The sequence below is a fragment of the Botryllus schlosseri genome, chromosome 9 (genome assembly GCF_051294905.1).
Source record: "Botryllus schlosseri isolate E-star chromosome 9, Bs_hap1, whole genome shotgun sequence".
Lineage (NCBI taxonomy): Eukaryota > Metazoa > Chordata > Ascidiacea > Stolidobranchia > Styelidae > Botryllus > Botryllus schlosseri.
Window position 1 is genome coordinate 10,213,686 of NC_137244.1, and position 144,179 is coordinate 10,357,864.

General features: G+C 40.0%; 3 protein-coding genes and 3 long non-coding RNA genes across 7 annotated transcripts in view; all 6 read left to right on the top strand.

The window, feature by feature from the left end:
* The window catches only part of LOC145446050 (uncharacterized), a 106,578-nt gene extending 105,711 nt beyond the window's left edge, over window positions 1-867 (top strand). Inside the window, exon 11 of the long non-coding RNA XR_013917186.1 lies at window positions 1-867. This exon is cut by the window's left edge and continues 1,710 nt beyond it. This is a non-coding gene — a long non-coding RNA (uncharacterized LOC145446050).
* Window positions 868-10,713: 9,846 nt separating this feature from the next.
* LOC145446052 (uncharacterized) lies at window positions 10,714-42,178 on the top strand. Its single transcript, XM_080324234.1, has 13 exons — window positions 10,714-11,196; window positions 11,281-11,468; window positions 17,308-17,447; window positions 18,232-18,338; window positions 30,986-31,128; window positions 32,750-32,819; window positions 35,279-35,442; window positions 35,661-35,782; window positions 37,553-37,682; window positions 40,796-40,936; window positions 41,007-41,095; window positions 41,173-41,455; window positions 41,521-42,178. Exons 2-13 carry the CDS (start codon window positions 11,381-11,383, stop codon window positions 41,622-41,624), a joined length of 1,581 nt encoding a protein of 526 aa, XP_080180360.1. The 5' UTR covers window positions 10,714-11,196; window positions 11,281-11,380; the 3' UTR covers window positions 41,625-42,178.
* A 9,366-nt stretch (window positions 42,179-51,544) lies between these two features.
* Window positions 51,545-110,833, top strand: LOC145446669 (uncharacterized). Its single transcript, XM_080325020.1, has 9 exons — window positions 51,545-51,591; window positions 52,391-52,501; window positions 52,603-52,766; window positions 52,985-53,106; window positions 99,941-100,070; window positions 109,552-109,687; window positions 109,757-109,847; window positions 109,924-110,206; window positions 110,272-110,833. The coding sequence occupies exons 1-9, from the start codon at window positions 51,545-51,547 to the stop codon at window positions 110,373-110,375; spliced, it is 1,188 nt and encodes a 395-aa protein (XP_080181146.1). The 3' UTR covers window positions 110,376-110,833.
* On the top strand, window positions 68,675-71,255 carry LOC145446045 (uncharacterized). 2 transcript variants are annotated; one of them, XM_080324230.1, is made up of 6 exons: window positions 68,675-69,341; window positions 69,412-69,500; window positions 69,569-69,695; window positions 69,754-69,868; window positions 70,034-70,092; window positions 70,216-71,255. In XM_080324230.1, exons 1-6 carry the CDS (start codon window positions 69,333-69,335, stop codon window positions 70,231-70,233), a joined length of 417 nt encoding a protein of 138 aa, XP_080180356.1. In that variant the 5' UTR covers window positions 68,675-69,332; the 3' UTR covers window positions 70,234-71,255. The 2 variants fall into 2 exon arrangements, with proteins under 2 accessions (XP_080180356.1, XP_080180355.1); XM_080324229.1 differs by having other exon boundaries at window positions 68,675-69,500.
* Window positions 82,629-95,327, top strand: LOC145446058 (uncharacterized). The gene is made up of 3 exons (XR_013917193.1): window positions 82,629-85,337; window positions 93,918-94,034; window positions 94,248-95,327. It is a non-coding gene; the product is annotated as an uncharacterized LOC145446058 (long non-coding RNA).
* Window positions 85,732-90,872, top strand: LOC145446051 (uncharacterized). The gene is made up of 3 exons (XR_013917187.1): window positions 85,732-86,293; window positions 87,439-87,498; window positions 90,517-90,872. It is a non-coding gene; the product is annotated as an uncharacterized LOC145446051 (long non-coding RNA).
* Window positions 110,834-144,179: the final 33,346 nt, after the last annotated feature.

Genomic DNA, 144,179 nt, shown 5'->3' on the forward strand with positions numbered 1-144,179 from the left:
CGATATCATTGATATGCTATTTTTATCGAAATAAAATCGTACACTATACAATGCTATTTCAATGAGACTGAGTAAAGTGTTAGAAGATACGAAAAGCGCTGAATCGTATGAAATGGGGTGATAGAGATCAAACCTAGAACCTAGAGCAAGATAGTTGACTGATTCCTCTGTGAAGACGTTATGAAATCTAGTTCAACGTTTAGTGTATTACGCGAGAATTCATATTCTCAAAAGCAGCTCAGTAAGCATAATCATGACGATGTGGCAATGGGCGTTATATAGATGTGACGCTTGATGATGTGGCACTGATGACGTAGCAGATGATGTGGCAATGGATGGTGATATATGCATTATCAAGTTGCATTCGCAGAATTCCCCAAAGTCATTGACTAATTAATGATGACACAGGCGTTATAGTCGAACATGGTCTTACATTAATGTGTAATAACTCGAAAAAGGGTGTTGTCTCGGAATTTAAGAGAGAATCGGCGGTTATATTCTCAAAACAGCTCAATACGGCTAGTTTGCTCAATAGTCTAGTGGTGAGCGACGTGAAATTATACCCAACCAAACCAGGTTCGATTCTAGCTAAGGTAAGTTTTGATGTGGCAATGAGTGACATAGGTGCAGCAATCGCGCGGGTTGATGCTGTGCAGCGTATAGATGCGGCAATCAATGCGGTGATGATGTAGCAATGGATGATGTGGCACTATAGACGTGGCAATGGGTGTGCTATAGGTGCGGCAAGTGACGTGGCAATGGGTGTGCTATAGGTGCGGCAATGGGCGGATGATGTGGCAATGTAGGCGTGGCAATTAAGGTGACGTGGCCTTCTGTGATTGGTGCGTAACAATTTCAGGTACCCTCACTACTCCTGTTCAGTCATCTTGATATATTTCCTGATGATCTTGTTGATTAGCAAGGACAGAGGTTCCACCAAGACATCAAAACAAGAAAAGAAATATATTTGGGCAGATGAGATGAACATATTATGGCCGATCATTGCTGGAACCTTTCGAGAAACTGCACTGAATTGCTTACAGGCGAAAATCGTACAAAAAACAATTGTACTTTAAAATAAATAAATAATATTAAATTCCAACTGATTATTTCAAATTTACAATAGGTGGTTGACGCAAAACTGATTTAATTAATGCCACGTTATTCGAGTATCTAAGTAAATACTTATATACATGACTAAAGTCTATTTCTGTACATGATATCCGTTAAAGTCTGTACCTATGATAAATCTAATCCCCCTAAATATAGTGCTGTTGCTGTATTTTGATTTAAAAGAGTTTCTGTGTGTAAAAATAACAAGTAGATGGAATTTCTAAACATTATAGTACGACTAAACGATTTTCTATCCAGCCATTACAGCGAAGATAGGAGATTTTGATCAAAATAGCCTAATGGGTAATCTCCAAAACAAGAGCTAATTAAAAAAAGACTAATGTCATATTCGAAATCACTGCCCTTCAGAACCCTCAAAATCACTATTACTTTGTCTATCTGAAAATATGTGTTGACGAGTGCAATGATTCACGCGACTTAAATGCAATACATCACCGATCTGATTTTTATTTTTCCACAGACAAGCGAAGCAGATTACGGTAATTACAATATATGCGCATCAACATCCGTGCCGGTGGGACGAACATGCTCGCAATTAACTGTTTCAAATCCTTTAAATGTTCCGTATTCTGGAACTCCATCACTAGTCATGATTGTTTGCTATGTATCCACCATCGTATTAGTTTGCTTCCTATGCTGCGTTGTTCTATATCTTGTTTTGCGAAGAAGAAATAACATACATTCCAATTCGGAAACGGCCAAGAAGAGCGAAACTTTAGAAAGCGATAATGAACAATACGCCGGTACGTTTGTAATTTTTGTAATACAGTTCGAACTTGATGCTTCATGGCGATTCCTCCGAATTTAGAATACGAAGCAAAAACGTGCGATGTAGGCTTCAAAGAAACCATTTCTGGTCCACAGATCTATGAAAATACCGAACCGCTTGCGTGTTATGAGGAAGTGCATTAGCATGGATGCAATTCGACAGTTATTGCACGTATCGCGAATCTGCACGATGGACTTTTCCGACCTGAACCTAAGCTACGGGCCGAGTTCCACTGACATGACCTATACTTTGGCGTTACAATTTCTTCTGATCCAATTGTTTACATTGATTCATCTTGTTTCTGCGCTTTCATTTACCACATAAATTTCAGAGGCGATAGATAATATTTTCGCTTCGCATTTTAGAGTGTAAAATGGCAGAATGTGTCGCAAGTTTGACCGTAGGTTATATTCAAAATAAACGTTAAATATTTCCTATTTTCGCGAAACACTTTCACACCGCTGGTTCTGCTCACCCAAATTGGTTACAATTCATTCACAATAACTACTCATTACACTATACACTGCTTGTAGTCTCGGTGTTTATTAGCATGAAGTTCTACCAATTTTGCGTCTCACGAACAAGACCCTCCGCAACAAACATTTTATCGAGCAAATTCTAAATTCTTGAGTTTGCAGACAATCGTACCCTCTCCACAATAGCGAGAATCGTGACATTTTGTTGTGGAAAACCAAAAGCATACAATGCTCTCTGAAGTAGGATCGTCCAAATGGCCCGTTTTGATTTTTTAAACCTGTGGTGGTGATATCTAATCGTTCCATATTTTGGGGATGATTGCAGTAGCTGATGTCCCTAAATTGAAGTCAGTTGTGATGACACCGGCACAGATGTTGCTGTTTGTGGTATTCATAATGTTTGTCGACCACTATGCAGAGCTGCGCAGCCAGCGTCGTCGGAGTCGGAGTTTCGCTAGTCGGAGTTCGACTCCAACTTCTGTGATATGGAAGCAAGTTTATTCAAAGGTCTCCTAAAATTACTCATAATAAATAAGATTTGATTTTTAAGTACCAACAATAACTGCTATTAGTAACGATATTGATAAAATTAGACATTATTTGCAAATTGCAACTCAGTTGCAATAAAGGAAGAACATTGCAAGATGCATCTTCGTGACTGACGCAATATCGTTGATGCAAGCACCAACTGTTGCAATTTTTGGAATTATGCCATGATACTGTGAAAGAGTCAATAAACCGTTTGGCATTGTAAGTGACAACATCGCTTGTAAAATTGATGCGAATATAAGCAAACGCTGTTTCCGACTTCACTTGATCAAAAATATTTCAAGTAATAAGTAGCTCATCCGCTTTAGTCGAACAAATCTTTGATAAATCGTTCAAGTATAGTATAGTCCAGAGGTCTCAAACACGCGGCCCGCGAGACGATTTTGTGCGGTCCGCCACGATATTTTGGATTTCGAAGTATTCGACAATATTTACCTACCAATTTAGTTATTTATTTGAGAACCTAAAAATCGCTCTATAACTCCTCATCAAACTTCTCTAATACATCACTATCAAAAGTTACCACGCAGTGGAAGAGCAACTATTACGTGAGGTTACTTGTTTATGATGGTAAAACATGTTGATGATTCGTGACTGAAAATTGTGATTTGGACTTGGACGCGATCTGTAGAAGTACTCGTACTCGTACTCGTCGCGTCAAACGTTACAATCAAATAAGGACTTTTGTGAGTCGGAATGCAGTGACTTGGTTCAACCACGCACGCAACAAACCATGGTGTCCTATATGGTGTGGACACAAGCAAATCTCACGGCTCAGTGAAATTGGTGTAGGCTACGTCACACTTTCCATTTGGTCAAAGGCAATTTGACGGTGATTTTTGACTGGCTTGCCGAGCATGAAATTTGATAAAACAGATATCAATCGAAAACTGCCGCGGTAATGATTGCGAAAATATAAATTTATTCTGCTCGTGGTACTGAAACTCCCCAAAAGAAGCCTCGAATGTTGCATTGTAAGTGAGTTTGTTATTGTGAGGCAGCAATGACGTCTGGGAGCAGGTGAGGAACACCGGAAACTGCAAGCATATTGGCCATTGTTGCGCAAGCGATTGAGCATTCACACTCGCACTGTCGTGCGCATTTGCTCCTGAGCTGCTCGGACGGCATGGTTGTGTCACAATACCAAACTCACTTACAATGTCACATTCGAAGTTTATTTTGGCGAGTTCCAGGGCCACGGACATAATAATGTTTATGTTTTCGCAATCAGTACCGTTGGTAGCTTTCCATTGATACCCGTTTTATGAAATTTAATGCCGGGCAAGCCGGTCGAAAATTACCGTCAAATTGCCTTTGACCAAATGGAAAGTGTGACGTAGACAAATTCCACTGAGCCGTGAGATTTGCTGGTGTCCACACCATGTAGGACAGTATGCACAAACTATCAAATTGGTAAGAGAAATAGTAAAACATCAAAAGGTCGTAGCTTGCGTTGCGTAGTTTATTTAGATATCTAAGCCGGTAGATATGGCAACCGCCATTGACATTATGTTGCCCCTTCGATGTATAGTTGGTTACATCCTGTATCATCTTGGGTATCTTTATAAATGTAATTATCGCCAATTTAATGTTGCGAGTATTAACTAGTCATAGCCTACGCTTCACAGCTGTAACACCAATGGATTCTTCGGCGATTGCACATTTCTATTGTTATGGCACAGATCCATTATGTTCAAGTTGTTATTGATCTGTTCCAACATTCGAAGGTTTATTCAAACACTGATTCTATTTTACTTCGATAATGACGTGATCAATGTAGACTAGTTATCAGGAGTAGGCCTATGCTCGAAACCCGGAAATAAGGCCTCTACTTTGAAATACATTGAATTCCCCTATTATTGGTGCTGCGGCCCGTGGCGCCATCAAAAAGTAGGAAATTGCCCCGCGAGCACATTTGAGTTTGAGACCTCTGGTCTAGTCTATGAATACTTGACTATACAATTGAATAGTATATTCAATTGTATATTGAAGTTCTGTACCTCCAAGAAGCTCTTCGAATACTTCATTATGTGCATTGTGCATGTGGACATATGCCGTTTGATTACTCCTTAAACTTCGTTTCTGACTGCCGTTTATTAGTAGTGAGAGATTGTGTCATCAGAATAGTGTGTAGTGAGAAAATTTGTACATCACTGTATCAGCTGCTGACTTATACATAAAGAGCTGGACTTTTATCGTTTTAATTCACATCTTAATAATACCGGATGGGATATATATCGTGTTTAAAGGGTTCATACAGGCTACAGAATATCCACGGCTTGTGTGTGCTATAAAATCTTGTAACATATAAAAAAGGATTGATATTTCGAAATAAATACTTCCATGTGAGGTGAGTATTTAATGCTATGCCACAATGAAACAATTTGACATGTCATGGTGACAAATATTTTTGCATATGTTTGATGGTTATATGAAAGTCATTGAATCATCCCTGTGACATCTAAATTTCGAAGTAAACTAGTTGTACAGTTGGAGTCTGTGTTAGAGTTCGAGTATGTGCTTTATGAGTAAAATAGTCGCATTCTGAGACATGGTCGAAGTGGGGTTGGGACTTCGGGATCAAATTTCAATTCCCGGGATCGTGCTTTCCTGGGATTTTTGATTCTCAATCTCGAGAAGTGGCAAATACACATACAAGCTACACAAACAACATTTATTCCTTGTAATATTGACGCATAGTTATGAAAGCATCGCGAGTATCATTGTTTATAGACCGGCGTCTCAAACTCCAATTTGCTAGCCGGCCAATTTCGTAGTTTCTGATGACGCGGCGGGCCGCAGCATCAAATAGGGGTATAATATGTATTTCCAAGTAGGCCGTATATGACGTTGCTTGCAGACTGGCATTCCATACACATTGTGAAAATGTGATTCAATATTGTAATATTCACGTTTGCCACGAAAAAATCATACTTTTAAATATTTTATTAAAAATATTGTTGTGCTTGGCATAATTTGGGGAAATAATGAGTTATAGACAGTTAGACAGCATGCTAGACGACAATTGCATCATGTCATCGTAAAAGCTGACGCGTTAGAATTTCGCAGCTAGCGGATCTCGGACATGTGATAGCGATTCAGGTTTTCCGAGTGGCTTTAAAATGAATTTTAAGTTCTCAAATCCGAAATAAGATATTTTTCAGTTAAATATTGTCGAATACTTTAAAATCCAAAATGCCGCCGCGTGCCGCGTGTTTGAAACAACTGTTTTTGACAATCAGCCGAGTTTGTGACACTGCTTTATTATAAAAAAAAAGAGATATGTCGCTACGTAAGCATTGGTAGATGTAGTTTACAATTCCCGGGATTTCAGTGTAGATGTAGTTTCAAATCCCGAAATCCCAGAAACGGGATTTACCGTGGTCCTAACGCTAAGTCGGAGTCCGTGCGTTTAGAGACTCGGGAGTCGGAGTTGGAGTCGATATATTCACAAATCTGGAGTTGAAGTTGGAGTTTGAGTCGGTGGTGAAATTTACGGACTTGTACACCAGGCCAACTTTCGTCATTCTTTTTCCGCAGCTGCCGACTTTTGGCACGGCCACTTCAAGGCTTTTTTACGACAACCCTTACACGGATGAGATGGCGAGGAGGAGCTTAGGTAAACCCCGAAGACTTAGGTAGGAATTCTGGAGTCGACCTCGGTCGGACTAGAACCCGCAACCCCATTGGTGGAGCAGCTGTGGATTATATCACTACGCTAACTCGCCAGCGGAGCCGATGGTGATGCGTAGTATACTTCGTGGCTTCAGCTTCGCCATCAATATTGGTGGCCACATTGGACGTAATATAGTCTTACTTTATGCAGTGCAGGTGTGTCCTTGACGATCCGGGCGCATCGGGACGGCGTAGTAATGCTGATCATGCATGAAAAATGTTGTAAACAGCCGATTGTCTGCTCATTGTGAATCATAAACGGTGATATGAAACAATTAGGTGATGAGGTGGTGTTATGCTCAACGTACCACAATATCCTAACTCAGTGGTCAGGAACCTTTTTTTGATCAAAGAGCCATAGTGGCCCTATTTTTTCCATTTTACCTCCCAAAGAGCCGTACATGTCAAACAGCTGTTATATACGTCACAATTGAAAATTCCTGACGTCATGGTAGCACTAATTCGAACTCACTACGCGAGATTCGTCGTGTGCGCCATATTTTCTCCGTAAAAACTCAAACTAACCATGCTGGTTGCCCTACTTGAGAATGCAAAACTTGAGCTCCGATAACGCAGGTTCGCCGCGATACTCCTTTTAACTGAGAGAATCCATAATCACATGCGTAGGCATTGTTGCCAACTGCGGGACGGGTCTGATAGCCAAATGTCTCGTAAAATAGTGCCAAACTGACTGAAAAAGTGCCAAATTGCATTTAGTCTTCGAAATGATCTTACATATAAAGAGAAATGATCTTCAACAGTCCAATAAAACTTAACTTAGGCTGCAAAATTAAGATCGTACCTCTTGGTGGAATCCATTTTGCTCTGCATAGGATTGTCAAGTTCAGTTACATGTGTAAAAAGCCCATAAGTCTACCATAAAAGCGGCACAAAGGCGAACTAGTCAATCTTTCCAACGGATCAGCTCGCTTAGCGGCATCACAAATTATTATATGCCTTATACTGACCTAGTCTGGACCTGAATTCACATGTCCAAGAAAGGGAGGGCGTGTCTCGTAGCCTAACTGGTGAATGATAGTTTGCATTGTAAACTGGTCTTTGCCATGGATAGGACAGCAGATAAAATGACATGGGAACTAATGGTTCGATGTACGGTGATGCAAGATAACCATTCATAGGACGCCCACTGTAATTCCATATTTTTCTAATTCTAACAGCAAACTTCCGTAGGTACACGAGTAAACAGCACTTGATACTGATCTAATGCGCTGTTTTCATCGGAATAGTTGAAGAACGACGAAAGTGCCAAAATAGTTCCAACGTGCGAGATTCAAATCTCCGGTGCCAGCCAACACGAAAATGAGGCAAAATTCCAGAATTTGGCTTCCAAATGCGCCAATTGGCAACACTGTGCGTACGTGAAGCCGAACATGGTAACTACAGCAATCTACTCCAAGCTGTTAACGAAGATTTTGAGACTTTCAATCATTCTTGGTATTTTCTATTGATGTTCATGAATTACTAGATTCTGAATATTTTTTTCCAAAATTCACACAATTTACAATTTATTGTTCAATAATAAGGCGCGAAACGAGAGGTAAGGCACAGACAGGCCAAGCCACACCATTGATAACGCAATTCATCGAAAATAGCTCAGGAGTTATTATACCTGATGTTAATCCAATGTAACTGTTGGCTGTTGCACTGCACTAAAATCTAAATACTGATCGACTTCTCAATTCTCAAAGTATTCGGCGGTAACATATGACGTTGCGCGACACGCCCATTTTATCGCCGGTAGAGCTACTTGCTAATCAAGAACGTGGGTAGATATGGCGTTATTTTTAGTTAGTGTTTGTAATTGTGAATGTCACGTCCGCGGCAGTTCATTTCGCGCCGTAGGCCTAGATCAGGAGGACAATGTATTTGAAAACTGCGTTGTCATATTGGTGTCGCCATGTCTGCTATTATCTTTGGTCAATCGCGAGAATAATTATTCTGGTCGTGATGAGCATTTACTAACAAGTGGCTGCAATATTGATCAACTTAGTACCAATGAAAAATATTTGACGAGCAGCCGTATCTTATACCTAAAAGAGCCATAGGTTCCCGACCACTGTCCTAACTGAAGCAAGACTGCGTGGGCATTGGTTCTTATATTAAGAAGCGCATGATGAAAATTGTGATGTAGACAACATTACCAGAATATAGCAACATGGTGTATCGCCAGTTCATTTTTTTCCATCTTATTTGATCTTCTGTTAGTTTTAATTAATTGGCTCTTCATGACCATTTTACATGTTCAATTTCGGTCTAGGTGTTCCAGGTCAAGCTGGTTGTTTGATTGAATGATCGCTACAAGTCGTCTCGGCTCTTTTCTATCGAGTCATTTCATCGCACTCTTGGGATGTGGTGAAATTAATATTGAATGAGTAAGCCTAAAACGTCATCGCGAACACGTAGCCCACCTAATTCGGCCAAGTCAAGGTCGGATTGCGCCTGGTCATGGAAACATGGCCGACATGTACAACGCATGCGTCATGACCTTTCGGCCGTCCGTCCGTCGGCGGTGCATGGAAACGAAGTAATTGTGTCATTCGTAATTATGATGCTGTCACAATGGCTTCGTCAAAAATGTAGATCGTGAGCCATGCGCTCCTTTTTCTCCCTCGCGACATTCATTTATGTGCAAATGTATGTTTATCAGACATTAGCAAGATGCGCGATTGATTGTTGCAAATTTACGCTGATTCATTCCACTTTATTTATAGAGTAGAATTGGAAAGAACCTTTTCATTTCATTTTCACTACATGTGTGTATGATAAATTATTGTCACAGCTCTGGCAATAATGAAAATGCGCTCGATACCATTCGTAACATGATTCACACCGATGTTGCTGTGATGAGTGTCCTATTATAATAGGGTTATCATATTTTGGAATCGGGAAAGGTGGACACTTTTAGCAAATCATAAAAGTGGATTGACGGAAATCGAAATTGCAATAATTACTGGAAATCTTGTTGTGTTGACTAAAAAAAGGTCATCAGATCGACTCGATCCCCGATTTACCTACTTTTTACATTTATAACTGTGTTGTTGATTAAATAAACGGTCAACACTTTCATTAGACTCCCGAATGACCCGCTCAAACGTCCGTATTACCCATTTCACATCATTAGAATCTGTAACGGAGGACGTATGGTAACCCTATATTATGATATGTTACAGAGTTGGTCACATTTCATCAGAGCTTAGGCAACGTTTATCGGGTTTGCAAGTACCTCTCATTACATCCCGTATTGTGACCCAAAAAATCTTCGTTGATGGCCTTCGGAGCCTACGCACACTCATACGGTTTCGTTAGTCGTATCTGCTACTGCGCTTGAATACGGGATCGTTATCTCGTTCTAAACCAGTGGTTCTCAAACTTTTTTAGACATGGCCCCGTTTGTGATAGTGGAAAATTTCAGCCGCCACTTATCGTCCTACCTCAAAATGCAACCAGATCGCTAGCAATCCCATCATATAGTTTGATGGCATGAAAGGTTTTGACTGCTGGTGAGAGGATTCTCGAATATGATATTCGGACTATGCGAAGAGCAATAACCATGATTTGAAGGTAAATCTCGCAGAGCGCGAAAAATATTTTCAGGTGACCGCAGCTTCGCCCCCTCTTCAGGTGCCTTCACGCCCCCCAAGAGAGGAGCGCCCCCTAGTTTGAGAACCACATCTCTAAACTGTTCTCTGACGGAAACAAGTGATTTTATTATTGCCAAACAGAAGCGCGTCATATTATTAGCAAAAGTCTCGAAAATTAGTGTAATTATGGACAAAGCAAGTATCATCTCAGTTTTGTGTTGAATTTCCGTTTTTACTGCCACCTCGACACGGCAAATAATAACAAGTTGAAATTCCGAGAATTTCGATTTTATTTCATTAAACTAACAGCTGATATATCGAGGTATGAATACAGAACACGAGCGTGAACTGAACGTTCGTACCATCGCCTGTGCCCATATGTCAACAACATACGTGGGGTGCAAATTGGCGTTGGAGCAAAACAATACGTCTGTACATTTGACATTCTATTAATAAATCTTTGTTAGCTGCGTGGAAGTGTGTTAATTGTAAACATTCTTTCTAGCACTATATTCCCCACCACAGTGGATATGCCAATAGTCACCAAGGTTCGTGTACCTTGCGCTGAGTATTGGCAATGTGCAAGCTAGACAATTTTTACGGAAGAAACGGAAATGAAAGGAGCGTATTGTTTATACTGCTCTGCAGCTGGAAGTCGAAAGGATGGCTCTCGATGCTTCTAGTATCTGACATTTGGGTTAGACATCAATCTTGAATCTGCAGTTGTTGCGAGCAAGTTGAATCAGCATATAAGACGGCACAACAGCAGAACATGGTGCGAGATGACAGTATGAGCTTCCATGCATAGTATTAATCTGACTACCAATATTTATATATATATTGTTGCATGATATAACATCAAACAGGGCATTTGATTCGTCAGCTTAAGTTACATCCTTGTCTTGTCTGTGCTTATTTTAGCACACGCGCCACCATCGGGCTGTTTCGGAGCCTCTAGCAAAATAAACGTTACCTGAGTGCACCGCATAAGGTGAGATTGGTTTTATCATGATACATAGGTGAGGTGATTGGTAGGTAATCGACATATTAAAATGATGCTTTCAAAATGTTCCAGGGCATTGATACTGGATGCAAGTGACATGATGAAGTTTTAAGCACGACGAATATATTCCCGTTGACTTCTACGGGTTGCAGAATATTTATTAACCAGTCATATGGCGACATATGGATCATTCCGGAAAGTATTATCAATTTTGATGACACTGACTGCGATTTCTAGTCTTGCAAAAGGTACAAGATATGGTAACGTTCTTACTGTACGTAGTTCTATGTAAGCAACTCAGCTATTCCTACCGTTTTACGCTTTATCAAGTTCCGCCGCACAATATAGATGGTTACTCAATAATAACAGCATGCAGGCCTGTCGGTGTTATATCAATGTAATGAGCGTTGAGCGATACCGTGGTAAGGTAAGAATAATGAATAACATTGATTTCAGGACTGCCGCGATTGCTAAATGTAAAAAGACGCTTCCAATAAAAACCTAATAACGAATGTAGCTGGTAACCAAATACCAGTTGCGAATGAATGTACCGCTGTATATTAGTGCGGAACGGATCGACAAATTCTCCGGTCCGACTCCGATCAGGTTTTGCAATTCTCTGGTCCGGCTCCGATCCGGCTCCCGCCGAATCAGAAAAAAGTACTGATCCGGCTCCGGCCAAAAATGAAAAAATCCGGCTGGAAATCCGGCCCTACACGGTGCGGTGGTTCCGCGAATATATAAATATGGCTCATTTATTTTTGCACTCGCTTGGCGGTTACTTGCGTGCGGTTGGTTGGTTGGTAGTCATTTAGTTACAAATCTCATGCCTATCCATATGATTCTTGTCTTATCAAAAAAGTAATGATCCGGCTCCAATCCGGATCCGGCCGTATCAAAAAAGTTCTGATCCGGTCCTAACTGGCTCCGGCCAAAATTGAAAAAATCCGGCAGGATATCCAATCCAGCTCCGGTCCATGCTCCGCACTACTGCATATGGGTTCACAACAACGTGAAATCATGTTGCGTGTGTCCGACCGATGCCGGTTAGGCCCACATGAGAAATCAGTCTACACAACCAGGGTTGCCAACTGTGGGAAGGCTTTGAGAGTCAATATAGTGCGAAACTGACTAAAAAAGCGTCAAATTATCTTAACTGTTCGAAATGACCATATAGCAGTGGGGAGCAACTTTTCCAGTCCGCTGGCAGGATATAGGAAAATGAAGTATTTGGCGGGCCAGATTCCTGAATCGATATATTAAACGCGTTTTTATCCACATGTACACGGATTATTCGTATTTAATTTTAATTTAAGTGTGAAGTTTAGAGACCAAAGCAGTATTCAACGAATTTGTTAACGTAATGTACTGCAATAGCTGTTGAAGTCAATGATACATCTGTGGTCGATGAAAGTTGTGAACAGGTTCTTCGAAATCTGGCCACATATTGGAGACAAGGAAAACAAAGAACTAAAGCATAACTAACAATCACTATTATTTGTGTCCGGAAAAAGATTGAATAACCTACAGTCACGATAATTTGACGTAGTAAGCAAGTACAATGGATAATTGCGGCGGACTGTGGCTGCGGGCGACACTATCATGGTCTTAAGAACTGCTTGGCACTCTTATCTTGAATACAGCCTGTTTTTCGCGAGTAAAGAATGCTTGCAGGCAGAAATTGTTTTTGCGAGATGACACAAAGGTCCCGGAAGGTCCGGTTTGTCGAGAGCGTGAAAAATCCACATGTTCGTGTTGAGGCTTTTGCATGATTTTTTTTTTAAATATAAGCTGCAAAGCGATCAAGGAGAGTAGGCACATTAGAACTCGCTACCTTATATAACGTTGCTCCAGTGTTCCATTTCTTACGAATTCTTATTTTCTGCCTCTTGAATAAATGAGATGAGCAATGAAAGTCAAGATACCATGTGTTCGGCTCTTCAGCTCAATCTAACTTGAAAGTTCATAACAGTTCAATAACCTTCAATAAAAAATAACCAGCTTTTCAGACCAGGACAAAAATCAAAGTTTTAGTGGCATCTCTCGACAAAAGCCTAACACTTGAAAAAGAATGCATTTTTAAAATCACATTAGTATGCTACGATTTTACGGACGTGCATTACATGCAGAACGCGCCCATCACGATTGTACCCAACACGAAACATGTCTGATGCATGCGTTTCAAATAGGGGTGATTTAAATATAGGAAGACGCCGCCCCTGAACTTCCTATTAGGTTCATTTGAATTACTCCAAGTCAGAAAAATTACCAATTATTTACGATTTTCATCCGCATTCATCCGGATTTTCATACCCGCCATTTGCACCACTTTCGTCATTCAAACTGCTTTTTTTTTCATTCGCACATATGCGTATACCATCACACAGGTTGAAAAGCACTTGTCCACACCATAGGGAAGGGTGCAGATCAAGTCGTCGGCGTGCATATCCCGGGTACGGAGCTTTGTATGAAAGTGAATGGGATTACTAACATTTAAGTACCAAAAGGTAGCGATGGTCAATTTCGTGATTACAACACTGGTAGCCCAACAAAATCGTGCATCGTGCATGATACAATTTTCAATTTTAAAGTGTGAGGTAAAGATTCAGTCAATACATGAAATACTCTCATTGTAGTCTTAAATTGAGTTCATTGGGAAAACATAAAGCCTAAAGCAGGGGTCCCATTTCTACAGAGTCGCGGGACACTTTTCAAATTTCATAGATATCTTGACAAAATAGGCCACACTTTTATAGTAATCACGTTTCTTGTCACGTCGGTAAAACGATCTGCTTTCTAACATGGGACAGCCAAGGGCATAGTTCCAACAAAAGTAATGATTTATATTAAATAAATGCAAATTCGACAAAAAATATCATGGTCATCAATTTCATTTTATTTTGAACTAGCGTCGCACGATACGTGACAACGCTTTTCAGCGACTAATGAATCGAGACGGGGCTAGCGAGACACGGTACTACCTAAAAGACTATCTCCTCGTAAATCTTGATATTTTTGGGAAGACCCAAGCTGTTTTCTAAGCGTCTCGGTGTTGACAGTCTCTGGAACATTGCAGGTCAAGGCAATATGCCTATTCATATCAGACGATTCTTCATTGATGGAGTGCTGTTGCCGAAGACGTTTCAACTAGTGAGAAATAGTGGTGCTGCGCTCAGGAGAGTAGCTCCTTTTGAAACAAAAACATCAACAATACTTCAAACCTGAAATCAATGTCGGTATTTCAAAATGCTTTACTTATCGTTCTTTCGAAATCTGAAATCAGATCGTAAGCCGGAAGATATGACTTCTCGGGCGCGTGTTGGTGACCCCTTTCGTAAATGCTAATGTAAGTAAGACATTGCTTACGCGAAATAAGCGGTTGCAACGCCTTTGCAGAAACCTACAACATTTCGGCACGTATGCTACGATTGCTGCCTATTCTAATCTACGGCGGCAGAACATAATTCATTATACTTCTTTTACTGGTAATTTGCCTAACTTTGCCTGCATTGATACTTCTACTTCTACTTGAGTAGCTTTCTTGACTACTTTGTCCACCTCTGAATACTCGAGGAAAGTAATATATACCGGGATGTACTTGCATCAGTAGATAGCTGAATCAATTTCTTCATTCAGTTGAAAAAAGTATTTGGATGCTTTATGGTCAACATCGTTGTGGAAAATGAGGGAATTCCATTTCAAACGTTTAATTCCAAATTTTGAAATATGCGACTTTTAGTTTAACTCGAAGCCGGCAAATTATGAATTTCTTCGGTATTCAAGGTAAAAGTACGAAGTCATGAGCTACTTTATATCAAATCATATCATATAATAAATTGATATCACGAATTTGTCTCTTGGTAAACTTCGCTTCCGGTTTAAACTTCGCAAGCGGCAACTATCGCATACATGTACGCATACACAATACGTTTACCTCTGCTGACGAAGCTATTTCTGAAATGGGGAATCAGCATAATGCAGGAAACGACTATCGTCTGCATCATCATTTAAATACGTTTCGGTATGATGCAAAGTGTGCAACTAGTATTGTGTCTCGCAGTGTGAACGAGGACGCCGAATACATATGATGCCCAGCCGGGTTTTTAGTTTAGTCATAGTCTAATATTAATCTATAGTGAGAATATCTTACGATGCGACGTCATAACAGATTGGCAATTTTTATTGCTTGCAGTTTTGCACGGTTCAATGCGCAGCTTCTAGCCTCAAGTCCGTCAGCAACGTGTGGTTGGAGCCCCATATAAAACCCGTAAAGAGCGGTTATGGGGTTCGAAAGAGTGAAGATTCGCTATATGGTCTTCGTTTTTTTTTCAAGTTGGCTTTAATTTTGAAGATAATTCGAGTAGCTATTTTGACTAAAATCTCACATTCCCGCAGTATGGGCTGGCTAGATAAAAAAACAGCTCCGTCGAATTATAAAGTTCAGAAGTTCACTCTGAGGAATACAATAATAACAATTATCTTACACTAAAGTTGTTTCCTATACCATTTGCGCCTGTGAGCAATTTAGGAAAGTTTTCCGTATCATCTGTCCTGATAATAATAATATTATTATTATTATTATCAATTCAAGGCATTTCAGTGACGCTTAAAGCCTTTTTTTAAGCCTTGTGCATTACGACATGGATATTGTACAGTTCAGTGTCATTGTCTTTTTAGTATCTTTCAGTATCGTTGACATTTGCATCTTTCTGCAATCGCTTCGTAATCGTTTACTTTAATTTCACTCTCCCATGCACTCGACTTCGGGTCTCGGATGACTACTTTTTGCAGCGTGGCAACGTCGGTGCCGCAGCGCATTCGATATACACACTGCGCCACTCGTTTCCCCATCTGTCCCGATATCTTTTTTTGTTACTTTGATAATTTTGTGGAACCCTGCCCTTTGAACCTCACACCGATCGCCAAGACTATCAAGAAATATTTCAAGATGGCTCAGGCCACATTATGCCACAATGCTGAAGTGCAGGCCGACTTTTAAAACTTCATCAAATGTATCAACTGGACAACCTAATGCCAATATAATTACAAAAAATCAATATATTCCGCCCCTTTGCCGACAGTTTCGACGAGGACTTGCAAGGGAATACAAGCTTGCGCCCGAACGGTCCAGGCTAGACCAGACGATACATTCTTAAGGCGGTTTCTATACTCGCAACATATATTATGATACAATGATAGATCCCGTATATGCCTGCCGCATTTTTTACAATAAACAGAGATGCATTCTTTATATCAATTTCTTTGTTGTAAATAATTTATTAGTTGATTAACCACATTGTGCTGACAAGTTACATATAGTGTATTTAGTTCTCGCCTTTCATGATGCAAGCGCCATGCAGAGTGGTCCGAAGTTTGAATGCACAGAATTTCAGCCAAAGATGTTTTCATGCCGTGAAAGTTTTCAGAGCGGTTCTAAATGCTAAGGGGAGGAGTTCCCCCACCTCATGTTGGATAACTTTAATTTTGGATTTTCACCACCACAATACTTATGATAATGCCTGCAGTCGGACCTCGCCAGTTCGCCCCTGTATTTTTTGTGTTGTTTGTCGGCCTCCACCACATATATTGTGCGTTTTGGTGGAGGCCTCTGTTTGTTGGTGCCCCCCGTCCCCGGGCGAACTGGCCATGTCTTCTCTGGCCCATGTTATATTATTATCGCATTTTCAGTTTGTGATTTCTCGCATATATTTTTCGTAAAATAAAATTTATTTCCCCGTCACCGTAAATGGCGGGTATTGTTCTATATATATGTATTGCATATGTATAAGGTGACCGAAGTCGCGACTATATTTATTTCATGTTGCATTTTCATTTTGTTGAAATTTGCAGAAATAAAATATTACAAACAAAAATATGAAAATGCTTCGCAATGCACAACTAACCAAGGTTCGTTTGTCAACTCGAACCTCTAAATTGCTGAGGTTCACAGCACATCACCGAACGAGAACGTGAACCTCACGTTCACACCATCCCTGATACTTACAAAATTATTTGCTGATGGTAAATCTGCTTATATATCGTAATTTTACCTTATGCATTGCAGTAGCGACATGTTATAACTCATTTATGTATTTTCAGAAAACCTTCGAGTCAATTTTTATCAAGTCGACGAAGGGCCTCGTTCAATTGGATCTAACGTGACGATAGTGTCTAATGTAACGATTATAACGACATGTTCGCTAGTCGTCATCACTTTTTTCGTGAAATACCCTACAGCGGTTCGTATGAATTGAAGCAGCAACCCATTTTTAGACTTTGTGACCATTATCAGTGTATATCAATTTTGTCATATATTAGCTGAGTGACAGCTCATTTCAGTCACATAACTACTGTTCATCTGAGGAGAATCTTAAATACCGACGTTTTGGTAATTTGGGTGTTCGACCTCTTCAGGAAAACTTTTTTAAAAACACACTTGGAGGCACCAAATATAGCTACCGTTATCGACAAGAATTTTGCCATATGCCAACTAAAACAACTTATTCATGACTTAATGATGATTTGCTGTAGATTTATATAATTATTATACTGACATTGCGTCATTCGAGAGTAAGGCCGTAGTGACTTGATGTCGATTTACGACGGGAACTCTCGACGGAAAGTAGTTTTAAATAACATCTCGAAGTAGCGAGTTCTCGAGTTCACGGATAAACAGTAAGTTATTATGATTGATGATGCTGCATATGACGTAATTTTTCGAATACTCCGTCACTATAATATTCCTATGACATCAATTGTCACAATATCTATATGTCTATTTTCTATACATGGTAGTCTGTTCATAACTGGGATCGGAGTAGCGACGGGAAATAATGTGTGTACCATGAACTATGCATAGCCAGTTACACAGTGACAAATACCCTATACTACTATCCTTGGTGTTGTCCTGTGCATCGCACCGACACTATCGCATCCACAAATTCTAATGGTTTGTAACATGATATTATTTTTAGCCGGATGACTTTCTATAACTTATTTCATGGTTATATCTCATATATTTAGAACCATCTCAATGTTACTTACGTCGGGAGTTTGGTAGTAAAGTATAAAGAATGTGGAGAGACACAAGCTCATTTCCGGCAATCGAAAGTTCCCCACCTCAATATCAGGTAACGTTCCGAGAATTTGCATCTTTGAAGTTTCCTGTCGCTTTTAGAAATTAAATTATACATGGGCATAACCAATGTAGGTGAAAAGTTACGTATGAACTGTACAATGTATAGTGTACGCTGTACAACGTTCATTGAGATATATACAATCTAACACAATGCATATCTTCCAAATGAACCACAAGTATTTGCAGAAGAGTATACGCACACATATTTTACATATATAGGGTAACGATTATATACTGTTTAGCAGTAGGGGAGATGTGGTACCGATGGATAAAAAATTGGAAAACGATCGCTGGCCCCAAAATGTTCAGCCGAAAACAGCAGATCTTTTGCTGGCTCAGCACTTTCATACAAGCTCTACCTATCGCGCACATATACATGAATATCCGTCTTTTCAAAAAATATTTATGGACGTTTAAAATTTGCTGCTCGAACGTGTCATCGGTCCCCACCCGGTGGGTCCAATGGTACACGACCCGGGGACCTATGACACATACACCCTAAAAACTCAGATGTGACAACTTTTCTTGCTCAGTATTATAATCTAAGCTACAGCAAGTCAAAGAAGAATTTTCGGTCGCAACCATCAAAAAATAGATTAAATATTGACTCAAATGTTGTCATAAAATCACGTTTCGATTTAGGCTCGGACTTCTAAATTTGAGGGTACATACATATTGCCCGAAAATCGACCGTGTGACTTCCAAAGACCTCGTTATAGCGATAAAACATCATATGCAAATATTGCATAAAGATTTTCTGGACGTAGTCATGTTTCAATTGTTTCATGATTAGTATGCTTGATTATTTTGCTTGATTTGGCTGTTGTATCATCGGTACCCTCCCTACTAATTTTGTACATGAATCGAAAAAAATTCCACTCAAGGAAAGTGCTGAAAAAAATAATAGGTTCCATTATATAGCCTGATACAAACCCTAGACTTCACCATAAAAATGATTGCTGGTTTGTTCGTGTTGAAGGTTACAAAGTAAAATGTATATGTCGATCTAAATTTAGTTTACACCCCCGAAAACAAAAAACATCTCTGAGAGACCCCATAGTTCGCGCACGTCGAATTTTTTTGTATGTGAGGAAAGATGTTGCCAGCATGCAATTGTAGACAAGTTCACGGAGTGTAATCATGGAATTATCATAGAGAATTTTCGAAGTATTTTCGGTCCCAGTGATCCATCGGTACCACATCTCCCCTACATAACTATATAAAATGAATCAATACTAATATAAAAGCATGTCGCCAAATTATAACGTCCCGTCACCGAAGTATGCGAACGGCTTTCCTACTATCACAGTAGACCTACTATACCAGACCTGGGCATTGCGCGGCCCGCAACACGTTTCTTGGAATTTAGACTATAAAAGTTATTTATACATGTTATTGCGTGGACAAAACTATAGGCCAGTGGTTCTCAACCTTTGTGTATTCGCGGACCCCTTTTGTACCGTCACGGACCCCTCGGACCACCAAATAAGTTTTAGGTCAAATTTAGCTCAATTATCGTACAACCGTCATCTGTCTTGTGCAAATATTGACAGTGCGAGTGACAAACAGCAACCATCAGACTTTTCATAAATACAGCATCATACTATCTGTGAAAATTGTGGAAACATTCACTATTTCAAGGTGAATTTCGTAGCTGCATCTCTTGAAATATGTATTCGTGTGTTGAAAATCCGCACGTTCGGTTTTATATGAACGAGAGCCGAAAATCGATTGCACCAAATATAGGCGGATGCAGTGATATATATCATGGTGGAGGCAATAGAACAGGGGTCACCAACTTTTTGCAACCGAGGGCTACTTTTGCGGAATGATTGAAGCGGCAGGCTACTATCTACTCCCACCGTTTACCCGTACCACACTGAATTTCCGCTTTGATATTCATAGCACTGGGCAGGACTGGACATCATGTTATCTGTTTCTATAGCAGTCAGTGGGAAGCCTGGCATTGTATGATATCAACTAGTGCGCTGTACCCTGGTATTTAACTTGACACTGCAATTCTGAGTGAGTGTTCCAGAAGTGCAATAATTAAGCGTGTTTTGTGTTTGTTTTTGATGAAGTTTATGTCCGAAAAGGCTGATTCACAACGATAAGTTGAACCATAGACGCTTGAAACCTTCATAGTTGATGCGCATACACCACTGTACTTTTCTGCATCAACAATGCACCAAACCACAATGCACCAACAATTTCAATCTCCTACTGTTCAGCATCAAGAAATGACAAGATTTCATGATACCGGACAGCAGCAACGATTACAGAAAGTTAGAAACATGTATTAATCTGCATTGAGTGTAACAGAAACAAGACGTGCCAAAAGATGCAATACGTAATTGGTAGGGAAGATGTGGTACCGATGGATCACTGGGACCGAAAATACTTTGAAAATTCTCTATGATAATTCCATGATTACACTCCGTGAACTTGTCTACAATTGCATGCTGGCAAAATCTTTCCTCACATACAAAAAAATTCGACGTGCGCGAGCAATGGGGTCTCTCACAGATGATTTTTGTTTTAGGGGGTGTAAACTAAATTTAGATCGACATATATATTTTTCTTTGTAACCTTCAACACGAACAAACCAGCTTTCATTTTTATTGTGAAGTGTAGGGCTTGTATCGGGCTATATAATGGCACCTATTATTTTTTTCAGTACTATCCTTGAGTGGACTTTTTTTCGATTCATGTATAAAATTCGTCGAAACGTGATTTTATGAAAACATTTGAGTTACTATTTATTCTATTTTTTGACAGTTGCGACCAAACATTCTTCTTTGGCTTTCTGTAGCTTAGATTATAGTACCGAGCAAGAAAAGTAGTCACATTTGAGTTTTTTAGGGTATATGTGTCATAGGTCCCCGAGTCGTGTGTCATTGGACCCACCGGGTGGGGACCGATGACACGTTCGAGCAACAAATTTTGAACGCCCATAAATATTTTTTGAAAAGACGGATATTCATGTATATGTGCGCGATAGGTAGAGCTTGTATGAAAGTGCTGAGCCAGCAATAGATCTGCTGTTTTCGGCTGAACATTTCAGGGCCAGCTATCATTTTCCGATTTTTGATCCATCGGTACCACATCTCCCCTATACAGATACTGAAAATCTGCTAGTACTTCACGGCTGTCTGAGTCCGAATAGTAATATTGTTTACTACTTTGGCATTCTCCTGGTCGTCGAGCTATCGTAACGGAACCCCCCACCATTTCAAGAAGACCGTGGACGGCATTCCGTCATGTCACCTGTATAGGCAATGCGCCGTATCTTGAATTTCTGGTGATTCTAGCACAGGGGCGCGCAACATACGGCCCGCGGGCCTGATCCGGCCCGCGAAGGGATTTTGTCCGGCCCGCGGACAGTTATCCGTCTTACATGATAATGTGGCCCGCGGCCCCAGTCTTCCGAGATTCCCCACTATCGGCTTACATACGTCACATTTTAGTGACTGTATGTCATTATGCACATGTATGCGCAGTAGGGCGGTTCAAAAATAACCTTTTTTCCTTAATCTTGCGGGCTACGTGATTAAATCGTTAGGTTGCCTTAAAAAACGACGCATACCAAATTTGAATTCATTCCAACCAATATTCGCGGTTTACGTAGAGTTTGAAAATTTTGAATTTGCCCAGAAACGAAAAAAATTTTTTTTTTCAAATTTTTCTGCCAACCCCATGAAATTGTTCGGCTGTCTTCAAAGACTATGCAAAACAAATTTTACTCAATTCCAAGCCGTAGAAGCGGAGTTATTCCAGTTTTTCGATGAAAATTATTGGATTATCCACCGATCAAGGATAATTCCAGGATTATCAAGGAAAAGCTGATATAACTCCACTTCTACTGCTTGGAATTGAGTCAAATTTGTTTTGCATAGTTTTTGAAGACAGCGCAACATTTTCATGGGGTTGGCAGAAAAATTTGAAAAAAAAATTTTTTTGCGTTTCTGGGCAAATTCAAAATTTTCAAACTCTACGTAAACCGCGAATATTGGTTGGAATGAATTCAAATTTGGTGTGCGTCGTTTTTTAAGGCAACCTACCGATTTAATCACGTAGCCCGCAAGATTAAAGAAAAATGGTTATTTTTGAACCGCCCTAATGCGCAGCGAACGAGGACGACGCTTATACGCGTAAGTTCGTCGAAGCGAGAAGACTTATTGCATTATCGGCATTTACGATGTACTATACCCTAATGTCGTTTGTGGTAATCATGGTGTCTGTTGACTACAATGGTCACGTGTACGTCTACACGTGTAGGCTTCTGTAAGACACCGCTTATGCCAGGGGTCGCCAACTCAACACGGGTCGGGCGCCACTTTCAAATTTCGTAGAGGCCACGGGCCGCATGAATTCAATATCGAGATAAAATAGGCCACACAGTTGAACAACCACGCTGTCTCGTAACTTACTAAGCCCCAATGAATTAATATCTTAGAGCATTTGGGGTACCGGGCTTATTGAACGCCTTGAAATCTTAATTAAGGATTGCACCGTGTGTTGATTGATCAGGGAGAAGCAGACATGGTGGTGCCTGTATGACAATGCTATTCTCGAATCCACATTGTCTTCGTCATTATTGGCGAGAAATGGCTTTAAAATTACATTGCTGTCATTAAAATACCGTCATTAAATACGATTTATTCCTAGTATATGTGGATAAATGGGCGAATAATGTATCGATTCAGCAATCCGGCCCGCCAAGTTCCTAATTTTCCTATATCCGTCCCGCCGACTGGAGAAGTTGCCCGCCCCTGTTCTAGCACATACTTCTATATATTACTAATTGTAATCGAAGATATTTTTAAGTGTTTATATATGTAAGTTACATGTTGGTGTGTTTTAAACAAGAATAGCTGAACCAATCAATCTACATATTTAAAAGCTCACTGGTAATAATCTGACGAATATTGGTAAATGCTGCTATTCCACCTATTTTTGGAATGGCCTCGCGGGCTACTCATCTAGTCCTCGCGGGCTACCTGGTGCCCGCGGGCACCAGGTTGGTGACCCCTGCAATAGAATAATAACGAGTAGCGCTTAAGACGACATCTTTGGGTATGATCGCAACATAGTTGGCACCAGAACTGAGAACCAGATTTTAATGAACATATCACGCTCAGCCTATTCATTTCTATCCGGTATCTTAAGGTTCTTCTGGGATTAAGTTCAATCCCTTCGGTGCAGATTAGGAAAAAAACTTTACGAATTTGTCTTTTAAGCGACTGTTCATTAATGTACTGAGACTGACACCTTCAAATCGAATATGTTTTGCAAACATTGCGAAGTATAGAATACTTTATCTCATCTGGCCATTCTGTTAGTGACTCCTGAAGTTTTAGCAGTTATGAAGCAAACTGCTTTATGATTTCCCTGGCCTAAAAAATTAAATATTAGGTTATCAATCATGTGAAAATTTATTGGCTTCGCGGACCCCCTGAAATGCTTCGCGGACCCCCGGGTGAGAACCACTGCTATAGGCTGTATAAACCAAACGGGAAATCGGTTTACTTTGAAGTCTAGTTTATTTATGTACCGTGATTAGTGATTACGTACCTACGTATGTCTCGTGAGAAATCTGGTGTTTTCGCACATAATGTTAGAATTCTACTATACTTATCTTCATTTCGGATTGGAACTGTCTGCCCTTACGAAGTAGTTTGGCCTGAAAAAACTTTTTTACTTGAAAGCTGACAAATTTGTACGTGGAAAAACTTTGTTTTAACCAAATCAAGACATAGGCAGAATTTTAGTAGTTATATCACGCATTATGGTACAAATAATTAAAATTTGTTGAAGTACAACGAAAGATGCTTTCTTACATTATCGAGGTAGAAAGTGCATGTCTTTACATAGCAGTACATACTATGTTAGGGTTACCATACGTCCTTTTTTAAGAGGATTTGTCCTCTTTTTTGACTTTTTTGAAAGTGTCCTCGAAGTGTCCTCTTTTTTGACATTTTGTTCACTTTTTTGATAATTTTGTTGAAATATTGGGAGAAAATTCGACTGAGATTAAAGTAACGCTCAGGCGAGTATTTCTGGAGCTGGGCCGTAAAGTTGACCTTTTTTATTAGTCAACCGACCGCGACGTGGGAAAAATTTATCATTTTCATCGGATTTTCCTCCTATTTTGCAAGTGTGCAAAAGTGCAAAAGTGTCCTCTTTTCGCATTTCCAGAATATAGTAACCCCATTGTATGTGAATGGAGAAAGCACGTTCAACAGCAGCAGTTGTTGGCTTGCAACATTGAAGTTGTGCGTACACTGCTGGTGACACACAGTGTTGCTTCATTCTGAAAATGTTGTCCTGATATAAGAACAAGTGCCCATGCAGTCTTGCTGTAGTTGGATATTGCGGTACGGTGAGCATAACACTATGTTGGCCTATTTGTTACATTTGACCATTTATGATTCACAACAAGCAAACAGTAGGCCTATAAAGTAGGCTATAAGATATAAAATGTCAAATGATAATTTCACCAATGGTGCAAACATCTACAATACAAACGAAATGCAGTTTGCAAATTTTTTTTGACTTTGTAAACAATTTTGACAATTTTTTGACCTAACCTAACGCTATATTTTGACAAAATTTTTGACTTTTTTTCAAATTATATTACATGCGAACGTTGTTAATAATTTATCTGTTGCATGATATTTTTTCGCCTGCTGTCTTGCTGTGTCTTTTTTGCGCCGAAAATGTGGTGCCTAATAGTCCCGCAACCGTAGACAGGACACACGAGTACACTTATATTCAATTCGGCACATTATGCCTATTTTTATTTAGGCCTATTTCTTGATGTTGATTGGTCGAGAAGCGGGTACTCAACAATTAAAAAAACACCGAGACTATATATCGCGCGAAGAAAAATTTCCAGTTTAGTTCATATGCTGAGAAATACTAAACCTTATATTAATTTACGAAATATTCCAAAAAATTGAGGGGCATGTCCCTTTTCGCCCAGTACTGGCTAGGCCAGTGGTCCCGGCCCGATAAAGTCTTTTCTTCCTCACATTTTAGCCCACCGGGAAAAATAATTGCCCACCTCTGTGTTAAACTTTGTTTTATAACTATATTTACATCACCAAATGTCTCATCAAATAGGCCTATGGAATCAATTCAAATGAATTTGAATCCCTGTTTCACAGCCAGCAAGTATCCGTTAACATATGAGTGGACTCGGGCTTGCATAGTATCGTTACGCGCAAATCAGACTCATTGAGGGAAATAAATAAATAAATGCATTATTTAGGTGTGTTTAGAGGTTTCGTGATACACGGCGATCATCTGAGTATATTATTGGAAGAAGTACCACAATTCACCTCTGTGTCGGTGAACTAAGTGGTCACTTAGTTGATATAAACTTCTTATAGTTTTGATGGTGGTGACCAGAGTTGGATCAATTACAATAATTCAATTCAATTACAATTACAATTACAATTACTCCCTTGCATGTTTCAATTACATTACAATTACAATTACTCAATGCTAAATGTAATCGAATTACAATTACAATTACTGTTAAATATGTAATTAATTACAATTACAATTACTGCTAAACATGTAATTGATTCCGTAGAGAGGTGTTCTTTGACAACCGTAGCTACGTAATTAGCAACAATCTCAAGCTATTCACGTTTCATTCATGATACGTAGAATACCCTTTAATTAAAAAAAAAACTCGAACGTATTCGAACTATTCCTAATCATGAGTACTGAAAACTACAATCACAGAAAAATGTTTCAGGCGACTGTTAACAACCAAAAATTTGATCGACTAACAGCGCATAGGCTATACAGGACAGTCAATCAAATGTAATCAAACGATTAAGCTACTCAGAGCTGAGCGAGGATAATGCAATGTAATTAGTAAGGCGTCAGCGTCAAGGATGATATTGATAAGATGTGTAACATTAAAATAAATGCGAAAGGAAAGAATCTCCTGATAACTACGAATTACAACATTTTGGTTCGCATTTACATTTTCACTTGCTCGGAAACTGTTCGGTTGCATTTAATAAACATTAAGGTGAGAAAATTTCTGGCCCCAGTAAATTTGGCCAAGATTGGAGGAAAGATTGGGATAACATCTCCACAAATGCGTGTTCAAGTTTGATGAAGCCTTGGTTGGAAATTTGAATTTCTTTTTGCAATTGTTGCAGCAAGCCTCGGTACTGGTCAGAGATTTAAAAATAAAACTCTGACCGTGATGTAGGAAATGATTCAGTACAGGTTTCAGAAGAGATTATTTGCTGTTAATCCATTTTTGAAATATTTGGATTTAGTTTCGCCCACTGGTTCTTTAACTTTTTTAGACACGCCCCCTTTTATGACAGTGAAATATTTCGTGCCCCCTTATCGTCATATCACACAATGAAACCAGAATGTTAGCAAACCTTACAGATAGTTTGATGGTATGGAAGGTTATGACTATTGATGAGAGAATTCTCCAATATGAAATTCGGACTAAACACAGAGCAATAACTATGAAATGGAGGTGAATCGCCAAACGCGCTAAAAATTCAGTTTACCGGAGCTTCGCGCCCCCTTCAGATGCTTTCACGCCGCCCAAGGGGGACACGCCCCCCAGTTTGAGAACCATTGGTTTAGCCTATATTGTAATTCACAGAGTTTTCTGTTGCTACTGAAGTATGGGGAACAGTTTGGCATGGCTGAATTATCTAGTTATAACGTGGCACACATAGAACACCGATGTGAATAGGCTAATTACTACAGGTGGCGACTGTGTACTAAGGCCTTAAGGCCTTGCGGCCCCTCGTCGTCATCCTGGTCCGTACCGGATTTTCACTGGTGTTGCGAATAAATGATTGATTGATTGATTATTTTATGTAGTGATTGTCAGATTTCCATAACAATGTAATTGAAATTGTTATTGAGCAAAATTTCCATCAAATTACAATGACAATTACATAAAATAGAAATGCTTCAATTACAATTACAATTACAATTACATGAAAATATGTATATAATTACATTCAGCTCAATTACAAATTACAATCGATCCAACTCTGGTAGTGACTAGTCACATCTGCGTGTATGGGCACTGATTTCGAAATATAACTGCAGATAAATACATTGAAACGGATGCGTACAACCAGCACCGAAACACGACTTCGTCGGACTCTCAAAACGTTGGTCTCAGGCCCTTATGGGGAAATAAACAAAACTTTTTTTGGGCAACCCCCACCACCTTGTTCGTTTGGGCCGCGAACTATCGACGAGACGACTTATTGAGACTTATTGAGACGGCTTATTTCGCCTAAATTTGCAATAATTCATGATTGAATGGTCAATATGGTCGGGAATGGATTACATATTGTTATCAATTTGTTATACTCTCTGCTCACGTAATCAGATTTACCGGTAGAGCGGGATGAGGTATTTTGTAAACCAGTGGTTCCCAAACTTTTTCGGTGTGAGGGCCAAATTTAGAATTTCAGAGTACGGTCGGGGTCGCACGAATACTACGGCTATGAAACGGACCCAAACGGTCATCATGGCTATTTCGGAGTAGTTTTATTGCCCTGGCGAGATTTCAAATCTGTAAACTGTTTACCGCTACTTATCTGCTGCATTGTCCGTTGAGTGAATAAGCTTTTCTCGCCCAAACGCGCGAAGCGCGAGAAATTTCTTTAGTTTCATGACTGAATCGGTCAATATGATCGGGAATTGCATGTATTGCTATCAATTTTCGTCCTGTCTCTGTTCACGTATTCTGATTTACCGGTAGAGCTGAGTGAGGTGTGTTTGAAAAGGTATGGGCCCCCTAAATAATAATTAAACATCTCCGGGGGTATACCCGTTGGCAGGAACGTAACAGCACTTCGTCAGGACCCCGGGCTCCCATAGGGTGATAAACTGACCCCGCATCACGTTGTTCGCTTTTACCACGAAATTAAATTTGTACTGTTTAGTGAGACAGCGCGACGCGCGAATATTTCGATAATTCATGATAAAATCGGTGAATAAGATCGGGAATTGCATGGTTGTCCTCTTTGCCCACGTAATCAGATTTACAGGTAGAGCTGAGTGAGAGGTGTCTTTGAAACTGCAGACCCCGTAAAATTAAACATCTTCGGGCGGGCGGACCCCTAGGTATGACTTCTTTACATGATGTTATTTCGTGACCTCCTGTCTGCTATATCAAAAAATGTAGAATTGCCTAAACCTACTAAACTGAAAGATCACACGACTTCAGATTGGTATTTCTTTACTGGCATATAATTTTCTTTCCTGCGGGATGGTATTTGTCTTGTGAGGTTCAGATTGCCAAGACAAGAACATTCGGCGCCAGTCATTTAGGCGCCAATATGAACAATTAAACCTATATCTATTTTGTATATATAGCGAAGTTTTTGGTCAGCATACAAGCAGTCCTTTACGGCCAGGCCTTTCTCGCTGCCAATCGTTCTGACACACTTCTTGAAGTCGAATGTTACATGGCCTAAAACTTTATATGTCTTGGTGCGTTGTGGTGCGGTCATGGCCAACGCTGATATGTCCATTTCTATAAATATTGCGTATTTTTTCTTGGGGAAGAGTACCCAATAATCAAGATATGTGGCGAATTGAAATCGCGCAAGGCGCGAAATTTTTTGGAAAAAAGTTGCATAAATTTTCAAAAATTACACTATAGTTTATGCTACTTCACGAAATAATTTTGGCCCCTTCGAGCTCGGCCCCCCTCAATTGGGGGGTTTAGGGTGCGGCAGTTACGGCCCTGACTATAGGACTACCAATTATGCTGCTTTTAGCCGGCTAAGCAGTATGCAACTCGGCGTATACAACCGTGAGTCACGTGTTGCACATCTAGTTATCATAGGGTTGCCATACGTCCTCTTTTAAGATGATTTGTTCTCTTTTTTGATTTGTTAAAGTGTCCTCGGAGGACGCCCAAATGTCTTCATTTTTGAGATTTTGTCTTCTTTTTTGAGGATTTTGGTTACATATAGGGCCAAATTCGACTGATATACATTAAGTCAGCACTGTAGGAACGCTACGGCGGTTATTTCGGGAGCTAGACCGGAAAGTTGACCTTTTTTTCAGTCAACCACCGGTTAACGTTAAAGAAAAACTGTATTTTCCGGGAGTTGAGCCTCTTTTTCTTTTTTAGTCAAGCGACCACGAAGTGGGAAAAATTTACCATTTTTTCAGGATTTTCCTCTGGTTTTGAAAGTTATCAATACCTATTTATATCTATAGCTACTGCTAGTTCAACTGGAAAGTTAGGGCACATTGCATTAAAACAGCAGTGACTTAACGTTAGCAGTCCATACTCACAACTTTCATGCAATTCTATAATTAAAAACTACAGAGGCCAAGCCAAGGAAGAGTATTTTATAAATATAAATTTTATATTTTGTCATAAATCAATTTCCTAATATATTTTTGGGGCCGCAATAAGGCTATCTGGGGGCCACATGCGGGCCTCGGGGCCGCGCTTGGGAATCACTGTTGTAAACTGTAGGGCCCGTGAATAATGATGAAACATCTTCTGGCGGGAGGACCTGTTGGTATAATGACTTGGTTACATGATGTTATTTCGTGACTTCCTGTCTGCTATGTCAAAAGATATTGAAATCGTCCGAACGTACTAATGTATGCTTCAACTACGTTAGTAGTTACAAGTGGTCCGCCAGACGCTCACCCTCCCCGAACTCAAGAATTGTCTTACCATATGAATTGAATTGAATATATAGCTCAAGATGAACAATTGCGTCCCTGTGGGATGGCATTTGTCTTTGTGGGTATAGATTGCCAGAAGATGACTATTCGGAGCCAACCATTTAGGTACTTATGGACAATTATGCATATTTTCTATTTTTCTTTATTTTCTCTTTTCTAATTATGCATATATATCGAAGTTTCCAGTCAGCATAAGGACAGTCCTTTTCGGCCAAGGTTTTCTCGCTACCGATCGTTCTGGCACACCTCCTGGAGTCGCATATTACATATTTTAAAACTTTATATGTCTTGGTGCGTCGTGGCGCGGTATTGGCGGACGCTGAAATGCCCATTTCAATAAATCATGCGTATTTTTTCTTTGGTGAAGAGTACCCAATAACCAAGACCATAGACCACATTAAATCCACCCCAGCGCGAAAAAAAACTTGCGAAAAGTTACATAAGTTTATACAATTCATGTTAATTCAGGAAATAATTTTTTGCTTCTTCGAACTCCCTCCATCCCAATTGGGGGGTTTGGGGTGCGGCATTTACGGTCCTGCGTACAACGTACAACCTTGCATTTTGTCTCTGATAGCGTCATATGCGTTGTGACAATCTGAAATATCGTACACGCAGTGAAGAAAAGAACGCGTAGCGCAGTTGTTTGACTAGCTCTGTCTCAGTCGACTTGTATACGGTATAGGGCTTGGTTTGAAGCGACACTTATGTGACATAGTTCCTTATGAACTCGTGCTCTTGAAAAAGCAGCACTTTCACCAAAAAGTGCCAATGAGTTTCTGCAGTACAGCTAAAATAAATGAGTCAGATGAAATATTTGTTTGTCAAGTGCGGTTTTCAAAGTATTATAGATTATTTACTGTACTACATTTATATCAGTCGCTGTCGAATAAATGTGATCCGTCCTTGCAGCAATGTTGCTAATCATGGCAACCGTACAAAACAAGTGATGTGGCACTTCAGCAACTTGCCGGAGAGTTACGACGGACTTCAATTGATTTATCGCATATCTTCAGTTGTACGAACTAGGGGGAATATAACATTGACGGTCTTGGGTAAGTGTGCGACTGTTCGAAGCTTACAGCCTTACCACGATTCGACGCATATAGTAGCGACCGTTTCACTGAGTCGATTATGTTCTTCTCTATATTCTATGTATTATTGAGCTAGATATTTTCTCGAACAATGTTGTCGTTCTCTTCAAATAGAGTCACGTAGAGTCGTGTGGTTGATTGAATCTTTCACTATATAGAGCGTTCGATCTCAAATTTACCACTCGCACGCCACCAAGGCATAAGAGGTCAAGGGTCACTGTTACAGCTTGCTATGAAGATAATTTGGGCAATTCAGGCATGGGCATCTCTGCCAACTGCGAAATTAGTGATGTCGTGATAATCAGGAATAGAAGTTGTTGCAAATAACCTTATTGACACAAGTTGAATCTGATACCATGGTCATAATCCCAGCACATAATACAGCAAGTTTAGGCTTTCGCACAATTGCGTTTTTTTAAATAGCATTTTATTGTTCTAATATCATTATATACAATAGTGGTGTCGTCAAGTAACGCGTAGCTTTACCTGTACTACGTGTTACTTGCATGTAAAACGTCGACATTTTTTTAATAATTTTTTTTTATTTCACAAATTTATAGATTATTGCTAGTGAGCCAAATGTACTCGCGTGTGCAACACTGTCGCGTAGCACTGGTGATAAGCATACGATAATTTCGGAAGAACTAATCTGCGATAATCATCAATCAAATCCAACAGTAATTCACTCATGTACATCAGTGTGTATATGCATGCATAGTCAAATTATAATTCTTCCGTTCACATCTCATTCAATATCAGGACTTGAGCATGAATCCAAAACCGTTTCACCGATAGGTTTAGCAAATGAGTCTGCTCGATTCTCCCAAGTCGTGGCATTTTATACTTATATTTTTTAATTACGACCTAGCATAATAATCGATAGCCGGAATACGACGCGATAAATACACGAGATATAAAGTTCATGGTTTGACGATCATGGATTACAAGAACAGCAGGAAAGATGTCTCAACACTGCTCCAATACGCAGCTTATTTGCAACACCGTCAATGATCTTTCCACAGAACTGAACGATATGACACAATGTTCAAATCATCCTGTCATGCCAGAGACGGGCAACATACGGCCCGCAGTGAGTTTCTACCCTGAATGTAAAATTATATTCTGAAAGTATTGACAAATTTTATGCGTCACAAGACGAATCCAAGTTGGCCAACCTGAGACAAATGGACATGAAACTACTTGCTCTGTTTGGGTGTAAATGTATTATCAACCATGACCATTAACGAGATAAGGCTGCGTTCCAATATCACTGATGTTCACATGCAGTCTTTACTAAGGGTTTCTACATACGACATGCAGCCAGAGTTCAAAGAATTTGTTGACAACTCTGACCGACCACAGATGTCTTATTGACTTCAACAGCTACTGTTATTAAGTTCATTAAATACTGTTTTTGGTGTCTATGCTTTAAACACGAAGTTTACATTAAATACGCGAATAATGTATATATTCTGTTATCCGATCCGTGAATTGCTTCATTTTCCTATATCCGGCCCGCCGACTGAAGAAGTTGTCCGCCCCCGAGTTATACAATATATCAATGTCTTTACTTTGATTACAGGATGCAAACCATCCGTACGTGTCGTAGCATTTCGTCAAAACGAATCATACACAATCACTGCTACTGAAAGGTGATTGATTACACTGGTCAACACATATTTTTAGGCAGACAAAGTAAGAGTGGTTTTGGGGGTTCTGAAGGCCACTGATTTCGAATATGACCTTAGTTTTTTTCAAATGGGCTCGTGTTGTGAAAATAACCCATGTTGTGAGCACGAAACAATATTCGTAAGCAGTTTATTACTACGGCTTAAATGAACTAATACCTTTACTACGATACTCGCAATACCAACAGTTAAGACAACAGCAACATAAATGAAGAACGGTTCTCAGTATGCGAAACAGGTAGACAGTCTGCAATCATTACAGTCCACGCGAGTACATTACGACGAATGATCTTTAACACAGAAAGGTAATCACAACAAAACTGGAGTCGGTACCAATTTGACACCAAACATACAACACCCATGGGGCTTTTTTGACCAAATCCCCATTTTCGCGGTGATGACTAGATATAAAATCGGCTCAGTCGTACTATAAAGTTTAAAAATCCAATCTGCTTGTTATTTTTAAACACAGAAGACTCTTTTATATCAAAATACAGTAACAGCACTATATTTAGGGGTGAAATATTTATCATAGGTACATACTTTTACGGATATCATGTACATAAATATACTCTAGACATGTATATAAGTATTTACCTAGATACTCAAACAACGTGGCATTAGTTCAATCGGTTTTACGTCCACCACCTATTGTAGATTTGAAATAATCAGTTGGAATATAATATCATTAATTTATTTTAAAGCACAATTGTTTTATTGTCCGATTTTCGCCTGTAAGCTATTTACTGCAGTTTCTCGAAAGGGTCCGGCCATAGTCTGCCATAATATGTTCAATTGTTCACCTCATCTGCCCTGATATCATTCTTTTGTTGTTCTGATGTCTTGGTAGAACCTCTCCCCTTGCTGATCAACAAGATGATCAGGAAATATATCAAGATGACTGTGACCGTTTGTGCTCAAGATTTCGAAATGCAGCTACAAATTCTCGGACCAAATGTTTGTAGTTGGGTGCTTTGAGATCATCTAAAACAGTGGTTCTCAACCTTTTTGTCCCCGCGGACCCCTTGGGACTGTCACAGACCCCCGCGGACCCCCAAGTCTTAGATCAAATTGAGCTCGATTATCGAGTAACCGTCATCTGTCTTGTGCAAATATCGACCTTATGCTAGGGATAAAGCAACCAGAATGCTAACAATGGCAAGGGATGATTTGATGGCATGCAAGGTTATGGATGTCGAAGAGTGATTTCTCAAATATTAAAACTGGTATGTAAATCGCGCTAAGCGCTAAAAAATTTTCAGATGACTGCGGCTTTGCGCCCCTTTCAGATGCTTTCCTTTATCCAAGTTTGACAACCAATGTCAGAGAAGAATGTGGTTGGTTGCAAATACTACAAAGTCACCCTGATGGACCTTACTACTTTTTTATTTTTTCCACAAACCCCGGAAAACATTTCTGAACAGCAAAATGTTTGTATCAGTAGGCTATTTGCAATCAAATTGAGTTTGCACTGTAGGTTATTTGATCTCCGACGGCCATTCTGATTATTTGAGTCATGAAGGTGTAGTTATAATAAAGTGAAACAGTTTCGTGATTTCCCATATTAAAAAAAGAATGTTTCCACCATTTTGCAAATTTAGAGGTCTCGCGGACCCCCTGAAAATGCTTCGCGGATCCCCGGTGGAGAACCACTGATCTAAAAGGTTTTATTTACTACATCTTAGGAGAAATTACATGTAGGCCTAGTAAACTCATTCCAAATGTGAGATTACAATCTTTCATTCCAATTCGAATAAACCAGATACCATATTTTAGCTTCTCGTTTGTTAGGGTTACTAGGCATACCCACTTTCTTGACTCAGCGGAAAAATTATCCATTTACCAGTCAAGAGAAATGAGACACATTTGAGTATTACGGTTAAACTTTTCAAGGACAAATTTTATAGTTTTATACTCCTCTTTAATCTTGGTAGAATGACCAATTGATACAGAAGAATATGTATTTCCATTGTGCAAAAGTACAATTTTAGGCTTCACAAACTTTTAATGTGACAAACAAATATCCTGCATCATGTCATATTAATATTGATAGAATGACTGAGAACGACATGAGGGTTCTTAATAGTCAATTATCTATTTATGTGCAGTATAAAATTAGAAAAAACTACGATTTTTTTTCTAGCAAGTGAAATATTTAAGGGTAAATACAGTAATTTTGGGCTTTTTCAGGGTTATAAATATCTTCTGCCAAAGAGCCAATCTGACAAAACTAATGTGCTATTCGTAATCAGCAACCTCAAAAGCCCGGAAAAGGCTCTCAGATGGTCTGCCTAAAAAATAATTTTTCATTTTGTTGACCAGTGTTATCATTGTACATTCGATTTTGTTAGTAGTGGGTATCATATATCATCGATTGATGCTTATATCGTGACGTTTCTCTGATATCTTTGTAGATTATACAGAAACGGAAATTCAAAAAGTGTACGCTTCCAGGATCTTGGAACATGTAATTGTACGGAAGAAGGTCAATTACTGTTCCATTCGAATGGCACTCGCGCCGACGGAGTAGCACGATGCGCATATAATGCTGTCTGGTCAGGTTGCGTTAATCTTCAATGTTGGTCAGGTAATGCGTAGTCTTTAAAAGCACGGTCGTACAAACAATATCATTATTGCATGATTTAACAATAACTTCGATGGCTTAGAAAATATTCAGAATAAACGCGTTTATATGAGGAATACAAAATATTCCCTCGGATCTGAAGCCTTTGTTTACCACCATAACCGAATAAAGGAACAATGATTACGAAAATAGTAGTTGTTCATTTCCTATTGTCTATTCAGCACCTCGAAACTTAACAATTATTCAATTGAATCGAACTGAGGGATCGCAACGTCCGTTTGATTGTACGTTTACCGATGGTTTCCCCGCAGCTCATGAAATCAGATACAAAATTGACAATGTGGTAAGTACAAATATGCGGGGCATGGACACTTGTACTAATACTCGCCAGATAACAAGTTCGTAATCCACAATCCGATACCACTTGGGGTCTAAAACCGTATGGATCTAAAATCTTCTTTGCGTACAGGAAAACATGTTGCATTAGCATCCTGCATTTAATAACAGGCCACGTGGAGAACCTACCTTAGTATTGGTTGGGGTATCTACATTATGTCGTCACACCATTATTATGTTGTCCTATCCTCGAATAGCATTTCGAGTATTTCGGAAATTTATTGTTAGTTCTTTTTCACTCACTATCCGTGATCATCAAAGGGTTTGTCAATATTTATATCAGATTAATACACCACAAGCTTGCGATTGAAAAAAGGAATGGTTCAAAACGACTTATAGTAGTCTTTCAATTGATCACTCACCTTGGCCGAAAACGTGTAAATAAAAGCAAGTTGGCCTATACACTGAATGAAATATCTATCGTGATAGCATAGAGTCCTACAATGGTGTGGACACAAGCAAATCTCACGGCTCACTGTGACTGGTCTACATCAAACTTTCTCTTTGGCAAAAGGCAATTTGACGGTAATTTTTGACTGGCTTGTCGATTGCGAAAATTGATAAAAACGGTGCAAATCAAAAGCTACAGCGATACTGATGACGAAAATATAAAGTTTATTCTGCTCGTGGTCCTGGAACCCCCCCAAGTCTGCCCCGAATATTGCATTGTAACGAAGTTTGGTATTGTGTGGCATGAGTGAAAAAAGTGTGCGACCACAGATATTTAAATTAAATTTTTGTGGCATAATTATATTCTTCATGTAACCTGTATAAACCGGTTTTTAACTGACGTTGGCACGTCTGCAAATACCTATTTCTAAATCTGTTTTCGGTAAAACTGTGATCTCATGGTGCATTTTTTGCCTTCTTGGAATTTGGTATCAGTGGCAGCGACTTATTCCTACTGCGGCGACTAGAACGATACCACAACACCGCTGTCGGATGGTTATAATGTGACCTATGAACACTGAACATACTCGACATTTTCAGTCTTGAGTGATCGTTTAATAAAAGTTTTTCGTAGTAAAACTCTCAACATTTGTTAGAAATGTGATGAATAATGCAGCCATTTTTCAGAATCGCGTCGCGGGTCGGATGAAACCGTGGCATAGAATCTGGTCTAGAATCTAGACAATTTCCCTAAAATATTATTTGAGTAGTAAATTCATATTGAAATGAACCCGTCTATTTTCGGCTGACACTCGTCAGCAACTATATTAGAGAATTGGAAAAAAAGTTGTATCTTAACAATCGTATCTCGAAGTATGGCGTCATCAGCATGAAATGAGATCTCAAATGAAAGAGCGTTCAATGTACTATTTCAAGATGGTACATGAACTTCTTTTGTTGAAAAAACTTGGGCTGATGTATTTTGATAAAGGTCGACTCCAAGGCACGCCTTTATCAAAATTCATCAGCCCAAGCTTTGTCAGCAAAAGGAGTTCGTGTATACCATCTTTACAATTGTACATTGAACGCTCTCTTATTTGAGATTTCATTTCATGCTGGTGACGTCATATTTCGAGATACGATTGTTGATATCCACCGTTCTTTCCAATTCTCTAATAGTTGCTGACGATTACCCCTGACGAGTGTAAGCCGAAAAGATTCGGGTTCATTTCAATATTAATATACTATTCAATTGTATATTGGAGTTATGTAGCTCCAAGAAGCTCTTTACGACATTATTTCCGAACGAAATGCATTTTCTCTACAGACTTTACCTCCCAACTACAAATTGAGGTCATCGGACAATGGAAAATTTGTGTCTTGTGATGTGCTATCCAATTTTTCTTTGGCAACGGACGAAAAGGCATCATCCCCACTCGAGGATATTATCGTTTACTGTGCGTATATTCAATATATTGTAGCCGCATTTTCGAATGTTTTTGTAATCATTTTTTGTTTCAGTGTTCGTTCAATGTTTATGACAGAATCTGATGTCCATTTATACCTATGCTATTCATTTTACAATGCTTGTCTGAAATCTGTGTTTACTAATGGTTTTATTGCGATGTTTTTGATATATTCCGATGAAACCGCATTGATTTCCTCAGCTGATGACTGTGACTAGGGTTGCATTTAAAACAAAAGTCAATTTAAAACAAACATTTTCAAAACAAGACCCTAATTTAAAACATGTTCTTATTGTTTTTTTGAAGCCATGACGTCACCAATATTCAATAGTGACGTCATAGTGGATTGACATTGACAATTGAAAGTATAGGGTAAATATAGCTCCTTTGACGAAATATCTGTACTATTGCTGTTGAGCCGACTATTTTGAGGGTTCCAACCATCCCACATCGTATACGACGGCTATATCGGGTGGTATTGTCCGTGGGCTCATTTTTTCAAAGTATTTATACAATGATGGCATAATTTTACAACTTGAATTTTTTTTTTAATCAAAATGCCTTTGTTTAAAACACTGTTCAAAACATGTTTTAACAAAGTGTCTTAAAACACCGTTTGTTTAAATGCAGCCCTAACTATGACGCGAAGAGCTTCGACTGAAGTAATTTAGCTATACGTTTGACAGTGTATTGTTTGCTGCCTCCTGCACACGCGGCACCTTGATGAGATAAATCAAATACCTATAATGTACGAAGTTTCATTGATCTATAACTAATTATTAGGCCTTGAGTCACATGCCATCCTATAATTGTAATTGTTAGGGATGGTGCTAACCCCAGAGAGATCCAGGTTCGTATGGATTCACACGGATTTTATTGCAAGGTTCGCTTTGAACATGAACGTACGATAGATCTTGAATATAACGAGTCTTTGAAAAATTCCTTCTATATATCTGACGTTAGGGTTCGCGAGGGGCACACTTTCGCGCATATTATTGCAGAGGTCTCAAACTCAAATGTGCTCGCGGGCCAGTTTTCCAGTTTTGACGACGCCGCGGGCCGCAACATTTATAGGGGTATTCTATGTCTTTCCAAGTAGGCGGTATTTGGCGAGAATGAACTGTCCTATTAAAAGTGAGCCGATCCAGCAGACTGTCAGTAAACACACATCGTCAAAATGTGATTTACTCTTGTATCAATTTAGGCTTGGGACGAAAAGAATCATCACATCTATAAATATTTGAATTGAATTGTTGTTGTACTTGATATATATCAATTATAAGACATAGACACCATATGGGCGGACTAAAGTATGATGCCATCATAAAAGCTATCGGGTTATAATTTTGCAGCTACTATGAATATTTTGAATTTAACAGATTGATAATAGAGACTGATCTGAAATCAAAACATTTTTAGTTTGGGCATTGTAATTCCAATCCAGGATTCGGGTATACTTCTGATAAGTAGGCTATTATTCTCATGGCCAGATATCTTCAAATATAGGAGCAGAAAAAAATATAAATATAATATAACTATATTAATGAATGTATCATAGTGAGTGGAATGTCGGAACGCCGAACGGCTCATTGTTGTTACATCGTTGTAGCGTACCACTACGGTACTCGGTACCTTTAAGCGCCCTTAATAACATGGTTTAGCGACCAAAGATGTAACTAACAGATTGCCAATGATTGACATAACTACTTGCTTGGTTAGCGAAATACCAAGCTGCAACCTTCTGATCTATTACTACTCCCCTGATGCGCGATTATTTTGTTGCGTCCATGGTTCTAACAAATTCACGGCATTCCGAGTCACTCCGAGTTCACTCGAGTCATTTTCATTTTGCCATCGAGTTAGCCCGAGTCTGAGTAATTCTAAAAAAGGTCGGGTCCAAGTCCAACTCACAAATTTCAGTCACGAATCATCTAAGGGTCAGGTTTAGTCATCATGAATTGGAAATGTGGCGAAACAGTGAATCTTCCACTGCATGGTAGCGTTTGCAATTGATGTGATAGTGAAGTTTGATGAATAGTTTCAGGCTTTCGGAGCAATTTAAGAGATAATTTTCACTTTAAAACCTGAAAAGATATAAGTGACACATATATAATGTCAAATTAATAAAAATCCAAAATGTCGTCGCGGGCTGCACAAAATGCTCTGGTGGGCCGCGTGTTTGAGACCTCTGCATCATTGTGATGGTGCTGTCGGAATCGTTTCGATGGAACAAGTTTACACCACTTGATGCAAATATAGTTTGCGGTTGTGTGAGACATGGTTAACTCCACATGTCATTGCGTTGACGTATATATGTGCTCATGAATACCCCTAGTATTAGCCATTTTCAGGTCAACCACGTAGTAGTTATGGGAATGAGTCATGTAATTATTATTATTCACAACTAGATGAGCGTTATCTTATGAGCTGAATACTCGAGAATTAATAAAAGTCTGTTGAAATTACAGAAATTCTCATCACACATGTCATGAACACTAGACAAAATCGCCAAAATATTTTCAGTGTTGAACGTACCAAGACGAACCCCTGAACTACCACAGTTCAGATAAAGTAGGGTTTCCATATTTCGAGATCCTAAAAAAGGGACACTTCTCATAAATTCTGAAAGTCCAGTGCCGAACAAAAAACTGGTGACTTTGAAATTTTTTCGACCGGTAGTAATGCGTTGAATAAAAAAAGGTAATCACTTTGCCTCGACTCCCAATTTAACCGATTTTTACGATACTCTGGCGTTCGCTGCGTCGAAGTCGCATTTTCCGTGACATTTTAATCCCTTTCGGAGAAATTCCCAAAACGAGGACATTTAGGCATCCTCCAATAACACTTTAAATTTGTTGCAAAAAGAGGACGAATGGTAACCTTACATGAAGAACATGTATACGAACCCAATACTTGCACGATCCCTGGTAATTACCACTTTGTCTTGTAACGAAACACTATTACTGTATCCTAATTCAAATGTCCGTGAACACATTATACATATTCTGCTCCGAGCAGTTTTACCACACATGACTGTTAAAATAAATACAGTCCACCCGCAAGGTTGGATAAGAGATTGCAGATAACCAAACACTCTATTCCAGACCCACCGGAGAGGTCTTTCTTAGCGACGGAATTCGCTTCGGTTCATCTCAATTCTACTAACCTTCTTCATTTCGTATTCTTCGCTTTGAATCCATTAGACGGCAGATTTCGGTTGAATGTCGAGAATGACAGAGGAAATGGTGCGTCCATAGAGTGGCATTGGTTACTTAGCTATACCATTCTAGCGAAAATAACGTATTTGCTTCCCAGGAAACGAAACCTTGCAATCGCAAATACTTCTTTGGAAAGAATACTACTCACAGAACACGATTCATATCTATACATTCAAAATCCAAGTTGTGAGTATTACCAATGATTCACGCGGTAACGGACCTGAATACATTACATTACTGATCTGATTTCAATTTTTCCACAGGCAAGCGAAACAGATTACGGTAATTACAGTATATGCGTATCATCATACGTGCCAGGGGGCCAATCATGCTCTCAATTGACTGTCTCCAATCCGTTACGTGTTCTGTATTCTGAGACTCCATCATTTCTCCTGATTGCTTGCTATGTCTCCGCCGGCGTATTACTTTGCTTCCTATGCTGCGTTGTTTTATATCTTGTTTTGCGAAGAAGAAATGACATACATTCCCATTTGGAAACGGCCAAGAAGAGGGAAACTTTTAAAAGCGGTAATGAACAATACGCCGGTACGTTTGTAGTTTTTGTAATACAAATCGAACTTGATGCTTCATGGCGATTCCTCCGATTGCAGAATACGAAGTAAAAAGGTGCAATGCAGACTTCAAAGAAACCAACCTTGGTTCACAGATCTATGAAAATACCGAACCGCATGCGTGTTATGAGGAAGTGCATTAGCATGGATGAAATCTACAGTTATTGCACGCATCTTGATTCGGCACAATGGACTTTTCCCACCTGAACCTAAGCTTCCGGCCGAGTTAAACTGATATAGGCCTACTTTTGAGTTACAATTTCTTCCGGGACTATCGTCTGCATTACTTTATCTTTTTTCTGCGCTTTCATTTATTACAACATGAATTTCTGTGACGATTGATCATATTTCGCTTCTTGCATTTTAGAGTGTAAAACACGTACTAAAAATTTACAAATTTCAAAAATCGTCGTAAGTTTGACCATCTGCTATATCCCAAATCACCGCTAAACTATACCCTATTTTCGCTGGGCATCCACTTTAACGCCACTGGTTTTGTTCACCTAAAATGGTTACAATCCTTTCACAATATGTATATACTGATTGCACTCTACACTGCTGGAAATCGCGGTGCATGAAGTTAATGTGTTTATTAGCATAAAGTTCTGAGAATTTGGCATCTTAAGATCAAGACCATCCGGAACAATGCGTTTTATTGAGCAAATTCATTAAAAAAAATGCCATATGCTATGCTGTGTTATTTCGACAATGATACCTGAATGCTGATGCATCGATTGGACGCAGCAGGTCCTCTCTATCAATGAGGGCATAAACGGGGTGTTTGCCAGACAATCGTACCCTCTTCACAATTGCGTGACATTTTTTTTGCGAAAAACCAGAAGCATACAATACTCTCTAACACGGGATCGTCCAAAAGGCAAGTATCGATTTTTTTGGTCTGTGGTGGTGATTTATCATCGCTACATATTTTGCTGATGATTGCAGTGGTTGAGGTCACTATTTAGGTCAGTTATCATAAAACCGAAGCAGATGTTGTTTTTGCTGTTTGTGGTATTCATGGTAATTGTCGACTACTATGGTCATTTACAATATGCCAATTTTCTTCATTTTATTCCGTAGCTGCTCACTACTAGGCTTTTTTAGGATATCGCTTGTACGGATTAGATCAGGGGTGGGCAATTATTTTTCCCCGCGGGCCAAATGAGAAGCAGAAATATGTTAGCGGGCCGAGTAAGAAATTTTATAATATTGATTTTATTTTTAAATTGGAAGCAGTGAAATGCACGTATTGGTGCTCAGTGGATGTGTTGATATTGGGGAATGACAAAGTGACGGTTAATTACTAGAGAAAATATTTTTTCCGTCATATTTTGAAACAATGTTAAACATGATACATTTTGAACTCTCTTTAAACCCCTATCTGCGTTTTTCCATCAATAAATTAAAATGTATTTGGCATGGCCGAAACAGCCCGTCGTCATCCCCCCAAAACTTGGTCTTGCCCCCCCCCCATAGAGTTCTAAACCAAGATCCTGGTGGCTTCGCCCCCAGACCAGCCGCAATCGAGATGCACGATGCACGAGATGTTTTGTATACACTAATTGGCAACGTTTATGCCCTAATCGCGCGGAGCGCGGAATTTTTTATTGATTCATGATTCAATCGGTCAATAATATAGGTAATTGCAAATATATTGCTATATTTTTTAACCTCTCTCAGCCCACGTAGTGGCCTATTCAGTTTTACCGCTAGAGCTGAGTGAGGTACTGTCTTGGAAATATTCGGGTGGGACCGTTGGTATAATTACTTCGTTACATGTTGTTATTTAGTGACCTCCCGTCTGCTATGCCAAAAGATATTGAAATCGCCAAAGCGTATCAAACTAAGAAGACGCACCCAATTCTCGATTGGTATCTCTTCTCTGGCAAATATTGCCTATGGACAATGGAACTTCATGGTTTTCGGTCGGGGCACCGGGGCACCCGTCGAGCTCGCCACCCAATTGGGGTGCGGGGTGCGGGAGTTACAGTCCTGAACATAGCTTATTTTCTTGGTATCTGGTTTCCGAGAAGTGTGCAGCTTGCCGAAATGGCCTCGTTGTTTAGCCAAGGTTGCAGTTATTAACCACCTTTGAAATTCAACTTTCGGCTTTCTTTTTTTGACATCCTTTATGGGTGGCGATATATTCATAAAAATCAAGGGCACTGATTCACTTGTTTCACGAATTATGGATTTGGAAACACATCACGTAACAATTTGAAACACAGATCGTGTAATGCGTAATGTGACAATGGCAACAAAGAAGGTCTGGTGACTTCTTGTGACTTTAATTCTAACGGCATAATTTGCTACATTGACTTTACTCCAAGTCTGGATTAGGCCTGTGAGGTACGTATAGGCTGCGTAATCGCGGTACGTTAGTGAACAGGCTTGATAGTAAACGACTTTCCGGTTCAGTTCATACATCCTACGGCTTAATTCCACGCAGCAACATTAAAAAGTAGATTTGATATTTTGAATTTCAAGCAACCTTCCGCGGGCCTCACAGAATCGCTCGGCGGGCCGCACTTTGCCCAGGCCTGTATTAGATGATACACGGATCATGGCATGAGGAGAAGCCTAGGTAAACCTCCAACACTTCGGTAAGAATTACGGAGTCGACCTCGGTCGGACTGGAACCCGCAACTCATCAGTGTTGCAACTGTGGATTGTACCACTATCCTATCTCGCCACCGTAGCAGATGTTGATGGGTAGTATAATCCGAGGCCTCAGCTTTGCCATCAAAATTATAGCGTTATTTATGTAGTGCAGGCGTGTCCGTGCCGAGCGGGACGCATCTTGGCGGCGTAGTAATGCTGATCATAAATGAAAAATGCTCGTATTATCCGGCGAATTTGTATTGCAAATTAAGATTTTTATTCTGAAACTATTATACGGAAATAATCCTCTAGATCAGTGGTTATAAAACTTTTTTCGACTCGCCTCCTTGATGATAGTGTAATATTTCACTACCCCAGATATGATTTCCGAGTGTTGGGGCGAACATATCCCAGATAGGATGTCCGAGTGGCAGCAAAGTCCTAACATGCCCCAGATGCGGAGACAATTCATCTCACTCGTTTTTAGAGGCCATTTGAGTCAAGTCAAGTGACGTGTCAAGTCCCAATTAGAGTCAAATTGAATTTTCGAAGTATCAGTGATGAATCAAAGTCATTGCATTTTGCCCGCCGCGTGATGGTCAGATTAATTAGCCATTTTTCCTGAATCAAATAACGAATATGAAGTTAAATACGTGCAAAAAGGCATTGTCTCACTCACGCACATGTAGAACTGCTAATAAAATACGAAACTAGCTGTATAGCTACCTGCTACAGTCTGTTATTATCATTCAAAATTGAGGATGGAATAAGTAGCCTCGAGAAGTTTAAACAAATTGATATCGTACAACACACTACCCCCCCCCCCCCCCCCCCATCCACACATCCGTGAGAATATTAACTAGGGTTGGATTATCCGGATAACGGTTAACCGGTTAACCGCAGGTGTTTTTAGTATCCGATATCCGGATATAAATCTGCCGGTTAACCGGATAAAATAGTATCGTTAATAATGTGTTTTAAACTTTTAGGAAGCTTCAATAAGTCGTATTATCAGTGTTTCGCGCGGCCAATTAGCGAGAAGCGTGTCGCCAATTAGCGGGATACGTCAATGCACTGTGTAACGCGACGCAATCTCCCGCAGAGAAGATCGCCAAATTAGGTCATTGGTTGCCGCGAACTCGGCTATCGTTGCTGGCCTGGATTTTCGAGTCTTCAACAAGCCTATAGTTCCGCTGGCAGAATCACATCTGCAATAGCCTCTGTGGACATTACACCATCAATGGCCTAGATAATCGCATCTGCATTGGCTTGGTGCTCACGATATTATCGCTGGCCTGCGCAATCGCATCTGCAATAGGCATGGTACGAACGATATCATCGCTGGCGTAACCATAGTCTCGCGCCTGGCATGCGTTGGCTCCTATCTCTTGGTGGCTTGAAGACAATATGCCGCTGAGATTATTATGATCAGCGATTGTGATTAATGAGATACCTTGCGAAACTGAATGACATCGAATGTTCGCATTCCGGAACCATGTTCGTGCGTGCAAGCGTAATTGATTTCCGCTGATATTAAATTGGAAAAAAATCGAAACCACCTCGTTTTATTTAAAACACCCCCCTTATTTTTCGGCTGGCTACGGGCCTGATCATGTGAATTTCTCATGGAGGAATTGGAGCGAGCTATCATGTCGGCCTCAATTCCGGTATCAGCTACTCGTCCTTCCAGTACTGGACACCTAAACAGAAGAATGGGCAAAAAAGAAGCGCTGCTTACTATTTACAGCCTTTTTTAGCCTACTATAATTCAGCCCATTTTGTGGAAGCAGAAAGAGCATTTAATACGTGTGGACTCTTTGTTACAAAACTCCGGTCCCGGCTACAGGATGCCACTATTGATGCGGTGTGCTTTATAAGGATGGAGCTGCAATTACACTGTGTAATGATTTTGCGATCCCTTTTTCATGCAGACCTCGTGAAATCGATTATCCCACTTATGATTCACTATCCGGTTAACCGATTAGCTAAATTCCAAATATACGGTTATATCCGTTATCCGGATAGTGAAAATTATTGATATCCGAACTAACCCTACCACCGACCATAGAACGGCGAGAAGACTAGTAATCACATAACCACGGCTCTGCTTGGCTAATCGGCGATGCTTCAATGATCACGACAGCAGCAGCTTGCTGATTAGGTGTTCAAGGAGTCTGCTACCGGCGGGGATTCTGAAAGATCAATATTAGTATAGGTTGGCAGATGATGATTTAAGATTAATTCAGGACATGTTGAGGTCCGAAATACAAGAGGAACAAACAACAGCTGCTTTACAAAACTTGTACAGCATGACTTCTTTATTGTGAAGGAAACGGCTGTAGCCTACATGACTTGTTTTCATCGAAGGAAAGCAAAGGCGCTTATGCAAGTGGCGAACGAATTCATCGTTACAGAAGGGATCCATCATCATTGAATACAAATATAAGGCTTACGGGTGACACTCTACTTTGTGTGATCCTTTCGGGCTCAAGCCATAGTACATAGGTGACGTTTTGAATGCTCTAGGGATCGACTGAATCAGCCGATTATTTTTGGCACTTATCAGATGCTTTCAGCGAATTAAATAACTTGTCAGTGTGGTCAAAGTCCTTATTAATGACGCAGAAAAGTGCTGTAAATGCAAGCACATGCTATGCTGGAGGTGATACATCAAAGTCCTTATTGATCCCGCAGAAAAGAGGTAATAAGGGAAGGACAGATTATGCTGCGTAGTATCCAGCATAGTTTGGATATCACATCCCGCATAGTCTGTGCTTACCTTACACCACTTTTCTGCAGCATCAATCAGGATTTTGACAACACTTACATGTAAATTCAATCTGCTGTAAGTTTAAGTGCCAAACATAATCAGTCGATTCAGCCGATCCCTAGATCATTCAAAACTTCCACTACATACTACAACTTGGGTCCAATAAGATCACGCAAAGTATGGTGTCATAGTAAAGCTTTATATTTGCATACACTGATGATGGATCCCTTCTAAAACGAAGGATTCGTTCGCCTCTTACATACGAGCCTTTGCTTCCCCTCGATGAAAAGAAGGCATATAGGCAACAGTGATGAGCACCGGAGCGGAGTCGGAGTGGAGTCGGAGCGGAGTTTTGCCAATTTTGTGATACCCGGAGTGGAGTCGGAGTTTACAACAGATATTTTTCCGGAGTTTTCCGGAGTATTGTTAGTTTTGCCCCCGATATCTTTGACCAGAAGACACTATTGATTACAAACCAAAACACAGACAGTTGACACCTAGTAAAGTTGTAATATGACCGGTAACATGCAAAAATGATTGACAAGTGCATAAAAATCAGCCATCTGCACTGCAATTGGGGACTGGAGAGTAACCTAGTGATCTAGCAAGGCATTTCCGCTGAGCAGTGTCTGTAGTTCACAAACTTGAAGACACCCAATATCGTTCGCAGCGCATCATTTTCTCCCTGCAATGAGATGCAGTCTTTGAATCCACTGCTGAATGTCACCATATTATGAGATAAGATCTCCAGAATCTTCCACGTTGCTGTCATTGCAGTCTTCTATAGTCACATCATATTCCTCCTTGCGTATTTGTTTCGTGACTAATTTTCATGCTACCCCAGTAATGGTGCGAAACATTTACAATCAGCAACATACAGCGGGGCTTCCCTATGGTACAGCCTTTGGCTACCATGATTCTTCCAGCAAGTTGATGATCATAACGGAATATATCCCATTATCCTGATGACATTCAATATAGTAATAGGTCCATTTTGTGAAAATGTATTCCCAACGTTGGTATCAGTTGAAACAAGATAATATCCGATACCACTTTTGTGATAACTTTTCGCAACTTTCATCGTACTTGCAATTTGCAGTGAGAGATATCGATAATAAGTGTTACATCAATATTACCTTTATATCTGTGAGAAATATACATACAACAAGCAAGTATCTGGATGGAAACAATAATAACTTATGCAATGTGTTACATGATTTAATGACATTGCGACGAATTTTCGCTAGTAAGATCCGCTCACAGAGGCATACCAGCATCTAAGCCCACTTTAAAGATTTCAACAATACATAAATCACTAAGGTAAGCTGATCTTACCCTGTAAAAACAGAATATTCCGAATTTCTGAACAGCCACACTAAATAACTACAACCGTCTGCTTTGCTCTGCTCGCATCAACTCAACTACGCTTCCTTCAATATTGATTGACGTAGTCAGTCATCCAGAACTCTTCTGAATTTTCGTCATGTAATGTTTGATTGAGAAATGACTTTGATGTGATATGAAAAATCAGCACCGCAATCAAGTTTCTGCTGCTGGTCTGTCTCAGACTCCAAATTCCAGATATCATGTATCAGCTTCAAAATTGGAAGTCACTAGTCATTTAGATAGAGTTGCTATCAAGTGTTATGGGCTGGCTGGCATCACCACAGATATGTGGACTGATCTAAAGGGTCGCAGTTCTATTAGCTTGACTGTCCATTTTGTTGGAGAGAACTTGACTCTCAGAATTAATGTTGCGACTGTTCGGCAATTCACGAATACTAAAAAAACTGGTATGAATATCAGACATGCTATCGAAAACATCGATTGGGATTTTTCGACAATAGTCTGAATATATTTCGGGGACTGGACAAGATTCTTCGGGTTATCTCGGAGTCTGGGATTGAGATCCCCGGAGTCGGAGGGACTTTGCCTCAGAGACCAAAGTTGTCGGAGGGACTCGGAGTCTCGAAAAGCAGACTCCGCTCATCACTGATAGGCAACAGCCGTTTCCTTCACAGTAAAGCGGTCGTGCTGTAGAAATTTTTGTTAACCAGCTGTTGTTTGCTAATCATGTATTTCATACCTCAACATGTCCTGAATTAATCTGAAATCATCATCTGCCAACCCTCCAACAATGCGCTTTTAGAATCCACGCCGGTAGCAGACTCCTTGAACACATATTCAGCAAGCTGCTGCTGTCGTGATCATTGAAGCATAGCCGATTAGCCGTGGTTATGTGATTAATAGGGCAAGTTTTTGTTGCAGTTAAATCCGCGGAAAGTTGCATTTATTTATTTATTTTTGACAAAAGTTGCAAATGTTGCACTAAAAGACTACATTTTGATCGGTTGACTAAAAAAAAGGTCAATTTACCGGCTCAGCTCCCGAAATACCCGTACTTCGGTGCTGATTTAGGGTGTTTCAGTCGAATGTGGCCGTGTATTTCACCAAAACCGAAAATACTTTCATGAAAAATCGAAAAAGTTGCAAAATGTTTCAAAGAGTTGCATAAAAAACGGACTAAAGTTGAAAAAGTTGCACTATAAGATTCCTTCAAACAGCTTAAAACAGCATTCTTAATATATTACTAGTATTTTGGAAGCTGCCAGAAGCTGTAAAAAAAGTTGCAAATACTTGCCCTAGTGATTACTAGTCTTCTCGCCGTTCTACGGTCGGTGCTACGCCCATTCCTGGGAAGCTACTTTCAAACGCTTTGCCCAAAATCTTAACGGTTTTCCTGTGAGCTTCTTGCAGGTTCATTGTTTTTTTTATCAATAATCTTTAGAATGAGACACTAAAACGAAGCATTTTCAAAATTTTGAACAACCCTATTGTACAGCGAATACATTACCAAGCTCACGTAGTGCATGTTATTTTACAAATTAACCACAAGCACGCGGCATAACAATATATCGAGTAGGCTACTACATGTGATGTATACTGCAGTGTTGGGATCAAATCACTACCTTCGAGTCACGAGTAATCTCGAATCATTTCGCATTTTAACTCGAGTAAAGACAAATCAATTTAAAATGAATTTTCGAGGTATGAGTGATGATTCAAAGTCATACCATTTTGCTCGCTATGTGATTGGTAATTTATCTTGAATCAAATAACGAATCTCAAGTTAAATATACAATACTGGCAAAAATGGCGTTGTATCGCTCACGCACAAGTGGAATGCAGGGCTGTGGAGTCGGTAAATTCTACCACCGACTCCAACTCCGATTCCACACATTTTCAATGGACCGACTCCGACTCCGGCTCCAGAGTCTTTAAACCTACCGACTCCGACCCCGACCTTGACTCCAATAGTATTAAAAATTCACTTCGAAAATTATATACCACGGCGACGGTTAAATGACTATCATATAATCATTAAACATATGCAAACATATGATTAACGATGGCATGCAAATTTGTTTCATTGTGGCACAGCTCGAATTATTCACCATGCATGGAAGATTGCCTTTCTAAATATCCTTCCTTTTTCATATTTAATCAGTTTTTATAACATGGACGCTCTAATAACCTAATATGTATGAATCATTCAAAAACGACGTATATCCCATACTGTATAATGAAAATGTAGATAAAACAATCGAAGTGTTGCTCTTGGGTAAGGGTCAGCAACTCATACAGAGATGCATCTTACTAATTTTCTCATTACACACTGTACTGATTACAAGCACACACACTCTCACTACTAATAGACATTGGTCATAAACGAAATTTAGGAAGGAGTCAAATACCATTCTACATGCACTTAAGTCAAGTATTCAAGGACTAGGACTTGCAGTCTTTCTCAATCATCTGTTCGACCCATGCAGTTAAGCTACACTAGAAATATTTATAATTTTGTCAAGCGGGAAGGAGCGTTTGGTAATATTTACATCAATACAACCAGACGATATATTTGCTACTAGCCAGTCTTCAGGATTACCGCACGACCTAACATCGACCTCGCGCTCCGCCACATGCCACGTCATTTTTTCGCTTGCGTATTATATTCTCTGCATTACTTTTCATTCAGTGTATACATGCCTCTTATCTACTTCGCCTAGGCTAAGGTGGGTGTCTGATCTTAAAGGCTACTGTAAGTTGTTTCGACCCCTTTCTATCTTTTCATTGTATCGCAGTCTTGTGATGTTTTGAAACGATGAAAATATTAATAAACCTGATTGATTGCTCTGTCACAATATTATGGTATAATTCCAAAAATTGCATTAATTTGTGACTGCATCGCAAAGATGCAGATTGCTTCTTTCTTCCTCTATGCAACTGAATTGTAATTTGCAAATAATGTCCAATTCTATCTATGTCAGGCGTGGCCAACCTTTTCGGCCAAAACGCCACATGAGATTTACGAACCATTGCGCGGGCAACTTGAGTGTTGATAACCTTTTTACAGTCATCCAATATTAGGTAACATTTAAAACAAGACTTATATGACTACGCTTTAAAATTGATAACAAATATGTCATGAAAAGTCCGTGTGCAACTGTACAGTGCGCAGTCATGCCCTGGTCGCGCGAAGCACGAAATTTTTCAAAGGTAATGAATGAATTCGATCAATAAATATATTACTTGCATATATCGGGGGTCGTCTCTGTATAACAATGGGCTCGTTTGGCAATGACAGAATTATTTGGCGTTTTAGACATAGCAATATCGACGGTTTCGGTGAACATGTTTCTGTCGTTCTGTGAAAATGTTTCATTGCCGACGATCTCGCTGTGAGCGCACAAGCGAAGTTGCATGTTGGACGACACGTTATCTCCCAATTGCGTGAATAGTTGGACTCAATTCTGAAAATTACGCGTATTTATAATTTCCAAGAGGGGTTCCAATACTAAATGCAAGAAATGTGAAAAAAAAATCATGCGAAGTGCTAAGAAAAATTTCAAGTAAAATAAATCTGCTACGGAATATTATACTTTATGGTTATATGCGAAGATTTGCGACGAATGTGGCTGGGCCCTATGGTTACGCCAATGCGTCGAAAATGATGTTTTAGTCATCATCAAATTTTGCGGTCAGGCTAATCAAATGTTGGTAGGCCTTGCAATTTTACCTGATCTAATTTCGAGAATTGCCACACATGCCACACAAAACCTTCTCGCGGATCACATTTGGCCTGCGGGCATGGTCTGGCCGCCATTGATCTGTATCGTTACTAATATCAGTGATTGATGGTACAAAAATCCTAATATAGTTATTAGAAATTTAAAGATGCCTTTGAAAGCAATTGTTTTCATGATAAAGAAGTTGGAGTCGGAGTCGAAGTCAGGGTCATTTTCACAAACTCCGACACCGACTCCAGTCAGTATTGTTTCCACGACTCCGACTCCAGCCACTAGAGTCTTCCCGACTCCGACTCCGACTCCATGAAGCGAAAATTAGCCAAACACCGACTCCGACTCCACCGACTCCGACTCCGACTCCACAGCCTTGGTACTAACGTAAAGTTTTATAAACTAGAATGCTGTTCGCTTTCTAGTTGTCCAAGTCTGACACAAAATTCAAATCATTCAGTTATAGGCTACGATATATTAATGTCTGTACTTTCATTACAGGAAGCAAACCATCCGTAAGAGTCGTAGCATCCCGTCAAAACGAGTCATACACAATCACTGCTACTAAAAGGTGATTATCATTGTACTATCAATATTGTTAGTAGTGGGTATCATATATCATCGATTGATGCTTATAACGTGACGTTTCTCTCGTATCGTTGTTGATTGCAAAGTCGGGAATTCAAGAAGTGTACGCTTCCAGGATCTTGGAACATGTAATTGTACGGAAGAAGGTCAATTACTGTGCTATTCAAATGGGACTCGAGCCGAAGGCGTAGCAAGATGCGCATATAATGCTGTCTGGTCAGGTTGCGAAAATCTTCAATGTGTGTCAGGTAATGCACAGTTTTCATCAGCACAGTCGTACAAACAATAACAATATCGCATGATTTAACAGTAACTTCGATAGCTTAGAAAATATTCAGAATAAACGCGTTTATATGAGGAATACAAAATATTCACTCGGATCTGAAGCCTTTGTTTACTACCATACCAGAATAAAGGAGCAATGATTACGAAACTAGTAGTTATTCATTTATTATTGTCCATTCAGCACTTCGCAAATTGACAACTAATCAATTGAATAGAACTGTGGGATCGCAACGTCCGTTTGATGGAACTTTTACAGGTGGTTTTCCAAAAGCTCGTCACATCAGCTACAAAATTAATAATGTGGTAAGTACAAATATGCGGGGGCTGGGCATGGCCACTTGAACTTCTTGTCAGATAATAAGGTCGGATTCCACAATCTGATACCACTTGAAGTTTAAACCGTATAGTATAGATCAGTGCTTTTCAACCTGTGTGACGGTTCGCACTAGTGCGAATGAAAAATATTTCAGTGCGAATGACAAGCGTGGTGCGAATGGTGCGAATGAAAAATGCGGATGAGTGCGAATGAAAATTGTCCATGTTTCTCACTTTTTTCGACGTGGAATAATAACATAAACTTAACACGATATTAAATACTGTACAGTGAGCCCGTAAATTTTGTCGCTTGGAAGCAATTCAAAAAAGTTGTTGGTGGCTAGGCTTTACTAGTTCACAAGTGAGGAACGCTCCCGATGCGTGTATATTGCAAAGTTTGAGAATATTTCCGCGCAAGAGGATTGCGTCACTGCATGGAAAAAAAGAAGGAGTGGAATCGGTATCAGTTGCTCGGAAACATCCACCGTGTATGGAATAGGATATTGTATACACAGACCTTGTAGGAATGTAGGTAATAAGTGGCCGATGCCAGTGTTGACATTTTGGCATATTTGAATGCAAAATATTGGAATTTTGGCACACATTCATGATAGTTAACAGCAGAATTTAGCGTTTCTTCAACACTGGCGTAGCAGCATGTGCTGCCGCCCCTGGCTCTCGCTTAAAATGCCGCCCCCTCCCCCTAAGTAGACCGCAGCAAATTTCGTCATAGATTCATGTTCCAGCAATCTTGTCAATTAAAATAATTACAAACAATATGCCGCGTTTCAATCTCACCGTCTCAACGTTAATAAGGCCAAAAATACAAAGATAGCGAACGAATGTATTGTCCAAATACAAAATCAATAGCCGCATCAAAGCAAAATCAGCGATAACATCCTCAAATTCAAGTTTTTTAACGTAGTCTCTTTCTATAGACAGAATGGATAAAGCTAATAACCGATCATTATTCGTGGTAGAACATAAATAAGACTTAATCACTTTGAGTTTCGAGATGCTCGTCCTCACACAGCTCGCAATTGAAACATCAATGGTCAGATAAAGTTTCAGACACGAGCATAAATATGGTGTCGAATCAAGTATCTTTGCATTAACCACTGTAAAACATCAAACGTTGTAGCACTACGATCAAACGTGGTTTCACTGCTCCGCACCAGTCTCTTAACCCTTTTAAAATCTCAAGTTGAACAATTTCATATGATCATATCTTAATTTGTGTTCGTCCTAGAGGCCTCATATTGGTTTGTTTGAAAAGCTAGAAATCTTCTGATTTATATGATCCCTAATTCGAAGGTATAAGGCATGACAATTTTCGCAGCTAACTCCAAAAAGTCCACCTCGTCGTCATAAGTGCTTCTAAAAGCGCTGGTGAATAAATTGTGACTTTCGCTTTGCAGCAGCGCGCGGGAATTCAAAAATCCAAACAAATCATTTAAGTGGTGTATGCCGGTAAACCTAGTTTCAGCCTCAAGTTTAAATCTGTCCAAAGCTTGAAACAGGCATCGTATAACTTCTTCAACAACACTGACGCCAGCATCTTCTGATTGTTCGTCCGGCATTCTCCTTTTTCTGCGAACTCTCCGAACAATCGGCCTTGACGGCTATTTCGAAGTGGTTCCATCTCCACGTTAACATATTATTTCGTGTTTTCAGAATCAGAGCGGCACTAGCTTTCGATTGAGACCTGTTTGATTAAATTTCAGCTCACGGGACGCCAGCTATAGGACTACCAATTACACTTCTTTTAGTCGGCTTTGTACCTCTACGCTGTGTCCAGCGAGATAGTGTAATGGTGATGCGTCCGGCTTCTTTATCGGTAGTTCGTGGGTTCGATCCCCGGCCGGGTCAGACCAAAGACTCAAAAACTGGTATCCGTGGTTATCCCGCTAGGCGCTCAGCAATTACGGAAGAGAAAAAAACGGGGGTGCAGACTAGATGACCTTACTATAAAGTCCGTATCGCATCTCCGTCGTCAAAGCATCTCGATGGTGATGGCGAAAAAGAATACCATATCTCTCACTGTGCAGTGTGCAGCCAAATTTTGCCGCCCCCTTGGAGCCTGCCGCCCCTGGCGCAGAGCCAGAACCGCTAAGTGGCTGCTACGCCACTGTTCTTCAACTATAACAATTAGCACATTAGATCTATAGCAAGTGTTGTTTAGAGGCTGTTAGAAATAAAATTAGTGGTAGCACATTAGTGTCTTACGTCCAATGAATATTTATCTTGCATCACATCGAATTATTAGGTCACTGGGCAGCTTATCTACTGACCAGTGCAATGGCCTGTTGGTAATGCGAACTCCACCATTTAGGCTTAGACACGCTTTACTGTTCTTGGACTGATGATCTCAGGCCAAGTCTAGATCGTAAAGGCATAGGCCTATATATAACATATTGGTGATGCCACTAAGCTTGCTGATCCATTGGAAAAGTTTGCCTGGTTCGTGTTAATACCGCCTTTGTACTATAAACTTTGAAATATTCCGAACTCTACCGATTTAGCTTGAGCAGATGAGCAGTGAGCACCCTCTGCAAAGCAAAATCAAATCCACCAAGCCGTATGTCTTACGATATTCCTTCTGCAGCCTAATTTATGCTTAATTAGACGGTTGGACCTCATTACCCTTTATGTATAATGATATGTGGGATAGTAACGATAATTTGGCATTATTTCAGTCAGTTTTCCAATATTGTACGATTGACCTAAGAGCCATCTCGCAGTTGGCTACGCGGTCAGATATAACTGTGTGTTAATCATGAATCTTATGTAATTAATAATTATTCAAGAAGGCGCAAGTGTTGGCTTTGACAGCACAAGGATGCCGAACATTGTTATTGAAAGATATGTTGATTTGTGTACTGCATATAGATAAGAAGTGAATGAAGCCTAAGCTTATCCATAAATAACAGTCATCAATTACTCGGATTGTGTGGGTTTGTAGAGCAATGCATTTCTGATTTCAAAGCCCACCGAACCACCCAATCGGCTAACATACCTTAGTACGCGAAGCATCTTTTCGAATGTTGTCAGAAAACGAACCAAAGGTGCTAGTCGCTACACTGATGCTACGATTCAAGTGCAGTTTCACTATTTTGTGCGTTCCAAATGCGAACACATTCCCATCGCGATGACATAACATGTGAATTTAAAGGCAAAGTGATATTGTTGCAAGTGAATATTGTTCTTGGGTTCGCCCTTTAAGCTTCGAAGGAAATCACTGCGCGATACCCCCAAAAAATGCAACGAACTTCTTGAGAACAACGGGAGTGCAATATCTGTGATTTTTCTACTGCAGTGATTTTAGTGCTTGATTAATCAATATTACGATACGCTGAATGCAAAATAATGAAGCCCTGTACCTCCGAGAAGCTCTACGAATACAAAAGTGATAAGTTTCTTCATTTTCTTTGCGTGTACTAAATTTCGGCTGACTGGTGCGAATGAAATTATTTTTCAAAAAAAAGTGCGAATGGAGTTCAAAAAGGTTGAAAAGCACTGGTATAGATCCATTATTTTTTGTTGTGTACAGCAGGGGTATCAAACGTAGGCTCGTAATGCTCATCCGGCACGCCAGATGATTTCATCCGGCCCCCGAATTCGTTCTGAGTAGATTGAAAAAAATGCCTATGCCGTACAGCACATTTGTGACAAATCTTGAAATGTTGTGAAGGAAAAACTATCGTACAACTCGATTTCTTGCATTTAGAATTGGAGCCCTCTCCTGAAAATTATATATACGCGTCATTTACAGAATCGAGTCTAACTTTATTCGCAATTATGAGTCGTCCAACATGCGACTTCGCTTGTGCGCTCGTCCGCGATGAAACATTTGCACAAAATGCAGTGGCGGCTCGTCCTATAGGGCAACTGGGGCATTGCCCCACCTAAAATTCTGTTCAATAACAGTTCCTTACCATTTATAGACGCACAGCAATCTATATATACCGAAATCACAGCGAAAATCGTATTCTTCTTGTTCTTTCGCTTGTGAATGCCCATATATAGCGAAGTCTCTGCGAAAATCGAATTATCTTCGTGTTTTCGCTTTGCGAATGCCTAGCCGGAGCATGCCCCGGTAGCGCTCATAACAAGCTTTCACTGTCTATTCTCTCGAAGCCGCGCACAATAAAGAAAGAGTGATTTACTCTCTCCTATTCATAAAATTACCGAGCAACCGGGGCAACATAGCCTGGTTGCCCTTAAGGTGCGATGTAACAATCGTATGAACTCGGTTACCGTCATATGCGTTTAGTCGACCTTTACTGGTATAGGTCGATTTTGATGGTGTTTCACACCATGATAATTCTTAAAACTTGGTATGGCATGTCGTGGTGGTGGTATTTAACACTGTCCCAAGTTTCAGGGTTTCTACTTAAAGTTTAGGGTAGTAATTCCGTTTCCGAAGTTGAGTGTGTGCTGATCCGTCATGTATCGCAAACAGATTTTACTCAAAAGCCGGTATTGGTATCCATTGATTTTGACGATGTTCCACACCGAGATCGGTCATGACTAGGGCGGTTTTTTTTGACATGTCAAAATTTGTCAAAATTTTGTCAAAATTGCAGCGTTAGGTCAAAATTTGTCAAAATTTTTCATAAAATTAAAAAAAATTTGACGTCTGCATTTTGTTTGTATCGTAGATTTAGCACTGTCGGTGAACTTATAATTTGATATTTTACCGCCTTTAGCCTATTTTATAGGCCTACCGTTGTAAACGGCTAATCGTCTGCTCATTGTGAATCATAAACGGTAAAAAAAATAAATAATAGGTAGACATCAGAGATGAGCGGATTTGAAATTTCTGTGTCCTAATCCAATCCAAATCCGAACCTTCAAATCCAAATCCAAATCCTAATCCATAACTTTTTCATATTCAAGTCCATGTCCAATCCTAATCCGATTCCAACTGGAAATTCAGAAAAAATACTAATTTATGCAATGGAGGGATTCGAAAATTATCTTTCACAACCAACGATTCACTTGATTCAAGATAACTTAGTAACCATAAGTACATTAATAACTGATATGGATAAAGTTTGTCGCCATTTATCGCCACACATTTCAATCTCCCAGAAAATAGGTAAATCCAATCCAAATCCTAATCCGTTCTGAAAAAAATGTCTAATCCAAATCCAATCCAAATCCGACAAAATTTCACAAATCCTGTTTTTTCAAAACCTAATCCTAATCCATGCTCATCTCTGGTAGACATGGTGTTATGGTCAACGTACCGCAATATCCTAACTGAAGAAAGACTTCTTGTGCATTGCATCATTCTTATATTAAGAAGCGCATGATGAAAAATTGTGATGTAGACAACATTGTCAGAATGAAGCAACACGGTGTGTCACCAGCACCAGCAGTGTACGCACAACTTGAGTGTTGTCGGCCAACAACTGCTGCTGTTGAACGTCCTTGACAAGCTTCTTAGTAAGGACGTGCACTTTCTACCCAAGAATGTAGGAAAGCATCTCTCGTTGCACTACAAAATATTTTAATAATTTCTACCATAATACATATTGTAACGACTGGAATTCTTCATAGGGCCAGATTTCGTTAAAATATTGTTTTTTTTCATGTAAAAACAAGCCTGTTTCTTAGCCAAAAACGTTTTTTCAGGTCAAACTACTTCGTTAGGACAGTCAGTTCAAACCAGAAATGAAGATAAGTGGTGCAATTTTAACAGTATGTGGGAAAACACCTAATTTGCATACGTTAGGTCAAAATTTGGTCAAAATTCAGTTTTTTAGGTCAAAAAAAGTCAAAATTTTGATTTTTTAGGTCAAAATTTTCTTTTTTTTAGGTAAAAAAAAAACCGCCCTAGTCATGACATTTGGTACGGTAATTCTTAATGTTAGTATCGAACGCTGTACCAAGTTTCAAGTTTGTCACTGTACTGTGTTAGTGGTAATTTCGTTTCCTAAGTCGAGTGAGAGCTGACTCTTCATTTATCGCAAACATATTTTACGCAAAGCCGGTATTGGTCTCCATTGATTTTAACGATGCTCCTTACCTAGATCCGTCATGAGCTTTTGCATGGTATGTCTTGATATTAGTATCGAACGCTGTGCCAAGTCTCAAGGTTGGCACTCAATGATTAGGGCAGCAATTTCGTTATCAAGGTCGAGTATGGTAGAGATGTGCGCTGATCTGACACTTAGCCTACCTAACGCATTGCGGATTTCACGCAAAAGCCGGTGTATCTGTGTTAACGCTAACTGTGTTCCATACTGAGATAGGTGATGAGATGATGATATCATGAAACAGTTTACAAACATCCTCGGTTTGCATTCAAATATTTACTTTTATTTTATATTCTCCAATGTCAATTTCACCGTGAAATTGTGGAGTTCAGGCCATTCGCTTACAATTACAACCCCTGTCAAACGCGATAGCTGTTTCGTTTTCGATGGCGGCTAACAGCTGATCGCTTGATCAGCCTATTCCTCAGTAAATTTTACGCAAAATTCGGTGTTGGTCTGTTCGTATTAATTTTGACAGTGTACCATACCGAAAACGGTCACTACTTCTCGATGATTTCATGTAAGAGTGTACCAAGTTTTCGGCTTTCATCCACGTATTTATTCGGTAATATATTTTCCAAAGGCGATTCGCAGCAGACATATAGACACTATAGACCGTAAGCCGTATGTGTCGTGTGACAGTCTGCAGCCTCAAGGCCAAAATCTCCTATGCTGTACCGGGACCGAATTTCCGAGGCTGCTATCCGTAGTTACCTCAGAATTATGTTTTGGATTCAATATGACATGTCCATTGTCCAATCTATGAGATAACAATTGCGTATGTGTCCGAACTCGTTGACCTTTCCAGTTAGGCTCACGCAATCTCTCGAGTTATAGTCATTTCCATTTCTGCGGATAATTAGTCAGGTATAGTGCGAACATGAATCGTGTCGAATCTTAGTTCCTTACGCCGTTTACGCAGTTACCACACTTCAAGTCACAGCTCACCGGCAGACCTCTCGCGGCACATACGTTAAAATCACTGTTGTCGGGAAGTTCGTGTTACCGTAGTCCGTACCACCAAGTTACTTGTTTACGTTGGAAAACGCCCTTGTGACGTCATCTTGATAAAAAGTCGCTTGCAGCCCTTGCCCCACCACCCGATATTGTCACGAGCCGCCACTGACAAAATGATAGAGGCATGTTCACCGAAACCTTTGATATTGCCATGTCTAAATGCCCAATGATCCTGTCCTTGCCAAATGAGCCCAGTGGTATACAGAGGCGACCCCCAATACATGCAAGTAACAAATTTATTGGTCGAATTAATTTATTACCGTTGAAAAAATTTCGCGTTTCGCACAACCAAGAGTTGGATACACACTGCACGGTGTTTTCATGACATAATTCTTATCAATTTTAAAGCGTAGTAAAATAAGTCTTGTTTTCAATGTTACCTAATTCGGTTCGCTCTTATTGGACGACTAAAAAAGGTAATCTACAATCAAGTGGCTCGCGCAATGGTTCGTAAATCTCATGTGACTCTTTGGCCGAAAAATTTGGCCACTCCTGATATAGACAAAATTGGACTTTCGCATAGAGGAAGAAAATTACAATATGCATCTTCTCGACGCAGTCACAAATTGATGTAATATAAATCGTCTGGTTTTGTAACATGATTCATGATTAAGAACGACTGCTTGTCATAGTCCTTGAATACTTGATTAAGTGCATATAGACTAGACATGTGTTATTTCACTACTTCCTAAATTTCGTTTCTAACCAACGTTTATTGGTAGTAAGAGAGTGTGTGTGCTTGTAATCCGTATAGTGTGTAATGAGAAAATTAGTAAGTTACATCTCAGTATTAGTTGCTGACTCATTACCAAGAGCTACACTTCGATTGTTTTATTAACATTTTAATTATACGAGATTGGATATACCAATGATATATATACAATGATTGGAAACTGCCACGCCCCTTAACGCTATAAGATAGTTTCCCGGCGAAATCAGTCCGTCGCGGGATATGCTTGAGTACAGGAACGGGATTGCGTATGTCGACTGTGGTGGGGTGCTGCGATCGGCCTTGCTGGCATACTAATTCACTGATTTTCCCCAATCGGTTTAGTTTTTGTTGGTTTCTTGAGCATAGTGAGGCAGTGCTGCATAATAGGATGTAATACAACTTTTAACAATGCACATTTATCAAAGTACAGACTAGCTGCGAGGTATTTTAACCACCGTGATTCTATTAGAAAAGGTACGCCATGTGTGAAACACTGATTATTACGATGGGAGCATTATATATTTCAGATTGGAAAATTTTCGAATATTATGAAAAGCGGTTGCCAGATAATTTTAACCTGCATTTATGTCGTGTTTAATACATTATAGCCAGATTTGAATGGCTTTGTATCCTTTGACGAATACTAGGTATCCTAAACAGCATATTAAAAGCCGTTTCAAACTTCGGAAGATGCTTGGAGCTGAGAACCATCGAAATATATCGCGGGGGACATAGCGTAGTGGTGACGATAAGCGCTTACCAATCTGGGGACCCGTTGGAGGTTTATCTGGGCCCCTCTTCCCCGCTGTCACCGTTATTACGGCGAAAAAAAGCCTCGACGAAAGAAGTCACTCACAAGGAATGCGCAAGAACTAGTAGAATGCGCCACGACTTCAAAAAAAAAGATCAACATCAAAGAGAACTGTGACATCGGGCACTCTAGGCCGAAATGGATGTGAAATTAAAAGGATCACAACCGCGTGTCGTTCGACATCCTCCTATCTGTTCATTACATGGCATTGTGTCTTATCGCATTGTACATTGTGAGTGGTTGTTCAGTTGAAAAATATAAGTCAATGATTATATATACAGCCGCATATAACGTCGGAAATTCCCTGAATGCACGAATTCAGATTTGTCGGACTTGATGTCGTTTTTAACATATCACAGTCAAAGAAAGAAGAACTTCTTACCTTGCTATGAATAGAAATGTACTTAAATATCACTTACAAAGTCATATTAATCTTTGGAAACCTTTCCGTAGATGAGAAATATCAAGATATATGTAGCGGCAAATTATATCTGAAATTGCTGAGTACCCGAATCCAGATGTGGTAGGGGGAACTTTTCACCCTTATATGAATAGAAGGGGTCCCTAATAAAATTTAAAAATCACTTTCAAACTTCGGAACCATCTTGGAGATCAGAACCATCGAAATATATCCAGGCGCAAGTTATGTCGGAAATTGCGCCTAATATACGCGAACTGACATGTGATGTCGTTTTTCACCTATAGGCTAATAGCATTGGTAGGAAGAACTTTTCACCCATATATGAATAGAAGGGGTCCCAAAGAACATTTAAAAAGCAGTTTCATGCTTCGGAACCTGCGTGGAGACGAGAACCATCGAAATATATCCAAGCGTAAATTATGTGAGAAATTGCCTAATACGGGAATTCAGATGTGCCACACGCGATGGCGATTTTCACCTTTAATAGAACTGGAAGGAAGAACTTTTTCCCCATATATGAATAGAAGGGGTCCCGAAGAACATTTAAAAAGCAGTTTCATCCTTCGGAACCTACGTGGAGACGAGAACCATCGAAATATATCCAAGCGTAAATTATGTAGGAAATTGCCTAATACGGGAATTCAGATGTGCCACACGCGATGGCGATTTTCACCTTTAATAGAACTGGAAGGAAGAACTTTTTCCCCATATATGAATAGAAGGGGTCCCGAAGAACATTTAAAAAGCAGTTTCATCCTTCGGAACCTACGTGGAGACGAGAACCATCGAAATATATCCAAGCGTAAATTATGTAGGAAATTGCCTAATACGGGAATTCAGATGTGCCACACGCGATGGCGATTTTCACCTTTAATAGAACTGGAAGGAAGAACTTTTTCCCCATATATGAATAGAAGGGGTCCCGAAGAACATCTATAAATCAGTTTCATCCTTCGGAACCTGCGTGGAGACGAGAACCATTGAAATATATCCAATCGTAAATTATGTAGGTATAATTGCCTAATACGGGAATTCAGATGTGCCACACGCGATGGCGATTTTAACCTTTAATAGAACTGGAAGGAAGAACTTTTTCCCCATATATGAATAGAAGGGGTCCCGAAGAACATTTGAAAAGCAGTTTCATCCTTCGGAACCTGCGTGGAGACGAGAACCATCGAAATATATCCAAGCGTAAATTATGTATGGGTAATTGCCTGATACGGGAATTCAGATGTGCCACACGCGATGGCGATTTTCACCTTTAATAGAACTGGAAGGAAGAACTTTTTCCCCATCTATGAATAGAAGGGGTCCCGAAGAACATTTATAAATCAGTTTCATTCTTCGGAACCTGCGTGGAGACGAGAACCATCGAAATATATCCAAGCGTAAATTATGTAGGTAATTGCCTAATACGGGAATTCAGATGTGCCACACGCGATGGCGATTTTCACCTTTAATAGAACTGGAAGGAAGAACTTTTTTCCCATATATGAATAGAAGGGGTCCCGAAGAACATTTATAAATCAGTTTCATCCTTCGGAGCCTGCGTGGAGACGAGAACCATCGAAATATATCCAAGCGTAAATTATGTGGGAAATTGCCTAATACGGGAATTCAGATGTGCCACACGCGATGGCGATTTTCACCTTTAATAGAACTGGAAGGAAGAACTTTTTCCCCATATATGAATAGAAGGGGTCCCGAAGAACATTTAAAAAGCAGTTTCATCCTTCGGAACCTACGTGGAGACGAGAACCATCGAAATATATCCAAGCGTAAATTATGTAGGAAATTGCCTAATACGGGAATTCAGATGTGCCACACCCGATGGCGATTTTCACCTTTAATAGAACTGGAAGGAATAACTTTTTCCCCATATATGAATAGAAGGGGTCCCGAAGAACATTTGAAAAGCAGTTTCATCCTTCGGAACCTGCGTGGAGACGAGAACCATCGAAATATATCCAGGCGTAAATTATGTAAGTATAATTGCCTAATACGGGAATTCAGATGTGCCACACGCGATGGCGATTTTAACCTTTAATAGAACTGGAAGGAAGAACTTTTTTCCCATATATCAATAGAAGGGGTCCCGAAGAACATTTGAAAAGCAGTTTCATCCTTCGGAACCTGCGTGGAGACGAGAACCATCGAAATATATCCAAGCGTAAATTATGTATGGGTAATTGCCTGATACGGGAATTCAGATGTGCCACACGCGATGGCGATTTTCACTAGGGATGGTGTGAACGCGAGGTTCACGTTCGCGTTCTGTGTGTGAACCTCGGAAATTTAGAGGTTCGCGTTCACAACAGAACCTTGGTAGGTTCTGCACTGTGAACCTTTTTGGTAAATAGTAATTTGGACTTCACTATAAGATCTTTGGTTAAAATATATTGCATTTCAACTGCGGGTCACTCTATGCATGGCGCTGGCAGCATAAAAAATCAACACTAAACGAGCATGCACCTTGACAACATTAAAAGTTTTACTTGCTTTTTTGTTGCAAAAATTTCTCGAAACATCCAGCTTTCCGTTTGTGAATATTTAGTGACTCTCTGCTGTGAGCTTGACCCGCAACCACACAACATCACGAGCGATATACGTAGTCAGTGAATGATGCTTATTCAACCGATCAATGAGATTGATATCGTTTTCTGATGTAAAAAATCGAGCGGGCGTACTGGATCAATCTTGACTTCATATCCTTACTGTATCATTAAAACCAAATCCGTGCGATTAAGGTGCTGGCTATAACTTGTTGTTTATGGTATCGGTAGCGAGTATAGAAACCCGTTTCACACTCTGCTCAATATCAATGTAGCAATACTCAGACTCCGAACATATTGTCCGGTCTATCAAAGACCGTTAAGGCGTAAGCTTATATTCCCTGGTAAGTCCTCGTCGAAATTGTTGGCAAAGCGACGGAATGTATTGATTTTATGAGATTATTATATGCCTTCATAACCGCGGTTGATACATTTATGTACTTCAGCAATGTGACATTATGTGGCCCGAGTCTTCGCTAGGTATCATAGGCTATCACTTCATTGAAAGATAGGGTTGGAATTAGCAATATGACGTCACGAGGTTCACGTTCGTGTTCACACAGAACCTTTCAAAAAGGTTCGCGTTCACACGAACCCGAACCTTTCAGAGGTTCACACCATCCCTAATTTTCACCTTTAATAGAACTGGAAGGAAGAACTTTTTCCCCATATATGAATAGAAGGGGTCCCGAAGAACATTTATAAATCAGTTTCATTCTTCGGAACCTGCGTGGAGACGAGAACCATCGAAATATATCCAAGCGTAAATTATGTAGGTAATTGCCTAATACGGGAATTCAGATGTGCCACACGCGATGGCGATTTTCACCTTTAATAGAACTGGAAGGAAGAACTTTTTCCCCATATATGAATAGAAGGGGTCCCGAAGAACATTTGAAAAGCAGTTTCATCCTTCGGAACCTGCGCGGAGACGAGAACCATCGAAATATATCCAAGCGTAAATTATGTATGGGTAATTGCCTGATACGGGAATTCAGATGTGCCACACGCGATGGCGATTTTCACCTTTAATAGAACTGGAAGGAAGAACTTTTTCCCCATATATGAATAGAAGGGGTCCCGAAGAACATTTATAAATCAGTTTCATCCTTCGGAACCTGCGTGGAGACGAGAACCATCGAAATATATCCAAGCTTAAACTATGTGGGTATAATTGCCTAACACGGGAATTCAGATGTGCCACACGCGATGGCGATTTTCACCTTTAATAGAACTGGAAGGAAGAACTTTTTCCCCATATATGAATAGAAGGGGTCCTGAAGAACATTTATAAATCAGTTTCATCCTTCGGAACCTGCGTGGAGACGAGAACCATCGAAATATATCCAAGCGTAAATTATGTATAGGTAATTGCCTGATACGGGAATTCAAATGTGCCACACGCGATGGCGATTTTCAGCTTTAATAGAACTGGAAGGAAGAACTTTTTCCCCATATATGAATAGAAGGGGTCCTGAAGAACATTTATAAATCAGTTTCATCCTTCGGAACCTGCGTGGAGACGAGAACCATCGAAATATATCCAAGCGTAAATTATGTATGGGTAATTGCCTGATACGGGAATTCAGATGTGCGATACGCGATGGCGATTTTCACCTTTAATAGAACTGGAAGGAAGAACTTTTTCCCCATATATGAATATTAGGGGTCCCGAAAAACATTTAAAAATCAGTTTCATCCTTCGGAACCTCCGTGGAGACGAGAACCATCGAAATATATCCAAGCGTAAATTATGTAGGTAATTGCCTGATACGGGAATTCAGATGTGCCATACGTGATGTAGTTTTTAACCTTTAATAGCACTGGTAGGAAGAACTTTTCACCCTTAAAGAGAGGGGGTTCCTACTCCTTGGAAACTTTTTAAAAGCACTTTGAAACTTCGGAACCTAGTTTGAGACGAGATCCATTGAAATATATTCAAGCGCCGCTTCAGACTTCGAAAGAGAAAATCGCACACGCATATATGTTTCATTTCTGAATTGATGATCACCATCAAGGTTTTTCGTCCTCACTCCAATGTAGGCGTACATACAAAATAACCGACTAGAGCAGGGGTTCTCAACCCGCGGCTCGCGGGCCGCATGCGACCCACATACGCTTATTCTGCGGCCGGCGAAATCTTTCAATATGATCGCAATTACTACCGGCATAGTATTGTTACATATTAATTTAGCTACTTAAGCTCTCTTATCGCACCGTCTCTGTTTCGTTTGATTTATTCTTATTCTTCAATGTGTTCTGGTTTCTTGATATTTAGATTCCTATTGTTTTGAATAGGTCTTCGGACCGTTCCATCTGGAGTTATACATACATATCACTAGGGCTGGGCACAATGATTCGAGTACTCGAATCTGAATCGAGTATTAATCTTAAAGATTCGAGTCGAATAGTAAAAGGTGACTTTTTTCGAGTACTGAAATCGTACGCTCCATGTCAATAAGAGTATATTTATCGACGAAAATGATAATTCGATACCATTTTCCAATCTGGAAGCCTTGAAACTTCGATTGCTCGTATGACAGTATACGTTACACGTATTGCAATGCTACAAATTACCTTTACATGGTGTACGACAGGCTTTATATTATTTGTGTCAGGCTAAAAGTTCATATTTGAATTTTGTCATTTGCCAAACTGATGTGACGTCATAATAAGTGATACTCGATTACTCGACTCGTCTCGAAACAAAATACTCGATTCAGAATCGAATCACTCAGGTACTCGATTTTGCCCAGCCCTACATATCACCTGATCTTACAAAAAAGCGTTGCTAGCTAGGTCTCATGCCCAGCAATCCATATTTTGAGGCATGGTTGAGATTGCCGACGACGTTAAAGACGCATGGTTCAAAATTGCTTGGTATATCGCTAAACCCATGAAATCTGCTAGAAATGGTGTGTTTTCAACAAAACGTTACTATAATGTGCGAATCTCTGCTGTTTCCGGAATTTCGCAGCAAGGACAACTTCACCTAACAAATTTCGAAGCTGCAGTTTCACATGTTTTCAAACACGTTGCCGCGTAGACTACTTTAACATAGCATTGCACAATATCCACGGACATTGCAACGCTAATTGTATTGGAGTATTCTATCGGAGTGGATATATTTGTAGACGTAATGCTGACCGGGCAAACGTGGGGGGTGGGAACTAGCAAACAACATCAACTTGACAAAGCTGACATCTGTAACTCTCGCTGCAGGGCATCAGTCATGGATGGAAAGGAGAAGGGTTGATTGGTTTGCTCAGAAATTACCTCGAACATGAGTCTTCTTCTCATATCACTCGGAGCTCAAAATGACAATGGCCTCTGTAACGAAAAAGTTACCGTAATTTTATAGTTGCTCGCTCACGCATTGAAGCAGAGAGTTCAGTTCTCTGGTGCAAGGGTTTGAAGGTGAACACTGCACATACCGACTTGGGACCGAATGCAATGCACGCTTCATGAAGGGATTTACTTGTTCCGTCGGAAGATGACATAATCTCACTAGTAACAGCAACTGAAAGGTTACGAACGCTGTCCATTAAGGCTGTAGAATGCATATAAATGTACTAAATGCCCAATGCCCATATACGACTGGTAAATAGGCTATATTAGCCTAAATATAAGAGTAGTCCACAAATATATGTTACGGTAATAATGTTCTGCGGCACACAGCGGTTTTAGCTGTTTAGATGCGGCCCGTTATGCAAGGAAAGTTGAGAACCCCTGGAATAGAGCAATGATTCTCAAAGCGATGTCGATCCGACATCTCAGCTGTGAAACCGTGGTGACTCTGGTGGAAGAACAAAAACACTTTCAAATTTCCACGATCTCAGCCTATACAGTCCGGCTGATATTGTCGACGCTAATGCAGGGCGCCCTTTTTAAATCCCTAAAATATATGACAAATATAGCCTCTTATATTTGCTGTCTGTTCAAATATAGTATTTTTTTGCATATTGAGGAAAATATGGTGCCTATATGATATTTAAGGGGGCGAAAACCCGTTTGAAATGGTTAAATTATGTGCGGAATGAGTCGAAACGATAAAAAAGTGGCTAGTTCTGTATAAATCCTTCGCTATTAATCGACACATCAGCTATGCTATCGGTATGGCAGTTGCTGCCAACACATCAACATTCTTCCCTCGATTTTCCCCTCGCATTGCAAAAACGAGAGACGCGTGGTATTAAAATCTGATTAGTGGACGCGATATTCGTATAGCCTACAGTTGATTGCAAAAACGAAGTTGCCAGCGATCAACAATCACCCGCGAATTCGTTGCGCCTGGCATATCGCACTTCTTGAAATCTTAATTATAAGGACTGCACCGTGTGTTGATTAATCTTAGAGAATCAGACATCAGAACGAAAATGATACAATTCTTTTTACACCGCGAGATAATAAAATAAGCTAACTATATTCAAGCATAAAGCACGTGTCCGCACTATATTTGATTGAACATATCACATATCTCGCAACGCCAATATACAATGATATCGTTGTGATCTTGTACGCACGATAACGATGCTATCGAAATGCACGGAGCATTGTACACTGAAAGCACTTTGCAATCATCTACATATATTAATAGGTGAAATTCGATCACTACGAAAAGATCATTGCTGCAGTGAATAAGTTCCAACACTGGATGCTGCTGGTTGGTCACGAATTTCGAATTGCATATGATCGTTCGGCAATTCCAATAAAGCGCATTTATGTATGTACAGGTAATTAATATATCAGATGCCGAAATTTCATTACTAAATCCACTCGGAAGTACGAAAAAAAGCACCGTAGCTGCGGCAGAGAAATTCAAGTAAGATTATTTTACTTAGTCATGCCTATCATATCAATTGTACATAAGAGTACCACATTCATTTTTAGGAGGTATCTGCAAATCAGGAGCGAATCGGTCGATTGCCAATCCATGACGTCCAAGCAATGGAGTATCAGAATGTACGATCATTCCATTCAGCAAGATGGTTACAACTGTGGCGTGTATGTCTTGAAGGTAAAAAAGTTGAGATTTCATTTTACGAAGTGCCCGTCATAGATCAGATTTTCAAAAGTTTGCAGAACAAGTTTTGGGAAGCACAGCTTTATCATTGGCAAGTATTCCGAATGAAGAGACTGACCTTCGGAGATTTCGGCACGAAATCGCAAGGCAAATATTAGACGAATCAGGTAAGGACATCTATATCGAATTAGATAGATGGAAACAGTAGTTCTATATCGATCAACATCATACGTAGTTAATCGGTTTCTTCGATTGTTACAGGGTCATATTTTCTTGTTTTGTTTTGCGAGTAATATATCTATGCTAACGAATCTTATGCATTCCACATTAAGATCCGATCGCCGATATCTGCAGCTTTTGTGCTGACGCATCAACGCTTGATTCATCCTGGGTATGAGCCTTCCATTATTTACTCCAATTATGACAATATTAATTAAAAACATATCATCAATATATCTGAAATATACCTCTGCGATACAATGACCATTTCTATATACCATAAAATGTTTGACAGGAGATGTGCCAAGGATGATGCAACCGGAAATATCACGCGACATGCGCAAGGGACACAGTTAATGGGAATATATTCTGTCCTATTTGTCAGCCATGAGTGACGACTGGAAATCTCATGAGGATTTAAAAAATAATTCATGTTTCTTTTGCTACAATGCACATATTAAATTCGTTGCATCTTTAACTGGTGACTTATACCTGCTGTATCGATATGTATGATGATTGCTGAGAATTATTATTATTATTATATTCTTTATTCACAGTAAAACTGGTAGATACACACATAATCCGGGGAGCAACCTGCCCCCAAAGGAAAATGGCGAGATTGGAGTAAATTTTTAAAATTTCAGTTATACATTCAAATTGTTATTCCTATGCAATACACGGAGAAGTCAGATTACAGAATTGCAGCAGATGAAGAATTGGCAAGGGTTACAGAGCAGAGGTAGAGATGATTGAAGATGAAGAATCGAAATTACAGAAATTATGCTGTGATTCACAAGTGTAATTTTAGTCCAGTGGTGCATTCAAGGCCTTCCGAAGAATGTGCACAGTGCCCAATAATGTGAGTATCTGGATCATGTCGAATCGAACGTTACCCGGAATTTGTTGGATATGCCTCATGAGTTTTTTGCTCACGACCCCTGTAGCACCAATGACTATCGGTACAATGTTTATTTTGCATCGCCACATTTTCTCACATTCCATTTTGAGGTCTGCGTATTTGGAGTATTTTTCTGATTCTTTTTGCAGTAGGTTGTGATCAGCTGGGACAGCCAGTTCAATGAATAAGCATTCTCTTTTCTTTTTTAGTTTGACGATTATATCCGGGCGGTTGCTCCTGATTTCGCGGTCAGTTATAACTGGTACATCCCACAGAATTTTTACTTGTTCGTTTTCTGTCACTGGTGCTGGGCTGTAATCATACCAATTTTTTGTCGAAGTGGTGATGTTAAAATGTTTGCATAATTCAAGATGAATGTAGTGACCAATCCTATTGTGTCTCCATGTGTATTCGGTAGCTGCAAGTGCACCACAGCCGGACATGAGATGTGCTACAGTTTCATTTTGGTTGTGGCACATTCTGCATTTGCCGTCCGTGTTTTGCTTCAGAATTCTTTTGCGATAGTATTTTGTAGGCAGCGATTGGTCTTGTGCTGCGAAAATGAATCCTTCGCTTGCCGGTTTCAGGCCAGAGCTGGATAGCCAGGTCCATGAAAGCTCGTCTACATGGGGCTGTGAAGTTAACTTCTTGTGCTGTCCATGAAGAGGCATCGATTCCCATATCGTTTCTCTCATTTTGAGAATTGCATTTTTGTACTGGACTCGTGCTGCTTTTGCTATTGTTGTGGGTTTGGCAACAGTATTATTATTATTATTATTAATGAGGAGTTTTAAGTGGCGCGTGCCGCCGTTTCCGGCCTTGTGCACCACGGACGTTATCAAGATGATTGCTTACAGTTACCAGATCCAGAAATAAGGTCCGACGTCTGAAACCAGTTTTAGACTTAGTATACTACCTCGATCAATAAATGGGGAGTGGTCCTCCGGAAAGGTTGCGAAGTTTGAAACTGTTTTTAAATATTCTTTGGGACCCCTTTTATTCATATATGGCGAAAACGTTCTTCCTTCCAGTTCTATTAAAGGTGAAAATCGCATTCGCGTGTGGCACATCTGAATTCCCGTATTAGGCAATTTCCTACATAATTTACGCTTGGATATATTTCGATGGTTCTCGTCTCCACGTAGGTTCCGAAGGATGAAACTGCTTTTTAAATGTTCTTCGGGACCCCTTCTATTCATATATGGGGGAAAAGTTCTTCCTTCCAGTTCTATTAAAGGTGAAAATCGCCATCGCGTGTGGCACATCTGAATTCCCGTATTAGGCAATTATACCTACATAATTTACGCTTGGATATATTTCGATGGTTCTCGTCTCCACGCAGGTTCCGAAGGATGAAACTGATTTATAAATGTTCTTCGGGACCCCTTCTATTCATATATGGGGAAAAAGTTCTTCCTTCCAGTTCTATTAAAGGTGAAAATCGCCATCGCGTGTGGCACATCTGAATTCCCGTATTAGGCAATTTCCTACATAATTTACGCTTGGATATATTTCGATGGTTCTCGTCTCCACGTAGGTTCCGAAGGATGAAACTGCTTTTTAAATGTTCTTCGGGACCCCTTCTATTCATATATGGGGAAAAAGTTCTTCCTTCCAGTTCTATTAAAGGTGAAAATCGCCATCGCGTGTGGCACATCTGAATTCCCGTATTAGGCAATTATACCTACATAATTTACGCTTGGATATATTTCGATGGTTCTCGTCTCCACGCAGGTTCCGAAGGATGAAACTGATTTATAAATGTTCTTCGGGACCCCTTCTATTCATATATGGGGAAAAAGTTCTTCCTTCCAGTTCTATTAAAGGTGAAAATCGCCATCGCGTGTGGCACATCTGAATTCCCGTATTAGGCAGTTTCCTACATAATTTACGCTTGGATATATTTCGATGGTTCTCGTCTCCACGTAGGTTCCGAAGGATGAAACTGCTTTTTAAATGTTCTTCGGGACCCCTTCTATTCATATATGGGGAAAAAGTTCTTCCTTCCAGTTCTATTAAAGGTGAAAATCGCCATCGCGTGTGGCACATCTGAATTCCCGTATCAGGCAATTATACCTACATAATTTACGCTTGGATATATTTCGATGGTTCTCGTCTCCACGCCGGTTCCGAAGGATGAAACTGATTTTTAAATGTTTTTCGGGACCCCTTCTATTCATATATGGGGAAAAAGTTCTTCCTTCCAGTTCTGTTAAAGGTGAAAATCGCCATCGCGTGTGGCACATCTGAATTCCCGTATCAGGCAATTACCCATACATAATTTACGCTTGGATATATTTCGATGGTTCTCGTCTCCACGCAGGTTCCGAAGGATGAAACTGATTTATAAATGTTCTTTGGGACCCCTTCTATTCATATATGGGGAAAAAGTTCTTCCTTCCAGTTCTATTAAAGGTGAAAATCGCCATCGCGTGTGGCACATCTGAATTCCCGTATTAGGCAATTACCTACATAATTTACGCTTGGATATATTTCGATGGTTCTCGTCTCCACGCAGGTTCCGAAGAATGAAACTGATTTATAAATGTTCTTCGGGACCCCTTCTATTCATAGATGGGGAAAAAGTTCTTCCTTCCAGTTCTATATTAAAGGTGAAAATCGCCATCGCGTGTGGCACATCTGAATTCCCGTATCAGGCAATTACCCATACATAATTTACGCTTGGATATATTTCGATGGTTCTCGTCTCCACGCAGGTTCCGAAGGATGAAACTGCTTTTCAAATGTTCTTCGGGACCCCTTCTATTCATATATGGGAAAAAAGTTCTTCCTTCCAGTTCTATTAATGGTGAAAATCGCATTCGCGTGTGGCACATCTGAATTCCCGTATTAGGCAATTTCCTACATAATTTACGCTTGGATATATTTCGATGGTTCTCGTCTCCACGTAGGTTCCGAAGGATGAAACTGCTTTTTAAATGTTCTTCGGGACCCCTTCTATTCATATATGGGGAAAAAGTTCTTCCTTCCAGTTCTATTAAAGGTGAAAATCGCCATCGCGTGTGGCACATCTGAATTCCCGTATTAGGCAATTATACCTACATAATTTACGCTTGGATATATTTCGATGGTTCTCGTCTCCACGCAGGTTCCGAATGATGAAACTGATTTATAAATGTTCTTCGGGACCCCTTCTATTCATATATGGGGAAAAAGTTCTTCCATCCAGTTCTATTAAAGGTGAAAATCGCCATCGCGTGTGGCACATCTGAATTCCCGTATTAGGCAATTTCCTACATAATTTACGCTTGGATATATTTCGATGGTTCTCGTCTCCACGTAGGTTCCGAAGGATGAAACTGCTTTTTAAATGTTCTTCGGGACCCCTTCTATTCATATATGGGGAAAAAGTTCTTCCTTCCAGTTCTATTAAAGGTGAAAATCGCCATCGCGTGTGGCACATCTGAATTCCCGTATTAGGCAATTATACCTACATAATTTACGCTTGGATATATTTCGATGGTTCTCGTCTCCACGCAGGTTCCGAAGGATGAAACTGATTTATAAATGTTCTTCGGGACCCCTTCTATTCATATATGGGGAAAAAGTTCTTCCTTCCAGTTCTATTAAAGCTGAAAATCGCCATCGCGTGTGGCACATCTGAATTCCCGTATTAGGCAATTTCCTACATAATTTACGCTTGGATATATTTCGATGGTTCTCGTCTCCACGTAGGTTCCGAAGGATGAAACTGCTTTTTAAATGTTCTTCGGGACCCCTTCTATTCATATATGGGGAAAAAGTTCTTCCTTCCAGTTCTATTAAAGGTGAAAATCGCCATCGCGTGTGGCACATCTGAATTCCCGTATTAGGCAATTTCCCACATAATTTACGCTTGGATATATTTCGATGGTTCTCGTCTCCACGCAGGTTCCGAAGGATGAAACTGATTTATAAATGTTCTTCGGGACCCCTTCTATTCATATATGCGGAAAAAGCTCTTCCTTCCAGTTCTATTAAAGGTGAAAATCGCCATCGCGTGTGGCACATCTGAATTCCCGTATTAGGCAATTACCTACATAATTTACGCTTGGATATATTTCGATGGTTCTCGTCTCCACGCAGGTTCCGAAGGATGAAACTGATTTATAAATGTTCTTCGGGACCCCTTCTATTCATATATGGGGAAAAAGTTCTTCCTTCCAGTTCTATTAAAGCTGAAAATCGCCATCGCGTGTGGCACATCTGAATTCCCGTATTAGGCAATTTCCTACATAATTTACGCTTGGATATATTTCGATGGTTCTCGTCTCCACGTAGGTTCCGAAGGATGAAACTGCTTTTTAAATGTTCTTCGGGACCCCTTCTATTCATATATGGGGAAAAAGTTCTTCCTTCCAGTTCTATTAAAGGTGAAAATCGCCATCGCGTGTGGCACATCTGAATTCCCGTATTAGGCAATTACCTACATAATTTACGCTTGGATATATTTCGATGGTTCTCGTCTCCACGTAGGTTCCGAAGGATGAAACTGCTTTTTAAATGTTCTTCGGGACCCCTTCTATTCATATATGGGGAAAAAGTTCTTCCTTCCAGTTCTATTAAAGGTGAAAATCGCCATCGCGTGTGGCACATCTGAATTCCCGTATTAGGCAATTACCTACATAATTTACGCTTGGATATATTTCGATGGTTCTCGTCTTCACGCAGGTTCCGAAGGATGAAACTGCTTTTTAAATGTTCTTTGGGACCCGTTCTATTCATAATAGGGTGATAAGTTCTTCCTACCAGTTCTATTAAAGGTGAACATCGCCATCGCGTCTGGCACATCTGAATTCCCGTATTAGGCAATTTCCTACATAATTTACGCTTGGATATATTTCGATGGTTCTCGTCTCCACGTAGGTTCCGAAGCATGAAACTGCTTTTTAAATGTTCTTTGATACCCCTTCTATTCATATATGGGTGAAAAGTTCTTCCTACCAATGCTATTAGCCCATAGGTGAAAAACGACATCACATGTCAGTTCGCGTATATTAGGCGCAATTTCCGACATAACTTGCGCCTGGATATATTTCGATGGTTCTGATCTCCAAGATGGTTCCGAAGTTTGAAAGTGATTTTTAAATTTTATTTGGGACCCCTTCTATTTATATAAGGGTGAAAAGTTCCCCCTACCACATCTGGATTCGGGTACTCAGCAATTTCAGATATAATTTGCCGCTACATATATCTTGATATTTCTCATCTACGGAAAGGTTTCCAAAGATTAATATGACTTTGTAAGTGATATTTAAGTACATTTCTATTCATAGCAAGGTAAGAAGTTCTTCTTTCTTTGACTGTGATATGTTAAAAACGACATCAAGTCCGACAAATCTGAATTCGTGCATTCAGGGAATTTCCGACGTTATATGCGGCTGTATATATAATCATTGACTTATATTTTTCAACTGAACAACCACTCACAATGTACAATGCGATAAGACACAATGCCATGTAATGAACAGATAGGAGCATGTCGAACGACACGCGGTTGTGATCCTTTTAATTTCACATCCATTTCGGCCTAGAGTGCCCGATGTCACAGTTCTCTTTGATGTTGATCTTTTTTTTTTTGAAGTCGTGGCGCATTCTACTAGTTCTTGCGCATTCCTTGTGAGTGAATTCTTTCGTCGAGGCTTTTTTTCGCCGTAATAACGGTGACAGCGGGGAAGAGGGGCCCAGATAAACCTCCAACGGGTCCCCAGATTGGTAAGCGCTTATCGTCACCACTACGCTATGTCCCCCGCGATATATTTCGATGGTTCTCAGCTCCAAGCATCTTCCGAAGTTTGAAACGGCTTTTAATATGTTGTTTAGGATACCTAGTATTCGTCAAAGGATACAAAGCCATTCAACTCTGGCTATAATGCATTAAACACGACATAAATGCAGGTTAAAATTATCTGGCAACCGCTTTTCATAATATTCGAAAATTTTCCAATCTGAAATATATAATGCTCCCATCGTAATAATCAGTGTTTCCCATATGGCGTACTTTTTCTAATAGAATCACGGTGGTGTATTTTAGCATCAGTTGCAACCATGCATTTACGACACAGCCTAAAGAATTTATAGATACTGTGGGTGAGCGTCAATATAGATGTGCAGAACCTGGAAGGATTGTTGAAAGAGGATTTGAAATTTTTCTGGCAGCATTTACGTCACCTGATTTTTTAAAAGAAAAGGGTTGATTACGATAATTGTGTGAGCAACTAAGTTGTTTTAGATAGTATATATTGTAATATTGTGAGGCCGAATTCACCAAGGGCCGAGTTCACTGGCAACCATAGTATCAGTATAGCGATTGTACCTTCATAATATAATATAAAATCGAAACTAACCGGAAACTAACATTGTACTGATTGGTAAAATGCTAACAGATATAACTTTTTACCGGGTCAGGCCGTTGAATTCACATTCCACATCAATGATGAGAATCGGCATTGTTCCAAACAATATTCCATCGGCAAAACAATGCACTAGAATGATATTGAGGATAATCACTCCATAGTTGGTATTGTGCACATCAACCTGGCGTGATATGTCGTACTACTCTCAATAGTTGAATCTTTCACACCGCGGTGTCCGAAAGCGTCTACCAATGCCCATTTATTAAAAATATACCTGGTAAACGTTTTGGCACTTTGATATGAACTACCCGTTGTGAAGTGTTCCCCATGCATTGCCTGTAAACCTTGAAAATTAACATGGAGTACTCGTTAAGATTGATAGCTGGAAGGATTGTACAAAATAGATGATTTATGCATTTGTGTACGTCTATGGTTTTTTTTATGTATAACCTTCATAACTTTTCGCCATTTGCATCACGCTTTATGACCTGAGCATGAGCATCAACTTGCATTGTATGTGCTGCCACCCAGGTTATTTTTCCAGCAATGTAACTCCACAATCATCCAATGCCAAATCTCTCTCTTGAATATGCACATTGCTCATATATATTGCATATGCGGCAGTACGGAAAATACTTGACGGATTGAATAAGGGTAAGTCCATATCAGATCAACCAAAAAAATGAATTTGGTCACCACCATAGTTTCAGATTTTGCTGAAATTTAGCTCAAAGCATCATAAAGTATATCTGACTAAATCACAATTGATTTAAAATGAAATACTTTAGTAATTTTAAAGTTATCGCATGATGAAAAACATGCTTTTCATGCCTATTCAACCGTGAAATTGTAGGGCTGTTTTTAAGTATATTTGGAATTGTCTGTAAATGGGCTACTTTGACCTTAGAATGTTGTTCACTTTGTTATGTTGTATAAATTGATCTATTCTATCATTCAAGTGCGAAATTAATGATTTTTGGTGCACGGCCCAGAATTTAGCTCAAGTTGAAAGACAGTGCCTCTGGAAATCACTCAAGCATGACAATATTTCAGGAGTCTCCCTCTAATTTCTGTCTACTTGAAAAAAGTTATGAAGGGTGGCAAATGAAAGCTGTTGCAACACAGATTCCTTAGAAAACAAGTTTTTATGTAATATTTACCTACAAAGTTTTGAAAACATGGTATATTTCAGGTCATGAAAATGTAGTGATTTTCCTAAAAAATGATGTTCGATATTCTAGTTGCTGTGCTACCTTGAGACAAACTCCAGCATGTTACTCATTTTATAGAAATTCTTTGTACTAACAGCTCTCATATGACACCATTTACAAAAATTTTGAAGCAGACAGAAATGAGAGAGAGATCCTTGAACTATTCTTGTTACGCTTCAGTGGTTTCTGGGTTTAATGAGTGATATTTTGGGATGTCAACCAAAAATCAGTAATTTTTGTCCTGTATGATAGAATAGATCAAATTATACAACATAACAAATAGAACAACTCTCTAATTGTCAAAATAGCTCATTTACAGAAAATTTCAAATCAGCCTAAAAAATTACTTGATTTTCGCGGTTGGATGAGCATAAAAAGCTTGATTTTATCATGCAATAACTTGAAAACTACTTATGGAATTCATTTAAAATAAATTGATATTTACTTAGATGTACTTCATGGTGTTTTGAGCGAAATTTCAGAGAAATCTGAAACTTAAGAGATACCCAATCCCTCTTTTGATTAATCTCAAATTGAATTACCCCATGGATTCAGAAGTATTTATGTAAAGTTAATTTAGATGTACTATCAGTCAAATATTAGTTAGCAAAACATGTCAGCCATGTTCCTCTCCAAACAAGCTTTCATATGACATGTTACTTTCCAATTTTCGTGTAGACAGAATTACGCTAGTTATAATTGAAGTTCATGTTACGCATGAATGATTTTGAAAAATGTCGGTTTATGAGGTGGGTTTTAACCCTTGACCCCATTTGATTAAGTGACAATTTTCCCTTCAATAGCAAGAGTTTCTTCTATTCTATCATTAGACACCATAATCCACTCTCAAGTACTTGACTATGCTGGTTTATAAACGTTACTGTAACAGGTAATGTAAAACTGATTGAACTTCATGGTTGGGTGAGCACAGAATGGCCATTTTTAAAAATGCGATAACTTTGTGATGGGTTGACCAATTTTGACAAAATTAAGTTTGCTGCAGTCAGAACTGGATACCAGATTTACCCCTCCATTTTCATTGCAATCTGAGGACCCAGTGGTGACAAGAGTGGTTGATTTGACATGGACTTACCCATAAATAACTTGATTTCAATAGTAGTTGACTGGCAAAACTGTGACATAACAAATTCCCATTCTGTAAATGTCTAATGCATAAATTTTTTACAGGATCGTTAACATTTTTTTTATAAATTATAGTCCATTCTAACTTTCAAGAAAAGATTGTTCGTGTATATAGATTGTTCGTGTATATATCAGATTTACCGGCAGAGCTGAGTGAGGTGTCTTGGAAACTGTAGGGCCCGTTGGTATGACTCCGTAACATAATGTTATTTCGTGACCTCCTGTCTGCTATATCAAAAAATATAGAATCGCCCAAACGTAGGCGACTAAACTAAAAGACACACACGATTTCAAATTGGTATTTCTTCACTCGTATATAATTTTCCCCTGCGGGATGGTATTTGTCTTGTGAGGTTCAGATTGCCAAGACAGGAACATTCGGCGCCAGTCCATTAGGCGCCTTTGGACAATTAAACCTGCATGTATTTTGTATATATAACGAAGTTTTAGGTCAGCATAAGGACGGTCCTTTTCGGCCAAGGTTTTCTCACTGCCGATCGTTCTAGCACATTTCTTGGAGTCGCATGTTACATGGCCTGAAACTTTATATGTCTTGGTACATCGTGGCGCGATAATGACCAACGCAGATATGCCTATTTCCATAAATTTTGCTTATTTTTTGGGGGGGGGCAAGAGTACTCCAAAATCAAGACATGTGGCAACTTGGAATCGCGCGCAGCGCGAAAAAATTTTGAAAAAGTTGCATAAATTTTCAAAAAATACTCTATAATTTATGCTAATCCACGAAATAATTTTGGGCCCCCTTCGAGCTCGGCCCCCCCAATTGGAGGGTTTGGGGTGCGGCAGTTACGGTGCTGCATATAGGCGTTCCCATGTCTACTATTCTCTTGATCAACCAACGTATTGTGCAATCCAAGTTTACGCAGCACGCGATGCTGGGTACATCGAATTCGCGAGGGATATTGGTCGTCATCGCTACAGTAACTTAATGTTGAGAATTTTGTAAAGGGGTCCGAGACCTCAACCGTGGACACGCCACTGCCTTGACCTCTCAAATACATGTTTATGCTACCATGAGAATAATTATTCTGGCCGGTAAGGAAATTTACTAACAGGCTGCTGCAATATCGATAAAATTAAGTACAAAATCGAAAATATGTCAAAGAGCCATATCATATACCCAAAAGAGCCATATATGGCTCGCGAGCCATAGGTTCCCGACCACTGATGTATAAGAACAGAGAACAGAAATATCAATTTTGTGTAAGCTGTATGATTAGATCACTTCAATTGTGGTCAATTTATTTATGAGAGAACAATGGAGGTTCAGTAAAACGCACGATCATTGAATGATTGGTCACTTTCACGGGTTGCACCAGCGTTTCGCGAACAATCCTACCATATGCAGGATAGAGTGATTTCATCGACATCGATTGCTTGATGACTTGAAATTGACTCGTGAATTTTGCTCCGAGTCACGAGTCAATCCGCATTTCTGATACGCCGAGTCAAGTCAAGTCAAGTCATTTTAGCAAAGTGACTCGAGTCAAGTCAAGTCATACGAAAAAGGTGACTCGAGTCATCCCAACACTGATAGATGGTGATGTGTAAGTTCGGAGATTTGTTGAGTGAAGGGGATTGTTGGATAGCCTCTATTCCGTCCCATTCTTCGAAGTCACCATCTCGCAAGTCAGCTATGATTGTAAGAGTTGACAGACAAACTGGACTGGACATGGACAACATTACAATTTAATGACTATACAAAGTATATGCTGTGAACAATCATTTATAGATCATTGGCTGTGTACAAGTCCATCAAACCTGACATGGACAATGGCAGGAACTTTCTACCTATTGTGGGTCGCTCTTGCGCACACATACACTTATAAGATATACCATCATATCATGGTAAATTGTACTGATGAAGTACCGTAGTCTGAAAAAGTAGGTTAAGACCAGGTTTTGCAGACGTTTCTTAGTCAATTGGATATTGAAATCTACTTGTTGAAGCAGAAAATGAACGGTCTGAAAAGTACACGAGTAGTATGAAGAAATGAGTTAGACTTTACTTTGTATACATCTGTTAGTCAATTGTATACTGTATCTAAAAGCTGCTGACGATTACTCCTGATATGTATCAAACAAATATATTTTTATTTTTATTCATTTGTATATACGAGCATTCGGATCACAAGATGAATGTCCGTAACAAAGGAATAATGACTATTATTACTTCAAAAACGTGATGCTTTTTGCGATATCCTCAAGTAGGTTTTGCCAACTTTCACAACTTCAGAAGGCCTGACTCCAGAGTCAGTTTTAGAACCTGCCTGAATTGACTTGAAAAAATTAGAAATGACTTCGTGACTTGATTGAAAATTTGTAATGACTTGAAGATAGTGACCTGATCCCAACTCTAGCTCGTACTATGAAGTATCCACCTTTATTTGATACTGCGAGACCACCTCCGATCACAATGTTCATCACGTAGGCACACTGGTACATCAGTTTCGTCTGAATATTAAGCCATGCTACTGGTATTGGCCAAAACCTGTACAGTATGCACACAATTCACGTGCAAAAGAGGTCTCGATAAAAAACTTTTCACTACGTTAACGCCAGTTCCTGAAGAAAGATTGCTGGCGAACCGTTTGTTTACATCGATTTCATTCCTGTAGTGAAGCATGACTCGCGACGCGCTCAAACGCAGAGCTCACTGGAGTTTCCAATCATTGTATATATATCATTGGATATACGTCATGTTTGAGAGTCCATGTTATAAAAACTTATAAATATAAAAAGGAAGGATAGTTAAAAAGGCATGCTTTCATGTTAATTGCATAGAGAATAATTCGAGCTGTGCCACAATGGAACAATTTTGCATGTCATTAATCATATGTTTGCATAGGGTTAATGGGTATGATGGTCATTTAACCCCTTTAATGGAGGGGGGTCACTGGTGACCAAAGTTCAAGTTCATCTCTCAATTTCTCCAAAGATATATGTCGTAGCGGACGGCTTTTAGTTTCTATAGAAAGCCAGCTATCTTCTGATTTATATGATACCTAAGTTGAAGGTATAAGGTATGACAATTTTCGAATACCAACGATCTTGCATGAGGAGGTCGGCCGCAAATACACTGTAAATTCGAGACAACACAAGCGCCTTATTTTCCGTTGGTGGCAACGGCCAATCGTGTAAACAACGCCGCGATCGAGAGAAATTTGATGTCTTCCCTTTTTTCGCGTTCACTTTTTCTCAATACTGACAACGTCATCTCCTGTCGAACACCGCCATGTGGTTCTTTTGCGATACGACATCATGACAGGTGGAGTATGCGGTTGTGTGGTGTGCGTCGATTTGAGGACTTTCTTAGCCATTACCGGTATCGCATCTCACCATATCGATAAATTGGAAGGTAAAAGCTAAGTATTTGTCGCCTGCTTTAGTATGTTACTTCATGGTATGCTACAATATTAGCGCAATCTGGGCTTAGTTAGGCTGATGTAGTGACTTTCAGAAGTTTGAGGGAATTTACACCATGGTCCGGCATTGCATCATTCGCTTGCTTAATTATGAAGCACTGAAGACTCGAAGGAGATGTGGCCTAGGTGGTTGATGTCATTTTCAGGGCCTGGCCAACTTATAGACATTGAATGGTTTTTACATGACCATCACCTATTCGTGTTCCCCTTGAACATGCCGTGTACACGAAGTGTTAATTGGCAAACAACATATCCTATGGAGAATCTATTTCTGCAAAGTATGTGTACTCTACATAATAATTCAGTCGACAGTGATGATTTTATTCCTATGCTCTGATAACTCTCTCTGCGAGAAGAGTTTATATCAACTTGTAAATTCTATATTATTTCGTGGTTTGATCCATTGTAAACATTCATACGAACTCACTTGATCACCACGAATCAGTGTTCCCTATGAACATGTTTTGTGCAAATTGTTCAGCAAAATATTAACTATTTAATCCTCATAATTGTTGCTTCGCCTTAACCTGTGTACATCATAATGTATAGTTGGCAGTGATGATTTATTCATGTACTTTATTAGATTCAATGAATCAACAATGTAGTTGATTCGATTTTATTCATGTGCTTTGATATCTCTCCTCCTGATTAGCCATGTGAAACGTTTCTACACAGCTTTATTATTCAATGCATCTTGGGTGGGGTTGCAAGGTGTTACCAAATGTAATCATGAATATTAATTTGACAGATATATGCTATTAATGCAGAAATAATACTTCATCGATAATAAGTTCAACAAATAATGTCCCGTCTACCATACTGTTGGCTGTGCTAATATTTTGATAGCCCGAATAAGCTTAGAAAACACTTGCTGAAGTGCCACAAGAATCACCACCTGTACGGATATCGTCATTCTAAGATAATGCAAAAAAGACAATCCTCTGTCGGGAATACTTGATCTGTTTCCTTCATTGACTGATATCAAACTGGTGAGTGTGGGTATTACATCATGGAACCATTTTATAATCACTTTATAATTCATCGTACTCGTGTGGTAGACGGTAAGGCAAGGCAGACTTGGACAACAAGAGAATTTTCTGCTTTTTCAAATTAGATTACAAGTCTAGCTGCACATTTTTCCTGAATGAGACAAATTAGAAATACGGTTGTAGGACTACTACATTTTCCCAAATTATATTCCAATTGTAGTTAAGGTTGTTTTTTTAATTAAATTATAAATATTTTTACTGAATTTTTGAAAACTCGGACATTCAATCAAGTTGAGTTCATATAAGATCAGAGTTCAATCTCATAAGCATGGGAATAGAAAATGTTTGTTCAGCAAGATTGCCCGGTCCGCACTATACAGTTCTTCTGTAGCTCTTTCCGGAAAACCATAAATTAGGTTGAAACTAGAACGATGGCAGACTCATTCATGGATTTTAGTCTTTTATGCAGGGTTGTAACCAAGTCACAAGGCTCTGAGTCACAAGTCAATCTCACTTTTATAGTTTGACCCGAGTCAAGTTGAGTCATTTTCAATTCACCATCGAGTCAAGTCCAAGTCAGCGAGCAGAGGATCGAGTCCAAGTCATGGTAATATGACTCGAGTCCAAGTCATTGTATTGACTGCTCAGTTTCCAGTTAAAGTCTTGTTAAACCAACTTTTATACCTCTGTTTAGTGATATCGAATGGTTCGCACTCATAATATTCTAATTTTCCTCACTTTTAACAGTTTCTGGTCGCATTTTCAAGTACCAGTGCCAATAGACGAAATCCCAATAGGGTGGTTACTTTACTGTTCTTCAAAATTACAATGCAGTGTAGGCCTGAGTCTCGAGTCATTTGACTTGATTCGAGTTGTGCGCAATGACCCGAGTCCAAGTCGAGTCAATATACAGTATGACTTGAGTCGAGTCATTTCCGTATTTTGAGAAAATGACTCGAGTCAAGTCGATTCATCTGAAAATCGTGACTCGAGTCATTACAACCCTGCTTTTATGTGAGCACAAAATATTCCTAACATTCTCAGCGTCACATTTTTCTAGGTTAGTCCATAACTCACTGTAAATACACCATGGGAAGTTCATCGTGGGTATTTGGTGTCAAGATAGTTCATTATAACTTTGCACTAAAATGCAACCGTGGGCTACATAGGAAATCGAAATGCGGTCGTGAATAACAAAAAAGGTTGGCCGGTCCTGGCCTAATGTTATCAGCCATTTCTATGAGTGTTTTGTGATGATTTTACTTTTCATCTCAGATCAGAGAAGAGTTCAAGAACATAATTGCGCCAACAACCATTGAAGACATGAAAAGCCGTTATCAAAATATGATAGATATATTGGATGTAATATTTTAGGTAAATTTGGACGTGCAAATTTAGTGTGTTTCAGCATTAGTAATAACTATTTTATCATTCCATTTCATCAGTCCACTTAAGGTGACGAGGATAAACTCTCCAAGCTGCTGTAACTACAATCGGAACTCGCAGACGCCAGAATTAACTGCCTACAAAAATCGGTTTGACTGCTTTGCCAGTCCAAAAGGTACATAACAAATACATAATTGCTCCTTCCATTAATATGTAATTGGAATATGTTTAGGTAGGAAAGGCTAACCTATTAACAGATGCATTTCATGGATATCATCACATGACTTCGAATTTTTTCGAAGTGATTACTAAAATTCGTATGTAAGTACATACTTCACCAGTATGTCTGTGTTTCAGACTCACGACATAGAGACCAATGGTGGAGGCCAAAAATATAGATCAAATAAAAGATCTGGGGATTTTGCACGTTGCTGGATTTTCTGCGGACCAGAAAGGTAGATTAGTAAGATTCTGCCAGGACCGACTGAGTATAGACTGCTGCTTCTTGATCCTGGTCGCCACCAGGATTAAAGTCTAGATTAAGGTACACAAGCATATAAATTTGGCGAGGTTTGTAATAGTTATGTCATTGTAGATTGAAATTGCTTATCTGAGGCTCATTATAAAGATAGTGAATATTGCATGTTAGCGATATTTTGTTACCGGTACTCAATTGTGCTTCTCCTTATTGACTGATGATTATGTTATTACAGAATGTTTAATGATAATTGCATACAAACTATGTAATAAACGAGTTCTGCCGTTGTCTTGCATTGGAAACAATCAACCAAGCCGTGAAATGCCACATCACCAAACATGGCAAAAAACAGAACAGCAATTGAAGGTTGCTTCAAAACAAGAGAAAGTCTCAAAACTGAAAATGACAGAAGGCCTTCAGAACTTTCAATAGTATCTGACCCGGTGACGGTGCTATTCATTGCAAGGTAAGTTTGTAGACATTAATTATATCCATAATATGGCGCATATCAGTAAATTAATGGTTAAAGCTGTCATGCCAGCAGAGGTTCAGCCATTTGAACATCATTTTGAAAGTGATTCCACCATATTGTCTGTAGTTACTGCAGAAAATCAATCATGTAAGTTATGTTGCGAGAGAGTAATGAGAACTTGTTCGATACATTGACCACATCGAGAAATGTTCCCCATGATGAAGATCGGTTCGTGTCAGAGGCAACTCTTCTCGTTATTTTCATCACTACTTTTTGCTAACATATCAATTACAAGTTTAGATGTATATTATATCAATTTCTTACCCGGTGGTGTATTGAAGGGAACGCATTCACAATATCAAACTATAGAAATTAAACATGGAACGGCAACGACCGATTTTGCAGCTTCGTTCCGCTTCGCAGAGGCTGGAGAGGAGAATTGTTTTGCGTAAGCGACTGTAGGATTTCTGGCAATCCAAAAGCTATCTTCCCGAGCCCAGAAATTATTGAGTCTGGTCTTGATCGAAAGCTACTGTTGCACCGATTCCGAAAATATAAATTTAAATAACGATCAGGCACTGATCCACCTAGAATCTGTCCTCCAAGTCTGAAATATCGTCATTGTTCAGAACAATCGGGTAACCGCAACACAATGACCATAACAATGACCCATTGCGACTCTCCGATTGTTCGAACAATGCCGATATTTCGACTTGGAGGACGGATTCTAGGTGGATCAGTGCCTGATCATTATTTTAATTTATATTGTCGGAATCGGTGCAACAGTGGCTTTCGATCAAGACCATATTCAATAATTTCTGTGCTCGGGAAGATAGCTTTTGGATTGCCAGAAATCCTACAGTCGCTTACGCAAAACAACTCTCCACTCCAGCCTCGGCGGAGCGGAACGAAGCTGCAAAATCGGTCGTTGCCGTTCCATGTTTAATTTCTATAATCAAACGTTCTTGTCATACATTCAGCGATTTTTAATGAGATTTTTTGCTCGTCGTCAAATGATCGGTTTCAGTATTTTTCACCATCACTAGCAAATATGCATGTGCAATTGTGCATTGTACATGTGTAAACATGCGTAGGCCTATAGCCTCAAATCCTTCTGAAACATTCACATTATTTTTCAGAAGCAAGCTATATGGAATCGCAGTCAACATACGTGACAAAGATGAGTGATCTGCCACCTGGTATGTAGCTTCTACTCATTTGGATTTCAAGTCGAGTTGATATTTTAAAATATACAATCTTGCAGTTTCGGAGGGTTTGGCAAACTTTTGCTCCACTGCCCCAACCATTGTTATGTAAAAATTCTCCACTTTGTACTTAGTTTTCTAGTGAAGTGTATTTGCGAACGATAGAGTTGGAAATGGTGTTTGACTGCTCGAAAGATTGCTGATTACCAGTGCAATGCACATAGTTACAATCCTGTAACAATTGATATAAGATGGTGTACAATGGAGCCTGACCGATTATATCGCTTTGCCGATAATATAGACTCGATATCACTCTTTGAAAGAATTATTGGTATCGGCCATTGGAAATGAATATATATGGGCAGTTTTCGTGAGGTCATAGCCAGACATGGGGTGATTACTTCATGAATGTAATCGATTGCGATTACGATTACTTCTGAATCACGCGATTACGATTACGATTACAGCAAAATCAGGAAGTAGTCGATTACGATTACGATTACATTGGGAAAGTAATCACGATTACTCACGATTACATTTACTTTGCATCGTAGTAGTTATATTGGAAGATAATACATGGATTGCGCTGAATAGGCCTAATGATATAACAACTGTCTTTCCAAAAGATGGGACATTTCCTTGTTACGTCATAATGTACCCATTGCCCATTTTATAGAGGACGGTTTATCGCACACAACGTTTTGCATTCTTGCCAGGTCCATAACTGCCGCACCCCGGTGGTGGGGAGCGTGGTTGGAGGGTAGGCTACTGAAAAGTATTTCGTAAACCAACAGAAATTATAGAGTATTTTCGAGAGATTTCATTAACTTGGAAATTCTCTTTGAGCTTTGCGATTTAAATGTCTCTAGAGGTCTTGATAGATTGATTTCGAAATGCATACGTCTCCCCCTCAAGAAATAAAGCATGTATCGTTCATAGTAATAGGCATTTAGGTGCCATTCAATACCGCTCCTCAACACATCAAAAGACATATGCAGTTTCGGCCAACATGAGACTCCACGAAGTGTGCTACTAAAGAACGACATTGGCGGAAACTTAGGGTATGTGTCCATTGTCAATAGTCGCTCTGGGTGGGCGTGACTAACAGTCCATTCCTTTCAATCTGAGCCCACGACGCAAATGCCACCCGGGCACCCACAGAGCATTACACATGACAATTCGTGAGTGCGTCTCGCGCAAGTTTTTCTTTTAGTCTGATATGTTTGGGCCACTACAATCAATATCTTTTGGCTATATAACAGACCGGAGGTCACGAATTAAAAGCATACAATAAAGTAATTATTGCAAGATACCAGATGTTATAATTATGAATTACGCGCCCCCTGCTCTTCAGGTTAATCTGGCCATCGGGCGCTGAGATAGGAATAAAAATGCAATGTAATGCAATTACCAATATTATTGAATAAATTAAATCTTCAACTTCGAAATTGACTACTCTGTGGGGGCACAAGACCAATATTTGGGTGGGGGAAACTTTTGCGGTTTTTATCCTGATTCTAACCCACGCTAACGTGGTATATAAGCCGATGGCTATGGCGGCAGGTCCAAATGTTCAGTAAAAAATTTCGAAATAGTGATTGCGCCCGTTTTGAGTAGAATAATATGAGAATAAGAGAAAGTGAACATAAAATTCTGCCTTCAACTTAATGCAGATAATGTAATGCAGGCTGCCATTACGAAAACGGCAAACCAACACCTCAGTTATGATATATATCAGCAGCTGTTGATTTTAATGCGCCGTTGTGGAAACCGTAATGTTTTATTTGACGAGTACAAAATTTCAAGCCTTTGTCTGGTGTAAGTTCGTACCATATGGGCCTACTGCTCGCCAAGCAGCAAAACTGAAACTGCATTTAACTACAGAATTAGAACTATTACATTCTATAGTTTAAATAAGCAGAACCAAACTTCAATACACAAGTTGCTTAGGCAGAGAGGTGATTAAGTATCCTGTTGCGAGGTAGTGGTGTCTGAAATGTATTGATAACCCGATTTACAGCACGATGGGTTTTCTTACAATCACACTAATGTACACCGAATATCTATTTACTATGTGTGGACTGGACACTTCTCACGCAAAGACGAGCAAAGCTAATAGGCTACCTCTGACGTAATAATGAGCAGTGGCATTAGAAAATCCGACGCTTGTGCTCTCAATAACTGGTGTAATACGTATTCCTTGTTCACGAGTGTTCAGTTTATCTCACAGTCCTTGTACAAATAAAAAAGTGATCGTTCTTTCACAAAAAAAATCGATTAAATATGGGAAGTAGTCGATTACGATTACGATTACTTCGGGATTTTTTCGAATGTAATCGATTGCGATTATTATTACCTGAAAATGCTGTAATCGTCGTAATCGATTACGATTACTAATCGCGATTACCCCATGTCTGGTCATAGCATGGTGATAGGAACTCCATAAACTATAATCTTTTACCACTAGACTGAGAATATTGATATATTTCACATAAATTACACTCTACAGGTGTCCTGATACAGCCTTTCTAGTTTATTTCCTGTCCAAGTATCGCATCGGCTGTAAAGCTGTTCAAATAGATGCCCTGAAGTTTTTCAAATGCGCATTTTAAGGTATTCCACACCATTTGAATATGGCTATAGTGGTTATCGGTGAAGGAGTTAGATATTGGTTTTATCGGTATCGGCCCAAAACTCCAATATCAGTCGGGCTCTAGTATACAAATACAATACAATGAAAACTACCAATTCTGCACTTTGTGATCAGCTGGTTGCAGAATACAAGTTTGTAATGACTAGAGACTGACCGATTATTGGTTCACCGCTCATATCGAATGGATACCACACTTGGAAACAGATATTGATATCAGGCAGTAGAGGAAAAAATATCAGCCAACAAGGCAAAGAGAATTTCCAAATGATTTCTTTGTGATTGGCTTCCTAATACATGTTTTAGTTTAATCATAGGTTACTACCTCATCGCAGAGTCAATGTGAACTTCTTTTAATTCAGAAAAACAATGAGCTGAGAATTAAACTGATGGTGTCCAATATTGAGGACCTCAAAGAAAGAAAAGAGATGAGAGACGAAGAATGATATTTCAGAAAGCAAGAATTCGAAATGCGTATTGAAGAACATGCGATAAAAATGGAAAAATATAGATTAGAACTTGGACAATTGAGGAATTAGTGACATATATAATGCAATATTTCTTTGTTCAATTATGTCAAGTTATCTAAACAGCCGAATACGCATTTTCTAAAAAGCAACATTTCTTTATAATATTTCATTGTGCCTGCCTGCCAAGTGTTCCTCGCCTTATAGGCAACTTGGATTTTCTGTGCGCAGAGACCATGTCAGCACTGCGCATTTGCGCATGTGAGTAGTATTTGTCAATTTGAATACAAATAATGGGACACCTGCTCTTTGTTTATTATCTACAGTGCAATTGTAGTTGAATCTTTCATTCCACGAAGTCATGCACATTTCATTCTCTTTATTATTTTTACACCAGCACGGTTTACTGTGTTCGTTAAAATTTTAAAATAAACATAATTAGTAGAAATATGTGTTGATCTTATTTTCAAGATAGGCTATTGCGTCATTGTATCCAACTTCAGATGTTATATCCGTAGCTTCCTCGGGAGTAACTGCAATATCAGGAACTGGCTCATTGGTTTTTGTAGCAAAATTGTGCAAACATATTGTTGCAATGATTGCCAGGATGGTGTTTTCGATTTGCATTCGCATAGGATTTAGCAACATCTGGAAACGCTGTTTAAGAACGCCGAAGCATTGCTCGATCAGCACGCGTGTCTTTGAGTGCATATGGCTGTATTTTTTTTTCTTGTGCAGCCTGTGGATTTGTTAATGGAGTCATCGGGTACATTTTTAGAGCATAGAGCCTCTGTCTCCCAGCAAAATCCCATTGTATTTTTTCTGGCCGAGCTTGTATTTTAATCTGGAATTTGAAAAAGTTCTTGAGTCATGAGTACTCCCTGGCCATCTCACAACAGCATTAGTCACTACCGGTATTCTCTTGGCATTGCAGTCCATTTGACAGTTCGAAGAAAAATATCCTTTCCTGCAACGATAAGCTTTTCTGGTACAGAGTCACCCGGGGACTTTATTGGGATGTGGGTACCATCAATGCAACCGATGACATTTGAAACTCCACCTATGTCAAAGAAATCACTCTTTGTTTGTAACAAATCATCCAATCGTGGGATAAATTTTCTCTATTCTCTGATAACGCCCGAGAAATGCAGTGGATGATTCGGCGTGCAGTTGTCCGGCTGCCACCAATCAAGTCAGCATCTGTTTGTTGAAAATGACAGTAGCAAAAAATCGGAGAGCACACAGTAATTGCATCATGGAGTGCAAAGCTCGGCACCGTACATCCAACCATGGGCTGTCTTTAATCATGTCCAATAAGAATTACCGTAGCTCCCTTGTAAAATCTGTAGCGGTCAACGAATTCATTTTCTGGGTATTTTACAAATGAGTCCGATATGTTTGCCAAGTAATGCCTGGGCATGACAATTGTATTCTAGTCGTCCGAACTGCATGCCATCTACGTTGTCCAAAATATCCATACTACAGACAGTAATAACAACAGTACCAGTTTGCAATGCCGTCTTTAGAACTTATAACTGTGAATAAACTACAGAGTAATATGCATTAAAGCTGCAAAGTGGCTTCAAATCAATTTCATAAGTCTACCTAGGAAACGATGGCATTCATAGCACATGACCAAAATCGACGACATTTCCAATCAGCATGGCCAAAGCATAATATTTACTGCGAAGTCGATGGGTTGACATGGCAACCTTCCACGGATCACTACATTTTGCGTCATTTTGACGCAATAGCGTCATACATCCTGGATTTGTAGATCTACTAACTTCGCACGAACATCCAATGTTTTGGCGTACGGATCATCTACTTCTAAATCGGGAGATCTTGGAACTCGCAGATTAAGCGAAAATCCAGGATGTTATTACTCAGCTTTTTGGCCTCCACCCCAAGAGTCAGAAGCATGATCCACACATCTAGTTGTCGCAAGACATCAGGATGGGTCAATTCAAGGCTGGATCATAGCTGTTGGGAAATCCGTCCCGTGAGGTAAACGGCGGTGCAACGGTGTTAGATATTCTAATCCATATGATGACATGTTATTATGCCTGGGATGTGTCATACCCGAAGGAATTTCAATTCCTGGCATTTATTCAGAGGGTTGTTGTCGGCGGCGACGAAAACACCCAATATATCTCTGAAAAATTAAATAATTTTTTTAGGAAATTTGAACACGTATTGTGAGGGCATAATAGGCCTCTTTCTTTGACTTGTGGTTATTATTGTGCAAGTTGTTAAACAGTACCTCATCCTCTGCTTGTATCTCGGCTCACGGTCTTGTTTATTTTGCAGTATTTCGTTAGTGTACATCATCCCATTAGCTTCGTCGACACTGGACATAGCATGCGACTTGATGGTGCATGACACATGGGTTTAATTATTCGTCAGTGAAAAATTGAATAATTTCTTCAACAACAATTTTGAGCACTTACTGTAAGGTCCTGATAGGCCCACTAATTTGACTTGGTTATTACTGTGCAAGTTGTTGAACAGTATTTCATACTCTACTTTTATCTTGGGACACTGTCTTGCTTTCTTTTGCAATATTTCTTTTATTGTTTCAGTCGATTTGATCCGTGGGCATGAGCGTGTGACTGGATAGCTTGGGACTCTTCAGCATTCTTGTTAAATTCACTTTTTTTCAACTGTGGTTGATTCGCATTCATGCTATACCAATTGTCCTCACTTTTAGCAGTTTCTGGTCACATTTTCAAGTACCAGTACCAATAGACGAAATATCAATAGTGCGGTCAAATTACAATGAAATGTTGGTCTTGGCCGCCTGAGTCTTATTTCATATGACTTGGTCCGAGTCATGCGCAATGACTCGAGTCAATAGACATAGATTGATTCGAGTCGAGTCATTTCCGTGTTTTGAGAAAATGACTTGAGTCATCAGAAAATCCTGAATCGAGTCATTAGAACCCTGGCGATTCGGGTGCGTGGAGTAAGATGACATGAATAGAGAGATTAGTCCATAGCCCACAGAAAATAGACCATTGACATTTCAACGGAGGTATTTGACGCCTCGTTAGTTCCTTGCAACTATGCACTGGAATGCGGCCGTAGGCAACATAGATAATCAAAATGCTGACGTGAATAGCAAAAAGGCCCTCTTATTTTATCAGCCACCTCTATTAGTGTTTCGTGTTGGTATTACTTATATTATTATCAACAAATAATGAATATATTGGATAAGATTTTTCAGGTAAATTGGAACCTAAAATTCATCTTGATTCAGCATTAGTAGTAACCGTTTTATCATTCAATTTCATCAGTCCAGTGGAGGTGACAAAAATGAGCTGACCAAGCTGCTGGAATTACAGTCGGAACTTTCGGATGCCAAAATTAACTGCCGACAAAAGAGTGGGTTATCTGCGCTGCTGGTTCAACAGGTGCATTATGAATACCGAATTGCTACTTCAATTAATATATGATGAGAAAACATTACTGTATAGGATGGGAAAGCATAACGGAATAGAAAGAAACCTATTAATAGTGTATTTCATGGATGTCCTTACCTGATGATTTCAGATTTTTTTCAAAGCGATTTCAAATGTTCGCATGTAGGTGTACACTTGAACAATGAACATGTGTCTGTGTTTCAGGCCCTGGACATAGAGACCAAGAGTCAGAAGCATGATACTTCACATTTAGTCGTCGCAAGACATCAGAATGGTTCGATCCAAGGCTGGATTCTAGCTGTGTAGGAATCGGTTCCTTGCGGTGATGAAGACGCAACGGTTTTAGATATATTAATTGATATGATGGCATGTTATTATGCCTGGGATGTGTCATACCCCAAGGAATTTCAAATCCTGGCATTTGTTGAGAAGGTTGTTGTTGGCGACTAAAACACCCAATATGTCTCCGAAAAATTGAATAATTTCTTTAGGAAATTTGAACACATGCATTAAGGGCATAATAAGCCTCTTTCTTTGGTTGGTTAGTACTGTCCAAGATTTTACAGTAGTTCATACTTAACTTTTATCTTGTCACACTGTCTTGTTTTATTTTGCAGTATTTCGCTAATGTACTACATCGTTCCAGTAGATCAGTTGAGATATAAGCATGTCCCGTGATATCTTTTGACACTTTAGCATATGGGTTGAATTCTGCCTTATACTGGGTAAGCGTTACATTTAGGGGTAGATAAGGGTCAGTTTGATTATATCTAAAGGTTAATGTAATGGTTGGGTTAAGTTCGGGGGTTATTAAGTCATATGCGGCAGTTCCTTATGCTTACTTACCGCATGCTCTAATGCAGTGGTTCTCAACCTGGGGGGCGTGAAAGCATCTGAAGGTAGGCGCGAAGAAGCGGTCTACTGAAATATAAACCGATTTTAATATTTTTGAATTCTCTCATAAACAGTCATGACTTTCGATGCCATCAAACAATCTGTTGGGGTTGCTAGCATCCCGGTTGGATTTTGTGATATGAATATAAGGGGGGTGCCAAATTTTTCACTATCATAAATAGGGGCGTGTCTACAAAGAGGTTGAGAACCACTGCTCTAATAGCTTCAAACTAATTATTTCATGCTGTGCCACAATTCTTTATTTTTACTAGCAACAGTACTGTTTCATTGTGCATAACTTGCATTTAGCATTGCTTTTTACTGTCGTCGATTTTTAATATGATGGTTTCATTGCAAACTATGGAATGATTTTTATGCTGCGTTACAAGCGGCGGGGTGTGTGCCGGGTATGCCAGTACATTTAGTAATTCATTTTAATCACTGCGGGGGAGGTCATGCACGCCAGATTGATTAGTAATCAATTTGAAGAGCTACAGAGAGGGTGATGTAGGTCAGATTATTCAGTGATTATTGGGGTCCGTGCACGGTGTAGAAAACTTCTACATGAGACAACACATCTTTTGACACCGGCTATATGGCACAACACAGTATTTGACAACGCCAAACCACAACGCGAAACATATTTTCAGGTGTTTAGTTTTTTTACACGAAACGCGTTCTTTTTGGTGTCGTCACCAACAGAAAAAAATTTACAGTGTACGCATTCCTAAAATTTCCAGATATTTCTGGGAGGGAAATATAGTCAGAAATTCTGGCAGAACAATAAAAGTCGACTTGTACGGTATTCTGTGTAATTTTGCACCGTTTCCGGCGTTTCGAACGTCCAACCTTGTTCTGGGGAATTTTCTGAGGGGGTTTGTTAATTGTGGTCACGATTCGGTGATTTACAAAAACATAGTCAAATTCAAGTCCAAGTTCGTGACGGAATATGAGTCATAAACTGGTTTAATATGCATGTAAATGGTTGGATATGACGAGAGAAAGTATACCACGCTGCATGCCATTAGCTGGGCGGTAGGGGTCCGATTCGTTCTTGATGTTGAACTTGACCATTATGAATACTCACTGACCACGCCCATATGTAAATTTTTGATGTATTTTTTATTTTTACATATCTGGTGAGCCGTGCGGTTTACGGCCATGGTTGACGGGTTGTTCGGTGGCTACGCACTGAGGCATGATTTTGACTCTCTGGCGCTTTCATGCGGGGTCAATCTTGAAAATTGAGAAAGAGAAAGAGATTTTTTAGAAAAAAGTTCGTTTAGTAAGTCTTATAAAAAACCTTAGACATGTCATAGGGTGTCGATCGAGGGCGGAAATGGTAAAAGGCTATACTCCGCCCACTTTTAAACTGGAACAGCTCAGATGCAAGTTTTGGCGAGGTCACGGTATAAATTTGAAAAGTGATGGTCAGTTCTGCAAAAATTTACCCTCCATCAAAAGGGTTAAACGTCACTGTGGCATATACTTTTCGAAGTAAATTGGTAATACTGTTGAAGTCGAAGTTCCCTTAAGCAAACAGTCGGATTCGGTACGTTTAAAGACTCAGGAGTCAGAGACGGAGTCGGAGTCAGTATATTGAACATGTATGGTGTCGGATTTGGAGTCGGTGGTGAAATTTATCGACTCCACAGACCTGATAGTAATAGATCCCAACTTCTGAGAGCGATATTCGATGCGCTGATATGGATTTCAGAAAATTCCATGGAACGAGTTGCTATTCTGAGTGACTCTTTGAGTGCATTGCTGTCATTGAAAAACCATCTTGGTGAAAATAACTATATTACCAATCAAATATTAGAACTAACTCACCATCTCTTACATGAAAGCCATAGAGATATTTCTTTTGTATGGATTCCAGGACACTGTGGTATTGAAGGGAATGAAGTCGCTGACCGACTTGCGAAAGAGGCTGCGGCCCATGACTTAGCTGACCAAAGTGTAGATCTTACTTCTAGCGAGGCCAACTCATTGATTCTAGGTCGCTGTAGGCAAGACTGGAACCAACGTTTCATCGAAACCGCCTCTGGAGCACATTTCAAACAGTTCTGCCCTAACATATACACAAAACTACCTACTTTAACCACGCCGTGCCGAAACGACCATTTTCAGATTACGCACCGGACACTGTCGTCTCAACTCCCATCTTAGTAAAATTGGATGCTCCGATACCCCTGATTGTACCACATGAAATGTTGAAGAAACTGCAGAGCACGTTATTATGGAGTGTGCAAAGTACGCTAACGAAAGATGCCAGTTTAGAGCTGCCGTAATGGACCTGAGAGTACCCTTCACCATGAAAATATAATAACTAGTGATTATATACTACCTTTGCTGTGGGAATTCCTTGCGAAGACAAAAAGACAGTACTAAATGTTTAGTTGACTGTATTTACTTATCGCAATATCGATTCGATTAGCAACCGTTACGTCGTGACGCAAAAGACCATAGTTGTTATATGCGTCACTAAAATTGCTTTTAAATATAATAATAATAATAATAATAAGATCCCAACTTATATCGTTTTACCTGCGGTAACTGTATTCAGCTGACCAATCATCATCAATAATTCCATTGTTCGCGAATAAAGGTGTTGCTACTTATTAAAATAAAACCCGGATGATCCGTGATAAAATTGTAATATGTTTCATCTATATATGCTTGAATAAAGTGTTTAAGTGAAAAGCGAAGCGTGCGGCCCGGTCGCAATTGGGAGTTTTAAATCCGGCCTGCGACGTAATATGAGTTGCATGGGCATCTCTTGTGTACAGGAAAGCGTGTTGCATTAGCATCCTGCGTATCGTGGCTATCCATGGTTATAGGAATAGATGTTGTAATACATAGGAACTTATTTAGTTACTGGCTACATGGTGAACCAACTTTCGTATTGGTTGCGGTGTGCACTTTACGGTGCCACCATAGTGTCCTATATGGTGTGGACACAGGCAAATCTCCCGGATCAGTGAAATTGGTCTACGTCATAGTTTCCATTTGGCTTAAGACTATTTTACGGTGATTTTTTACCGGCTTGCCGCTCATTAAATTGGATAAAACGGGTGTCAATCGGAAGCTGCCGCTGTACTGATTACGAAAATATAAGTTTTATTCCTCTCAGGGCCCTGGAACCCCCACAATCAGCCTCAGATTTTTCATTGTTATAGAAAATGGCATTGTGACGCAGAAATGCTGTATGGCTAGACGAGAGCGTAGCTCAAGTGCAAAGGAGCGGCTGCGCAGCGAGAGTGGGAATGCTCAGATGGCGTCGCGGCAATGAGCTTGTGTTTTGAAGTGCAATCACGTCTCAGAGAAATGTTGTGCTGTTGATACATTCTATAAGCGCTTTGGTAGAAGCGAGCACACATTACCAGCATTTCCTTGACTTGTAAGGGTAGAACTGGGTCCCCAGAATGCATTAGGGGCCTAGGAATTTCCGTGCATTCTCCATCAACCTGTAAAGATCTTTCTGTCTTTGCCCGCTTATTGTGTCGGGCCCCGGAAACACGTTGCGCTGTTGATGGCGAGTGTCGATAGTTTCTATAGTCGCACATATTACGAGCCTTTCGTTGGTTGACCTGTAAGGATAGGACTTGGTGCACAGAATGCATTTGGTCCTATGAACCTCGCCGTAGTACAAGTTCTTTGCCTTTACTGTCGTTCATGAGCAGCCAGGGATACAGTAATTAGCCATTTAATATGCTTCTGGTAGTTTTGCAACCGCTTCAACACAAATATATCATTTATTTCATGGCTGAGGTGGCACCAATAACATGGAGTATGCGTGAAAATTCGTAGGGCTCTAAGGCATTCTATGGACCCAGTTCTACCCGTACAAGTCAAGGAAAAGCTGATAATGTGTGCTCGCTTCTACCGAAGTACCTAACCTATAGAAAGAATCAACAGCGCAACGTTTCACTGCGATGCGATCGCACTTCGAAACACAAGCTCATTGCCGCGACGCCAGCTGACCATTCTCGCTGCGCAGCCGCTCATTCAGCCTCCTCGAGCTACATAGCATGGTTGCGTCATAATGCCCATCTCCATAACAATGAAAAAAATGAGTCTGATTGTGGGGGTTCCGGGGACCTGCACGGAATAAAACTTATATTGTCGTTATCAGTACAGCGGCAGCTTTTGGTTGATACCCGTTTTATCAAATTTAATGCTCGGGAAGTCGGTCAAAAATCACCGTCAAATTGCCTTTAGCCAAATGGAAAGTGTAACGTGGACCAATTTCTTTGAGCCGTGAGATTTGCTTGTGTCCAAACCATATAGGACACACTATGTTCCCTCTAATCTGCGCACGTGCGCAATTGCGCAGTGCTGACACGGTCTCTGCGCACGGAAAATCTAAGCTGCGCACATAAAATCCGAAGTGATGACCTTTTTTTAATCGGCACGTAGTGTTGTCCAACGGACCGCGTAGTGGGTTGGTGAGTGCGCACAGACTCGTGCAAAATTAGAGGGAACATTGGTGCCACACCATTATCTTGCCGTCCTAGCGATGCAAGGAAGTATATACTCCCCTTTTTATTGTCAGTTCTTGTCCACTCACTATCCGTATTCCTTCTTTCGTTTGTCAATATTTTTACCATATCAAAACACCACTAGATTGTAATTGAAAAAATATAGGAAGAGGTTGAAACGACTGCAGTAGTCTTTCAATTGGACACCCACCTTGGCCGGGAGCATGTCAATAAAACGCACGTTGGCCTGCACTGAATGGAATAACTATCCTGATATTATTTTGTATAAGCCTGTATTCGCGGCATAAATTATTGAAGATATTGCCATTCAACGTCGCTTTTTGCAGCCGAACATTGCTGTGCCTTAACGATAACGTGATCTAAAATTCGTCAAGAACCATATACCAGAACAGGGTATTTCTTTCCCTATCATCTACGGAGGGCGTTGGTGTTCATCGTGTAAAAACTGGAAAATTTTCACAAAATATTGATTACGCACATGAAGCACTTTCTTTACAGACTTTGCCAACCAATTACAAATCGAGGTCATCAGACAATGGAAAATCTGTCTCTTGTGAAGTGATATCAAAATTTTTATTAGCGGCGAATGAAAAGGCTTCATCTCCATTCGAGGATATTGTCGTTTACTGTGCGTATACATAACAGTATAGCAACATTTCCAATTGTTTTCGCAATCATTTTTGTTCTTTGTGGTCCATAACGATTTATGGCCGAATTTGTACATTTATACCTGGGATAGGCAACATACGACCCCCTGGCCGAACCCTGCCCGCAGTCATTGCCAAGGGTTTTTACGTCCGACATGTAGCAATAGAACATGTTGGCAACTTTGATCAGTCACAGATGTCTCAGAGACAAGTACTGAAGTACATAATAGGAATGGCGTGAGCCTTTGAAAGGTTCTGGTTCGTGTGAACGCGAAACGTCTCGAACGATTTTATGAGAACGCGAAAAACTGGAATAATATGACATTAGTATTGATAACAGGTAACTACCGGTTTCTATGCATGCTGCGGATACGATTTCAAAACTAAGTTCTATAGCAGTGGTCGGGAACCTATGGCTCGCGAGCCATATATGGCTCCTTTGGGTATAAGACATGGCTCTTTGAGAAATTTTTAGTTTTGTACTTAATTTATCAATATTGCAGCGACTTGTCAGTACATTTTCATGACAGCGAGAATAATTATTCGCAGCGCAAATATATATTTGAGAGGCCAAGACAGTGGGGTATCCAGGGTTAAGGGCTCGTACCGCCCTCTTTTCAAAGTCCCCGAATTTAAGTTGCTGCGGCACCGGTGACTAACACCACTCGCGAATTCGATCTACCCGCCATAGCCAGCGTAGAAATCTTGGATTGCACGATATCTTGATTGACGAATGAGAATATAGCTGACATGGCGACATTTGTAGGACTACGCAGTTTTGAAATACACAATTTCATCCTGATCTACACCGATAAATAAATGCCTTAGAAGTGACATTCACAATTACAAATTCAAATTAAAAACAAAGCCGTACCTATCCGTTTTCTTGATTGGTTATTAGCTTTTTAGCACCGCCGTAAAAATGTAGGTGTGTAACGCAACGTTACGTTACTCCGAAAATTTTAGGAGCGGATCAATATTCAGATTTTAAGAATGACCGCGACAATTACATTTGAATAATATCAGTGATCATAAATTCTAAGCTATTTACAACGAGTTGCGCTGTCACGGGTGAGGCTTGGCGTGCCTGTGTCTCATCTGGGTCTTACCTTTCCTTTCGCGCTTTATTTTCGAACAATAAATATGAAAATACCATGATTTTGGGAATAAAATTGTTCAAAATCTAGTCATTCAAAAACATCGATAGAATATACCAATAACCATTGAAGGGTTGACAATTTTCCTTCACTCATCCCTGACGACATCTGAGGACTGCCTCACTTGCCTCCCCTAACCTACGTCACTGGCGTATCACACGGCGGGTATGTATTGCTCTAATGACCATGTTTAGCTTCACTTACCCATTGTTGGCGGAAAAATATGGCGCACACTACGAATCCCATATATTAGTGCTACCAATACGTCGCTGATGTTCAATTGTGACGTAACAGTTGATTGACATGGATGGCTCTTTTGAAGTTACAATTGAAAATATTGGGTCAATATGGCTCTTCTGTCGAAAAAGTTCCAGACCACTGTTCTATGTGGCATAGCCAACATCCCAACTGGGCGGGGGTGGGGTATTCGGTTTTCATTAAACAACAGACATATCGAATCAAGATAGATCTAGCACGCAAAGCTTGCAGCAGCGAGTCACTAAATATTAAAGAATTGAAAAGTTGAAACTTTTCTAACAAAGTAAATAACTTTTTCGAATAGGGCCGAGTGCATGCTCTTTAGTGATTAATTTATTTCTCGATGTCAGCAACATACAGGGAGTCGTCCGATAGTTTGTACCGTACCAAGTAATTACGACTTGGTGTTCTAACGAAACACTAGATCAGTGCTCTTCAACCGGGGTGGTCGTACACCCTAGGGTGTACCAGAATTTGCAAAGGGTGTACCACTCGGATGGGGTGTACAGGGGTGTACCAGATCCTAATTACAATGAGCCGATGGCTAGCTATCACAAAGGCAGGTCTATTCGTCAGTACACGTTGACGCACAGGTTAATGAGCAATATGGTGCGATGTTTATCTCAAGTGTAAAACTGAGCACCGCTAGATTGTGATGTCATAAGCAAATATTTCTCCTATTCATTTAGCCGTCTGCAATTCACCAATGGTTCCGTTCGGTGTTGGAAAGGATGTAGTTAACATGTGTTCAGCTAGCTAGAGATTTGTCTTTTAGTGATTCTTGGGGAAACCGCCGCGACAGCTCAGACTTCTTGAATCGGTGCGTCCTTCTCGACGTTTAATAAATACTGCAATGCACATAAATGAACTGACGTAGCCAGCCAGGGTCGAAGCAGCTTCCTTGTTGAGATCGAAATCCTATTGTTTTAAAACGCCGATTTTATGTCCAATATTTCGCCATACATTTGCAATTTAGTATTTTGTTATTAGTGGTGCAAATTAGCGACAAACGACAGTGTATAGCGACATGCGATCTGAGGTTACTGACATCTCTTGCAGCCCGTGTGCCACTATCGACTTTGTGTGGGGCAGGCTTGATACGCAGTAGGCTGGAGTGCCTGCTATCTTCGCTGGTCTGAATTACCGCTTCTGCAGCAGGTAGCTTTACCTACTCTCTCATCGTTCGTAATGTCTCATGCTGTTTTGGGGCTGACACGAAATAAATTTTAATTTGCGTGGCGGGCGGCCTAACTGGCTGCAAATAGACTCTGAATCCCGTACTTGATTTGAGCTATTAGTAAAACAGAGATCAGAATAGGTGTGTCAAGGGTCGAGATATCAAAATATGGGAAATATCTGAATCATCTGAAGTTGCCAGAATTGCAGATCAGACTCGGAAATTTTGATTCGTGAAAATAATCCGTCGTCGCGGAGGTGGTGTACCTATTCGTTCGCGAAATGGAGTGATTGACAGCCGCTAATGCCTGGCCACGGCATTGGCGAATAGTGAATACGTAGAGTATTACCCGGAGATCTCGAACTCGCGAATTAACAGCGCAGCGGAACTCGCTGAAATTTTATAATAGCGTTTGAATGTGGACGTTTTATAACGTCAGTTATCCAACACGAGTAATATTGTGTGATCCAGGTATTGTCATGCTTTAGGCGTGTACTTAACTATATTGGTAAATTTGAAAGAGATTACAGCGGTTACCGTGTTCACGTGGTTGTTTGCCCCAATTTAAATAAACATGGACATACGTAAGTTCTTCAAGAAGCCCAGCGTAAGTGAAAGTGATAATTCTATTGAATCACGCAAGCCAGGCAATGTTGGTGAAACATATACTGAGACAAATGCAGAACAGTGTCCTGAAAGTATCACCAGCAACTTGCAGCAGCAGAGATCTGATTCAACGAAAACCATTCGAAAGAGCATGTCCGGTGCCGCCAAGAAACGCAAATGGAATGATGATTACATCCGGTATGGATTTTATCGCACAAAAGAAGAAATGCTGAACCCTTATCCGCCAGCACGCTGTTTGTTTTGTCCTGTCGTCCTTAGCAATAGTAACCTGGCTCCGCGGCATCTAAACAAACATTTAAAAACACAACATCCTAGTCACCAAAACAAATCAAATGCATTTTTTGAGGAATCTCTGCGTCATCAACAGAAGCAAGTTTCTTGCTTTGAAAACGAAGTAAAAGGAGTGAAAAAAGAATTAGCGATCGTTTCCCTAAAAATGACTCATGTTCTACTGAAGAAAAAGCGGCCATACACAGAGTTGGAATCCGTAGTTCTTCCTTGTCTTGAAATCGCAGCTGACCATTTGCATGGAGGTGAAAAAGCTCTCAGGAAAGTAAGAGCCGTTCCATTATCAGACACTACAGTTAAACGGAGAAGCGATGATATTTCTCAGGATTTGCTGAAACAACTAGTTGTAAAGCTTAAGGATGCCACTGCCTATGGCATACAGCTTGATGAAACGACAGATATTTCAGATGAAGCGCAATTGATTGTATATTGTAGGTTCGCTGATGCAGAAGCAGAAACTATTGTCGAACATTTTTTGTGCTGTGTAAAAGTTGGAGTTCGTACCACAGCTCAAGCCATCTTTGGTACGTTGAATAAATTCGTTGTGGAACATACTCTCGATTGGAAAAAGTGTAGATCAGTCACTACTGACGGAGCAGCAGCCATGCAAGGTCGTACAAATGGAGTTGTTCAGAAAATTAAACAAGTCGCACCGGATTGTGTGTCAAATCACTGCATGATACATCGAGAGGCACTTGTAGTAAAGAAATTAAACCAAGAAAAAAAGGTGGAATGTCCTCTGGAGATTGTTCTTCATGATGTTGTCAAAATTGTAAATTTTATTCGTTCACATTCCAAGACACATAGAATGTTTTCAGATCTTTGCAAAGACCTGGGAAAAGAAGTAATAAGGTTGTTATACCATACCGAGGTACGCTGGTTGTCCAGAGGAAAGGTCTTAAAGCGAGTATTTCAACTGCGGAAAGAGGTGCATTTTTTCCTGGTTCAAAAAGGGCATGTAATGGCTGCTAAATTTGAAGATATCTTTTGGGTTGCAAATCTGTCCTATTTAACTGCAATATTAGAGACCAACAATCAGTTGAATTTATCAATGCAAGGCAGAGGATTTGATGTATTTGAGGTTGCCAGCAAAGTTAAAGCTTTTAAATGTAAGTTGAAGTTATGGCAGAACAATGTTTCGAAATGTGGTTATTCAGATTTTGAATGTTTGAACAATTTCATCAAGAACAGTAATTGGGAAACCGATAACCGAAGCCTTGAATCAAAACTAAAGTCGACCGTACATCAGCATCTCGATGTGCTGCAGCAGAATTTTGAAGCTTATTTTCCAGAGGACGAATATTTGGATCTTGACTCTCTATTGTGGATCGTGCAACCTTTCACAAATGAAAGGTTGGATTTGGGCAACTTGACCGGCGAACTTATTGAACTACGATCAGATTTGGTTCAAAAGGCAAAGTTCAAACAGCTCAAAAGCTACACTGATTTATGGGTATCACTTCTTAAAATTCCGGAGTATCAAAATCTGAGTCAAAAAGCGATTACGATTCTTGTTCGCATGCCTACGACATATCTTTGCGAGCAAGGATTTTCGGCACTAGTTCAAATTAAATCGAAAAAAAGAAATTGCATCAAGGATGTCGATATGCTTATGAGAGGAGCACTCGAAAAAAGGCTACTGCCTAACTTCGCGCAGCTGGCGTACGAAATACAGCAGCAACGGTCGCATTGAATGTCTGGCATTATTTTGTAATTTGTATTTGAATGCACATTGGTCCATAAATTCGTTCGTTATATAATCATTTTCGTCAATTACAAACGCCACAAGATTGCGAGTAGTCTTTTAATGAGAGAGCTAGGCAATTTCGATAAAAAAAACATGTACAACAAATGTATTTAAAAGTGACATAACAGACATGTGTCGTTACGCTTTATCGATATATTAGATAATACGGTAATCTCGAGTCCTAATTAGTAGGCCTATTTAGCAGCTCCTATAGCTTGCTAATCCTTATGATAATTAGGCCCTTTACCGACTTGGGTGTTTTATATGAACAGGGGTGTACGAGTTTGGAGAAAACGTTAAAAGGGTGTACCACGTCAAAAAAGGTTGAAGAGCACTGCACTAGATATCTTAATCCAAATGTCCGTCAACACATCATACTTACGCTGTTTGTAGGAGTTTTACCACATAGGACTGTCAATATACATACTGATAGGAGATTGGAGATAATCAAACAAGCTATATATTAGGGATGGTGTGAACCTCTGAAAGGTTCAGGTTCGTGTGAACGCGAACCTTTTTGAAAGGTTCTGTGTGAACACGAACGTGAACCTCGTGACGTGACGTGAGGTCATATTGCTAATTCCAACCCTTTCTTTCAATGAAGTGATAGCCTATGCCCTATGTTAATGTACACCAGGGCCGTCCAACCCGTGGCCCGCGAGATGGTTTTGAGTGGCCCGCGAGATGGTTTTGAGTGGCCCGCGAGGTAATTTCCGAAATTTCTAATATCATCAAACATGGATCGCACAGATTGTGAACTTGCAAGGCCAACCAAAAATTTTATTAGTCTGGTCGCAACACTTGAGATGTGATGAATAAAATATCAGTTTCGACTCATTGACCGATCCATCAACCATTCACATATTGGTAGCCTATATCTTCGTACACTACAATACAGCAGAATAATTTGCGATAGATTTATCAAAGGTAAAAAATTTCTACAAGTTTAGCGCAATATGTTGTCACTCGATTATTTGTTTTTAAAATTGTTGCCCTTTTGTGAAAATTGAAGAACACCCAATGTATCAGATTGAGTCTAACTATATTCGCGATTACGAGACAAAGTGTCGTTCAACATATGCGACCTTGCGTTTGCGCTCGCAGTAAGACCGTCGACTATGAAACCTAGGCACGAAATGATTAACGCATGTTGATCGCAGCTTCCAATATCGATATGCCCATGCGTCGAATAGCCCAGCCCTCGCAAACTTATCCCAACGATATACAGCAGGCCCGCAACATAGTCAAGTGACAATATTATTGACCTATGAACTTTAAAAAAATTTCGAGCTTCGCGCGGATGGTGGCCCGCGCAAAAGTTCGTCAATCGGATGTGGCCCTTTGGCTGAAAAGGTTGGTCAGCCCTGATGTACACGATGCCTGGCGAAGATTCGGCCCACATATTGCCACAATGCTGAAGTACATATCGGCGTTTTGAACGTCGCTAAATGTATCAACCGCGGTAATCAAAGGATATAGTAATTGCATAAAATCAGTACATTCCGTCGCTTTGCCAACAATTTCGACGAGGACTTACCAAGGAATATAAGCTTACGCCTCGGTCTTAGCCAGACCGGACAATGTGTTCGGAGTCTGAGTATCGCTACATTGATATTGAGCAGAGTGTACAACGGGTTTCTATACTCTCTACCGATACCACAAACAACAAGTTATGCAGCAGTAGCAAGCACCTTAATCGCACGGATTTGGTTTTAATGATACAGTAAAGATATGAAGTCAAGATTGACCCAGTACGAACGTTCGATTTTTTACATCAGAAGACGATATCAATGTCATTGATTGGTTGAATAAGCATCATTCGCTGACTACGTATATCGATTGCGGGTCAAGCTCACAGCAGAGAGTCACTAAATATTCATAAACGGAAAGCTGGATATTCCGAGAAAAAGCAAGTAAAACTTTTAAGGTTGTCGAGGTGCATGGTGCATGCTCGTTTAGCGTTGATTTTTTATGCTGCCAGCACCATGCATGGAGTGGCCCGCAGTTGAAATGCAATGAATTTGAGCCAAAGATCTTATAATGGAGTGAAAATTATAATTTACCAAAAGGTTCACAGTGCAGAACCTACCAAGGTTCTGTTGTGAACGCGAACCTCTAAATTTCCGAGGTTCACACCAGACATGGGGTGATTACTTCATGAATGTAATCGATTGCGATTACGATTACTTCGGAATCACGCGATTACGATTACGATTACGATTACAGCAAAATCAGGAAGTAGTCGATTACGATTACGATTACATTGGAAAAGTAATCACGATTACTCACGATTACATTTATTTGGCATCTTAGTAGTTATATTGGAAGACAATACATGGATTGCGCTGAAAAGGCCTAATGAGATAACATATTTCTTTAAAACAGATGCGACATTTGCTTGTTACGTCACAATGCACATATTGCCCATTTTATAAAGGACGATTTATCGCACCCAATGATTTGCATTATTGCCAGGTCCATAGCTGCTGCACCCCACATGCTCCAATAGGGTGTGGAGCGTGCTCGGAGGGGACTCAAAAGTATTTCGTGAACCAACATAAATTATAGCGTATTCTCTTGAAAGTTCTCTTTGAGCTTTGCCATTTAAATGTCTCTAGATAGCTTGATTTCGAAGTGCAAACGTCTCCCCTCAAGAAATAAAGGATGCATAACTCATAGTAATAGGCATTATGGTGCCAGTCAATACCGCGCCCCGACACACCAAAAGACATATGCAGTTTAGGCCAACATGCGACTCTACGAAGTGTGCTATCAAAGAAAGACGTTGGCCGAAATTTGGGGTATGTGTCCATTGTCAATAGCCGCGCTGGGTGGGCGTGACTAACAGTTCGGTCCTTCCAATCTTAGCCCACGATGCAAATGCCACGCAGGCACCCACAGAGCATTAGACATGACAATTTGTGTGTGCGTCTCACGAAAGTTTTTCTTTTAGTCTGCTAAGTTTGGGCCACTACAATATCTTTTGACTATATAACAGACCGGAGGTCACGAATTAACAACATGCACTACAGTAATTATTGCAAGATACCAGATGTTATAATTATGGATTACGCGCCCCCTGCTCTTCAGGTAAGTCTGACCATCGGAGGCTGAGATAGGATTAAAAATGCAATATAATGCAATTACCAATGTTATTGACGAAATTAAATCTTCAAGTTAAAAATTGACTACCCTTTGGGGGCCCAAGACCAACGTTTGGAGTGGGGGACGATTTTGCTGTTTTGATCCAGATTCTAGCTACAACCCACGCTAACATGGATATACTATAAGCCGGTGGCTATGGCGGCAGGTCCAAATCTTCAGTAAAGAATTGTGAAATAGCAATTGACGCCCGTTTGGAGTAGAATAATATGAGAATAAGAGAAGGTGAAAATAAAATTCTGTCTTCAACTTAATACAGATAATGTAATGCAAGCTGCCATATTACGAGAAACGGCAAAAAACGGCGCGGTTATGATATATATCAGCAGCTGTTGATTTTTAATGCTTTGTTGTGGAAACCGTAATATTTTATTTGATGAGTACAAAATTTCAAATCTTTGTCTGGTGTACGTTCGTACCAGCACATATAGGCTTACTGCTCGCCAAGCAGCAACGGTCAAATTGCGTCTAACTAAGCATAACCAAACATCAATACAAAAGTTGCTATTCTAAACTAGGCAGAGAGGGGATTAATTATCCTGCAGCGAGGTAGTGGCGTATGAAATATATTGATAACCCGATATACTGAACGGTGGGTGTTTTACAATCACACTAATGTACATCGACTATCTATTTACTATAAGTGTGGAATGTGGATACTTCTTACGCAAAGACGAGCACAGCTAATAGGCTACTTCTGACGTAATAATGAGCAATGGCATTTGAAAATCAGACGTTTGTGACTCAATAACTGGTATAATATATCTTGCTTGTTAACGAATGTTCAGTTTATGTCACAGTCGTCGTACAAATAAAAAGTAATCGTTCTTTCACAAAGAAATCGATTAAATATGCGATGTAGTCGATTACGATTACGATTACTTCGGAATTTTTTCGAATGTAATCGATTGCGATTACGATTACTTGAAAATGCTGTAATCGTCGTAATCGATTACGATTACTAATCGCGATTACCCCATGTCTGGTTCACACACAGAACGCGAACGTGAACCTCACGTTCACACCATCCCTACTATATATTACAGACCCACCAGAGAGATCTTTCTTATCGACGGAATTCGCTTCGATTCAACTCAACTCTACGACTATTCTTCATTTCGCATTCCACGCTAATCCCTTAGGCGGCACACCTCGGTTTACTTTCGAGGATGACAGAGGGAAATGGTGCGTCGATTGCGTAGCATTGGTTACTTAACTACCATTCCAGCGAAAACAGCGTTTTTGCTTCCCTGAAAACGATGACTTGCTATCGCGATTATTTCATTTGAAAGAATACCACTCACAGCACACGATTCATATCTATACATTTGAAATCCAAGTTGTGAGTTATACCAATGATTCATTTAGTACCGGACCTGAATGCATTACACTTTGGCTTGAGTTCATTGTTTTCACAGACAAGCGGGGCAGATTATGGTAATTACAATATATGCGCATCAACATCCGTGCCGGTGGGACGATCATGCTCGCAATTAACTGTATCCAATCAGCTACGTGTTCTGTGTTCTGGTTCTCCATCACTTCTCATGATTGTTTGCTATGTCTTAACTGTCGTATTACTTTGCTTCCTAAGCTGCGTTGTTTCATTTCATGTTTTGCGAAGAAGAAATAACATGCATTCCAATTCGGACAAAGCCAAGAAGAGCGAAACGTTGGAAAGCAGTAACGAAGAATGCGCCGGTATTTTTGTAATTTTTGTAATACACCTGGAACCTAATGCTTCATGGCGATTCATCCTAATTAAGAATACGAAACAAAAAGGTGCGATGCAGACTACAAAGAAACCATCCCTGGTCCACGGATCTATGAAAGTACTGAACTGCATGCGTGTTATGAGGAAGTGCATTAGCAAGGATGAAATTCAACAATTAGGATTGCACGTAACTCAATTCGGCACAATGGACTTTTCCCGCCTGAACCTAAATTTCAGACCGAGTTAAACTGACATACCTTCCAGTTACAATTTGTTCCAGTCTTATTGTCTGCATTGATTTTTTTTTCATTTACATCATTAATTTCAGCGGCGATTGATGATATTTTCGCTTTTTGCATTTTAGAGTGTAAAACACATATTAAAACATTGCAAATGCCAGAATTTGTCGTGAGTTTGACCGTAGGCTATATCCTAAATCACTGCTAAATTATTTATCCGTTTTCGTGAGGACTCCACGTACTCATTGCACCAGAGTCTAGCCCAGTGGGCGGGAAGCTATGGCTTGTGAGCCATATATGGCTCATTCCCGCATAAGATATGGTTATTTGAGAAATTTTTAATTTTGTGCTGAATTTATCAATATTGCAGCAACTTGTTATTACATCTTCAGCACAACCAGTATAATTATACTTGAGGCAGTATAAACATGTCTTTGAGACGTTAATACGGTGGCTTATTCAGGGTTAGGGGCTGAGACCCCCTTTTCAAATTTCTCAAATTTAAGTTGCAGGCGATCAATATCACTCACGAATTCGATGTACCAGCCTCGAAATCTTGGATTGCACGATACGTTGATTGATCAGAGACTAAGAGACATAGTGGCGCCTGTATCACGATGCAGTTTTTATATACACATTGTCTTCCTGATCTACGGCGGGAAATTATTTTCCGTGGAAGTGACATTCACAGTTAGAGGAGACCGGGGACAATTGTAACACTTTTTGTATTTTGTAACATTACGTATTTTTTCTCGTGGAAATTTCACTTCTAAAGGTTTAGATATAGAAGCCAACAACTCGATAGTTGACATAAAAACGAAAATGGAACCCAATCAACAATCAATCATTGAAATTTTGGGTCTCGAAAATCGCCGATCAAATCCCAAGGGCAATTGTACCGCTAATGCGGGGCAATTATAACAGTGTTATTTATAAATAAAAACAAACGGAATAAACAACGAAAACGAATGTAATATTGCATTAAACTAAAGAAAAAGAAGTTTGAAGGCTTTCAGGCTACCCCCATCGTATTTTTGCCTCCGAATACGGTATCACCTTTCGTGCCTTCTTCATGAGCTAAAAGTGCACCAGAAACACATTCATTCCATCATCTCCCTACACATGTTCGGCCTCGTCTTCCAATGTGCTGTTGTTCAGCGTGCATAATGGTTGGGCAATTGGGCATTCGGTCTCCTGCGAAGGTGCGAAACTGACCTGGTTAAACAGGACACAGCATTGTGTGGCGTCAAAGCAAATGGCATTCTTCTGTTCTTTACAAAATTAAAATAAACACCAAATGACAAAATGTAAGAGCCATGCTCAAAGTCAGGGGATAAGGATTCAGTCATGGGAATATTCTTAAGTGACCATGGAAGGTCGACCCACAAAAAGTCGATCAACATGAAAAAGCGTGGTAGAATCAATTAACGAGGTAGTATCTGTTCTGGTATTGAACTTTTGACTGTTGCAAGATTCATCTGCGTAGATAACTGGCTATACCACCATATTAACAGAGATATTCAGCATTGAAAAGATATTGTAGCCGGGCAAAAGTAACAGGGTGTTACAATTGCCCCTGGCACTCTCGACCAGTGGTTCCCAACCCTTTTTGGTGTCGGAGCCGAATTTCAAATTTCAGAGTACGTTTGGAGCCGCACGAATACACTCATTATTAACTATAAAAAAAATTAAAGCATTAAAGCACGTACCAACCAAATAGCAACAAGAAAAAATCATGTAAATGTCCGATTTGGCATTGGCTTCGAGCTTCAAGAAGTGTGTCAAAGCGAGGCGTAATTGAAGAGAATTCAGGACGCAGTAGCTTCTTGAGGTGGTCATCGGTCAATCGATTGCGGTATTGATTTTTTATTCCGACCATTTTGCTAAAAAGTGCTTCACATACATAAGTTGATCACAATAGAGAATCGTTTTTCTGGGCATTGGTTATCCAGTTGGGATACTTTTCCTCTGGAACTTGACTCCAAAATTCAAGTAAGTCTTCACTTTTAAATAATTGCTTGATCTCGATTTCTGACTGCATGTCTCTCCATTCAAGTTCAAAATTACTAGAGGCGGTGGCCACACTACCTGCAATAGGATTTGAAAACATTTTCATCGTGGAAAAGAAAGCATTCATTCCGTCAATGCGGTGGTTGAGCTCATCAATAAAGTTGCTGAAAAGCCTGTTGTATGCATCAAATTATCCATTGGTTTGATGGTCAGATATCGTTGGTCAATGTGTTGTAACACCGCCTGCACTTGAGTCTGGTGGTGAGCTGACTTAAATTTGAATGCCGATCCGAACGTGAGAACGAAATCATTGCCGAGTAGAAAATCGCTACTCGACAGCAGAGGAATTGGTCTCCACCCTTAATAATAAACTCCATACTCCTAGCCAAGCAAGGGTAATTTTTTATTATGAATTTAATTTTTTTGTTATAAATTGATTTTTTAGTATTATTGTGGGAATTTCAAACGTTAATGGGAGCCGCAAGAAGGCTAGCTGAGAGCCGCGGCAGGGAATCACTGCTCTCTTCCAAGATTAGTGTCTCAGTATGGTACCTTCCCCATGGAAGTCGTAGTTTTCCTATCATCACGGTAGACTATACTAACATTGCTCCAGCTACATATATTACGTTGTTACCACTTGAGGCCTTATTCTACTGAACAAATTATTCGGACCAGAAAATATTACTCAAGTGTCCAAAATTTCGTTTTTTTACAAATTATTCCGGGGTTTCGCGTCGTAGCTCAGCGTACCTTCAGGTATGTTTGGAGACATAACTACGGCATGCGCACTCAAAATATTAGGGCGATTTCTCCAACCTACTAGCGGTTACATTTGCCCGCGATCTCCCTATTTGTTTCATTTGACCGTTTATGATTCACAATGAGCAGACAATTGGCCTTCGTCAACATTAGGCCTATAAAGTAGGCTACAAGGTGACAAAAGTCAAATTATAAGTTCACCGACATTGCAAATATCTACGATACCAACAAAATGCAGGTTGCAAGAAATTTTGACTTTGTAAACAATTTAGACAATTTTTGACCTAACGACTCGATGTTGACGAAAATTTGACTTTTTTTGCAGCGTCAAAAAGAATCGCCCTTATGTTTACGTAACTTATCACGAGGGCAAGTTTTTACAACTTTTGCATCTTTTGTTACAGATTCCGGCAGCTTCCTATATACTCTCAGTTTAGGTAATATGTTTTAAGCTGTTTGGAGACATTTTATATCTCAACTTGTAGCAACTTCTCCCCGATTTTCATGCCAATTTCTACTGTAAATTATATCAAATATTGTGCAAAATGGCAAAATGTAAAGGAATTATATAAAAGAAAACGTGCAATAGCACTATTTTGGTATGGTTCTATTCTCTTTAAATTGCATAACAATGAGGTATATGATGGATTGACTGCATCTCAATGTCACCTATGACGCAATCGCTTGCAAGCTAAAAGTTCAACCAGCCATCCAATCACGATCGTGCCTAAACTACACGAAATTAATCGCTTAATTAATTCTCAGTCGTTTAAATTCGAGGTATAGTTTCCCATTTCACGGACGGCAGGCGAGACCGCCGTAAATTACATTTTCACCAAGTCACATTTATTTAAGTACATTTATTTTGTTAAATTCGCCATTACCTAGTTTTGCTACAATGCCTTGAGTCAAGTTGGCCGACCAAGGAGTTCGGGCTGTGGTATTTGACAGTCATGCAGGAGCGGACGGCAAAATGCTGGACGTCCCATAACAGCCTCTGTTTGAACGCCACGAAATCCAAATTATTGGTCGTGAAATCCCGGGACAACCAAACCGTTGACATCGCTGACCAAACAATTCCCAAATATACCTCGGTGTTTTACAGAATTCGGATATTTCTTGGAAGAGTCACGCGCAATCGCTAAGACCTTAATTATCGAAGGTATGGAACTTGTTCTGCCGTCTTAGTCACTCTCTGCCGATTCGGGTTCCGTTGATATGTTCCAATCAAAGTTGCAATACGGAATTCTCTACTGGGATGCTGCCTGCAAGAATACTAATGATCCACTGCAAAAACTACAAAATCGTATTCTCGGTATCTCTGCCTATTCTCCAAGAGGGCCTGGATGTGCAACTGATAAATTGCTCTACTCAAAAGATTTGGTGTTCTAAACATTGAAGACATGAGGAAGCTAGAAATTGCCAAGTTCATGTACCAGTTCCATTGCCCTCACAGTCCCACAAATTTAAACGACTACTTCACCTCGGAATCAAGAGCGCACAACTACAACACACACGTGCGTCCTCAAAGAAGTCACCATATGATCAGGTCGGAATACATGGAACGCATTGTTCTATCAAGTATGCCGAACCTAAAGTGTGGAACAGCACCTCGCCGGCTATCCGACAGTCGTCGAGAATGTCCACATTCAAATCGAAGTACAAGCAATTTCTATTGCATTAATACTAGTCAGCCCTCAAGATTTCCGGACCACAATCTGACATATCGACCTCGCCTACCGACTAATGCAGCATTAATTTTTTGTCGCTTTTTTGTTATCCTTTCTTAAATCAAGTATGCATGCTTCTTATTTACATGCTATGGGCCAAGGTAGGTGTCTGATTAAAGACTACTCCAAGTCATTCCGGCACCCCCCTATCTTTTCATTATATCGCCATCTCTGGTGTGTTGATTTAATAAAAATAATAAGAAATGATGATGATGCTGTCATGTAGGTTTTAAACCTAAAGAGCCAGTGGCGGCTCGTCCTATAGGGCAACTGGGGCATTGACCCACCTAAAATTCTGTTCAATAACAATTTAACCATTTATAGACGCACAGCGCTCAATATATATCGAGATCACAGCGAAACCCGCGTTCTTCTTGTGCTTTCGCTTGCAAATGCCCATACATAGCGAAGTCTCCGCGAAAATCGAATTCTCTTCTGTGTTTTCGCTTTGTGAATGCCTAGCCGGGGCTTGCCCCGGTAGCGCTCATAACAAGCTTTCACTATCTATTGTCTCAAAGCTGCGCACAATTAAGAAACGTTGCTTTACTCTCTCCTATTCGTAAAATGGCCGAGCAACCGGGGCAAATATGCTTGCTCGCCCCTAAGGTGTGATGTAACAATCGTATCTATATCTGAACTCGGATACCGTGATATGCGTTGAGTCGACCGTTGCTGGTACAGGTCGATTTTGATGGTGTTTCACACCATGATAATTCTTGAAACTTGGTATGTCATGTCGTGATGGTGGTATTTAACACTGTCCTAAGTTTCAGGGTTTCTACTCAAAGTTTAGGGTAGTAATTCCGTTTCCAAAGTCGAGTGTGTGCTGATCGGTCATGTATCGCAAACATATTTCACGCAAAGCCGGTATTGGTCTCCATTGATTTTAACGATGCTCCTTAGCTAGATCCGTCATGAACTTTTACATGGCATGTCTTGATTTTAGTATCGAACGCTGTGCCAAGTTTCAAGGTTGACACTCAATGATTAGGGCAGCAATTTCGTTATTAAGTTCGAGTATGGTAGAGATGTGCGCTGATCTGACACTTAGCCTACCTAACGCATTGCGGATTTCACGCAAAAGCCGGTGTATCTGTGTTCCATACTGAGATAGGTGATGAGATGATGATATCATGAAACAGTTTACTAACATCCTCGGTTTGCATTCAAATATTTAGTTTTATTTTATATTCTCTAATGTCAATTTCACCGTGGAATGGTGGCCTTCGGGCCATTTGCTCACAATTACAACCCCTGTCAAGCGCGATAGCTGTTTCGTTTTCGATGGCGGCTAACAGCTGATCGCTTGATCAGCCGATTCCTCAGTAAATATTACGCAGAATTCGGCGTTGATCTGTTCGTATTAATTTTGACAGTGTACCATACCGAAAACGGTCATGAGGCTATACTTCTCGATGATTTCATGTAACAGTGTACCAAGTTTTCGGCTTTCATCCACGTATTTATTCGGTAATATATTTTCCGAAGGCGATTTTGCAGCAGACATATAGACACTATAGACCAGTGGTTCTCAACCTTTTTCACCTCGCGGACCGGTAAAATTGCATAAAACGTTTGGCGGACCGGTGAATTTTCCAAATTGAAATGAAGCCAAAATGTAAAATATGCCACCGTTTTCTGCAATTAGGCTATATGGTGTTACAGAGTGACTTTTAGAGGGTTTTGATCGTAATTAATTATCGTCATATGATTTTATGGTAGTGAGTCTGCTGAGTCGAGGTAAAATTGCCTTATCCAGATAAACGTGCTACCGCCAAGTCGTCTATAGTCTTTCGCGCCGAAGGCCGTGGGTTTAACCAACCACGCTAACTCAAATAATATTCTTCTCTTTGACAATATCGAGAGAAGAAGCATTTCGGAGTCGAACCAAGCACCTTGTCGTGCTACCTTGCTTATTGCCCACTGCCAGACGCAGGCTACTCTGGCAACTATACGAACACAACGCGTACCGCAAGAAAACACTTTACAGCAGCGTGGGCCATTCGCAAATCCGGGCCGAAAAAACACTTCGTCAGCCGACCCCAGAAAACGCTGGTTTTGAGCCCCCGCAGGGCGATAATCCAGACTTCAAGAGGCTTCGTCCCCAGACCCTACATTTGGGTCGATGTTTTCCCCTATACTTGTGAGCACATTCATTCTACTATGTAAAAGCAGAGAGTTTATGTAATAGCTTAATCGCGCCGATAGCGAAAATTTTCGATCATTCATGACTGAATCGTTTTTCTCGCAGCCGATTTTTTGGCACACCTTTCGGAGTCACATGTTAGCCTAAACTTCATTATGTGTTGGTACGTCGTGGCGCGGAAATGGCTGATGCCAAAATCACGATTTCTCTAAATCATGCGTATTTCTCGGAGAAGGGCACCTAATAATCAAGACATTTAGTGACACTAAATCGCGCAAACCGCGAAAAGAAATTGGAATAATGTTGGGAAAAGTTTCAAAAGATACGCTATGATTTATGTTAATTTGCAAAATAATTTTGGGCCCGTTTCAAGCTCGTCCCCTCTTCAATTTGGCGGCTTGGGGTGCCCCAGTTATGGTCCTGCACAATACGAATGAATCGGAAATGAATGATATGGATATGATAATTGCATAAGATCAGTACATTCCGTCGCTTTGCTAACAATTTCGACGACGACTTACCAAGGAATATAAGCTTACGCCTTAACGGTCTTAGCCAGACCGGACAATGTGTTCGGAGTCTGAGTATTGCTACATTGATATTGAGCAGAGTTTACAACGGGTTTCTATACTCGCTACCGATGCCACAAACAACAGCAAGTTATGCAGCAGTAGCAAGCACCTTAATCGCACGGATTTGGTTTTAATGATACGGTAAAGATATGAAGTCAAGACTGACCCCGTACGACCGTTCGATTTTTACATCATAAGACGATATCAATGTCATTGATTGGTTGAATAAGCATCATTCGCTGACTACGTATAGCGCTCGTGATGTTGTGTGATTGTGGGTCAAGCTCGCAGCAGAGAGTCTCTAAATATTCACAAACGGAAAGCTGGATATTCCGAGAAAATTTTGCAACAAAGCAAGTAAAACTTTTAAGATTGTCGAGGTGCATGGTACATTCTCGTTTAGTGTTGATTTCTTATGCTGCCAGTACCATGCATGGAGTGGCCCGCAGATGAAATGCAAAAAATTTGAGCCAGAGATTATAATGGAGTGAAAATTACAATTTACCAAAAGGTTCACAGTGCAGAACCTACCAAGGTTCTGTTGTGAACGCGAACTTCTAAATTTCCGAGGTTCACACTCAGAACGCGAACGTGAACCTCACGTTCACACCATCCCTAGTATTTACATTATCAATGGACAAACCATTAACATTGCTTCTTGAAATTAAGGGATAAAATTGTAATATACGTGGCGGACCGGCAGTAATGTCGTCGCGGACCGGCACCGGTCCGCGGACCGGCGGTTGAGAACCACTGCTATAGACCGTAAGCCGTATGTGTCGTGTGACAGTCTCCAGCCTCAAGGCCAGAATCTCCCAAGCTGTACCGGGACCGAATTTCCGAGGCTGCTATCCGTAGTTCTTCAGAATGATGTTTTGGATTCAATATGACATTTCCTTGCCCAATCTATGAGATAACAATTGCGTATGTGTTCGAACTCGTTGACCTTTCCAGTTAGGCATACGCAATCTCTCGATTTATAGTCATTTCCATTTCTGCAGATAAGTAGTCAGGTCAAGTGCGAACATGAATCGTGTTGAATCTTTGCTCCGTACGCCGTTTAGCCAGCTGCCTTTAGAGCAAAAATTAGAGGTAAAGCGACTAGGTCCGTATCAGCCTAGAAATTGCCCATTGATCCAATCGTACGCCGGAGGAAAGCGCACTTGTGCCTTTTCTTCAGCGCATTTCGATAAAAATGAATGGCTTACTTATGGCGAGGATAAAAACGCCTTGTTTTGCTTTTACTGTCTTTTATTCGACAGTGCCGGTACCGGAAGCAGTGGCTCTTGTTGGAACAAAATTGGTTATCGCGATCTGAAGCATTTGTCAGAGCGTCTGAAAACGCACCAAAAATCCCAAGTGCACATGGCTAGTGCAGTTAAATATAAATTGTTTGGCAGAGTAAATGTTATGTCGCAGCTCAATGAAAGTTATCGCGTATCAGTCTGCAAGCACAATGAGCTTGTAGATAAGAATAGGCATGTTCTCTCTCGGGTGATTGATGCCATTAAATTTATTGGAGTTCATGAATTGCCCCTTCGAGGCCACGATGAGAAGGAATGCTCTCTCAATAGGGGGGTATTTTTGGATCTAATTAAATACACGGCTTCCATTGATAGCATTTTGCGCGAACATCTCGACACCGCGACAGTAGCTAAGGGTACCTCAAAGACTATTCTAAATGATGTGCTTGATTCGATATATCACATCTATCTACAGCATTTGTTTACCGAGATTGTTGACGCTGAATTTCTATCTATTCATTTTGACGAAACAACTGACATTACGTGTTTGTCACAACTAGTCGTGATTTTTCGGTTCACGAAATTTGGTATGCCAGTCGAACGATTCCACAGCTTTGTGGCTGTTGACGATCGCACTGCTGTCGGAATTTCTTACGTATTAAAAAAAAACATTACAGCCCTATTCAGTTGAGTCGAAACTTATTGCGCAAACCTACGACGGCGCAGCAGTCATGAGCGGATCGCGACATAGCGTACAAGTTTTAATGAAAGAAGTTTACACGCATGCGCATTTTTTGCATTGCTACGCGCATCAGCTCAATCTTGTAGTGAAAAAAATGTGCTTAGGAATATCTTCTGTCAAGATATTCTTTGCAAATCTTTCAGGGTTCTCCTCCTTTTTCTCTGTTTCGCCAAAGCGATCTGATCTATTGCGCGACATATGCAAGCACCGGTTACCTAGATGCGTATCAACACGGTGGAACTTCCAATCCAGAGTTGTGCAACGAGTGTCAGAGAGTAGGGTGGAGCTTCTGGAATGCTTCTCAGTGATTGAGAGCTCTCCTGTCTGGGATGATACTTCCATACGTGAAGCGGCGGGGCTTAAACGACTCCTGGAAGACGAAGAATTTTTGTTCTTTTTGAAGCTTTTTTGTGACATCTTCATGCACGTCGATACACTGTACAGCACTTTTCAGTCGCGTATGGCCGATGGTATTACTGCGCAATTGTGTATTGCACATGTTTGTGAGGCAATTTCGCATATCCGGGCGAATGTACACTTCGCTGGTGACACAGCGCTTTTACGTCGTGGGATAAGTGTGCAAAACCTGCTTGTTGCGGCTTACGAATGTTTCGATATACTGATGTCCCAAATCCAACATCGTCTGAATAGTGACCAGTTGGTTACTTTCGCCCTGTTAAATCCGAGAAATTTCCCTGCCTACAAAATTCATTTTCCTTCTGGACTACTGCGCAGCGTGCCTCGTTATTACCCGATGATCGACATTGCTCGGTTGGAGAGCGAGTTGACTTGTTTGTATTCTAACACATCCTTTTCGGAAATTAAAACCACTAGTGAACTTTCAAAATTCCTAGTTGAAAATTCGCTTTCGATCAACTTTGCTACAGTAACTAGCTTTCTGAATATCATTTTGACCACCCCGATTTCATCCGCGGAATCCGAGCGCAGTTTCAGCACATTGAAACGTATCAAGACCTTTCTCAGAAACAGGATGGGCCAAGATAGGCTTAATGCGTTGGCTGTTCTCTCGATTCACAACGACGTGGTTCTGGGAATTCCAGATTTCAATAAACTCGTTATTGAACATTTTGCTAATAAGAAATCACGTCGCGCACAATAGTTATACAAGACATAAATTAATGCTGATGGGCGGACGACTGTACACATCATGTTCTTTCCGAATAATTTCAATCAAGTGAGCCCAGGTAACTCAACCATGTCTATGGATAAGGAAAAGTGAGTGGTTTTCCTCCTTATTAGGCTACTCGAGGCACACTGACAGTTAATTTACCGATATATTTTGTTATGGCTGTGGAAAAAAAGTGAAAAATTCATCAAGATGAAATAATTTATTCATGAAATTGTTTAATGCGATATGTGCTCGCATTTCAATTTAACACAATGCTTTGATTCCTGCTTGAATGATGGCAGGCAGACAGACTCGTAATTAATCTTCCATGGATAACAGCTGGCTTTTTATAATGTTTTACGTTTATGGGTGCCACCGCTTTGATTGCCTATCCCCTGGTCGTAACGCATCAGGATCGTGTACCAAACACTTTCGGACGAGGGCAAATCGATTTGACTCGCTTTCGGGACGAGAATCCATATACAAATCGGGTCGGAGGCGCTGCAGCACTTTACAGAATTGCTGAGCATGGAACGATTAAAACACCACAAGGTGTCATGCGAATGCTCTTTGTAGGTAGTTGGTCTGTGTATTTTTGGTATAGTCTTACTCGGCGCTTGCGTAATCTCTACCACGAAATCATAACGCATGCTACTAAGGATAACCTGATGATTGATTCGTGGCATGGGAACGATTCTTAGTTCGCGTACATTTTGTAAAATAATCATTTGAATAAAAAACAATGAATAAAACATTTGTTACCGCACTTCAAGTCACGCCACCGGCAAACCTCTCGCGGCACCTACGTTAAAAATCATTGTTTACGGGAAATTCATGTGGCCATCATGAACGTTGAAAAACGCTACTGTGACGTCATATTGATAACAAGTCGCTTGCGGCCCTTGCCCCACCACCCGATATTGTCACGAGCCGCCACTGTAAAGAGCATAAAAGTCTAAGCCTGATCGACTGACAAGAGAAGAAAGAAACCGAAGAAGCAGACACCCTGTCAAGATTGAACTGTTAAAATATACAACGGAACCTTTCGAGTATCTCACACCGTAATAATTTCAAAATGTTATGAATGCAAATTTCTCTCAAATATTCAGATTTTTAAAACTCGTTCTATCAATATTCCTAAAACGTTTCTTTATTTTTGGGTCTTTCGGGGGCCGCACAAAGCGGTGTTGCGGGCCGCAGTGTGCCCATCTCTGACGTAGCACATAGATTTCTTGGCAATTTTCTTATCAAATCCTTTCTATTACTCCACTTGAGCATGGTTCAAACGTACGCAACCATAAGATGAATTAAAAACCAATGCCACAGGCACATGAATTCACCATTTCTACATTTCATTCGGGGACATCTTCTGGTTAGTGTGAGGTTCGGTATCAGTCAATATCTAGCATCAGTGTGTGGATGGTACGACGCAATTATGACATTTATAATCGAAATATAATTAGGATTATTGCCATAGTTGAAACTTGAAATTTTCAGCACAAATTAAACTCATTCCAAGTTCAAGAACAGCAATTCACTCAGGCGTCTTCGTGCCTTCCCTCAGTTGCTTTCAAGCCCCTTAAAACACCTTTTGCTATCCTTTCCACGCCCTGTCCGTATGACAAAATATTGTTTCGGTGCTGGTCAATAATGAAACGCTGGGGGCTATTCGTAACATTAGTCATACTCATATTGCTGCAGCGAGTGTTTCATTACGAGATGCTACGGAGTTTGTCACATTTCATCAGAACAGAGGTCACTTTTATTAGGCTTGCAAGTACCTTTCATTCCACCCGGTATTGTGACCCAGTGAAAAAATTATTAGGAGAGGGTCTTAGAAGTCTAGGGCCATATGTGCGGTTGCAACATCGTATCTGCCACTGCACTTGAATACAGGCTCATGATCTCGTTCCAGACTGTTTACTGGCAAGGCACGTAACGCTGACGGAAACGTGTCCTTTTATTTTTCACAAACAGAAGAGCGTGATATTCTAGGACAGGGATGGCAACAACCGGCCCGCGACGTGCTTTTGAGTGGCCCGCGGAGTTTCCAGTCGTACATGATAATGTGACCCGCGGTCACAATCTGCCGCAATTCCCCACTACTTGCTTATTGCTTCAAATGATAGTGACTGAAGGTTATTCTTCAGCGTGTGTGCTGAGTAGAGTGCGAGAGTGTCGCTTACGCGTAAGTTCGTCAATACGAAAAGGTTTGCATTATCGGCATTTACGCATGTACCGTAATGAATTGATACCTAGGTAAATTTGGTGAAAATCCCAACCCTTCGTTCGAATACGATACAATATACCAGGGGAGTGCAACATACGGTCCGCGGTCACAGTCTGCCGCAATTCTCCACTAATTGCTCGCTACCGGTACTTCAAATTATAGTGACTGTAGGTAGTTCATTCTTATTTTTTCGGACACAAGTAACAGTGAATTTAGTTCTTCTTGAGTTCTTTGTTTTGTTAGCGTGCGACATGCAGCCAGCGTTCAAAGAACATGTTCACAAATTTGATCGACCACAGATGTCTCATTGACTTCAAGAACTAATAAAATACATCAATATTAAATTCATTGAATACTGTTTTGGTTTCTATGCATCAAACTTAAAATATACATTACATACGATTAATCCTTGTATAAGTCGATGAATGCGCGTGTAATAAATCGATCCAGGAATCTGGCCAGCCAAGAACTTCATTGTCCCATATCCGGCCCACCGACTGAAGAAGTTGCCTGCCCCTGTTTCAAGCAAATCTTTCCAATATTAGTATAATTTTAATCTCAGTTTTGTGTTGTATTTCCGTTTTTACTGCCACCCCGACACAGCATATAGCAGCAAGTTAAAATTCTAAGAATTTTGATCCTACATGTAGTGATTATCGTAACTTTCTATCATTCAACTAACAACTGAGATATCTAGGTAAGAATATTATATTGAACACGAGCGCGAACTGAACATTCTCACTCTTGCCGGTGTTGATATGTCAACAACAAACGTGGGGTGAAAATTAGTGTTGGAGCAAAAAATCTGTTCGTGCATTTGACATTCTAATATTGAATATTTTTTTCGCCACGTAAAAGTGTGTTCGTCGAAAACATTCTTGCAAGCTCTGTGTTCCGCACCACAGTGGATATGTCATTAGTGACTAAGGTGCGTGTATCATGCGCGGAGTATTGGCATGTGCAAGCTAGGCACTTTCTACGGAAGAGTGGGAAAAGAAAGGTTTATACCACATTGTAGTTGGAATTCGAAAGGACGACTCTCATTGCTTGTAGTAGGCCTATCAGACTTTTGAGTTAGACATCAATCTAGAAACTGCAGTTGTTGCGAGTAAGGTTGATCACCGAGCGAGATAGTGTAATAGTTATGCGTCCGGCTCCTCGTGCGGTAGGTCGTGGGTTCGATCCCCGGCCGGGTCATACCTAAGACTCGAAAATTGGTATTCGCAGCTATCCTGCTAGGCGCTCAGCAATCACGGATAGCATGGAGGAGAAAAAAACGGGGGCGCAGACTAGATGACCTCGTGGCCGTATCGCAACTCCGTCGTCAAAGCATCTCGATGGTGCAGACGAAAAAGAATATCATCTCTCTCTCTCTCTCACCATGTAAGACTGCACAGTAGCAGAACATGGTGCGAGATGATAGTTTGAGCTTTCATGCATAGTGTTAGTATAGAAGTCTCATCTTGATGTATATGATATTGTTGCATGGTGTAATATTAGACAGGGCATTCAATTCTTCAGCTTAAGCCACATCTTCGTCTTGTCCGTGCTTATTTATACACAAGCGCCTCGTACACACTAGCATAATATACGTTACCGAGTTTATCGCATAAAGCGAGATTGTTTGTGAATCATGATACATAGGTAACGAAATTGGTAAATGACATAATAGAATGATGCTTTCGAAATATTCCAAGGCATTGATATTGGATGAAAGCGATGTGATGAAGCTCTAACAACGACGAATATTCCCCGTTGACTTCTGTGTTTGGCAGATTATTGGTTATTAGTGTTACCAGGCAGATGGCAATGTACGGATCATTCCGGAAAGTTTTATTGATCTTCATGACACTGACTGCAATTTCAAGTCTTGCGAAAGGTACAAGATGTAGTGATGTTCCTTCTGTGTTCATTTCTATACATGCAATACGAATCGAGCTGCATCAAGTTCCGCCGCACCATTTAGATTTGTACATAATATAATCATCACGGAGACCTGTCCGTGCGATATCCTGTAATACGCGATGCCGCAGCAAGGCATGGATGATGTTAGAGTCGATTTCAGGACTGCCCAGAATACTAAATGTAAAAACGCGCTACGAATATAAGCTTGATAACGGTTGTAGATGATAATGGCTACAAACAGTTGTGCCGCAGTTGAAAGTGCCGCTACATTATTGGTTCATAGCAATGCGAAATCATGATCATATTTGTACGAATGATGCCGTTCAGGCGTTTTGACTTCGTGCATAGTGTCCTCACCGTTTGAAAAGACCTTCGTGACACAGTGATGCAGTGTTGGGATGATTCGAGTCATGACTTGACTCGAGTCAGACTCGATTCATCTTTTTGATGTAGCTCGAGTCACTTTGCAAATATGACTTGACTTGACCTGACTCGACGTATCGGAAATGCTTATTGACTCGTGACTCGGAACAAAATTTACTGGTCAATTTCGAGTCATCAAGTAATTGGTGTGGATAAAAATCACTGTATCTTGTATAAGTTCGGAATGTCCGCTAAACGCTGGTGTAACGTGTGAGAGCGAACAATCATTCAATAATTGTGCGTTTTAATGGGCCTTCATTGTTCTATCTCAAATGAATTGAGCGCAAATGACGTGATTGAAGCCTGCAGCTAATGGTTGTCGTAAACTAGCAGTATATAGAAGTAATCTAATAGCAAAATATCTATCTCTGTTCCATAGACTTCTCTGTGCTTGTTCTCACCTTAATCAAACCATTGCGCTCTGGTAAGATTTAAATCGAATTCGAATGTAGTTTATGAAGTGTTACAATACTCGTCAACCATCGGCGTGGGCTTGAATTGTATCTGATGGATGTGTAAAGGACCGTATGGGGCTGATGTACTGCACCATATCAATGCGTTTCTACATTCCGAGGTTTCGTATTCTATTATCGATTTTGACTGATAATTATATAGACTAGGCCAGTGCTTTTCAACTCGTGTGACGGTTCGCAGTTGCGCGAATGAAAAAACTTCAGGGCGAATACCAAGCGGGGTGCGAATGAAAATCTGGATGAGTGCGAATGAAAATTGTCCATATTTCTCACTTTTTTCAGACGTGGAATAATTGAAACAAACTTAATAGGATATTAAGTATAGCTAGTCCTTAACTTTTGTCGTTTGGACGCAATTCTGAAAACTCTTTGGTAGCAGTGTTTTTCCAGTTCACAAGTGAGGAACGCTCTCGATGCGTTTATATTGCAAATAATTTTTTCGCGCGAGAGGTTCACGCCACTGCCTATAAAAAAAAAGAAGTGGAATCGGTATCTCGGAAACATCCGCTGTGTACGGACCTTTCAGGTAATAGCAGCCGATGCCAGTGTTGACATTTGGCATGTTTCGACGCGACACTCCCATGTCAATGAATGTCGATTTTCCAGCCGTCGAATCCTGTCTGCTCAGCTGAATCTGCTCTTGGACTCGGCAAACCTTGCCTATCAGTCTTGTATTCAATCTAACACAACCAAGCACTCCTAATTATATATAACTATATATATAGCTATATAGATATTGTCTCAGCACCCAACAAACTGACCCAGCTAATTCGATATTGCAAGAATATTGGGAGGATATATACAGGTTAATAAAGCAGAGATTTTTAACCTTTCGATCCTTAACCAGTGTCGCTGACCTTCACGATTTGCACGCAACTGGGCGAGTCATACTGAAAACCCCTTCGTGGATTGCTCAAGAGCCTGATGTAGACTTATCATTGACAAAATCATTTGACAGAAATTCCCCTACAGAAATTGTTAAGGTGGTATTCCGGGACCACATTTTCTCGAACAACAGAGATCATACACTTGTAGCCTATATACGGATGGTTCGAAGACATTGTGGGAATGTGGATATGCCGTATACATTCCTCGGTTGAATGTAAAATTGTCTGCGCCGCTTCCGAAATGTTTTTCAATATTTTAGGTAGAGTTGCATGCCATCAAAGATGCATTATTATGCGTTGAAAGGAACACGCTGAGTAAAATTGCTATATTATGTGACAGTTTGAGTGCCCGAACCACCATCGCCAATCATGGATCGGTCAATGACTACGTTGTAGACCAGTGGTTCCCAACCTGTGGTACGCGTACCACTAGTGGTACGCGAAGGTCTTCCAGGTGGTACGCGAGTAGATTCTGCTTTTGTTCGACCGAAGGGAGTAATTAGTTCAGGTGAGGCTGATTTTGAGTTTTTTGAAGCCGTCGTCTCACGCCATTCCCCAGCTACTAATTTTCTCTTATACGTGGGAATGCGAGCAAGGATTTTCATCCCTGATGACTATCAAGTCGAAGAAACGAAACCGACTTGTTGCGCCCATACATGACTTTCGATGCGCTGTAAGCAAACGTATGCCACGCATCGACAAGCTAGTGGAAAATAAACAAATGCAGCCATCGCATCAAATAAATTGACTTTTGTTGCGTGTTTTTATTTCGATATGTTGTTCTTCTTGTGACTGGTGGTGAAAAAAACAATTCCATACATCCCATCAACTCTGGCTGATAATACCTAGTTCAGAGGTGTCAAACTCAAATTGCATCGCGGGTCGGATCGAAGTCATGAAATCGCTCGCTGGCCGGACCAGTCAACGGAATCCAAAATGTTGCCTCGTGCCATTGCTTCTCGCTGGAATACTTTATTATCAAGCATATATAGATAGTACACGGACCATAGGGGTTTCATTCTAGCGATTCGCAACACCATTATTTGCGAGCAATGAAATTGTCGAAAATACGATGTTTGTCCTGTTGAATACAATTAAGAACCGCCAAGACAATGGCATTACCGGCGAAACAAGTAGTCATATTTCAGTGTTCCCTTTGCTTTAGTCCAGGGGTGGCCAACCTGCGGCCGTCGACATGCAATTCGAATTCACGAATTGAATCCCGAATTCTTGAAATATTTTAATTAATCTTGAAATTTTCTTCGCGCTGCGCTCGATTCAATGCAACTACGTTTTTCGATTTTAATATAGTAGCACCCTTTGCAATCAGAGCCCCACAATACACATGCAAACATCAGTGAAAATGATGCGCCTCACATGGAAATATCAGCTCGGAATCGTGTGCTTCTCACTATACTAACAATCCTGATGGGACGTCAAGAAATAACAGCATGCTACAAAGTGACTAATACCAATTGGCCCACCCGAAGATGCATCATAATTTATAACTTGCTTTAAATTTTCGAAAACACCCCTACATCAACTCTATACCAGTGAATCTGATCACACGGGATGAGAAAGGATAAATGTTTCGTGGTAATATGTAAAACTACTAATATCAATGACGAAATTCATTGGTGAATCTGAATTTTTTCCGCGCTTCGCGCGACTATGAGCACTTCCTTTCTTAACATTACCAGTGACCACTCGCGGTTTGGGTGCGTATAGTAAGCCTATAATTAAATAGATTAGTCCGGAGTTCACCAGAAATGAACATAGACACTTTAACCTGGTTATTTGGCGTCCAGCTCGTTCATTACGACTATGCCCTGGAATACGGCCGTAGGCTACACGAGTGGTCGAAGTGCGGCCGTGAATGGCAAAAAGGTTGGCCACCCCTGCGTTAGTAATAATCTGGCGTTATCCCTACGTATGTATTGTGATGAATACAAGATATTTAACTGTCAACACGGACGTTGTAATTTGGTCTATTAATGTGGATGTGATGGATAATATAATGTTTTTTCAATGTACTCAGAATTGCTATGCGGGCCGGATAAAATCGTATGGCGGGCCGCATCCGGCCCACGGGCCGTATGTTTGACATCCCTGGCCTAGTTTAATAGATTTTGGTAATACACCTCGCATAGGCCGAATACGTGAGTATGACGTCATAAATGGTGGAAACGCGAGTAACTTATATAGGTGGTACGCGAGCACTTCATAAAACCTCAAAATGGTACGTGGGTGGAAAAAGGTTGGGAACCACTGTTGTAGACGATATATTAGAATATATTGCAGAGCTTCAAAATAACAATAAATCAGTCATGTTCATCTGGATACCTGGGCATGCTGGACTGCTGGTATTTGTGGCAACGAAATCGCCGATCAATTAGCCAAAGACGCTGCTTCAAGAAGGGATGACGGGAACAATCAAATACTACCTCTGTGTGATGCACTTTCCGTCTCAAGGCACCATTGTAGATGTGAATGGGATCAGACATACTAAAGCACTGAGACCGAGAGAGCGTATAAGAATCTGCGACCATCAAGTACCGACGACATAGCTGAAATTGGAACACGGCGAAGAGACGTAATTCTACTGAAATTAAGAAGCGGCCATTGCAGACTGAATCTACATCTGAATTAGATCCGTAGTTCTGAGACTCCACTATGACAGCAATGCAATGCAGAAGTATCTGTAGAGCACATTTTGTTACACTGTGTGGGATATCAACATCAAAGGAGATAGCTACATGATGCTGCGCGAGTGAACCGAATAAATAGGAATTTGAAAGACGTTTTAACAGATCCAAAGATATTGGATAATGTTGTAGAGTTCGTGATATCTTCGGGACGATTTATATAGTATAGCTAATGAATGTACATTCACTACACTGGTCAACAAAATGAATAATTTTTTTCTGGCAGAACATGTAGGAGCCGTTTCTGGGGTTTTCAAGGTTGCTGATTACGAATATCGCATTAGTTTCGCAAGTTCGGCTCTAGAAAAGAAGATACTTATACCCCTAAAAATCACTGTATTTACCCTTGAATATTTCACATGGTAGAAAGTAAATCTTAGATTTTTCTACTTTTATACTGCGCATAGATATATAATTGACTATGATGAGCACTGAACAGTCATGTCGTTCTCAGTTATTTCATCACTAATAACATGACCTGATGCGGTAACTTTGTTTGTTAAAAAAGCAGTTTGTCAAGCCTAAAAATCGAACTTTTGCGCAATAGAAATATATTTTCTCCTGTACCAATTGGCCATTCTACCAAGATCAAGGAGAAGTATAAAGCTATCAACTTTGTCCTTGGAAAGCTTAACTAAAATACTCATATGCGTCTCATCTCTTTTAACTTGTAAATGATAATTTTCCGTAAAGCCAGCAAAGTGGGTATACCTAGTGTCCATATCAAACGAGAAGCTTAAAGCTGGAATCTTTGATGGATCTCAGATTAGAATACGGATTTAGGATTACAATTTCATATTAAGAAAGGAGCTTACTGCGTGGAATCCCTTCTAGGATGTGGTAAAGAAAACTTTTTGGAAGATTACAAAGCACCCAACTACAAACACTTGGTCCGAGGATTGATATCTGCATATCGAAGCCTTGGAGAAAACATGAGCAATAAATGTCACGTCCTGTTCAGTCATCTTGATATATTTTCTGATAATATGGTTGATTAGAGAAAATAGAAAGGGGAAAGGTTCCACCAATGCACCAAAACAACAAAAGAAAGATACATCAGTGCCGATGCGACGAGCATATTATGGCAGACTTTTGTTGGAACCTTTCGAAAAACTGCACTAAATTGCTTACAACCGAAATTAGTACAAGAATCCATTTGGCTTTAAGATAAGGTATTAATATTATATTCCAACTGATTGTTTGAATTGAAAATAGGTGGTTGACATAAAACTGATTCAACTAATGCAACGTTATTTGAGTAATTAGGTAAATAGGCCTACTTATATACATGATTGAAGTTTATTTATGTACATGATTTCCGTGCAAGTCTCTCATGATCATAAATCCAATACCCCTAAATATGATTCTGTTGATGTATTTAGATTGAAAACAGTCTTCCGCGTGTCAAAATAACAAGTGGATTGAATTTCTAAACTTTATAGTACGACTGAGCAGATTTTTTATCCAGCCCATACAGCGAAACTATGAGATTTTAGTCAAGATAGCTCCATCTCCAAGAATAGAGCCAATTTGAAAAAACTAAGGCCATATTCGAAGTCGGTGCCCTTCAGAACCCCCATAACCACTCTTACTTCGTCTGCCTAAAAATATGTGTTGACCAGTGTTATTTGTATAACCAAATGTGTTGATGTCATGTTTGTATAGTGTATAGTGTAACGTCCGTTTAGTCGTTACCTAGTCAACGACCGTACGTTATATTTGGATTGTATATTTGGCTATATAAAGGTTGGCTAGTCCAGAAGCTTGCCAACTCGGTCGCAACCCTACCTTGCTTGTGATCACTTCCTACCTATCAAAGCCTACCCTTGAGACCTTGTCAATATAAACCACTCGTTTACAGATAGGAAGGTAATTTAATGGCTAACTAGGGTTCACGCCAATTTAAGGTACAGTCGCAACAGGTTAACAATAGTCAACTCCCTAGGCTAATCTCATGTCTAGATACAATAACAATACAATCAAGTGAAGCAACAGAAAAATATCAAATTATAACCTATTTTATCTAATTCCTTGCCCAAATAAATACAAATCACTCAATGAATCACATGAATAAGCAAATGACTGAAAGGAAAATGCCTCTGAAACCACGAGGGCAAAGTCGTCACAATGGGCGCCAGTGATCGTGATGGCTCATGTACAACACCGACCATTTCTCGTGTTACATATAGTGTCGGCTAGCTCCGTATGTTGAATGTGCATGTTGGTATGCCAATAGTACTGAGCGATGCTGTGTATATTTGGATAATAAAAATTCATTGTTATAACCAGGATAGAAGTGGCGCACAAACCTGTGCTGTGATAAGCGTCATTCTCACGATTTTCACCTATAATAATAATAATAATAATAGCATAACAGCACAAGACCAACCGCTTCCTACAAAATACGATCGCAAAAGAATTCTGAAGCAAAACAGGGACGACAAATGCAGAATGTGCCACAACTAAAATGAAACTGTAGCACATCTCATGTCTGGCTGTGGCGCACTTGCAGCTAACGAATACACATGGAGACACAGCTCTGCGATAGAGCTATCAGACGAAAAAAGGCTGCATATCTAAAGATGAAAAGAACGTTCAGTATGGCCGACGTCTTGAAATTCAAAAAACTCCGCGCTGAATGCCGAAAAGTAATACTATCTGCTAAACGACAATGTTGGGAAACTTTTTGCGAGTCAGTGAATAGGCGAACAGGAATCTCTAAAATATGGAAAGTGATTGCTTCCATCTCTGGGGCAGTCTCTAATAGATCAATCCCATTGATCCAGTACAACGACAACACGCTGAGCGATGATAAATCTAAGTCCGAAGCATTCTCCAACGTATTTTCCATGATCAGCAGCAACTCTTATCACACAGCTGAATTCATCCTGGAGAAGTATGCTTTCGAAAAAGATAATATCATAACTCCCGACATAGAAAGTGGTAATGATATGTATTAAACAAGCCATTCACTGTCCCTGAATTGAAAGCTGCTATTCAGTCGCGTAAGGACTCTACTCCTGGCCACGACTCGATAAGTTACTTGATGCTAAAACACCTTTCCCAACAAGCGACTCGTCAACTACTGCATATGTTCAACGTGTCCTGGGCAAAGGGTCAGCTACCAAAGTGCTGGAAACATTCTATACTGGCTACAATTCTCAAGTCAGGCAAAAATAGCGCCGCGGTAGAATCATACCGACCTATATCACTAACTAGTCATCTTTGCAAGATTCTAGAGCTGATGGTTGCGTTGGTTTCTTGAGTCGAATAAACTTTTGACTGTGTCACAGTCGGGGTTCCGAGAAGGTCGGAGTACGTTGGATAATATCCTCACGCTCCATGACGACATATACAAGGCCATCAACAATCAACGTTCAACGTTGGCCGTGTTTCTAGATATTGAACGGGCCTATGATATGGTGTGGCGCCACGGATTGTTGTCAAAACTATCGAAATTGGGTGTCAAAGGTCATATGTTGGGATGGCTTATATGTTTCCTCAGTGAGAGAACCTATCAAGTTCGCATTGGAAATACCCTCTTTGATGTCGGGACCCTAGAAAATGGCATACCTCAGGGCAGTTGTCTGAGTCCTCTACTATTTGCTGCGATGATAAACGATATTCCCCCCATTTTACACGGAAGTATAGGCGTCTGCGCCGATGATTGCGCAATGTGGGAGAGTGATGGTCTATCGATTACTCGCATTACAGCTTCCATTCAAATGTATTTAAATTCGTTTCAGGAGTGGTGTAATAAGTGGGGTTTCTCTGTCTCCAAAACCAAGTCAGTGGCCTTGCTCTTTACCCGAAAGAGGAATATTCCCGAAGTATCATTGTGCGTTGACGGAGTCAACATCAATTTGGTTGAGCAGTTCAAGTATTTGGGAATCACGTTTGATAAAAATATTTCGTACAAATTCCATATTGACAGTGTTGTTAAAAAGGGTAGTCAAAGGATCAATATGCTGCGTGCACTTTGTGGTACGAACTGGGGATGTAACAAATCGTCATTATTACAGTTACATAGGTCTCCAATCAGGTCTGTCATTGACTACGGTATGCCAGCATATTACTTCTCTCCAAAATGCCATTTGAAAAAGATCGAAGTAGTGCAGAACAAAGCATTGCGTTTATGTTGTGGAACAATGCGCAGCTCCCCGGTTTGTGTGTTACAAGCAGCATGCAACGAACCCCCTCTTCACATTAGACACAAATATCTGTGTATGAATTATCGCTGTTACCTACTCAGACAAAATGCAGATCAGCATTCCGCGCTTGGGCTATTGCAAGATTCATGGCACGAGATATATGGGCTAATTAGACCTAACTTCATCACGCATAACATTTACTCCAACGTCCTGTTGTTTCGGAAAATTTCAGTGGAGAAAACCCTCTCTCACTATCAACCTCCGTGGCTGGCCCGCCCACCAATCGTCAATACGCAACTGCTACGTTTACACCCAAAGAATGTTACTCAAGACGTCATAAAAGCATGTTTCCATGACTATATGTTTGAATGCCACGACGGAGCTATCGAGATATATACAGATGGGTCCAAGACCTCAATAGCAACCGCTTACGCTTTCTACATCCCCTCTCGTTCGATATCGGTTAGTAGAACTTGTCATGTTGATCATTCCGTATTTCATGTTGAGCTTTTAGCGATTCTTCATGCATTGTCCTGGGTTACCGGTAATGGATGCAAAGAAGACAGATATGTGATTCCTTCAGACTCGCTTAGTGTGTTGAACACGATATCCAACCCTCTCACTGCGCCGACAGATATCTTCAACAAGTTTTTCCCCTTGCTTGAGCGGGTTACTGGAAGAGGTACAGAGGTAGAATTTGGATGGATTCTCAGTCACAAAGGTATCCATGACAACGAGATCGCCGACCGCGAAGCAACTTTTGCGGCTTTGTCTGGCCCCAATCGACAGGTCCCTGAGGTGACCATCGGAGAAGCTAAGTCACTTGTCCGCCAATATTCGCGAACTCTCTGGCAGGAACTGTACGCATGTGAAGATAAAGGGATGCATCATATGCGTTTCCATTGTTGCATTTCAATTAAATTCCCGTCAATGCATGCATGTCGGCAATTCGAAGTCATCGCCGAAACCGTCGACCATTTTCTACTGAACTGTGCAAGATATGATTTTCAACGATCCTTTCTCATTGAGTCATGCCGTAATCATGACATCCCATTCACGACTTATAACCTCTTGGTCCAGCCCGAGCTATTGACCCCTGTGGCTGAATTCGTGCTATCATGTCGTAGAATCCTCTAAGTTTTGATTCGTATATAGCCGAGGTTGAATTACATTGCAAGGGTACTTATACCAGGAGGTAATTTCAGACCGTGGTGCACCAGACCCTTAAGGGAGATAAGCGCCACTACAACTTTTAACCATAATAATAATAATAACGCAGAATTGAAAACAAAATCGCAAAACTAAGGTGTGACGTTGCGATACTCTCAGAACTAAAAAAAGGAAATGTTTCCCGCAAAGTAAAAAATAAAGTAAAAAGAATAGAACTGGAGCACCAAACCAAACTGCAGTCAACAGAAAAAGTGACAATGTTGCAAGAAGAATTAAAAATGAGAATATGCGCCAAAGCACAACGATTGAAACGATATAAAAAACGAGAAACACAATATCGCCAAAATTTGTTATTTGCTCGCAAACCTGGACAATTTTTTCGAATGATGAAACAAAAGTCAAATCAAAAAATTACCAGCAGCAAAATACCAGCCACTGCAGATGTGGAATCATTTTGGAAGAAAATATGGGAAACCAAAAAATTGCACAACTCAAATGCAAATTGGATACAAGACCTCCACACTGACCATCTACAAACACCAGAACAACAATGGTCAGAAATCACAAAACAAGAAATCAAGGAGGCACTAAAGAGTTCACTGAACTGGAAAGCAGCTGGTCCTGACCAGATCAAAAACTTTTGGCTAAAAAAACTAACTGCAACACATAATTACCTAGCGGTGACCTACAATGAGCTTTTATCCTCAACCAGCTCGCACGAGATCCCAGCCTGGTTCACACAAGGGATCACCTATCTTATTCCAAAAAATGAAAACACCAGGGACCCCAAGAACTACAGGCCAATAACATGCCTGACAACCATGTACAAAACACTGACCAAAATCCTGGCAAAACGAAGCTACAAACACCTAGAAAATCTTCTACCGCCTGAGCAGAAAGGATGCAAGGAAGGCGCCCTTGGCTGTAAGGACCACCTGCTCCTTGACAAAACCATTCTTGAAAACTGCAAGAGGAGACACACTAACCTCAGCATGGCATGGATAGATTACAAAAAAGCTTTCGATTCAGTCCCTCACACGTGGATACTGAAAACAATGCGTATGTACAAAATGAATCCGATCATCATCAGATTTATTGAAAATTCAATGAAAAATTGGCATACAAAACTGTTGATCAAACATGACCAAGGTGAAACAGAAACCTGTACAATTCAGATATGCAATGGTATCTTCCAAGGCGACTCATTCTCACCACTTCTATTCTGCCTCAGCTTAGCTCCACTCAGTGAGTTGCTGAGAAAAAATGAAACAGGATACGTGATGAAAAAAGCAGCAAATTCTGAAGGTCAAAAGATTCATCACCTTTTGTTCATGGATGATCTGAAACTGTATGCGAAATCCGACACGGACCTGAATAACCAAATGAAAATTGTTCATGAGTTTTCGGAAGATATAAAAATGAAATTTGGCTTGGATAAATGCTCAAAACTTACCATACGACGCGGAAGAGCCACCAGCACTGGCGACATGAACTTCAAAATGGACGAAACCATAACAGAATTGAATGCCGAAGATCACTATAAATATCTAGGGATCTGTGAAAGCGACAACATTAAACATGCTGCAATGAAATCAAGTCTAAAAAAAGAATACATCAGCAGGCTCAAGTCAATTCTCAAAACTGAACTCAATTCCAAAAACAAAATCAATGCCATAAACAGTCTTGCAGTGCCTGTCTTGAGATATAGCTTTGGTGTGGTGAACTGGCGTAAAGATGAAATTAAAAAATTGGACACAAAGACGAGAAAACTGATGACAATGCACCACATGCATCACCCAAAATCTGATACACAAAGACTGTACATCCCCAGAAAAAAAGGTGGTCGAGGACTACAAGAAATTGAACAAACCTTCAAAACAGAAATCATCGGCTTGTCACAGTACATCAACAACAGCGATAACATTTACTGCAAACTCATTGCACAGGAAGACAAACAGCGCAAAACAAAATCTCTGAGCTATCGTCACGACAAGTACGCCAGAGAAGTCAACTTGGAAACAGCTAACCTGTACACTGCAGAAAACACTGTTGCTAAACCCACAACAATAGCAAAAGCAGCACGAGTCCGATACAAAAATGCAACGCTGAAAATGAGAGAAACGATATGGGAGTCGATGCCTCTTCATGGACAGCACAAGAAGTTAACTTCACAGCCCCATGTAGACGAGCTTTCATGGACCTGGCTATCCAGCTCTGGCCTGAAACCGGCAAGCGAAGGATTCATTTTCGCAGCACAAGACCAATCGCTTCCTACAAAATACTATCGCAAAAGAATTCTGAAGCAAAACACGGACGGCAAATGCAGAATGTGCCACAACCAAAATGAAACTGTAGCACATCTCGTGTCCGGCTGTGGTGCACTTGCAGCTACCGAATACACATGGAGACACAATAGGATTGGTCACTACATTCATCTTGAATTATGCAAACATTTTAACATCACCACTTCGACAAAAAATTGGTACGATTACAGCCCAGCACCAGTGACAGAAAACGAACAAGTAAAAATTCTGTGGGATGTACCAGTTATAACTGACCGCGAAATCAGGAGCAACCGCCCGGATATAATCGTCAAACTAAAAAAGAAAAGAGAATGCTTATTCATTGAACTGGCTGTCCCAGCTGATCACAACCTACTGCAAAAAGAATCAGAAAAATACTCCAAATACGCAGACCTCAAAATGGAATGTGAGAAAATGTGGCGATGCAAAATAAACATTGTACCGATAGTCATTGGTGCTACAGGGGTCGTGAGCAAAAAACTCATGAGACATATCCAACAAATTCCGGGTAACGTTCGATTCGACATGATCCAAAAGATCACATTATTGGGCACTGTGCACATTCTTCGGAAGGCCTTGAATGCACCACTGGACTAAAATTACGCTTGTGAATCACAGCATAATTTCTGTAATTTCGATTCTTCATCTTCAATCATCTCTACCTCTGCTCTGTAACCCTTGCCAATTCTTCATCTGCTGCAATTCTGTAATCTGACTTCTCCGTGTATTGCATAGGAATAACAATTCGAATGTATTACTGAAATTTTAAAAATTTACTCCAATCTCGCCATTTTCCTTTGGGGGCAGGTTGCTCCCCGGATTATGTGTGTATCTACCAGTTTTACTGTGAATAAAGAATAAAATAATAATAATGGAGACACAAAAGGATAGGTCACTACATTCATCTTGAATTATGCAAACATTTCAACATCACCGCTTCGACAAAAAAAAATGGTATGATTATAGCCCTGCACCAGTGACAAAAAAACGACCGAGTAAAAATTCTGTGGGATGTACCAGTTATAACTGACCGCGAAATCAGGAGTAACCACCCGGATATGATACATAAGTCTAGCTCTGTCTTCGTTCAGACTTAGAGCACCATTACCGAGGTGATGGAAGTGTCCATCTAAAAAAAGACAATATCAAAGATTTCAAATGTAAATTGAATTTCGCGTGAAAGTGCTTCTTTCGAGAAAGTCCTGATGTCGGTGTCATTCCGATTAAGGACATTGTTCATCAGCGTTGCAGAGGGTCTTCCTTTTCTGGTTCTCCTTTAATCTTTAAAGGTTATTGACTTCACGACACTGTCATTAGGCTTTCGACTTATATGTACGAGAACTTTAGCTTGTTGGTGATCAATGAATGGTGGGAGGCCTTCAGTGCGACATATTTTATCAAGATTCTCATTACTAATTTTGAAGACGTGGTAGGTTCCCTTACGAGTGTAGCCTCCATGTATCATTTTTCGCAAAAATTGTCTGTAGCAGACATCCAGGACGTTTCTTTGATTTTCTAAAAGAGACCATACGCAGCAGCCATTTGTGAGTCGACTTCTCACAAAGGCATTAGAATTTTTATTCTTGTACAAATCCAGATTCTGAAGTTTCGAAGCAAGTATTTATAGGTTTGGAAAGCTGCATGCATCAAACTAAAAAAGAAAAGAGAATGCTTATTCATTGAACTGGCCGTCCCAGCTGATCAAAATATACTACAAAAAGTATTAGAAAAACAATCGAAATACGCAGACCTCAAATGGAATGTGAGAAAATGTGGCGATGCTAAATAAACATAGTACCGATTAGCGATAGTCATTAGTAGTTAAGTAGATCGGTCGTGAGCGGCTAATTTTTGCATGGGGTTCTTATGGGCGGGGTGGTGAGGTGCCTGAAAACCGGGGGTGGTGAGGTGACCCTTATCTCTTATGGCGGGGGTGGTGAGGTGCCATTGTGTCTTATGGCGGGGGTGGTGAGGTGACCCTTATCTCTTATGGGTGGGGTGGTGAGGTGCCTGAAAACCGGGGGTGGTGAGGTGACCCTTATCTCTTATGGCGGGGCCGCGATTCGCCATGTGTTCTTATGGGTGCGGTCGTGATTCGCCTTTTCGGGTATAGGCCGCGGTCGTGATTCGCCGTGAAAACTCGTGGTCGTGACTCGCCTTTTTTGCTATAGGCGGTGGCGGCGATTCGCCTGTCGTGTATTCTTACGGGATCTGTGGTGATTCACCATGTGTTCTTATGGGTGCGGTCGTGATTCGCACTTTCAGGCATCTCTCGCGTGGTGTTGAATATCTACGAGTCACCAACAATAACCGCACAAACGGAAACGTGGCTTGTTGTGAGGATTAAGCAGTGCGATCTATATTTCGAATGACCTGCGCGCTGAATTGTTTCACGGCCAACCGCTACTATCGATTATTACACTATTCCATTCAGTGCGAAATAGTTTGCTAAATCTAGGAGTCACTTCCGAGGTAATATTTTGGTAATTAGTTTACCACAGAGTTGGCGTAGACGGCGATTCGAATATCAACAATAACCGCGTTCACAAACTAACACTTCAAAAATGTGTGAAATAGTTTACAAAACCCCGCGATCGCTGACAAGATAATGTCTCGGACATAACCATCTTTCGCGACTTGGTGTTACAGGCATATCGATCGCTCACGCGGTGAAATATTCGTAGGCATCACTCGCAGAATTATATTTTGGTAATTATTTTGTCACAGAACCGGCGTAGACGGTGATTCCAACACCAACAATAACCATGCACACAAACTAACACTTCAAAAAGGGTGTGAAATATTTGTAAAATGCTACGTTCACTCACAAGATAATGTCCCAGACATAACCATCATTCGTGACTTGATGTTACATACATACCAATCGCTCACAAGGTAATATTTTGATAGTTTGGTACGGAACTTGATTTCACTCGTAAGATTTATTAAGTAACGAATAACAGACCACCAGTGTCGGTAACTTGAATAGCGACAAATTGTCACTTATTTCCGCTCTAACCCTAATCCTTTGTGAAGTGAACGCTTATTCAAAAGGGTGTGATATAATTTTAAAATCCAACGACCACTCACCGGATAATGCTTCAGACATAGCAATCCCTCATACCCGCTCACAAGGTAATATTTCGGTAATTAGTTTGTCACAGAACCGTCGCAGGCGGTGATTCGAAAACCAACAATTTGTCACTCGCCCGCGATCGCTATATGTTTCACGCCTCCAGAATAGTGGCTGACTTTAGTTGCGTGATAAGATCCATGAAAATATTCAATCAATGTGTTAGTTTATCAACTTGAAATGAAACTCACTACACAAATCAAGTCGATTCGTATCTGAATGTTCTAAATCGGTACAACTCTAATCCTTTGACAAATCCCTTAACGCGTTTTTGTTGAATCGAACGTAACCCGAATATTACTGACGCCGACTTTCAGCCGCATCGAATTATTCGCACATTCGCCGCTGTTTTCACACTTATAGAATCAATACCAACTATAACTCTACAAGAATCAAGAATCGCAAGTATGTGCATTATACAGTTATTGTCTTTATTAACTTGAAATCAAACACTTAACAAAAACACGCAACTAATCATTCGGCAACTCTAGCATTACCAAAAAATTCCAGTATTGTTGATTGAAAATCCTTGAGTCATTATTATGAAAAATGTTATAGTACCGCATCGGAATCCATTCGCGGGATGTACTAAAGGTAAATCCAGATAATCCAAAATGAAATATTTGGACTTTGACAAACATGACTACTAACTTTGATCCAGTCACATTTCAAGATTATACTTTGAAACAATCCTTGAAACTTACAACTCTATTCACGACTGAGTTTTCCGTTTGTCAGTTTCAGTAAATACTATCGCGATATTTTAATGTACTACTACACACAATAGAATCATTCAATGAAATAGCACCTGTTGTAAATATTTCTAACTTGACAACCACTTGTGCATACCGCGATCGACTTGTGACGCGATGAGTTAAATCGGAATATTTCAATCTATTTGTCGAAACCTTGAACAAGCTATCGGGTTATTTTTTTTTGTTGTAATCGAGTGAACGGAAATAGTATTACGTCTCAACATTTTAACATCTTCCCATACACAAAAGAGTAAAATACAAAAAACCTTGTCAAGTCAATCCGTTTGTAACTTACCCAACCAAAGCAAAAAGTATCCTTATGAAAAGTAGACAAGACTACGCGAGTAATCACCACAATCCAAAATCCATAGCAAGTTCGGTTGTATTCATAGTCCACCAACTCGTACTTTTATTCAACTGTAAAAGTCGTTACTATTCCGCAAGACAAAGAAATTACTATGTGGTATATTTTGTAAGACAAAAGTAATTACTTCTCGGTGTCGGCGACTTGAGATTAACATATGTTTTGAGTATATGATATTTGAATGTCTGACCAACGTAGTTAAGAATTCATTTTATACGATCGAACACCGGTATTACATTGAAAGTTATCATGCTGTAAACATAAGGATTGACACATGGATTTGACATATGTAATAGTTGATCATGACTTGATTATTAAATTATTCGCGTTAATTAGACCCGGCGTTGCGGTAAAGGTTATTATGACAGCAACAAACTTTTCACCGCCGTGGTTATTAACATATTGATTTGTAAAACTATACTTGTCTGAAATGTTCTTGGTTTGAAAGATATTCCGTGTTGGTACAAATCACTCTGTGTATTACGGATATCAGAAAATATTTTTACAAATGTAGTTGTTTCCAGTAACCAAGACTAAAGATGACACAACAATTTCGTTTGGAATATCTTTACTGGACGCATCCTATTCTACCAGACTTGAGTAATACACAAAACTCATAGCATTAACAAAATCGCAATAGGCGCTACACTGAAATCTACAAAATGTGTTTGTATTGTTACTCAAAGTAGTGATCATAAATTATCATTTAAATAAGTAATTGTAATCATAAAACCAAACTTGTGAAAGTCATTACCATAACAAAAGAATATTGTAGGTTGCTTGCTAAATGTATGCCGGAAATATTTGTAGAACGCTCACGACCAAAGAAATCGGAAATTTCTCCCCATTGTCATTCGTCAAAGTATATGTTGTCACAATACTCATCCCGTAAAAGATCTTACTTGTATGTGATTGAATCGCCGGTAATTAACTCGCTAAATCAAACCATAAGGAAATTTCACTCAGTCATCGGATTATGATGTTAAACAGCGTCGCTTAATCGGCATAGAGCGTTTTTCTAAATGCAAATCATACCTGACCAACAGAAAACAATTTTCACTCACCTCGTAATGAAACCAAGTGGTGGACCTACGTTCAATATTTTGTTTGTGTCAAATACTTTGCAATAAACACACACACTGGAGTGGTTGAGCTTTACATCATCAAGCTGTCATCTGTAAATCGAGATCACATCCGACTTGTAACTGTATCGTTTACCTAACCGAGTTGTATGCACAGTTTCATATTTTTATCATTTAGTGATTGCTGAACATACCAAACGATACACATTCACTTCCGAAATACTGCGTTGATCTCAATTCCCTTTGTCGTGATAACCGAAGTACATTTGTTTCGAATTCGTAACAGCCGACTTTTCTATGACACGATAAATTTTGACAAGTTATGCTTAGAAGATTGGTTGCATATCGCGAAAAATAACATACTGCTCATATTGATACTGTTAATCGGTATTTTCACGCGAGTCGATTTTCAAATGAGTAAAATTTATTACATGAGTTTCTCCGCTTAATGTAAATGAAAACTCAGTCGTCTTTTAACATCACATAGACATTGATAAAAAGTAAGCAATCAAACACAACACTTTGTACGACACTAATTATTGTTCCACACATCTCATTTCATACTAAGTGTATACGAAAGATATTCATGTTACACGAAAATATTCGCTCATGCTACAAACCTGTACAATGATTGGTGGTGTAAGTCCAGCACAATTGTGGTATCCATACGAGTTTAGTTAACACAATTTACGACACCGAGGTCGCCTCATCTTTCGTAAGACAACAAACCAAGGCTTCAGGATATGTCCATGTCATAACAATAAATCAACTACTCCAACAACAGAGTACATATGTTTTCTAGCACGGTGCTTACATCTTACACACAAATCAACCTACTTTGCTAACGAAAAGCGCTGAGTCATCACATGGTTGTCCTCACAACAATACAACTAAAACATACTATCATACAAAATGGCCGTTATAGTCACCAACGATACATCGTACAAGTAGCAAGTCTCGAGAATCCAGTTATTCAAAAAACGTGAAAGTGTTTCTACGCCAAGTCGGTATGTTGACGAAAGCATATATTGTAATATCATGATCGATTTACATTCGTTGGTCACAAAATGTCACTACTCTAAATAATTATTTTTCACTCAAAGCCTACTTGTCACCATTCGTTTCATCAAGCACGAGTTCAAGAAACCTGCTACGACATGAATTGTTATTTTTATGTTGTGTAAATAGGTAATAATTAATTTTAGTAACACTATATCAACATCATCGAGTTGCGCGAATAGATTTACATGTGGTCTTGTGGTTTTAATCGAAGTATACAGCACGGTCTAATGTAGAGTCATCTCTACTGTACAGCAACTCGGTAATCGAAATGCATTAAAATTTAAACAACGATCTTGTTTCGTCGCACCAAAAATATGTTTACTATCGCGATACTCTGCACAGGCCGTGTAAATCCTTTTCACACTCGTAATAGTATACCAACAGCTACCGGCGACAACGTTTAACAATACCAACAACACTAAACATACGATACCTACCCAAGTAAAATTACCATTTTCACCTAGAGGTCGGTCGTTACCCGAGTAGAAATACCATTGTCCTTTGGAGATTTATCGTTTACCCAGTGTAACAAACCCCTTTTCCTTTGGAAATATATTTTTTCTCTGGGTAACAAACCTTTTTCACTTGGAAATATATTTTTTCTCTGGTTAACAAACCTTTTTCACTTGGAAATATATTTTTTCTCTGGGTAACAAACCTTTTTCACTTGGAAATATATTTTTTCCCCGGGTAACAAACCTTTTTCCCTGAGCAACAAACCATTTTCACTTGGTGGTCCGTCGTTT

Excerpts from the sequence above, each read along its gene's own strand:
- LOC145446045 (XM_080324229.1), top strand. The coding sequence starts at position 69,400 with ATGTATGTACAGGTAATTAATATATCAGATGCCGAAATTTCATTACTA. Across the intron at positions 69,501-69,568 it reads GCTGCGGCAGAGAAATTCAA|GAGGTATCTGCAAATCAGGA; the intron begins GTAAGATTATTT and ends ATTCATTTTTAG. Across the intron at positions 69,696-69,753 it reads GTGGCGTGTATGTCTTGAAG|TTTGCAGAACAAGTTTTGGG; the intron begins GTAAAAAAGTTG and ends GATTTTCAAAAG.
- LOC145446052 (XM_080324234.1), top strand. The coding sequence starts at position 11,381 with ATGGCGACATATGGATCATTCCGGAAAGTATTATCAATTTTGATGACA. Across the intron at positions 40,937-41,006 it reads CGAGAATGACAGAGGAAATG|GAAACGAAACCTTGCAATCG; the intron begins GTGCGTCCATAG and ends TTTGCTTCCCAG. Across the intron at positions 41,456-41,520 it reads CGGTAATGAACAATACGCCG|AATACGAAGTAAAAAGGTGC; the intron begins GTACGTTTGTAG and ends CTCCGATTGCAG.
- LOC145446669 (XM_080325020.1), top strand. The coding sequence starts at position 51,545 with ATGTTTCTGTCGTTCTGTGAAAATGTTTCATTGCCGACGATCTCGCT. Across the intron at positions 109,688-109,756 it reads TTCGAGGATGACAGAGGGAA|TGAAAACGATGACTTGCTAT; the intron begins ATGGTGCGTCGA and ends TTTTTGCTTCCC. Across the intron at positions 109,848-109,923 it reads ATACATTTGAAATCCAAGTT|ACAAGCGGGGCAGATTATGG; the intron begins GTGAGTTATACC and ends TTGTTTTCACAG.